The 139,684-nt window shown below is 43.8% G+C and overlaps 6 protein-coding genes and 3 long non-coding RNA genes across 18 annotated transcripts in view; 6 read left to right on the top strand and 3 right to left on the bottom strand.

The window, feature by feature from the left end:
• ACP6 (acid phosphatase 6, lysophosphatidic) overlaps positions 1–4,364 on the bottom strand; it is a 7,994-nt gene extending 3,630 nt beyond the window's left edge. Inside the window, exons 1-5 of the mRNA XM_058829159.1 lie at positions 4,045–4,364; positions 2,513–2,641; positions 2,292–2,422; positions 1,634–1,710; positions 812–899 (exon numbers count right to left, since the gene is read on the bottom strand). Coding sequence (XP_058685142.1) covers positions 812–899; positions 1,634–1,710; positions 2,292–2,422; positions 2,513–2,641; positions 4,045–4,233 — 614 coding nt within the window. The 5' untranslated portion in view covers positions 4,234–4,364. The remainder of the gene's footprint in view (positions 1–811; positions 900–1,633; positions 1,711–2,291; positions 2,423–2,512; positions 2,642–4,044) is intronic.
• A 58-nt stretch (positions 4,365–4,422) lies between these two features.
• On the top strand, positions 4,423–8,584 carry LOC131574603 (uncharacterized). The gene is made up of 3 exons (XR_009276546.1): positions 4,423–4,702; positions 5,550–5,635; positions 7,773–8,584. It is a non-coding gene; the product is annotated as an uncharacterized LOC131574603 (long non-coding RNA).
• Positions 8,585–17,536: 8,952 nt separating this feature from the next.
• On the bottom strand, positions 17,537–36,607 carry GJA5 (gap junction protein alpha 5). Of its 2 annotated transcripts, none has more exons than XM_058862982.1 (2): positions 36,035–36,607; positions 17,537–20,387 (listed from the first exon to the last, which is right to left on the bottom strand). In XM_058862982.1, exon 2 carries the CDS (start codon positions 20,336–20,338, stop codon positions 19,226–19,228), a length of 1,113 nt encoding a protein of 370 aa, XP_058718965.1. In that variant the 5' UTR covers positions 20,339–20,387; positions 36,035–36,607; the 3' UTR covers positions 17,537–19,225. The 2 variants fall into 2 exon arrangements, with proteins under 2 accessions (XP_058718965.1, XP_058718956.1); XM_058862973.1 differs by lacking the exon at positions 36,035–36,607 and adding an exon at positions 30,790–31,126.
• Positions 20,440–36,020, top strand: LOC131591879 (uncharacterized). The gene is made up of 4 exons (XR_009280478.1): positions 20,440–21,171; positions 21,990–22,081; positions 22,533–22,667; positions 35,822–36,020. It is a non-coding gene; the product is annotated as an uncharacterized LOC131591879 (long non-coding RNA).
• A 12,104-nt stretch (positions 36,608–48,711) lies between the features above and the next one.
• On the top strand, positions 48,712–77,758 carry GJA8 (gap junction protein alpha 8). Of its 5 annotated transcripts, none has more exons than XR_009276540.1 (4): positions 48,712–48,803; positions 49,269–49,359; positions 51,165–51,221; positions 53,849–53,998. XR_009276540.1 is itself a non-coding variant. In XM_058829101.1 (4 exons), exon 4 carries the CDS (start codon positions 70,884–70,886, stop codon positions 72,072–72,074), a length of 1,191 nt encoding a protein of 396 aa, XP_058685084.1. In that variant the 5' UTR covers positions 48,712–48,803; positions 49,269–49,359; positions 66,838–67,018; positions 70,874–70,883; the 3' UTR covers positions 72,075–77,758. The 5 variants fall into 5 exon arrangements, 4 of the variants coding, with proteins under 4 accessions (XP_058685084.1, XP_058685083.1, XP_058685081.1 ...); XM_058829101.1 differs by lacking the exons at positions 51,165–51,221; positions 53,849–53,998 and adding exons at positions 66,838–67,018; positions 70,874–77,758; XM_058829100.1 differs by lacking the exon at positions 53,849–53,998 and adding an exon at positions 70,874–77,758.
• Positions 77,759–80,803: 3,045 nt separating this feature from the next.
• On the top strand, positions 80,804–97,897 carry GPR89B (G protein-coupled receptor 89B). 3 transcript variants are annotated; one of them, XM_058853501.1, is made up of 15 exons: positions 80,848–80,934; positions 82,151–82,198; positions 83,375–83,434; positions 84,228–84,331; positions 85,852–85,958; positions 86,746–86,847; positions 89,643–89,763; positions 90,010–90,090; positions 93,332–93,441; positions 94,429–94,517; positions 94,901–94,993; positions 95,341–95,436; positions 96,013–96,102; positions 96,751–96,816; positions 96,968–97,897. In XM_058853501.1, exons 3-15 carry the CDS (start codon positions 83,408–83,410, stop codon positions 97,172–97,174), a joined length of 1,293 nt encoding a protein of 430 aa, XP_058709484.1. In that variant the 5' UTR covers positions 80,848–80,934; positions 82,151–82,198; positions 83,375–83,407; the 3' UTR covers positions 97,175–97,897. The 3 variants fall into 3 exon arrangements, with proteins under 3 accessions (XP_058709474.1, XP_058709484.1, XP_058709493.1); XM_058853491.1 differs by lacking the exon at positions 82,151–82,198 and having other exon boundaries at positions 80,804–80,934; XM_058853510.1 differs by lacking the exons at positions 80,848–80,934; positions 82,151–82,198 and adding an exon at positions 81,036–81,383.
• Positions 97,898–98,010: 113 nt separating this feature from the next.
• On the bottom strand, positions 98,011–107,200 carry PDZK1 (PDZ domain containing 1). Of its 2 annotated transcripts, none has more exons than XM_058853471.1 (9): positions 107,115–107,200; positions 105,115–105,351; positions 104,566–104,818; positions 103,395–103,531; positions 101,988–102,183; positions 101,559–101,755; positions 100,918–101,112; positions 100,000–100,166; positions 98,011–98,934 (listed from the first exon to the last, which is right to left on the bottom strand). In XM_058853471.1, exons 2-9 carry the CDS (start codon positions 105,322–105,324, stop codon positions 98,703–98,705), a joined length of 1,587 nt encoding a protein of 528 aa, XP_058709454.1. In that variant the 5' UTR covers positions 105,325–105,351; positions 107,115–107,200; the 3' UTR covers positions 98,011–98,702. The 2 variants fall into 2 exon arrangements, with proteins under 2 accessions (XP_058709454.1, XP_058709464.1); XM_058853481.1 differs by having other exon boundaries at positions 98,711–98,934; positions 99,873–100,166.
• Positions 105,890–118,915, top strand: LOC131586553 (uncharacterized). Of its 2 annotated transcripts, none has more exons than XR_009279174.1 (5): positions 105,890–106,417; positions 113,122–113,252; positions 116,893–117,242; positions 118,388–118,514; positions 118,661–118,915. It is a non-coding gene; the product is annotated as an uncharacterized LOC131586553 (long non-coding RNA). The 2 variants fall into 2 exon arrangements; XR_009279175.1 differs by having other exon boundaries at positions 113,095–113,252.
• A 3,833-nt stretch (positions 118,916–122,748) lies between these two features.
• LOC131580818 (cell surface glycoprotein CD200 receptor 1-B-like) lies at positions 122,749–133,524 on the top strand. The gene is made up of 8 exons (XM_058842504.1): positions 122,749–122,906; positions 125,983–126,080; positions 128,232–128,310; positions 129,034–129,351; positions 130,254–130,502; positions 131,543–131,638; positions 132,204–132,269; positions 133,475–133,524. The coding sequence occupies exons 3-8, from the start codon at positions 128,253–128,255 to the stop codon at positions 133,522–133,524; spliced, it is 837 nt and encodes a 278-aa protein (XP_058698487.1). The 5' UTR covers positions 122,749–122,906; positions 125,983–126,080; positions 128,232–128,252.
• The last annotated feature ends 6,160 nt before the right edge of the window (positions 133,525–139,684 follow it).

The raw sequence follows: 139,684 nt of genomic DNA, 5'->3' as shown, positions 1-139,684 counted from the left end.
TATGGTCACAAAAGGTGCAGTTGGTGGGCAGAGGGGAGGGCAGGGAGAAGCAGACCCTGCAGTTTACTCATTTTTTTGGACAGGAGGCTGCTGCTTCTAGGGGCTGTCACATTACCACTGTCTAGACCAATCCTTTGCCTGCAGAGTCAAACATTGCACATGAGCTCTTGCAAGTGAAGTCTGACAGCTCTTGAATTTTGGACAAAAATATGCTAATGTACAGTCTAGCCAAACTGTAATATATCTGCCTTTCTTTTTCATTTTCCACCCTGTGCCCAAACCTTGCACAAGCATTTTGGAGTACTTGACTCCGCAAACATGAGTGTTAGGATCTTCCTTATTTCACTTTATTAATCTTCATTAAATGTGTCATGGCTGAGTATATTTCAGTTTCTTCAAGGTATGAATGTGATGAGAATGTTGAAATAACCCCCAAACCAGAAGCTGAATATAAAAAGGAGGCCCAATATGTTCACACTTGAAAGGCTTGTTAAAGGATGTAGATGACATTAATTCTGCCCTGCAGCAATGCCACAGACTGGCTGTACATTAGCTAGTAATGAGTGTTTGCTAGACACAGACTAAATTAAACAGGTCTTTCGAGGAAAAGTCTCTGTTTTCTTCTGCTGCTACTGCCTGGTGTGTAATTCCACTTACCAAGTATTTTATACAACTAGTTGACCATTCCCAAAGAACAGTTAAGTGGTAAGGAAAGAAATTGGGAAATGGGAAGAAATTGTGCTGTTTTAAATTACTACTGCTGAAACAGAAGGGCACTGAAATCATACAGGGAGATATTGCTGGCAATTACCTGGTCAAGTATTTCAGGCGCGGGCAGTTTTGGTAATTGGGGTGGAGCATTTCGGAGCTTGCTTCATCAGTGACAATGACAACAGGTCCTGTGGAACAAGAAGGAAGTTTCTGTGATCAGTAGTGCATCTGTGTTTCTTGAATTTCTTTAGACTGCTTTATAATCACTGCCAGTCTTTGTGCTCGAGTCCAGTGTTATCAACTAGCAATTTCCCCTGAGCTGTCACCTGCAACACGAGCCACTGTACTTGTTTCTGTGCATTTATTTCCACAGGGATGCCTGCTGTGCACCTTGTAAAGGTGTTCCCACTTGTGTGTTCGTTTTTCTTAGTGCCAAAAATTAGTGTCTGTGTCATGAAGTGTAAGGAGCTCTGGCAAGTCACTTCTACTTGTTTGTGGAACTGAATATGGAAGGAGAAAATGTGAGATATTTAAAATGCAGAGCATATTTTTAGAACATACAAGGAGTTACCAACTGCAGATACAGGTGAAAGTTACTCCAGGTACTGAACTTGTATCCAAGATATTTGTGTTTCCCTGAGAAACCTTTTGCAGATGTGTGAACTTTTTGCCATCTTGATTTTTAAGAGGATTAACACTAACCTCCCTAGCAGGTCTGAAAGAACAGCAGAAAGATGCAAAGAGAGGGAACAAGTGACAAGCTGGTAAAGAATCTACAGGACCAGGAGAACTGGGGAAGGGAGCCAAGTGCAGAGCCAAGGAAGAAGTAACTACTAGAAGCCTGAGAGAGTTAGGGTGCAGAAGGCATGTGCATCTAGGGAAGACTAAGCAAGGAAAAGCACTATTCAGAAGTCTCCCCAACCTTTCTGCTGTTGGTACAGCCCAGCTAGCAGGCACCGTGTGGACTCCAGATTCCGGAAAATATTAGTGGAACGGATGCTGAAAGAGAGAAAGCAGTTTGTGAGGGAGAACTTTCTCCTTCATGATAACATGGCTGCAGCTGGGGAGGTCTTGCTGGACCTGAGAATTCTGCTTCCATCATGGCTTTAGAAATCTGTGGTGAGACTCATCTTTTGTCACTACAGATATCTTAGGCAGACACCTATAATCTGAACTGCCCTTTAACTGCACGTCAGAGATAGTGGAGATAACAAACTGGTGTGATTTTTTTATCTCATCCTAAGCCAGATGCTCTCAGCATTACTGATGTGAGCAGCAGGGGTTGCTTCATCTTACTGAATTTCAGCTGTTTACAGTGAGTTGAAGTGTGCTCCAGAAACGCCTATTTCTCTTTGCTCACCACAAAAGTGAGTAACAGCATTGCCAATGGCTCAGCCTAGGTGAGATGAATCTGTCCCTGGCATCACTCTCAGGACTCCTGAGCAAAGATGAAGGCCCAGAGGTCAGGCAGTTTGCTGTGGGGTGGAGAAGGCTATGCTAGCCAGAGTTCCCCTAGCACAAGGCTACTTGTTAAGAAGCAGGAAGAAAGGGAAGGTCCAGGAGGGAACTGGGAGACTCACAAGACCTCAGCAGGCTTAAATGTTGGTGAAAGAAACTTGACTTCTTCCACATAGTTTCTCCTCAGCCTCTCCCCCAGGGCAAATGTCTGCTGCATCCCCACTTTTGTCAGCTGTCCTGCGACTACACCACCCTAAGAGCAAAGAAAAGGAGAGGTCTCCAATGGATCATGGAAATAAAGTCTTCAGATGAAAGAGGAACCCACCAAGAAATACAACCTCACCTTAAATACAGTCTTTTTGTATTCCTCATCCAAGGGTGAGGGGGGTTGAGGTCCTCCATTTAGGTCTGTGACCACGTAATCAAACTTAGTCTTAGCAGGTACATCTAAAAGAGTGGGATGCCATTCCACCTGTTTCAAAACAAACAAACAAACAGTGTTTCAGTGGAAAACTTTCAAGGGCATTAAACCAAGGACTTCTAAGAGCATTAAACTAATGCTGGAGTATTACAGTGTGCTGCCTTGCCAACAATACAACATGGAGACAAAGGGATCTCTTTACACAGCTCAGAGAGAAATAAGAGCAGTGCTGCTCTCTGGATTTGCAGATCTGATGTGCAGGAAATGCAGTACTTGCTTTCTTCCCCTTACAGGAAAAGCATCTGTAGAAAATCACAATTGCTACTATTTGTTACACATCGGAAAGCTGCTGTAGGAAACTACCTGAGCTAATCCCTGCTGGATCCCCAGGCCACCTCGGTGGCAGCTGGGGGAGTTGGATCACTTGTGGTAACACCAAGGCAGGAGCCACACCTTTGCTGAGCACCTGTTGTGAGGTGCAGAACTTGGCCTTGGAGTAAAGTTCATGGGCACAGCAGCCCCGGGATGCCCATCCCTACATCCTGCCCCTGAGGGCTCCCTGTAGTTGCAGCAATTGTTCCCTCTGCTGTCATCTGTCTCACTAATGTGCTATCATCGTTCCACTTTAAAGAATCACAGAATTAATTAGGTTGGAAAAGACCTCTGAGATCATCAAGTCCAAGCTGTGACTGAACACCACTGTGTCAACCAGGCCACAAAGACATCCAGTCTTTCCTTAAACACCTCCAGGGACTGTGACTCCCAACACCTCCCAGAGCAGCCCATTCCACTGTCTATTCCCCCTCTTTGTGAAGGGATTCCTCCTATTGTCCAACCTGAACCTCCTGTGGCACAGATTAAAGACTGTCTCCTCTCATCCTGCTGCTGAAAGAAAAGCCTGACCCATACCTGGCTACAACCCCCTTTCAAGAAGTTGCAGAGTGATAAGGTCACCCCTGAGCTTCCTCTTTTCCAGACAAAACACCCCCAGCTCCCTCGGTGGCTTCTCCTAACACTTGTACTCCAGACCCTTCCCCAGGTCCGTGGCCTTTCTCTGGACTCGCTCAATGTCCTTCCCGAACTGAGGGACCCAGAACTGGACAGGGATGATCCCTGCCCTGCTCCAGGCCAGGATGCCCTGGCCTCCTCGTCCAGCCGGGCACACTCTGCCTCATGTTCAGTCGCTGTCAAGCAGCACCCCCAGGCCTTTTTCCACTGGGCAGCTTTCCAGCCACTCTCACCCAAACCTGTAGTGCGGCATGGGGTGCAAGTTCCCAAATTCCCACGCTTTCCCCTCGGAAATTACTCTCGGTATCGCCTCGGGAAGGGGAATAAACGCCAACCCACCAGGCTGCCGGGAGCAAGGCAGGCGCTCAGCAGCGGGCACGCCGCCGGCTCGGGCTCGGGGCACCTCCCGCACCACCCCCGTCCCGTCCCGTCTCCCCCGAGCTCACCGGGGCTGCCCCCGGGATCGGCCGCAGCGGGGTGCGAGCTCCGTGCCGGAACACGACCTGCACCAGCCTCAGCTCCAGATCCTGGCGCCGCCCGCCCTCGCCGCCGTCCCACCCGGCCGCCGCCGCCCGCCGCCGCTGCGTCCAGGCGGCCAGGCCGCCCAGCACCCACAGCCGAACCCCCCAGCCCATGGCGGCCCCGCCGGCCCGGCCGCACCGCGGGGAGCAATGGGAAGCGCAGTTCCCTGCTGGAGCCCCGCCTGGAACCGGGCAGGGACGGGGACCAGGCGCGGACTGCGGCTCCCGGCGGGCGCCGCGCAGGAGAACCATACGGCGCTGGGCGGGACCGGCGGCGCCCCCGCCCCGGTCCGGGCACGGCCCTCAGCCGAGCCCGCCGGCGTTCGTGTGCCTCTGCTCGCCGTCTTCCTTTAGTTATCGTCCCTGTGGGACTCGCCGGGCGCGAGTGTGCACAATAACCCCGTGTAGCGTTCCAGGCTTGGGGAAGAGTGGCTGGAAGGACCTGGAAAAGGACCGGGGGGTGCTGGTCACAGCGACTGCGCTGAGCCAGGTGTGCCCGGGAGGCCAATGGCATCCTGGCCTGGAGCAGCAATAGCGTGGCCAGAGGAGCAGGGCAGGGATTGTCCCTCGGTACTCGGCACTGGTGAGGCCACACCTCGAATGCTGGGTTCGGTTCTGGGCCCCTCGCTTGGAAAAGCCATTGAGGCGCTGGAGCGAGTCCAGGGAAGGGTCTGGAGCACAGGGATTATGAGAAGGCACTGAGGGAGCTGGGGGTGTCTAGTCTGGAGCAGGAGGCTCAGGGGACACCTTACTGCTCTCTGCAACTCCCTGAAAGGAGGGTGTAGCCAGCGGGGCTTGGCCTCTGCTCCCAGGGAACGAGCGATGGGATGAGAGGACACGGCCTCAAGCTGTGCCAGGGGAGGGTCAGGTTGGACACTCAGAGGGATTTCTTCACAGAAAGGGTGATTAGACATTGGAATGAGCTGCCTGGGAGGTGTTGGAGTCATAGTCCCCAGAGGAGTTCAAGGAGCAGGGCAAGGGTGAAGGAGGGAGAGGATGGTGACCTGCACAAAGGCCAGAGGAGGAGCAGCTGCAAGTGGTGCGAGGTTGGCACAGACACCAGGACGTGCAGAGGGGGGATTTTGGTCATTTCCTCGTGTCGCTCAAAGCCCTGCAGCTCTGAAAGGGTTACCTCAGTTTTCTGAGGTTAAAGAGTATGTGAAACACAGAGGCACAACAAGAGCAGAGAGAGAAGGGGAAAAAAAAATACTTCAGAAGCCAAAAAACACCAAATGAAGGAATCAAGCCTAAATCTTGTGTTGCAAGAGTGAGGGGTCAAGAATGCTGAGGGGAGAGGGAACAGGAAAATGTAGTTAAGAGGGGGAGGGAGGGAAGGCAGAAGAGAGACAGAGGTGATGTGATAGAAGTGAGCAGGGAGAGAGGCTCACAGTGAATTTATTCATATTTCCATTCAAATGTTACCGTGGAAGAAAACCCCAGTTCCTGTGAAGCTGTGAAGACTGGGACTGCAGGGTCTCTCCTGTGTGGCCCTGGCTGCTGCCAAGCAGCATTACTGGTGAGATATATTTTAGAGTACACCACACCACAGCAGGTGCGTGCAATTAGAGGAGAGATCTCCAAAATAGCAGGCGGCTGTCAATTTTTTAGCAAATGGTGTTGCCCTGTTTTTTTTTTTTCTTTGTCCAACTGTGTAGAAATTTATTCTAAGATGCGCCATCTTTACAGAAACATTTTGAAAGGACCTGTTATTTTTACCCTTCTGTTGCTTTTTGTGACCAGACGAGGAGCAGAAGGCTAATCCAATGGCCAGCAGGGGTGAAATTTTTTTCACTGAAGGAAAGTAATGAGCTCTAATGAGCAAACAAGTTTCAGGAAACTTTCCACTCTGAAAGCAGAGCAGAGATTTCCTCCTGGTTGGAATTTAACCAAATTGTAATGATTGCTATCTTTGTGAAATACTACCATTGCTATCATTTGCCTTTTACAGGGCTACAAAAATGTATCACACCTCAGAACACTCTGGTTTTATAAGTTTGCATTTACATCCTCCTTTTTTTGATGAGGAAAGTGAGTCATAGTAAGTTTTGTAGTTTGACCAAGTCACGCAGTTGCTGTGTGGCTGATAATTTGATAAGGTGTGAGGGCAACTAGCATGATAAGATTTTTTTTGTTCCACAAGGTGGATTGAAATTAAATAATGCTTAAAAAATACCCACTAAAGAAACAATTTAACCTAATGAGTTTGTGTGTTTTATTGTTTTTTTGGACTAAGTGAACACTCTGTCCCTGAATAAAGGTCAGGTTGGATAGGGCTCTGAGCAACCTGGTCTAGTTGAAGGTATCTCTGCCCATGGGGAGGGGGGAGGTTTGGAACTGGATGATCTTCAAGGTCTCCTTCCAACCCAAACCATTCTATCATTCTGTCATGCCATGAAAGATCTTTATCTGTTTATGGTGTAAATCAGAGATTTACATAAAATGTTTGTATGATAGAGGCACAAATAGCATTTGGATGCCTCTTTGGGAGCTGGGTTTATTTCCCCTGACTGGTAGGAGTCAGAAAAGAGACACGACTTCTTTGGTTCCTTTCCCAAGTGCATTTTGAGAGGAGAGTGAACTGGAAATGTTCTCCCACAGCTCTTCACTGCACAGGCTGCAGCTGGGCTGGGAGCCTGGCTGCTGGAGAAGGGTGGCTTAACCAGCCTGGTGTGACTGTTCAAAGTGGGCCACAAGCAGCTCCTGCCAAGCATGATACCTCTGTGTGCCAGCCTTGTTTGGGGGTATCTCCACCTCTGGGTGCGGTATGGGCTGTTCTGCTCTAGCACAAAGTGTTTTCCTACCCTTCCAAAAACTTCTTCTACCCCAAAATGTTCCCATGGCTGGCTTTCTGAGTGCAATAAAGATGCTTTTGCTCTGGTCCCTTGAAATGATCACAGGTACTGAAATCTCAAATGCAACATGAGCAGGAGTTTGTGCAGGATTCATGTTTGGAATCACAGGCTGCTGCATCCTGCAGCCAAAAGAGCTTTCTCCATTCTCATCTCTGGAGCTAATGGTGATGTCTCTTTGTCCTGCAAGGGCTGCTGACCACAGTGGCTGTTATAAACCAGTCTGGGCATGGGAGCTGTATTGCCTTCACAAAGGGCTGGACTTTATTTATAAATTGTTTGAGTGTGCTGTGCTGCTTCCTGTGGAGCTGTATCACTCTTGTCTCCTCCAGTCTGTCTGTTGTGGTGAACGTTGTAGCCAGCTGCTTTGTGAGCAAGGCGCCTGGGGAAATGGAAGGAATGTTTCCACTCCTAAAGTCTGTGATCCTTTGGGGTGGAATTGGCAAAAATAAACCCCTAAATGCCACCACAAACCAAGCCCTCCCTGTAAGACACCATTCATGGTACACTGTGCAGATCTGACGCAACTTGTCTCATTTTCTGCATGCTTTCACATCAGTGCTTTACCTTCCAGCAATGAAATGATGTGTGTCGATACTTAGAGGTCATAATTTAATTTCTGAGTTCCTGCTGGTTGTGTGGGAGAGTCCTGGAAGTCAGGGTATTTAGGATTGGCATTGTGAGGAGATTTTTGGAAATTTTCTTCTATGTATTTTAGAAACAGATCATCAGACAGTTGGTAGTTTTCTGCTTCTTTTACTTGGGAAGATGTGGCTTTTCCTCACTTTCCTTTGTCATTTCCAGGCTTGGGCATTTGGTCATTGTTGGTGTGGCAGTGGGAGAGCTGGAAGCCCGGCTGTGTGCTGGTGACGGACCGACTGCGCTGAGGTTCAGCCCCTGCCCAGTAACCCAGCACAGAAGATGCATTCCCTGCCTTCTGTTTTTCTTTTGTTCCAACTTTGTCATCCTAAACTGGATGATGCCTGCAGCCATCTGCTGCATTTGGTCTGCTGCGGCATCATGCCGACTCAATTATGCACCGCTCTGGGAGAACAGCAGGCTGGTTTTCCCTTCAGCTTTGAAAGAGTGTTTTTCCCTTGCACAGGAAGGCTGAGGGAAGTAGGAGCCTCCAGAAGCAAGCTGGATAAGCTGTTCCCAGCCATGTCAGGTGGACTCTGTGTCTGTGCAGTCCAGGTGTGGTGGGAGAGCTGCCAGGCTGTCACCGTGCCCGAGATGCTGCATCCTGGGACTCAGAGCTCCGATGCCGTGGCAGATGTACTCCCTTGTGGCAGCACTTAACTGTTTGGCACTTTTAAGCTTTATCACCTCATTTACTTTTTGTGGATATATATTAAACCAAGGGTATTTCTATTAAACCAAATGTTTTGGGATGATATGAAATAAAAAAGGAGATGGTGCAAGTGTAAATTACATTTGCTTTTTTTCAAAACAGCCAGGAGGGGAGGGCTGCAAAGAAATGATGTTGATCCTTACAGTGGACTTCTAGCAAAGTTGTTTTGTTATGCTTTCATACTCAGAGAGAAGTGACCATGCAGGATTTATGTGTGTGATTCAGCTTGTGACATCAGTCTTCTTCCTGTGGTGGGCAGAGGAGACAACCAAAATCTGGGTTATATTATTTTTTTTTTCCTTTTTCTTTTTTTTTTTTTTTTCCTTTTTCTGCAAGTTTATGATAAATTTTGAGACTCCAGGACTGCTTCACATTTTCTTCTTAAGTTTCCCTGCAGGTAGTGGACTTGATAGATTTCAACATGGAGCCACTCACTGTTTGCTGTTTGAATCCTTCTGGGCTGTCCATAGTGCCCTGGTCCTTTTCCCCTTTCAGTAAATTCTCCTCTTCATTACATGACGATAGGGGTCAGATCAAGTGGTGGGGAGCTAGAAAACAGGGACTTGTGCTATTTACATTTAAGACATTTCTGGCCCCACCAGCTGTTCCATGTGTGTTATTTTCAGAAGGGCAATAGTCCACGGGAGGTCAAGAGGGTGGAATTGTGTGAATATATTGGGTGAAGGAAATCAAGACACTTGGGAGTACCCAGGCCTTGTCATGACAGAGAGCCATGATGATTCTGGCTGGGGAGAACTCAAGGAGAGTTCTCAAAGTGCTGCTTGCATGGCTAGGAAGGGCTGCTCAGCTGGGTGTTGTTAGCTGTTTTCAAGAGTCATCTGTGTTTACACTGCTGGCAGGACCACCTGTTTGGTTTTTTAAACAGTAATATGTGTGTGTGTCTGTATATTGCTGCATTTCTGCATTTATTTTTAGCCCTTTATAAAAACCCCCGACAGGTTTGAAAGATGCTGTGGATTGTGAGTGGTGCCTGGCGGCATTGCACACATTGATGGTTGTCAGAATTTCCATGCTGAATCTCTGCTTTGGAAGGTTTATAACTCATCCTTCTATTCTTGGTGCTGCAGCTCTCATACACTGGAAAAGATAAAATAAAATAAGATAACATAACATAAAATAAGATAAAATAAAATAAAACCAAGGAACTTTTAAAAAACTACATTTTCCCACCAGGTTTGTTGAAATCAGACTTGTTGGCCTAAACAGGAGCTTTTTCAAAGCAGACATTGAGTCTTGTCACTTTGTTTTTCAGCACCTAACTGCAAATGTGTGGCAGGTCTCTTTAATGTGTTTCATATGGTCAAATGGAGAAGCTGTTTTGCATATCAGGCTGATACAGGTACTGGATGGTGTAAAATTTCAGGGAGCCAACAGCAGTTAGCTCCTCACCACCAGCTCTGAGGAAGCATAAAACCAGCTGAATTATGGCAGAGGTTGGGCAGTCTCCACATCTGGGGTGACACCAGTTGCAGCATCACAGGCTGAATGCTCCTCATATCAAGAACTAGCAGACAGATGAGACATACCATGATTTTTTTATATTCATAAATAAAGGACATGTGTTTTGCCATTATGTGCTATCAGCAAGAGAAATGCTATCAGCCAGAGAAATCCAGTACAAAGCAGCAGTTGATAATTTTAAGAGATGCATAGTTATCCCTTGTTAATTTTCTGGTCCATACTTTGGAAGTGTCTCCTATCCATGCAGTGCAAAGCAGGTTGCAGTTGTTAATCTGCACCATTCCCTGCTGTAGTCCTGCACACATCCTGATGATTCCTGGTGCCCACCCAGAAGAGATGGTGTTTGAGGAGATTTAATGGAGTGCCCTGGTGCTGCTGAGAGTCCATGGCGAAGCAGACAACAGCACACAGGAACCTGACTCATGTAACAGTGCTAGAAGGAGTGAGCTGCACCTCTTCTGAGAGTTTTCCCAGGTTTGGAAAGCTGTTAGAATATTGGCTGCAAACAGTACATTTGTATGCAGGCAGTAGGCACTAATTCAAAACACCAAGGTAATGAACTTGAAACTGGGTCCTGGTGCACAGTGAGGAGCGTGGAGGGAGCACTGGGAACTTGAGCTAAATCAAAGACAGGGTAATTTCTCATGCAGCATTCAGCAGGCCATTCAAATTCAGATTATCTTTTGGCAGATGGGAATAACACTTATTCCCTGTCTCTCCAGGAAGGCTGTGAGGTGCAAAAGTACATGCAGAAGGCTTTGTATATGCAAGACCTCAGCTGGTTTTTCCCACTATATTAGTAGCTGTTTGAATGACAGATACAACATTTCCTTCAGGTCTTTTCTGACAGCTCCAGACCCTTATGGTTATGAAAACACTGCTATTACAGAATGGAAATAGTTGGGTTGCTTTTGTACATGTTGCATGGGTACACACGCAGTGTTGCTGATGACACAGAGTTTAAACTTTTATCCTGATTTATCTTCCCCTGCAACCGGTTTTTCTGAAGACACAAAGATTTTTAATTCTGATTCCCTTGTACATCTACTGCCTATCTCGGATCATGGCACTCCTGTAGGCTCTCAGCACCTCCTTAGTGGGAGGCAGAGGCCACTATATTTTTTCAGGTGGGAATTTCAGGCAGGCAAAGCCAAAGATGGCTGGCCTGTTGTCAGACATAAAACTTCTTGGAGCAGGAACCCGAGGGCACTCTGTCCAAGTTTCCAGGCTGGTGCCTGAGCTGCTTGTCCAGGCTCAGTGTTATCTTTTGCTGCTGTTCTGATCCCATCTGGCTGTCAGCTGTACCAGCCAGTGCTCCATGGGTATTTATGCTGCTGCCAGTTCTCATGTCTCAATTGGGAGTCATTTAATGCGGGTGACTGAGATTCCTGGAGAGGAAGAATTTGAAGTATCCCAGACAATGGTATGGCTGACATAGTTTTTGTCGTAAGACTATGTTTTTTAGCATTAATTTTAAGGATTGTTAACACACACGAGTTTTTCTTGGGCTTCAGGGTCTGTGGTTTCAGCTATAAAATAGGGTCAGAAGCATAACAGTCTTGGTATTGTAGATTAATATCCTTCCCACGTAAATAAATAGAATATATGGGAGGAGAAACATATGTTTTAAAATTTCCAATGATGATGAGATTTTAAGAAAGAGGCAGCACAACATTTTTCATGATGCATTTGGCATTTTTGAGGAAAAATTCCTGGTAAAGCCTGACTGCAAGTAAACAGAGTCAACATCTGAGTCAGAGAAGGGACAGGGGCACGTCTCCCTTAGTAAAAAACTCGATTGCCTGTTCTCTTACTCTCAATTACCCTAATTGGAAGTGGGGAGCTAATGACTATTGCTAAATGGTTTGAAACAAACAGCAGCACTGGGGGCAAAAAATAGCCATTATGAGCTGCAGTGTATCAACCACAGTGAATTTTTCACAGATTTGTAGATTTCAGTGTTTGGGTGACTGGTCTGGCTGTTTGCTTAGTGTAGGGGAGAGGACCTTACCCAATAATTTCTGAGGGGGTCAGTAAGTTCTGTTGATACCAGTGCAGACCTTTTGAAATCGCATCACAGTAATTAGAAATTACCTCATCCCTAGACTGTGCTTTCCAATTGTTAATTAAAATAATACTTCTCATTGTTAGAGTGCTTGTGTTAGAAGAGCAGTCAGCTGTCAGAAACTTTCCTTTTGGCAAGAACTCCCATGTCAGGATTAAAATCCCTCTCACCTTTGTCTTGGGAAGTGAAACAGAGCAAGAAGCAGACTCCCACTGCAGGTCAGTCGGTGGTGCAGGGATGCTGGAGGTGACATGGGAGATGGCCCTGCATGGAATCACAGAGCAGCCAGGCCTGTCTGTGTCTGTTTGTGTGTCTGAGATGCCGTGGATGTGTGATGCTGTGAGGTGGACGTGCTCTGGGGCCTCGCTGCTTGCTTAGAAATGCACCTGGCAGCCCTGATTTGGGGTGTGGGAGGAGTGTTGGAGAGTGCCAGGTGTGCACTAGGGCAGGAAAAGATCATCCTTTGATGATTTGGAGCTCCCAGGTACCTCAATGTAATGTGTTCGAGTGGTCAGAGATATCCATCAGGAATCAGTGAGGATTATTCAGAGTTCTCTTTCATTTAATGCATGTCTTTATTGTTGATTTAGGACTGAGTACTTTAATGAACTTTTCAGAAAGTCCTCAAATTTGGCATTTCTCTGGAAATGTCAGAGATGAAGCTCGTGAAGCTAGAAATAGGGAGAGCAAAGTGTAACTATATCCTAAGAAAATACAAGGCCACAGAGGGAAAAAGTAACCCAAAACTTAATTTCAGAGGAAAAAAAAACAGGTGAGAAGAGAGTTCTCATGACCTGCAGGGGTTGAAAAAAATGAATTTAATTTAATGTGAAAAATTAATATTAATTGGAAAAAAAAGTGCATTTTTCTGTGAGTATGCAGCAAAGATGATGGTAATTTCTGCTGTGTGTTTGTACCTAAGTGCTTTCTTGAGTCTGGGCTGAAGTGGAAGAAAAGCAAGGTGGGAAAGAAAAGATGGTTTCACTGGACTACACCATTTTTTAGCAGTGGCTAATTTTGGACACTTGTTTCTGAAAAGTCTTGCTTGTAGCCTGGCATACATCAAACTGGTTCTGTCAGAAGCACTTTTCAACCTCAAACTTTGTTCCCAGGCCGAAAAACTGGCACGGCATTTACTCCAAAACCCAAACAAATAGCAGCAAGTTTCTGACCTCAGGCTTGCCTCTTGCTGCTAATCTGATTCCTTTTAAGGGTAGGAGCTGGTGGTTAACATGATTTCTAGTGAAACCCTGCTTGCAGCTGAATATGAGAGTGTTGGGTTCTGCTGGGGCTGTTGATAAAAATGTCATGGCCACACACCCATATCCAGTTTCTAGGAAAATCTTCCGATGTATCTTTTGCATTCTTTATATTGTCATGTGGCTGATCATCACTGACATGCCTTCTTAAGATTATGTTCATGTCCAATAAGAGCATGAAATTTAACTCTATCATGGGTCCCTACCAGTTCATTTTGACCCCTAGCTTGGCCCCATCTGCTTTACCCCTTCCTGTCTAAAACAAATTTATCGTAAAGAGGAGCTCTTGCAGACAAATAGTGAGTCATAAATCCCGATTTTGAGTAATTCCTGAGCAGCTTCCTCCTGTGATCCAGCCCCAGAAGGTGGAGATGTCCTTTCAAAAAATAGCAGGGGTCTGCAGCAGACTTGGTCTGGCTCCTCCAAATGCTGCAGGGGTTGTTTTTCTTGCCTGTCATGTGCCAGCCAAACAGAGTTTATAATACAGAATTGAAAAGAGGAAAAACTGCCTAATCTTCTAATAAAATGTAGCCACCTCGAGGGAGGAGATTGGCTTAATGTAGTAGACCTACCAGCCTCAGTCAGGGAATAATTTTGAAGGAATATGTAAATATTGCAGCTTTTCTGTGTTTTGCTTTCTGACTTACTCTGAGGGAATACTTTTTTTCCAACGTAAGTGGAATGATTGTTTTTATTCACCCAGAGACCAGTGGGTTTGTGTTAATGGGTTGGCTATGAAGCCTGGCATGTTAGAGGATGGGGGAGTGGGTTTTGTGCTGGTTCTGGAGTGTGTTCACAGAACCATGGAATGTGTTGGGTTGGAAGGGACCCATCAGGCTCATCAAATCCATCCTGTGGCCCTGCACAGGACACACCAGGAGTCACACCATCTGCCTGAGACCATTATCCAGACTCTTCATGAACTCTGTCAGGCTTGGTGTTGTAACCACCATTTCCACCAGGCACTACATCACAGTTCTCTTAGGTGTTTTCTATTACTAATCTAAATGCATTAAAATGTCTTTTGGTGAGTATTTATTGCATAAAGTCTCCACTGGAGGTGTGTTGCTTGCTTTGTGATTGGCTACACAGCACCAGATTGGTTACACAATATTGTTTGTGCTTCCTGAGGGCTGGAGGACAGAGAGCTTCCACAGAGCTGCCTCTGGGGTGGATATTGGCCCATATGAATTTAAAATTTGGTTTCCTTGACTGACATTTACTTTCTGAGAACTCTGTTGCCCGTCAGACTCAATTGCTCAAATGTCTGTGGGAAACCAGTGGTGGTATGTGAATGTGGCCTCAGCAAATTCATTTTTAAAAATGTGAACCAGTGTTCACTGGAGGAAAAATGGAGCATTTCTGCATTATTTGGCTACAGTGAGTCTTACAAACTGATTTGATCCTCTTTCTTTTTCTGTCATCAGATTTTCATGACAAAGTTATATATGTATGGTATTACAAATCCTGAGCTCTCCAGAAAGATCTTTAATCATCTAGACCATATAAGCAACGAACACTTCAGGCAAAAGCAAAGCTATTAATTTTGCACTTCAAAGTCACAGTTTTTTTCCCCCTACAAAGTGTATCTTATAGAGCTGCCACTCTCCACCCTCATTCTCAGTCTATCCATAGCTCTGGTGCTGCTGCTAACCCGAACCAGTGAAATGTTCTTTATTCACAAATATGTGCAGAACCTGCATTAGCCCTGTACAGGATCCCCTCCTGTTACCCCTGCTGGGAGGAGGTGCTGGATTCCCTCAGGGGCACTTAGAGCCTTCTGTCCATGCTGCATGGCTGCTGTGAGCCTCCCAAGGGAGCTCCCCTGGGAGCAGCAGCTCCCTTGTGCTGTGTTAGTCCCAGGCTTCCCAGGAGACAGCAATGCCAGCAGGGAAGCTGCTCTGGAGTACCTGCCATTGCTGTGTGTCAGGCTCTCTGCTATGCTACACTGACTTTTTGAGTTCTGAATTTCTGCCTTCTTTGTAGTTTGCCCATTTGCAGTCCAGTCAAGCGTGGTCTCATTCCTGTGAGCACACAGTGCTCTTGTTCTTTGGGGTTTGGGTCTTCCTAATTCCTTGGCCTCAGTGATGTTTCATGGAAAAGTGTTTGAAGGGGGATTGTGCAGGCTGTCATCTTCTTACCTATTCCCTTCTAACATTCTGAAACACTATCAGCATTGCATTTGCTTGAGTATTGTCTTGCCCACATATTCTGAAAGAGGAAACAACTTACTTCACCCATGTCCTCTAGATCAGCCATTACTTTTAAGTCTCTCCCTCAATTTCTCCCTCAGATTTCTCTTAGCCTTGCTCAGCTGTCCCACTGTGCTGTTTGTGGAGAGGAACTCAGAGGCATGACCTTGTCTCAGTTCAATACTTTATTAGTTTTGGCATTCTATGTATTTTTAAATATAGGTTTTCCTTTTATAGGATTAAGTATTTCTGTTTTAAAGGCTTGTTGAAACATGTTTCTCTGTCTCCCTATCTCAGGCTCAGCAGCTGATCAGCACAAGGCTGTAGATCAGAAGTGACTTCTGGCTCTTTCAGACACCAGCTAGAGGAGGAAATGGTTTGAGGTGTGCTGACCAAGGAGATTACTGGGGTTGGCATTTCTGTCAAATGTTGGTTCCAGCTATTGCTGGAGAATTCACAGTTCTGAGAGTCTGAGCAGTCCCAGCAGGTAGAATTGGAGAAAAGAGGGGCAAAAACAGAATGAAAAGCTCTCACATTTCCTCTTTTCTCCCTCTCAGAGCATTGTCTTTGTAATGCTGCCATTTAAAGATTGAATACCTACCCAAGGACTGAAATTAATATGTAATGTTGATTCAAGTTGCTACTATAAGATTGTCTACCCATCCATCTGGTGCAAAGCAATATATACTAAATCTGTCTGAAAGGACAGGCCAGCCTGAAGTAAATGTGCTTCTATCATGGTGTGACAGCCTGGCCAGCCTTGACAGTGGGTTCCAAGAATCACAAGTTTATGGTCTGTCAGCTAGTACAAACATCCATCCATCAAATATCCCCCACTTGTTATACCTAGAAGACAGAACCGTGGAGGCATTAAGAAATGGGTGGCAGAGGGGAATTATCTGCTTTGATATATTCAGTCTCTAGGATAAGAGAGATCTTGTACTCCCCTGGTCTCAAAGATCATCAAAACCCCACCCCTCTGAACGTGGTTGGATCAGAGAGCTCTGAGACACAGAGGAGATCCTTGTCCTCTTTTTTCAGCTCTACCTTGCCCTCCAGCAGAAACTGTAGCTCGGAGCTTTTAAAGTTTGCACTATTGCTTGTTTTAAACCACAAATTGTTTGTTAAACAAGGTCCGTGTTCGTGATTGAGTGGCTTTACTGAGCATTAATGTCACTCAGTGGCCAAGCGTTCCCTGGGGAATGCTCCTGGCTTCCCCATTGCCTGTCACTCGCAGCAAGGTGGCACCCTAAGGGACAGGCATGCTCAGGGCTGTACACATGCCAGTTAAAAACCCAGGGTCTGCAGGACCGGTCCTGCCTTCTTGCTGCATTGTGGGGCTGTGACTGCTCAGGTGGCATCCTCACTCCTGAGCTGAAAACCCCCAAACCACAGCTCCCTAATCTTAAAGGCTCCCTGTAGTTTCTAATGCAATTAAAGGTCCTTGTCCCAGTGTCCTCATTGAATTCTGGATTCATTCTTGATGTCCCCTCTCAGCCTCCTTGCTGGGACCTGGTACTTTACTGATCTCCAGCTTCCCAGCCTGCAGAATCCCATGGGATGGCAGATTATGTGGAGAAAGTGAAGAAAGGCACTTCCTTTGGGTGGACAGGGGGATCCAAGGCCAGAGGGAGGGAGCCTGTGAAAGCTGGAAAGTGGGAGAGCAAATGATAAATTTCAGAGGAAGGACGCAGCTGAGGGAAGAAAAGGAATTTCTTTGGGCTGGGCAAATACATCTTAAGAGATTTGAGTACCTACAGGAACACTTCAGAAATGTTTAGCAGTGGATTCTCTCAAGGCCTTGTCTCTTAAAAGGACTTCAGGGCTCGGTTACTGCATGGACAATCAATCAGATGCCTGGGGGACAGGTTTTGCTTCCCTCTTCCTGCTGAGTTGGCTTCACATCACAGGTGTCCTCTCTGGGTACAGAGGTGCGTTAGGATATGCAAGGAGATGCAGGGAGCGTTTGCAAGAGGATGGAAGCTCTGTTCCCTGACCAGCTCCTCCTTCTTTGATAATGCAGAGGCAGGCAGGGGAGCTAGGGGGGCGTTCCTGTTATCCAGTCAATCAATCATTTCCCTATGTTTATTATTTATCTCCCTGGCCAAACCCTCCCCTCATTCCTGCCACTCTGGGCAATGGGAATTTTTGTGATCTCTGAGCAGCAGAGGCTGGTGGGCAGCCTGTTCTCTGCTAGCAGCTCATTCTCAGCCATGTGAGAGGAGAAACATCCACAAGGAGAGATGGAGTTAGAACTTTATTAGGAGAAACCTAGACATGACTGACTAAAATCTCATGTTAAGGAAAACACACAGGTCTTTTCAAGATTAAAAAATACAAATATATAAAAACTTACAAACAAAAACACGGTTTCCCCTGTCTGAGTGTGAATGTGTATTTAAATGCACAGGGAGCTGTACCAAAGCTGTGTATCAGGAGCAGGGATTCACTTTCAGTGGCCCTAAGAGAGGGAATGGCTCAGTCCCCTCATCAGCTGGTCCCAGGCCATTCGCTTGTGCAGTCCAGTGTTGGGAAGCTGTGGCCTGTGTCTGGAAGAGCAGTGCAGGGTAAACAACAGGGAGCAGCGTGGCTCTGTTTAGCAGATCTTTCCCAGAGGGATGTCAGCTCTGCACTGAGAAAATGTATCCTGAGTGGGAGCTGCCTGCAGACCTCACCCGCCAGACTCACAGTGCAGCCTCGGGCCCCAGTGGTTGCTCTGAGAGATTACAGTGGTGGAAAGACCCGGTCCATGGGTGATCTCTAGCACCGTGTGTGCCAGGGATGGAGTGGAGAGGATGGCTTGGTGGCAGAGCAGAGACTTGCTGTGGGGACAAATAACTTGACCTGTGCTGGCTGGCAAGCTTGAGAGAGCAGGCAGGAGCTGAATGATGTGCAGGACCTGAGCAGGGCTCTTTCTGCTTGCGGAGGATGCAGAAGCATTTTGGTAGGTTGGTGAGAAGACACAGGCCGTACCTCTTCTGCAGATAAACAGAGGATGCTTTTCTCTCAAGTGGGCAGCTGGTAGCACCCTTTCAGCAGAATTCAGGTTGCTTGAAAGATGGGTTTCAAAAAGGGGAAAATCACTTTGTTTCTACATGATACTCGTGAGATATCTGTTCTCACTGGAGAGTCTCTATTTCTGTTAATGGGTGTCTTGCTTAGGATTAATGACATAAGTATATTGGGAAATTTTCCCAGTCTTCATCAACTGGTCATCTAAGTGATTTCCCTGGGGCCAGTCTGCTGCCGCTGACTTAGGAATGAGGAAGGGATTCCAATGTTAGACATGAGGCAGCTGTGCACTGGGGACCACAGATGTCCTTATTTATGGGGAAGAGTTGTTCTATACACAGTGTCAAAAAATTCAAGTAGGATTTATTGTGTAGGTAACCTGGTATAAAATATCTGGGCTCAGTTAGAGAAAGGGAGGATTATAAAGAGCCAAAATGAAGGAGATGAGAAAATCTTTCTTTCAGAAAGCTGACTGGTGTGTTTCTGCAGGTGAGAGAAGCTTCTGCTCAGTACAACCACCAAGCTGATGTTGCAAACGTTGAATAGAGAACACAGAAGATTTAGAGGTCCAGTCAGTCTGTTGAATACAGTATCACAGTGGATACCCACTGGGCAGGAGTCTGCTGGCCTGTGCTCTACCAGGCTAAGGGTGGGGAGTCTCTAATCCCTGTGGGTTCCATGGTGAAAATACAGCTGAGGGCTTCATATCCCGAGATTGGTGTCTCTCTTCAGTGCCTGTGGCTGCCCATGCCTTGAGCCGTTAGAGGTGCTGTTTGGAAAGGATAGAGAGAGGACATTAAGACAGGGAGGTTAGGGGTGAGAGTTTGGAGTCCACTTTGCCAAAGTTTTACTGAGCGCTGGGACAGCTCCTTCTCCTCGTCCCTGCTGGGGACAGGTCACACAGACAAATCATCCGACCTAGCCTTGCTGCTGGCACGGCTGGCCTTGCTGAACCGGCGTTTCTCGTTGAAGTAGTTCTCGGGGAAGGCAGGTGCTGCACATTCACTGGCCGCCTCTGGACTCTCCACGTAGCTGGACTTAATGAAGGGCCCTTCCCCAGCAGCATCCTCCTGGCCGTGGACCCTCTCAGTGGCGAAGTTGGCGGTGTTCTGCTGGGAGGCCATCTTGTTGCTGAAGGGGCTGATGAACTTCCCGTTGGGACTGGACAAGCACTGGTTAAAATCCGGCGGCGGGGTGTACATCTGTGCCCTCTCTGCCTGCGGGGCAGACTCCAGCCTGCCGGGGGCTGTGCTGGGGCTGGCTTTGTAGGAGCGGGAGCACCTCTCTTTGGCTTTCTTCCAGCCCAAGTGGTACAACTCGGCCAGGCTGAGGAAGAGGGAGAGCACTGCCACGGCCAGCATGAAGACGATGAACACGTTCTTCTCGGTGGGGCGGGACACGTAGCAGTTGACGGGGTGGGGGCACGGTGCCCGCTGGCAGATGTACAGGGTCTCCAGGAAGATCCCGTATAGGACGTACTGCCCCACGATGAAGGCCACTTCCATGGCAGTTCGAATCAAAATGCTGTAGACGTAAGTGTTCAGCAGGCTGCCCCTGAGTATGATTTGGCCTCCCGCTTCATCCCAGCCAGACAGCTTAGTCTCTTTCTCTGCCACGGAGCACTTCTGCTGGTAGTATGTGTCACCACCGTTTTTGTTCTCTCGGGCCTCTATTTCTGCCTCCTTCATCTTCCTCTTCTCCTCCATGCGCACCGTGTGCATGGCATGGCCCATGTACACCAGGGACGGGGTGGAGACGAAGATGATCTGGAGGACCCAAAAGCGGACGTGGGAGATGGGGAAGGCCTTGTCGTAGCAGACGTTCTCGCAGCCGGGCTGCTGGGTGTCACACATGAAGTCCGACTGCTCGTCCCCCCAGGAGGACTCCGCGGCTGTTCCCAGCACCAGCATCCGGAAGATGAAGAGCACGGTCAGCCAGACTTTCCCCACCACTGTGGAGTGCTTGTGGACCTTCTCAAGGAAGTCTCCCAGGAAACTCCACTCCCCCATTTCTGCTCACCAGGAGGGGTGAGAAGTCTTGAGAGTTGAGTGCAAGCCTCTGTTGGGAGAAAACAGAGAGTGGTTCTAAGGAGGGTTAGGAAATGCCCAGCTCCAAATGGATGGAGTGAAATGGGTCTTTTTTTTTAGTTTTGTATCAGAGGTAATGTTTTCATTTGTTCTGAAATGAACATGTCTGGTTTGCTGAAAACTTTGTTTCACATCCACTGGAAACCTTGTGTTGTGTTCAGGATTATTTTTTTCTTTTAAAATTCAGATACTGAAACAAAAAGTGATCTTCTTTTACATAACTAATATACAGCCTGCTAAATGAGTTCCCAAAGCCTTGAGTGTGAGCCAGATTTATTTTTGATTCAGAAGGTCCTTTCAGTGTGATCTGCATATTGCCTCCTCTGTGGACTGGGTAGTTAAAGCAGCATTTATCTGTCTGTAGACTGCACTCTGGAAAATCCTTAGTGGGCTGATCCCCTGGGAGATAAGACTGGAATCTACAGCCTGGCCTGAGCAGTGGCACTGTCAGATGTTGCCTTTGTGTAATACCTGCACCACCACCTGGAATGTGAAATGCTCACAGCTCTGGGTTTCCTTTAGGAGCTTTAGTGCCACCACTGAAGTGCAGAGAAAATCTTTCTCTTGCCCACCTGCTCCCTGTCCCTAGGTTTTGCTTTGGGTTTGCAGTGTTACCAGATGCAAGTGTTTCATTTACAAGCTGCAAATGTTTAGGGGAGTGTAAAGACTTTGGTGGGCTGTGCCAGTCGTGGAAACCTAATCTGCTGCCACGCTGTCATGCCTCTCTGAAAGGGAACTGCTGCAGAATCTAAATGGTGAGTCTTGCTCCTTCTGCTTTTCTTAAATTCTGAGGGAAAATTCACGTTCAAATGAAACAAAGAAAAAAGCCTCCTTTGAAGTGCCTCCCGAGGACCAGCAACTCCTGGGAAGTGCTGTTGGTAGGTGGTCTGATGACAGGAGAGGTTTGCTGGACTGGGACTAAGATTGCAAAGTGGAGATGCAGGAGAGCCTGCTTCAGTTTTGTTTCTGACTCTGACTGACTGTTTCTGGCCAAGTCACTTAACCTGACGGATAAAAAGAGAGCAGTGGGTTTAATCCATCTTTTGTGGGGCCCTGTGGGAGTGCTTGAGCAATCATTTGATCCAGTTATGCTCACCATACTTACCTTCCCAAGGCACTGCAAAGCTCTCCCTGGTGAGAGTTAAGGGCTGGGTGCTATAAAGTGTGCACTATTACCTTGGAGCTAATGTCCTCCCACAGTCATTCTTTTAGAAAATAGCATTTTAATAAGTAAATGTAAAAATAATCATCATAATGAAATATTAAAAGCACTAGTCAAGGTAAATCCCAAAGCCACAGGGACCAAATTGTTAACTCTCCTTTATTGTTCCTTGTCCTGTCTTTAGGAGCCAATTATTTTTATAGTGCAAAGAACATTTGTGGAGAGAGACACTGTTAAAAGCTGAAAATTTACTGTAGCAATATTGTGTGGATTGCCTGTGAGCAAAAGCTGGAGAACAGATACACTTGTTGAGGGAAAAATATCCCCTCCTCTAGTTATAAGAGTGATATAATTTAATGTAGCAGTACACACCATAATTCATAGCATTGTTTGTTCCTGTGTTGTGTCCAGCTGCAAGGATGGATGGGACAAAGATCAAAAGTCAAACCATCAAATTCCTGGTGCTGCTGAGGGCTGCCCTGAGGAAGGAGAGGATTGCCCAGGTATGGAGACAGGGCAGTGGCCACTTGCTACCCCACCACCTGTCAGAAGCCATGTGAGCAGGGAGATGGGACACACAGGAAGCAAAGGACGGACTTTGGTGCTTTCCTGCCCTGGCAGGCATGCTGCAGTCATGCTGATGGAGGTCCTGGTGGCTGCTTGGCACATGCAGGAGCCTTGATCTGCTGCCAGCCCAGAGCTGGAGGAGCAGTAACACGGAAAATCAGCTGGTCTTTCTGACTCCCCTCATCTGCACTGATGAAAACTGGTGAATGTGTGGGTCTGTCTTACCTTCCAGAATGGCTTTGGTGCAGTTACTACATTCTGGAGAAATTAGCATATGGCTTCATTCCAGGAGCACCAGGGGATTAAATACAGGCAGATAAATCAGTGATGGGAAATATTTACAGACTGTGGCACTGAAATTAGTGTGTTTGCTTTTTTTTTCCCCAGAGTGCAGAAAGGCAACCAGCTACCTACAGCTCTGTGTTATGTGTCCCCAGCACCACTATGCTGTAGCACAGCTGTATGTGTGGAATATTTCTTACAAGGCAGCATGAACAGTGGTGGGTGTCCTCACATTTCCAGGTGAGTTTATGTTGTTTACACATGCCTTTTTTTTTCCACCTTGCTTGGTAATGTAAATATGAACACAGTTCTCCCTGGCTGTGCAAAGGCTGAGTTTTTTCTTACTGCTGTAGGGAAGTACAATCACAAACTGAGCCCCTCTTCCCATTTATTCTATTGTGTGCAGGTTGTTTGGGACTTTACAACAGCTTGTTTTCCCCAGGGAAGGCTTCTAAGCCTAGACATTTGCAGATTGTAAAAATCTGGATGTGCAGGACACAGAGTAAAGCAAACATAAGCGCAAGGAACCCAGAAATAAAAAATGTTAATGGATGCGAGAAGAACAGCAATTTACCTGTCTCACACATGCACAGAATACTTCAAGAAGCTGCAAATCAGAAGGATCTGAGGCTGGCAGTCACGAGGCTTAGGCTGGATTATAGGGATGTTTCCTCTGCCCTCCCTTGCACAGCCTGTCTAAAGAAGGGACAGCCGGAGGTGCCTCCTGATCATCTCGCTACAGCCCTGTAGAGAGCTGAGGTGGCTGCTGCAAGGGCGTAGGTGGCCACAGGGGAACAGATTTGGAAACCAACAGAAGGAGTTTCCCTCCTAGAGCAGCATTTTTGGCTTAGACATTTGATACTTATTAGCGAGCTATTTTTGCAGTGCCCGATCAAGGGTCTTTGAGAGCATCTAGTTCTCTGCTGCCAGCAAGAAAAGAAGGATTGTCACCTCCTGACAGCTTTTCCTGGCTGTGCAGAGCTGCCCCTGACCTAGCCCTTCTCCTCATAGCTTTACTATTCTTGGGAATTTTCCATATAGTTCCTTTTCCTCATTCCCAGACTACTGTTGCCCTCACATGCTTTGACCTCTCAGCAAGTGAGTGTCTGCAGCCTTTAAAATTCCTAGTTTGGGCTCAGTCGGACAGATCTTGTCTAACTCTGGTGTGGCTGGGCAAAAAACAGCTCTGGGTATTCTTGTGGTACTCAAATACTTCTAGCAGTACTCAGCACCTGGTGCTGGTGGAAGACCAGCAGCAGGGTCATGGATATTCATGAGCAGTCGTGGGCCATGCCACTGCCCTTCCATGCTTTTGGCTGGCAGCTTTCTGCTGGATCCACACGGGAGCTGGGCACTGTCACGGGATCCTGGCACCGGGGGACGCGTGTGTGACACAGACCAGTGCAGCTTGGCACAAACCCAGCGACGTGGCCAGCCCGGCTCAATCATCACCTGGAGCACCACTGAAGCTGAGGAAAACTCAGCATCACCCCACAGGCCAAGCATGGAGTCTGCTCAGCTCCAGGCTGCCTTGTGACTGCCAAATTCCACGATAAAAATACCCCAGTGGGGACAGCACCTGCTAGTACGCCAGGCTGGCTCGCCAGCTAGGGGCTGCTCTCTGCCATTCCTTTTTTGCACTGCCTTTATCTGCGGGAGGGGAAGTGTCTGTTGCCCTCTGAGCAGTTTTGCCCATCCTCTTGGTGATGCCACGTGCTCTGAAGGACGGGCGAGCATTTCACATCACTGCTGCTCGCTCCAGCCAGCACGCTCGTTCTGGTTGGAACTAGCCAGGGCTCTGATGAACAGCTAGCATACCCACACCAGAGAGCCAGGAGGGCTGTTCCTGTGCAATCATTTTATATGAGTTTATTTCCCTGGGGGTTGCTAGGAAGAAAGTTTTCCCCTCTTTAGAAGACAGGCAAGGCTATCAGCAGTGATATAAATAGCTGAGCTCAACACTTCAAGCTAGCTTTTCCCACAAGGAAGGTGACAGGAGGTCGTCATCTCTGCGGGATGGTTCTAAAATAAAGTGGAGAGTCTGATTATTACACTGTTTCTGCTCTCCCTTGCTGGGCTCACCTCTTCCCCGTGGCAGATCCCAGGGGCACCTGGAGAGGCTCTCCGAGGAAGGCTCCTTTGTGTGAGGCAGGCACATTTCCCAGGGAGGGGGAAAGTATCCGATTCAAAGCCATTGTGTTTTTGCCCAATCTCTGTGTGTGATTTGCTCAATCAGGTACAAATGTCTGTCTCTGGGAATTAATGAGATTTCACAACGAAGTGGAGGGCCCAGGATGTTTTAAGAAGCTCACACTCCGGACATGTGGCTGTGTGTGGAGGCCATGCAAGGAGTGCATCCCCTCCAAGCTACTGACTGAGGAGGCAGCTGTCCCCTCTGGGTACTGGGCATGTGAGCAGTGGCATTGCAGTGGGGCATCCAGGCCAGCTGGTCAGTGCCTAGGAACTGCTCGTGGCTTTTCTCCCTCCAGCTGTGTTATCTCATACAGGTACAGGCCAGCACGTGGCACAGCAGATCATGGTGGGTGTGTGGGCAAAGCTCTTTGCCATGTGCTGACACTTTTTAGGCTGAACCCAGACAGGAGTGGAGCCCACACTGCCCAGCTGTGCACTCACATCTGTAGGCACTTGGGAAGGTCACTCCAAGCTCTGCACTGGAGGCTGGTTAATGCTACTTAAGGATCTCCAGCCCCTTGTTAGTAGCCTCAGCATCCCATGCAGTGCAGATGTTGCCACCTCTGTCTTGCAGATGGTGATCACTGGGGTACAGAAGGCACAAACTGCTTGTTTGAGGTCACTGTGTTAGAGACAGCTCAGGGGTTGTGACTTGAAAGATTGTCCTTTTTTTCAATGCAGCACTGCACCTTTAACCTCATGACAGCAATACAACACTTCTTCTACAGCACATCTGCTTCTACAGACCACAGCCCTTCTCTCTTGTGCCCTCAGACAGCACTGTCTTGATTACCTGAAAGAAAACCCTCTCCTGCTGCCCTTCTATAGCAGGTACACCTGGCAGAACCACAGATGGTTTGTTTTGTTTTTGTTTTGTTTTGCATTGTGGGGACACGTGGCTTACAACATTAAATGATGAATAGAGTTAGAAATGCACTGTGCAGAGTGGGTGCAGTGCTTTGGATTACAGATGATTTGTGATGCTAAAGCCCACCTCAATAGGTATCTTTTTGTTCAGAGCATACTACCATCCTTCCTATGGGTATGCAAGAGACAAACAACAACCTATTAGGCATTTTTGTCCAAACATTATCTCTCTGGCTTCATATATACATGCATATGCTTATGATAAGTTTCAGGCCAGTTGTTTAACCAAATTTGTAACTCTGATCTTCACATGAGCCTGGAATAAATAACTTTGTACTTATGCTTTTAAAGAAAAATAGTTGACGTTTGCATTGGTTCCATTCTAGTTCCTTGGGTTCAAAGTCCTGTGTTGAACCAGTATCAGAGTAACTTTGACTTTAGAGCTGAAATATCAAGGGAGAAGGACAGCTCTGTGTTAACAGCTCTTGTCTTAGAAGACAGACATCCAATGTTTCTTATCTTTCTGCTCCTCCCAAGTTCACTGTAATTTCTGGAAGGGCCATACTAGTATCCAGAACACTGGCCCTACTTGTAGTTGCAGACAGCTTGTTATTCCTTGACGAGGTGTGCTTTCCCCCTCCTCTCCAAATGTGGAAAATCTCAGAGTTCACGAAAAAGAGAGTGGGTGAGAAGATAAGGGAGCTGAATGACCCGTCACCTCCTACACACAGGCACACAACCCCGATGCACACAGGGACACAGACAGAGAGGAATCACTCAACACCTTCAAGTGTGTACATCAGGGATGTGTTACATGCACAGATGATAATAATATGTAGAATATTTTCATCTGAAGTGACGGTGGAAGCTGCAGACTCCCAGTCACTTGAATTTGTATTAGTTGTCTGTCCAGAAAATCTAATGCTGTTCCTCCCCCTGTGCTTTCATATATCCAAATATTAGGGCCAAGCTCTGCCTGATGTAGTCTCAGGAGACCAAGAACAGAAGACACCTTGAACTCAGATGAGTCAAGCTGAGGGATGAATTTATCCCACTGTCTTTAAAAAGCTAGCATCAAATAGTTACATGATAGTGGTATCCAGGCTTACACTTAAAATGCAGGAGCATCTTCTAATTCTCTTGGGATTCTCTCTTTTCCTTAGAGAAATGTGGGTCCCTAGAGACAACAACAGATGTGACAAAACTGGACTTGGGATAAACTAAATGCAGGGCCACTGTGCTTTTTGCTAGGAAAAAAAACCCCATAAATTCTCTCTCTAGTGTAAATGCTGGCAACTTGATGCTCTTTCCAGTATCTTTCCCTTTGCAGAGAGAAGCTGACCTGTATGAATTTGCAGATGATACTAGATTGGGCAAAATAGAGGTGAGGAGATAGCCAAGGAGGGCATAAGGAGCTCTGGGAAAAAAAAAAAAAAAAGCAAGCTGTGAAACTTGGGGGCTGCTGTAGTAAAAGCTGTCCCTGAGCTCTGCTGAGAGAAGCTGATGTCAAGCACTGCTCAGTCTGTGGGGAAGGCTGGTGTAAGGAGATGTGCAGTGGTGGCAGCCTCACACTGGGCACAACAGAGCAGCAATTAAACCTGCCCATCTGATTTTCGGCTCGTTCACAGACTGCATGAGATGCAACCTGTTATAGTGTTGAAGAAAAACAGACTGGAGAGGTAATGGGAGAAGGAGAGAGCTCTCATTCAGACTTTTCCCATCCTTTCTTCCTTCCTCTCACCCCAGTACCTCCCTGCCTATCAGTCCCCTCCCTGCCATGGTTTTCCTACAGTCAAGCTCTCCCAGAGAGCATTGCCTCAGTTTTTTGGCAGTTTTGACCAGCTAACCCTCTACAGCACCCAAATTACTAATTCTTTCAGCCTTAGAAATGGGAATTTTTCAGCAACTATTTCCCACTTATTAGTACCTTGTCAAATCTCATTTCTTCCTTCTTTCCAAAAATCTGTAGGATTCTTTTCACACTCCAACCTCATTACTGTATCCTTGCCTCAGTCTGACTATGTGAGTGGATTATTTTTTGTACTCAGTGTATGCGCTATATATATATATATATATATATATATATGCACAAAAATACACCTCCCTTTGAGACCAACTAATACTTAATTGGCAAAGCCCAGCAGTAGGGAGTTAGGAAATGCTGGGGTTACTGTTCTCAGTAATCTTAATTCAATCTCTTTGTGCCTGTGCCTCTTAGAGTCCTTAACCACATCCTCACATTGTCACCTCATTCTTTGCACAGGATGCCTGCCTTGTTCTGTGCCAGCCTGGCGGGGGCTTTCTTGAACAGCAGCTATTCAATGTTTTGTTTTCTCCTCATTGTTCAGTGGGTGGCCTGTGCCTCATTTACTGTACATTATTCAAGTCCAGCTCTAAAGACAGAATTATTAGTTTCCTCATGGGTTTTCCTATGGCTTTCATCACAACAGTATCTGATCGCTTCACAATTATAAATCTACTTACTTTCATTACCACCCAGAGGTGAGGAGATGATATTAGATCAGCCGAGGAACTAAGGCAGCGAGAGATTAAGATAAAAACTATTCATTAATTTTGGAAGCTCTTTGGTGATGTGGCTAATCTGTTGATGCTTTTTTTCCAGTGTACTTAGCAGTGTATAATGTGTATTCAAAGCAGAGCTCTGTCTAGTTTGTGCTGGAGTGGGAGAGTTTATCACTTCCACCAGTTGTACCACATGTAGAAGTTAAATATCCAAAAGACAAGAAATGGGCATTTGTGGGGAAACTTGCCTCATCATGACAGAGGAAATTGGACTAAGAGACAAGAATTAACCCCAGTCCTCTCGGATAGCTTTATCTGACTACAAACTGGAGACAGTTTTTCTCCCACCCCACTATTCCCTCCTTTCTTCACCAGACATCTGAGTGCAGCAGAAGACCCTGGAGCTCTGCAGGCTTGCCAGACTGCTTCACTTTCCAAGCAACCCTGTGCCCTGACCGAGGCATCTGTCAGCTCTTCTGCTTCTAAGGGAGAGCAGTTTCATATGGGAATTCTCAGCCATTCTCAAAGCATGTCCGTAATGACATAAAAAATGGAGAGAGGCAGAAATATAAGTGTAAACCCTGTAGTTCTTACATTAAACCCCCCTGACCTCTCTTCAAAGATACACTAGAGAGACTTAAAAGAGTGCATCTCTCTGCTCATTGCATGCTGTGTGGCATGAATATATCTTTGTTTCAGGGAAGAGCTAGCATGCTGAGTATTGTTCACAGAGATCTCTCTGTTGCTTATCAACTGCAATAAAATTAATTCCCCTGCACCCTAATGAATTCCTAGCCCAAATATTGAAGTCTCTCTGTTGTCTTCTGGGAATTATTTCTAATTTTAAGCCTCTATCCTTGTGCCTCATACAGCAGCACCCAAAGCATGGAGCAGTCTCCAAACTGTGCTCCCTAATGACATAGGGAGTGCTGAATTACTCATTCCTCCTTGTCTGCTTTCAATGCTGCAAGATAAATCAGAAAATGGGCAAATGTGTGCAGAATCTATGAAATCTGTCTGAAGGTCAAAAAAAGAAGAGAGGCTAAGGTATGAAGTCCTGTATTTTCTGTCAGAGTTCAAATTTTTTAATGCCCATATAGTACTAAAAATATTGTGATAATATATACTGTTGAGTGGAAAAACAAAAAAAAACAACCAACCCCAAATACTTATAGTAACAGGAATACTTAACATAGTTCCCAAGCGACCAGAGCCTGATGAGTATTTTAAACCCTGAAGCCTCAGGAATTCTCCTAAAGTACTGCTCTGCTCCCAAGGAAAAGGGGAACAAAGTCAGAAATGTGTGCTCATCTCAGGGTAGATTTTGAAAATACCAGCAAATGCAGAATTTTTTGGCTCCTGATAGAAATACTGAATACTGTGAGGCTTCTGAATAACTCTTTAAGCCTCTCCTAGCTGCACACACATGTGCACACATATGTTACATGCATGAAGTTCTTTAAAGAGAGGAACACTTAGGCAGCAGTAGAGGAAAACTCTCACACACTGCTTCACCAAGGAATTTTGATGAGTTTGTTACAATGGAGGGAGAGTTCAATGCCTACAGCTCATTCAGCACAAGACTTTTTTAACTGAGGTTTGTCCAGAAAAGCCACTTATATAATCCTCTAAAGGTTGTTAGGGTACTTGAGGGACAGGGGCACTGCCTCAGTTTACCGGAGTCGTTAAAACCAGAATGCCACAACGCTCCTTAGACATGACAAATGGGAAGCCAAACTACCCTTCAGGAAATCAAAGGAGCCACCACAGATCTGAGGTGGCAATTAGTCAGCAGCCTTTACACTCAGTGAGATTGCTTCCTTCCAGGTTGGTGTGTTCTGGGGGTACCATGTTCTCAAGGTGGGCTATTCTTTGAAAAAGCAGCGTTAAATCATGGAAATGTAAGTGCATAATTATTCCAAGTACAAAAAAGGGGGCAATGTCCTGGGGTGACTTAAGTTAAAGTTAAGACTTTAAGTTAAAGTTAAGACTTAACTTAAAGTTAAGAAGGCAAATAAAAGGAGTCAGCAGCTGCTGGTGTGGGAGAGGACATTTGTCCCTTCAGGTCTGTGTGGCTCCTTGCTGAGGCTGCCACGGGCAGTGTCAGGATGGAGGAGAAAGGCATTCATTCCCTGGCGGCGCGCACAGAACGTGTGACTGCGAAATACCAGCAAGGCACTTGTCTGCACTGGAGTTACATTCCCAGGCTCCATGTCACAGACCAGCCAGGACACAATACTCCCTAGGAAAAGAAACTGCAGTATTTCGAAAGCGTCCTGCACGCTTCAGAATATAGGCGGATAATGCAGACGCTTGATAAAGTGTTTATACCCTGAGAGCCTCTCCTAGGTAAGAGCTCCCTTCACCACTGTCCCCCGAGCAGCTTGACAGCATGCTGAAAGGGGATCTGACAGAAATGGCAATTTGTACTTTATACTGTCTGAGGGAGGATGTTTGGGGCTCTTATCGTGCTTTCCTATACATTGGAATCTATTGGTATCTATGTTCATTGCAGGGAAGTTACTTGTTATTTCTGTAGCTGCCTGTGGCAAAACAGTTTAATTTTTAAAATGTCCCAAGCCCACCATGTTACTAGTGGGAATGTTTTGAAGAGAAAATGAAATAAAAAGTAAATTTCTTAAGTTATTTTTGGCCATCCTTCTTTTCCTGCCTCTCCAAATCCTTTTTCCCCCTCATACTGCTTTCCCCTCGAATGTAATAACTTGATCTACCATCAGCACTTCTGCAGTTCTATTATTTCCCCCTCATAGTCACTTACCTGATTTCCAGTGTCTTGTCTTCAGTCTCCTTTCCTTCCTTTAGCACTTTCCCTTTTTGTAATGAAGTTGAACTCCTTCTTCTCCTCAGTTGCTTCGTTTTATTCCTTTAATATGGTTCTCTCTCTCTCTCTCTCTTCCTCTCTTTCTCTCCACCCCCTTTCTGTGTCACTTTCTCTCTTCCCCACTGCCTCTCCGCCTTTCCCCCTCTTCTTTCTTCACCTACTTTTCTTGTCTCTCCCACCCCCTCCAGACTAATCTTTCTATTTTCAAACCTGGTTTCCTGTTGTTTTTCCTTTAAAGACCATGGATCTCAGTCCTGCCTCTCCATTCTCAGCCTCTCCCTGTGCCACCCTCCTCATGCCGACAGGATGCATTCGCTGCCGGCTTCGCGCAGTCCCTTCCAGTCACTGCTGCTACTGTTCCTTTGCACATCTTCCCACAGATAACATTCTATGGTCTAAGCCTTCCCCAAATGAAAAGAGACAGCATTGCCCCACAGTTACACCAGCCAGACCCTGGAAAGCTTTTTCCATGCAAGACAAAAGATAGTTCAACCAACAAGGGACATATTTCTGACTCGTTCAAGCTTAATCTGGCAAAGCAGAGTTCATGTGGAGCAGGGGTCTTCCACCACTTCAAATCACACAGAACTTGCTCTGCTGGCTTGGACCAGGGGCCCAGCGAAACTGCAGCCTTGTCCTAAAGAGCACCAAATGCTTCACAGAGACTTTTTATATGTCCTCATTCTGATAAATAATCTGCCTGTCAAGAGAGGTGTTTTTTGTCACGCCACCCTACCTCCACCTCCCCGCACACACAGATGCACGAGCATTTGGGCCTCTCTTAAAAACGTTTTTGACATACCAAGTGTCTGAAGGTCTTGTATTTCATGTATGTGTCAAACTGAGCCTCTGAGGCCTGCACATCAGAAATGGCCCAGCGAGGAGGCAGAATCAGAGATGCCTTCTGGCTTTGATAAAGGTCTCAAAGAACCGGAGGCAGGAGAGCGAGATTTGCACAGAAGACTCTGCTGACCTGAGAACCGACTTGCTGCACACAAGCTCGGGTGGCTATCCCTCCAGCAATCCTTCCCAGGCTAGGTATCTCCCACCCAGAACATTGCCTGGTGGTCTCTCTGCATCAGTGAGTGCAGATAATGAAACAAAAGCAGTCCAGGGACTAAAACACAATGCTGGCAACACTTCTAATAGTTTTTCTCCCACTAATTTAATACCTCCTTTAGTCACAAGATTGAAAGACAGTCTACAAAGGGACAGTGCTGTGCAGAGGCTACCTCTGCACATGTCCTGTGTGTCCACACAGGACACACAGTCACTTTGAAGTTAGGAGTGCAACTCTTTTTCAGGAGGGCTGGATCCTCACTGGTGGTTAGTGCAGGATGCAGGACAAAGAGTGCACAGTAAATTCCCACAGCAGCTCAGTAACCACCTGGTATGGAGACACATATAGTCATCTACTGCTTCATTTCTAACTTTATTGAAAGCCTTTCTGTGGCTTTTAAGAAAATAGAAATGTTTCTGGAGTCGTTTCTCCCTCTCCTGTGTGGCAGTTGTGTATCTGCAATGGAAATTCACGGGAAGGAGAATATCATTCCAGCTTTTTGTCCTTCTAGAGTAATTTCCACAAAGCATTATTATGTAAACTCATGTTGATTTTATGCCAGCGAGATTGTCAAGGACTTCATCATAGAAATGTCCAAAAAAAAGGTGTTAATAATACAGGTCTAGCTCACAGATGGCTTTGGGATAGGCTAGGGATAAGGCTTGTCAAGTGTTTTTCACATGCTGTAGAGAGACAGGTCCTGTGAGAGAGCTGTCTGCAATACACTCACCTCCCTGCATGGCTGTACACCCAGGGTGATCAGGGCTGATTCTCCCTGCTCACTCCTTTGTGTTTCCTGCCCAAGTGTTGCTCCTGAGTGGCATACAGAGGTAATCCTGAACCCAGCAGATACAATCTGCTTCTGCTGAATGTATGAGGGAGGGGAGAAGATTTCTGTCCAACACATGCATGATGCACAGGACGTACCTGTTACGAGCTCTTTCTGCTTTGGTGTTGGTGGCAGCTATTTGGATTTTGATGCATGGAAAGGAAATGGTAGAAGGCAGACAGGGAGGCAAAAGACAGGGGAGTAGAGATGTATGGATACTTCAGCCAGCCCCTCAATGTATCATCCCTTCTCTACTGCAGTCTCTTCAAGGGAAAACAGAGGTGTCCTGGCAGCTTCTCCAGCCCCTCAGCTAGAAAAATAGCTGGTTTGCTCAATCTTAAGCAGGGAAGAAGAATTTTGAACTACCCTCCCCAAGAGCCTGTTATGCAAAACTTGTCTGACTTGAGTGAGGAGAGCAAGTGGAAGAGAATGCTCCCCCAGACAGTGGGAATGAGGAGAACAGCTGACAGCTTTGCCATGTACAGCTCACAGATCACAGCAGTTTGTGAGGCTGTGCAATGCATTTCGAAGGAAAGCAGAAATAAGACCGGGAGGCAAAGGGAAAATAGAACAACATGTACTATCTTTTGATCAAAACTTAAGAGCTTTCTTGGATTAGGATTCCTGACCCCCTAGGTAAAAGAAACATAGCAGACCTTATCTACCTGGAGTTCAGTAAACCATATGATATGGTGTCCCAGAAGAAGCAAATTAGTGTAGAAGATTCAGCTGAAGAAGACAGGGATTATTAAATAAATCCTCAAGTGAGTAAGAGACTGACAGAATTGATACACCAGTTCCTTAATAGGTTGAAGGGAAATTATCTGTGAGGCTACTTAAAGATTGCTCTTAGGACTGATCTTTTTTTATATTTCTGTTAATTACCTTGGCACAGAATGTAGAAATACTAATGAAATCTGCTGATGAAACCAAGCTGGGAGGTATCATGAGGGCAGAGGTGGATTCCAGCAGTACAAGAGCTGAAGGCTCTTTGTGACTGGAGTGATCAAGGTGAGGATAAGTGGGAGAGTGTGAAGTCACACACTAGGAACTTGTTGCTTGAAGAGTAACAGGAATCTCCATCTCCCAGGAGAGGGAGATGGAGAAAGATAGGGAAGGTTCCTGGTTCAAAGGAGGAGGAACCAGCAATGCTACGTGGGGGTGAAAAAGGCAAGCAAACTTTGAGGATGTAGCAGTATTTCCAGTTACAGTGAGTGGAAGTAATGTCATCCAAGAGGATGAGACTTCTCCAAAATAGTGTCTGCAGTGCTGCTTCCCCACATGCAAGGAGGATATTCAGCCTGGAGCAGGTACAGAGGAAGGCAGTGGAGTGGTCAGAGGGATGGAAGGTGTCTCAGCCAACAGTGTGTTTGCTTATCAGTCACAGCAGTGACTGCACAGAGATATTTGAGCTGATTTGAAAATAGATGTGCTACCAGCTTGAGCTTTTCAGCATTAATTATTTTGCACTGAACTTCATGCTAGTGCAGCTACACAAAGTAATTAAATCATGGTGTGATGTGCCTGCAGGGTGAATACTATAAGGGAGCTTAGTTACTTAGTCTGGCAGAACAAAGGTTAAGAGAGGAGAGATTTGCTGCCTATAAATACTTTTAGGAATTGGGGGTTGGGAAAGTAAGTGCTTGGGAGAGAGCAGAGCTACATAAGCTAAAGGACAATGTGGCACAAGAATAAATAGATATAAATTGTCCATGAATGAATTTAGGTTGGAAATCAGAAGGTTTCTAAGCAACAGAGCAGGCAAGGAGGTGCTGGAACAGCATTTTAGCAGCACAAGTTAGGGTGGAAACCTAATGAGATTTAGGACAGAGTTTAGTAAGTTTAGAAAAGGCCATTTGTTTTGTACTTGCCTGTTATTCAAAGGGACTGAACCTGATAAACCAAGAGGTCCCTTTTTCATTCTATTTCCTGTACTTGCCATAGTGCCTTATTAGATCTGCAGCCTTGCATACAAAAGCCAGGTAAATCTGGAGCAGAGTTTGTGTGATGAGTTTTTGAGCATTGATCCCATGGATATTTAATGGAGGGATTCATTCGGTACCTGAGATTTAAACAAACAAAAAGAACAAGCCAAGACAAAGCATGGAGAAAGTCTGCAAATGTGCAGTAGTATAGATGAGAGCTCACATATGAAAGAGCTTCTTCACATAAAATAGGTGTTCCCAGAGCAGCTGGCTATGCTGGAAGGCTGTTTCAAATGCAGCTAGATGCTCTCTTGAGACGTGGAATCTTAAAGATATTGTCTGAAGGGAAAATGTCTTGTACATTCCTGCCATTACCAAGGACTTTGTCCTTGAGGAGGATGTCAGGTTTACTGCATTGGGAAATTTCAGAAAAAACCACCACCAACAGTGGTTGAGTTAATCTCTGCTGCCTGGCCACAGCACTGCACTTACTCTGGTTCTTCATAATGCTCCATGCTGGACAGGCACCTCTAGTACCTTCTCTAAAGCACCAAACGATGGTACCTTCCTGATGAAACATTTTATCTCAAATCCCCATGCATGGATATGATTGAAAGAGAAGGCCAGAGAGGGAAGTTCTCTGTTATACATTAGACCTCTGGAGACAGCTCGAAGGCATCCTCCAGTAGGAAGCAAATTCCCAAGGACAGGCTGGGCCCAAGGGAAGAGGAGTGTTAAAGGCCTCTGAATAAGAACAGTTTTATAGTCACAGTTCCTCATTTAGTAGAAAACCCCAAATTATTCCATATGGATGGATGTTTTCATCTCCCCAACCCAGAGTACCATACTAGCACAGAGTGAGAAAAGAGGAAACAAGAAACAGCAAGTTGCGAAATATCACTGTGTCAGACTCATTTGCCAGTAAAGTTTTCAGCAAGAAAAACTGGAAGAGGTTTTTATCTCATTGAGGAGAAATTGCCATTTATCCCAAAGTAAATGCTCAGCTGTCAGCTTGATGTTACTGCAAACAAAGTAAGGCCCTCTCACCCCTCCTGCTTCCACTTCTCAAGTCTACAGCATCTCTGAGTAGTTGAGAAGTGCTTTGCAGATGATAATGAAATTGCAGCTCCTATAAACACCCTCCTTGTTTTACAGGTGGAGGAACCAGACCATGGAGGGCATAAAGGATTTGTCCAAAGGATCAGCAAGTCATTTTTAAGCAAGGAGTCCTCATCTACCTAGCCACCAGACATTCATCTTGTCCTGCAAACTTCCAGCTAGATGAATTGCTGCTTGACAGAAATATGTGTGTATACATATCCACATAAATATGTTTCCGAAGGAAGAAAAGAAAGAACAGATCTTTACCTCTTTTTGCTGAGCCTGCACAGGTAGAGAGAGGAACAGGTAAAGTTGACTGAAGGGTGGGAGAGCTCTAGCACAGCCCTTTGGTCTTGCTGGAGCCCACCTCTCTGCCAGTGTTCGGCTCCCAGAAGAGATCCTGAAGTGTCTGGGGGAGGACACTCGGGGCAGGGTGAGCGGAGCCCCGGCAGCTCCCAGGAGCTCAGCCTGTGGTCTGACACTGTCTCACTGGCTGGACATCCCCTGCAGCCTGGAGGACCAGTGCTGGGGGAGACTCGCTCCTGAGCTGTTCCTGACATGCACTGGCAGCTGTCTGCTTGCTATTCTTTTAAAGGGTCTTCGTGGATCAGGATAAAATGTGATCTTACGCAGGCGGCATTGTAAGCGCAACTTGGCTCAGGTTCAGCTCTTCCTCTGGCTCCCAGCTACTCTATTTTTATTGAAGGAATTTGAGGCTATCAGAAAGGAAGTCAAATTGTTTTAGGAAAACAATAGAAAAGCAACTTGAAGTTTATTAGCTTCCTGCCCAGGGCCTGTGACCAAGTTGTCAAACTTATTAGAGTGATGGCAGGACTATTTATTTAAAAGCGCCCACGATTTCATTCCTGTTTGGGCCTTAGTGAAAACAAAGGAAAGCCATAAAATAATATCTGAAGGGAGCAGATGGCTAACTGGTAAATGGTGTAAGGTTGGCCTGTGAGCCATTCCTGGTGTTCCACCAGTGCAATGGCTTTTGTGGGATTTGTTGCCAAATGAATGCCTGGACTTGCATTCACAGGCCAGTCTCATCACCCCAAATTCCTTACTGTGGCTCATATTTTCAAGTGGAAGCCTCACACCTAAGAAAACAAATTTGGCAGGAAAAGATCTTCATTTAGAGCTACTGAAAGGAGGGAAACAATGCAGCAGGTCTGCAGGAGAGCCAGGAATAGAGCCCAGGTGTCCCTGACCCTGTTGGACTGCTGGAGCCCCTCGACTGCAAAAAATATTTATATCCTTCAGAGGCAGCTGCAGTCTGCTTCCCCATCTAGCTCCCCCAAAGCAGCCACACCATCAAGTCACTGAATGCATGCTGGCATGTGGCTGGTGAGAAGAATGGGCAGCCAAATCATCGAAGTGCCTGTGAGCCTGAGCCTCCCTGAGGAGCTTCATGGTTTGCAACGAAACAAGAAGAGAACAGAACAGGTAACTGAGAAGCGTTTGCAAACTCTACCCAGTGCAATGCCACATCCCTTGTTCAGAGGGCCCTCTGCTAACTGAGTGTTTAACCAGCTTCCAGGGAGGATATAGGAAGAACTCACCTCTCCTTTCAGCAGTGCAGTCTCTAGGAACTTGGGTGCTGAGGTACTCAGCTCGCAGAGCTATGCACAGAGGCTTTGCACAGCTCAGCAACCACTCTTCAGATGAAAGGAAGAAGAACCCACCTCAAAAATTCTCTTCCTTCTTCTCCTCATTAGCTTAACTAAAAGTGGGAATGCAAAGCTGCAGTTTTCTCTGAGGCCTGGGGCAATAATGCATCTTGTATTGGCAAGTGATAGAAGATCTTTGTTTATATGCTCCTTTTAATTTATCCAGGTTAGGTGTTTATAAAAGAGTCAAACTGAGTGCATTATCTCTGAAAGGCCCCAAGAAACTGGGTCTTAAAAACTTGGTAATTTTAATGAAAGTGCAACAATTTCTTTTATTTATGGTGTCCTTGCAGCTTTTAGAAGGTTTCTGTAATTTCTGTCCCTCTGAGATATTGCCTTGGTGAACAAATCAGCCAAAGAAGTGTGCTGAGCAATGCAGCATCCCAGTTCATCACAGTCTGTAGGTGTTTACTTCAAATTAAGTACATTCTTGAGTTGCATTGATTGCAGTGTAATTTAATAGTCTGGAAGTAAGGCACCCTACACTGCCAGCCAGGCCAGCTTTCCTGGGGCAATTCCAAGGCAGACAGCAGATAGTGGATATACTTCTCCATGGCCTCTGCAGGAAGAGATGCCACATCACATGATGGTGTTCTGGCAGCAGAAAAATATTTTATTTGCCCTTATTTGGGGTCTGTGTCATCTGGGCTGGTATCACTTAATCTGTGCTTTGTTCTGGTGAGTAGTGTTTTGATCCTGAATGTGATCTGTGAGAGTTTTTTGTCCGTCTCTCAGGCCTGCTGGACTCCTGGTAGCCCCTGAGGCTGAGATCCTGCAAAGTCTTGGTCATGTGAGTGACTTGATATAGTTACAGCTTGGGGCCATCTGTGTGGGTAAGGTCCTTCTGTGTACAAATGTCATAGACTGGAAAATGCTGCAGATTATTGAAACTCCTGGTTTTTTTTCCTTCCAGGACCCAATGTGGTTTCTCAGAAGCTCCTGGAATGACAGCAGTTCCTAGCCCATTGCACACATGGCTGCTGGGAGGACTTCTCACCCCAAAAAGGCTGTGACATGCAGCCATGTGGTGCCAGTGCTGGCACCAAGTTCCTGGGATGTGCTCTCCCATCCTGGAGTTAAGGACTTGTGCTGCTGCAAGACCCCCAGCTCTAAACCTTGAGGCTTTAGGAAAAATCTGCCAAGGTAGAAAGAATCACAGGCACGTGTCTCCTCCTAAAGCAAGCTGTGGGGTAGGAGGACCTCAGCCTGCTCTATACTTTCTCCACAGAGGGAAGAGAAACCAGGAGGTGAATCTGCTCTGAAGGCAAAGATCTCTAGAGCTTTCCCTGGAAGTCAGCTTCAGAGGAAGAAACAGCTGAAAGGATTTGAGGGAAAAGGGACATGTGCTTGGATGATGTTGAGTGAAACTGAAAAGTAAACAGTCTGAGTTATGGGAGGATTCTCAGATGGTGCTTATTGCTCCCAGCCAGCTTGTTCTCTTTTGTGATGGTCTGAAAGAATCTCAAGGCATGACCTCCTGGGTAAAATTAAGAACGTTATTAATTAAAAAAATCCATGAATCATGATTCTTCCCACCAATTTTGTGATGTGTGTTGGCTGGATTCTGAAGCCTTCTGTAAAGTAAATCACAGCAAATGGTGGGGGGCAGGAGGGCACTGCTGGCCCAAGCAGATTAGAAGGGTGCATTTTATACTAGAAGACCAAATATCCATGCGTGTGCAAGAGCTCACAAGCCCAGCAGTGCTGTGGGACAGGGAAAATGCCTTTTTAAGGGGCTTTCCTTTCCAAAGTGTGCCATGAGCCCTCTGAGAGAAGCTGGCAGCCCTGCTCCTTCATGCTGCACTTCTGTGTGGCTGCATAAAGGCAAATCTTCTCACAGGCATGCAGCAGGCATGGTGTCCTGCGGATTTATCAGAGGAAAACTTGGAAAAGATTTGTACCCAGTTTTGCTTTCTGGAAGGGTGAAGGATTTGGTCGATTCAAATCTCCATAATTGTTTTTCTGGACACCTGGGTTTCCTGGTAAAACCCTGTCTGTCCACCCAGAGAGGTGAGAGGCTGCAGAGGAAACAGGTGCGTGCATGAGTCACCTGCAGCCACAAAGCCAAGGAAGTGGTGCCCTGGCTTCTCCCCACAGCCACACAGGCAGCCCTGCTGGCTCCCCAGGTGGCCACAAGATCATGTTTAAAGCTACAAGGAGTGGGGAGGAGGCTAGGGAGTTCTCTGAGGACAGAAGTCCTGCCAGAGGCGTAACATAGAGCTTTCCCCACTTAGCTTCCCATTTAATTTAATTTAATTTAAATTCTCTCTTGGTGCTCATACATAGTATGATGCCCTGCTCCATGTAAATCCAGGCACTTCATTCTCACTGGGTTCTTTGCATGCTGGAGCATCTTGTTTTTAATGCTAAGTGGAGGCAAAGATGAAGTACGACCACAGGACACATAAGAGAAAACTATCCCCAAAATTGCTACCTGTACATAAGTGTTTCATTTGTGGGTTAATGTCTTTTATCTCTCTGATTTAGTGACTCACAGATGTTTTCAGAATTGGCTTGCACTGTTGAAAAACCCCTGTACAAGCTCATCAAGAAACCTGGGGATAAAATCTGACCAGTAAGTGATGTCAGACAGGATTGTGCTTGCTTGCTGATGTTTATTGCTTTCCTTGAAATGGTGGAAAAGGAAGAAATATTTAGACTTGATTGAAACAAGTTGAAGTAGCTATAAATTCATTGTTCTTGTTATGAATCTTGCAGTTCTGTTTGGCTTCTTGGTGAGAAATGTGAAATTTATTTTCCTTAAAATCTACTCCTCAGGTTCAATTGGGATATGAACAAATAGCTATCAAAATAATAGGCAATTTTTTTCCTGGCTGGGGGTGATTCGTCTTTCTGTGTGTGAGAAACAGAGATACCTAAGCAGTGCATATTAGTAGGATATATGGTTTTTGCATGTGATACCCATGTGATGTGGCAGAGGGACTTCCTATAATTATCCTACTCTTGTTGAAGGAGACCAGTAAATTGGTTCTTTCAGCCCAAGAGGAGCCCAAGACTGATTTTTCTGACAATGCTTTCAGTATTTAGGAGTGCTGTCACCAAACCAGAGACACCACAGGATGTGGCCACTGAAAGAGCACTTCAGAAAACGAGTGGCAGTGGTTAAAAGCCATGCAAGATTGCTCACAAGAAGCAGAGAATAGGGAAATGGGAATCCTTGATGTTGTCTGCTATTCCCACACTCTTTCCCCACTTGCCTCTCAGGCCAGATTTGTGAAGAACCATGTTTCTCCCTCAGGGAAAGTAACAATTTAACACAGCAGGGAAGAAGGAGGTTTTGTGATGTGCTGCATGAAATGATGCAGTATCGCTCAACCAGCATCTGGTAAAATGTTCCTAAATAGCTTCATCTTCCTGTATCAGCATTTCCAACATCAATAATTTTATTGGTAATAATCAGTAAGGTCTGGGATTTCTTGGAGGAGGATGGATGGCTGCATTTGGGGAGAGAATCTAAAGGGCTTTGAAGAATCCTGCTAGAAAAATGCTGAGGCAACATCATAATTACTGAGCTGAGAAATCTGCAGCGATTTGCAGTTCCCAAATTGTTTGGAAAACATGAGGAATGCTGCCTTGAGAGTAGAGGCTGATGCCTTAATGCCATCAGATTCCTAAGAGATGGAGAACTCAAAGTACTACAATCTAGGGCGAATCTAAACCTGACTTAAATGTTTCTCCTGAAGCTCCTGTGGCTGTCCATGCTGGCCTCAGGAGATGCTTTCTCCAGAACTCCTTACAACCCTCTCCCAAATACTTCTGAGAGAAGCTCTTCTCCCATTTCTATCTGGTAGGTGCAAACAAATCCAAGCCAGTCTTCCAGTCAAATTCTTTCTAATCCAGGTCACACAACTTTTCCTTCCATCCGAGCAATCCTTTCAATTTCTTCTCCTCTCAGAACTCTGATCATTCTTGCATTAAAAAAGATACTTTGATAAACTACTTCATATAGTTAAAAAGAATTATTCTCCACCCTGAAAAATGGACTCGTGAAAACTCCAGCACAGGAACCACGCAAAATTATCTTTCAGCTACTGAAGCGATGTGACCTAGGAGGCTGCAGCTGTGTAAGCAAATAGACCAGCCTTAGAAGAATCCATGCAGAGGTCAGTGCTGATCTGTGGACTGGTAATCTTGCCTGCTTTGTGCAGGCAATCTGCACTGTGCTGTCTGCACGGGAACTCACACTTTGTTTCCATGCACAGCAAAGCTGTGAGATGGTTCAGCTATGAAAAAAAAAGATGATGGAGATGAAGAAACTGTAATGACAACATTAATATTATCTGGCCTTGGTAATGGTCAGAGTTCTCCAAAGATGGAAATTTCTGGGCCTTCTGCTTCCTTTACTCTTCTGCTGTTACCTCCTGTCCAAGTGTCTGATCCCAGCTGGTGATGGTCAGAAGTGCCCTGCAGCATTTCCAGCTGTTGGAGCAGAACTGTGGTGACTCTGGTGACATAGTCAGTGTGGATAAAATGGAGAAATTAATTCTGGACCGGGTTGTGAGGTGCAGTGAAGGAGAATGGGGACACAACAGAGAAGACCCATCACTTCTTTACCTGAAGGCATCTTAAAGCCCTCAGAGCTCTGGAGCTGTTTGTTCTACTACCCAGAGCAGCCTCCATGCAGCTCTATGTGATAACAGTTTGTTCTCTGAGCTATACCCTTCCTCAGCTCTGCCACCATCCAGGCTGGGCTCAGTCTGCCTGGAAAAAAAGATGGGCTGCTGGAAGAACCAGTGTTAAAAGGGAAGATTGGTCTCAGCTGATAAAATTAAAGGTCAAGAAGTTCAAGTCTCTTGATGTGCCTTCCCACCTGAATTATGCTGTGATTATAAATTGTTGGGAGCAGATGGTCTGCAGCAGGTCAAGGTCAATGCAGCATCTTCTCTACAGGTAAATGATATCAGTATAGAGAATTTCTTAAGCATTTCAAGAAAAGTAGTAATAAAAGGAGAAATTATATGTGTTATTTTTCAAAAAAAATCCTCAGATCAGGCTGTTAAGGGGGCCAAGTGGCCTTGGTTTGAGAAGGAAGCTTTGTTACAGATCATGAATAAGTAAAAATAAGGAAATTAATGAAGTAGTTTGCCAGTCTAACACAGGAAAAAAAACTAATAAAGGGACATATCCCAAAGCACAGATACTGTTTAAAATATCCATATATTTTATGACCTGAAAAGGAACAAGAACATGACCAAAATCGGAACTAGTGCAAATGTATCTACCTACAGATATATGTATCTGGTAAGTAGTGTTATATATAAGCACATATGTCCCATGGCATCAATAACATTCCTAATTTGGGGGGTTAAATTGCTCATTGAGGAGGTCTCTTCTATGTTTTAACACACATTTTATTGACTTTTCTAGGTGCATATCTGTCAGAGTGGCCTTTTTTGTTTTGGTTGCTCAGGTTTTTCTGGTTAGAAATAAATGTATCAACTGTTTTTTTTTATGGCCAGCTTTTCTCAGTAAAAAGGAGACCTGAAAAATGGATACAGACATTCTAGATTTGTTGGCTTTCCCTGGAACATTGTTCTGTGATTGAGACTCCTTTGGCAGAGGATACTTTGTCCCCAGGTTTCACAGAAGCTATTCTTGCCTCCAAGTTCCAGCTCCATTTAGGGAACAATTGCTGAAGTGCCTCGTAGATTGACATCTTTCTTTTCATGTGCCAGGGGATTTCTGAGGCTGTCCCAAAGAGCCATCTCCCCTGCTCTGAGGCACCACGGCTCAAGTCCTGTGGGGGCTGTAGCCTGGATTCCTGTGATGGAGCAATCTAAAATGGCCAGGAGATGAAGCAGCGGAAAGCCCTGGGAGGAATACAAGCTGCTGCACTGGCAGAGGAAGTGTAATGATCTTTAAGTGCTCCAGGCTCCAGGGTAAGCTTAACTCCTCATATAAAAGGTTGTAGGAAGCATTCTTGTGAGCAGCTCCATGACTAGAGGCATGATTGCCTAAACATGAGGCTTATTGCTGGAGGAGAAAAGACAATGTCTTAATATTGATGAGAGACTGCTCTGCTCATCTTGAGAACAATTGATATGGCACTTCTTATGTCCATTTGGCTTTCCTCTGTCTCCCTTCCTCCCTCAAACCCCAGGCTGGGTGTTTTTGTCCATGTGGGAGCTGTTATCATCAAGCCAGCCTTCTGAATTATCCTGGGAGAGCATCATTGGCCTGGGAATAAATGGTCAGGGAGCACATTGACTGTTCAATGGTACTGATGGTAGTGGGATCATAATGGAATCTGTGCCTTGGCCCCATTAGTTTGTGAGTTTTGGATGGACCTTCACTGTCTGAGAGCACACAAGGTTTGGAAGAGGAGGAAGGTCACAAAGTAAACAATGAAAGTATGACCATGCCACTGAGTCCAGGGAGAGAGGAAAAATTAAATCCTTTAAATTGAATTTATTGGACTGCTTTTTGGTAGTGGATAAGGTGATGGATTCCTCAGCTCCTGGCTGACCAAACAACTGGATAAGGACATAACCAACACCTTTGCTAAACTGCTGAGCTGATGCAGTAGCTACTTTGTGTAGCTCTGGACTGATGTGCAGGTTGGTGCTGGAGTAGGGTTGGCTTTTGCAGAGCCAAGTGATTCCAGCCTTTTGTGTCTGTGGTATCTCCATGAGCCAAGCTCTGGGCCTCAGAATTCCCAAGCTGTGCATGGCTTGCTCTGTGCTGGGCATGGAGTACAAGCTGGCAGGGGGCAGCCAGTCCTGAGACAACGTGTCCCTCATCTTTGGAAAACACTATTTGTGCACTAACTCTGCTTTTTGTAGAAGGGAAGCCATCAGCTATTAAACATCTAAGTTTAGCTTGGTTGTCCACTTGTCACAGTTGGAGGAGGAGAATCTTGGCTGATTCCTGACTGCTTTTCAACTTTGGGAAGGTGAAAAATGAAACTGGAGCGTTAAAGCCTGCAGAAAAAGTTGGTGCAGTCACACTATTACCAAACTCTGCATTCTTACAACAGTGTTGCAGAGCATTTCTAGATGCTGGAGTAAATATCTTGTGTCTGCAGAGAGCACATGCTGTGTCTGGAGATCCACTCCCTAGTGCACTGTGCTCTTTCATTTGTGGTGTCTTTGAAGTGAATTTGTATATTGATGTTTGTCCAGTCAGTACCTGAAGGACTTCCATTATTTCATTTTATCTTAAGGGAAGGAAAATAAAGATCACCACGTGTATATATAAGGTGGTTACAGATGAGATTTTTTTTTTTTTTTTTGCAAATGAAGAACAAACCTACAAAGAATATAAAATCAGGAGCCAATTGTATGGCTCTATGGCCAGCCAGAAATTTCCTGGCTGGCTGAAAACCTGGTTCTTGGTCACTGCTTGTCCTCTACTCAGCCAAATCAGATGTGTTCAAGGACTGAAGAATGTTGCTTTTTAATGCACTGAGAATTACCAAGAAACCCAAGATTTTCTTTATTCCCTGGAGCTCCCAGGAAGCTGTGTAAGTATCTGTCAGTTCACTTGGTTGGGACTTGTGTTGTCTTGTTGGTTGGCTGCAGGCAGCTGGGTAATTTTAGTGGCAGTGATGTGTAACACCCTACAGATGTTTGGTCTGTTGAACAAGGAGCAGATGCCCTCACCTACTGACATCATTGTGGTAGCTAGTGCAGGCTGGAGCCCATCCTGCAAAAAAAACCCTGCGAAAACCTGGCAAAAAACCTCCTCAGGAGGAGGGATAAGGACTTTGGTGGTGAGCCTGTTCTCTGTGCTGTGCCACACGAGTTACAGAACTCAACCTGGCTTGTTTAAAAACAAGGTCTGGTAGGAGCAGCCATCGCGGCAGCTACCGCAGCTCAAGGAGAAATCCAGGAATTTTTAGCAGGCAGAGTTCTTCCTGCAGCTCTCTGAACTCACCAGAACCTGAACACAGCTCAGTAGAAACAATGGTCGGGGGATGTGCTGCATGGTGTTGCTGTGCCTCGGGAGCTCAGAGATCCCAGAATAAGGTTCTCGGTTTGAATGAGTTCCCTTGACTATCAGACACAACCATCTCTGGTTCCCAGAGACCCCTCTGCTCAGCTCAGTGATAAAAGCGCTTTTTAACACCAAAGCTGCTGTGTTCCCACGCTGCTGCTGTCATGAGGGAGGCCGGCCTTGAACAATAGCAGAGGAATAAAGAATGGCCTTGCTAATCGATATCCTGCCTAGACGCTGAGTCAGGTGGCAGCTCGGGCCTCTTTAAAATTCCTACATTGTTCCTGATTTCTCATTTGACTGCGGTAAAGTTTTATCTGTAAGGAAAGCAAACACACAGGACCAAGTGTCTCTGCCTGCTCCACCATTCCCTTCCCACACCACCCCCATTGAGTTCTGCTGTCTTTGTCCTGTGGTGGCCCCCAGCAGTGAGGGATGTGGGTATGGTTTGCTGGTTTGCACTTGGAGCTGAGTGGGATGTGCTGTGGTCAGGACAAGGTGACCGTGGTCTGAGCAGGGCACCCTGAGCCACACACAGCTGCAAGGCTCTCTCTCATACCCACATTTCCTTGGGGGCTCATGTTTATCAGGTTGGTCTTAAAATGGTCAGAAGGCAAGACAGGGATGCAGGCGCAGGTTTCCAGAAACTTTCTCCATAGATGAATGTTTAGAGCCCTGGCAGGATGCTAAGACAGTCTGTGTGTGAACAGACATTTGGAAAATTGACAGAAGTGATATTTGCTTAAACAAACTGCAAGATCTAATAGCTCCAATCCACCTCAGATGCACTAAAAACATTTTCCAGAAGGAGAAGGGGGGCAGTGAGGCCTTTTGAAATCTCTAAATCTCACAGGACATTGCAGGATCCTCTTTGGGGGTTTCATCCAGCTCCTGTCATCCCAGAGCATCGCCCCAGAGCTCCTCTCACCAGCCTGGAGTGAGGCAGGGGAACTGTGGCTCTGCTCCTTCACCTGCACCAAAGGCTGTGGAGGAGAAAGCTGAGAGACCTTCAGGATTTTCCTCAGGGCTGGGAGGATCCCTGGGACATCTCTGTGGCTCTTTGGCCCTGCTTGCCTCCCACTGAAGGCCTCAGCAGAGGAGGAGAGCGTGGAGCTGGCTGTGCCGCCAGGCAGGAACTGTTGGAGCTGCAGAGGGAACTGGTAAGGGTTACATTTGTGTGTGCAGATATGAGATAAGAGCTGACCTACCCTTCACCCCAAACTGAACTCTGAAGCTCAAACAAGGTAAGCCAGTGCTTGTGAAAATGCTGGGGGGGAGCCTGCCAGACTGGCAAACTTGCTGCTCCTGCCTGGGGCTGGGAGAAGACCTTCAGCCACCATCCATGGAGTCCACGAGGAGCTTGCTAGGCTCTCGGCTAAAATGCTCGAGGACCGATAGCACAGAGGAATCAGGAGCTGTGGATGCCTGTCAGGAACCAGAGAGCGGGGTAGGGGTGGAGAGAGAAACAGAAATTACAGACAATGGAGATATTATTTCAATTAAGCTGATATAGCATCTACAAGATATTTGAGCAGGGCCTTTCCTGCACGAAGTCTCTGGTTGTTGCTCACAGATATCCCTGCAGCAATACACCTGACAGATACTGTCACAGCTTCTTCCCCCTGTGCAAATATAAACAGGTCAGCTTCCACACCTAAGTGCATGACAGAGTTCCCATATAGGAAATCTGTTTCTTCTGGGAAAGAAACATCTCCCTTTAGTGATATCCCTGAGCGCTGAAGTCTCCTGGGAGCCTCAGATGTGTTTTTCACAGCACAGGAAGTGGTGCCTGCCAACACAAGCATGGTATGGCATGGGGAGGGCTGGCCTGGCCCAACACCAAGCTCTCACCCTACACCCTACGTGCCTGCTGTCCCAGGAGCGAGCAGGAGGATCTGCCTGTCCTGCTACAGCCAGGGAGGTGCATTGATGTGTTTTTCTACTGGATCTCAGGGAGTAGGGAGAGACTCTTTTTGCCCATGGCCTCTTTATGAAAACTAGGAAACAAAAAGCATGGCTATCTCAGGAGGTGTTTTCTAAAATTCACACACCAAGAAAAAGCGACTCTCCCTTCTCTCTGTGAATGTGAATTCAGGGTGCCAGAGGATCACACAGCTGGGCTGGTTAAACACTCAGTGCAGCTCAGCCTTGCACAGCTGGGGACGCCCTGGAGGTGAACAGAACATTTCTTTTCAGACCTGGGTGTCTGTGCTGAGGCTGCTATAAGGGTTTCATTGGCAGCAGTTGGGAAAGGGAGCAGCTGAGCCAACCACAGCCGCCCCATGGGAATACAAGGGAGTCCTTTAGCTTCTCACAGAGGTTGTGGGGGTTTTCTGGGTGTCAGAGCCTGGGAGCAGTGCTGTGGTGAGTTGGTTGCTCTCCAGAGTAGTGTTGTTTGAGCCACTGGGCCCCACCTGTGGTAGCCCAGGTAGTGGGGGTGTCCTTGGTACATGTTTGGGTCCAGGCTCCCAAGTTCCAGGCTGTTTTGAAACAGTTCTATCAGTCTGTGGCCAGTTGGGCTGTCTCTGCTCTTGCCATGTGGAGTTAAAGGTCACCGTGGCAAGGATGGATCCAGGATGTTTTTGCTCTAACAGCAAATATTGCCCTGTGATCTGGTTAATCCTCCTTTTCTTTATTGGGACTCGGCTCAGGGACTGTGGGTGCACAACAGAAATCAATTTCTCATGAGCTTGTTCACCTTCCCGTGAAAATCTGGTGGAACAAGACTGAAGTCCTAACCAAGCTGTTAGTCACAGCAGGTTTCCCAGGCCTTGGGGCTTGCCTGAGCAGGGGGCTAATCTCTGTGGGGTGTGTGCCAGGCATGCTGCTGGGAGCTCTGCTCCAGGCATATGGGAGTGCTTGCCTGGGAAAGAAGTCACTTCAGGCAGCAAATATTTCCTGCCTGGGAGGGAATGGTGGGCAGGCATCAAGAAACCAGGGGACACGTCCATCAGCATGTTTGAGCAACAAAAAAGCTCCCAAGTGCTCACCGAGGAACCTACGGGCATTTCATAAGAAAAAATTTGTTTGCTGCAGGGCTGGCGTTGCGACAGCTTCCAGAGGAGATGGGATGGATGGATGGATGAATGGATGGACGGACAGGAGGCTGTACCGAGAGGAGGAGAGGGTGAAAGGTGCCTCCTTCCAAGGCAGCAGCTGATGAGAAGGAGCCTGGGCTGCTCAGTGTCACCACACACATGGGCTGTGGGGAAGCGTGAGCCCAGCTCCAATCTTTGTCAGTGGCACCTCGTTGACTTTTAGCGCTTCCTTATCGTGTCCGTGCTCACCTCGCTGGGCGCTGATAAAATGCCTCGGCCGGGGCGATCTGCTGAGCAGCCCTACAGAAAAACCTGCAGAGCATGGGAGCCTGATCTGCCAGCGACCAGCCCAGGGCTCCAGAGCACAGCAAGGTAACAAAGGAACCCTCCTAACCCAGGACAAGGCGAGGGTGGGATGATCTGCAAGGTGTATACCATGGGACTGGCACGGGAGCGAGGGGATTTTGGGTCAGAATAGGGGTTTGCAAAAGTTGGGCTTGCTGTGACTTTCCCATACCTGAGAGAGTTGGAAGTGTAAGCCACGTGAAGTGATTGCAGGATGTTAGTTCTCAGAGCTAGAAACAATAGAGTTGGGAAGGAATGCCCAGGGTGTTGGTTTTTTTTTTAGTATTTTCTTCTTACTTCTCCAGTAATAACATTTCTCTCTCTCTCTCGGGGTATTGAGCACCTAAGTAATTCTGATACAAATCTTAGTTATCACTAAAAAAGAGTATTATTTTCCCACATGTTACTGCTACCTTACCTCTAGGCCTACCTGTGGGCCCACAGCAGTTTTTAAAGGTAGTTTTTAGTTTTTTATTATTTTTTTTTTAATAGGTGAGCAACTTGCAGTGATACACTTGGGAGAGTCCTCTTGATGGATTTGAACTGAAGGCCCCTGAATAGAAAACCCTGGACATCTGAACAGGTATGTAATTTTTGAAACCTGTAACTGCTGCCAAACTGGTGAACAGTATTTTGCCATTACAGGAGAACAATGAAACCTGACTGGCTGGAAAGAAGAGTTTACTTTCTGAATGTGAAATGTAGATGTTATTTTCCTTTATTTTTATTTTAACTTTATTTTTTTTTTTTTAAAATAAATTAAAGAGTCTTAAACTTAGTGTCCTTCCTGAACTGGAGAGAAAAACCATGATGCCAGAGTGCCTTGCCAAGAAAAACCTCTACAGTTTTTACCACAGAACCTGGGGTCAAAGTCTGTTACTTTTTTTCGTGGTTGAAGTTTTGACTTCACCTTTACTGGTCCAAATATTCCAAGTGATTAAAGGTGAAATAAGGGACTTCTTTAGACAAAGGAATTATAGTTAACAACAGAAACTTGCAGTGAAATCAATGTTCAATTTGACTTGCTGTTCTTCTTTTACATCTTATTCAGAAATATAGGCTTACACAGCTCTTGTATTTTTTTTTCTTCTTTGGCTACAGCTCTACTCTGTACTATGTTATTAATTGAATGTTATTACCCCAGATCTCTTATATAGCACTGCTCTTGGAATCATCCCTGTAATCACTTCCACATGCTGCAAACTTGCAGAATGGAACAAACTCCTTCCATATTCCCTGTATTGACATGAACTTTGCCTAGTCCTTATTCTCCAATACTTGCTGGGACACCTCAAAGTTTATTTTCAAAATCATAGTCCCAAAGCTCTTCTCACAGGAATACCTAGTGTTATCCCAGTCATCTTTAGGGTCTCTTACTTTATTCCTACCAACTTTAATCTTTACTGTGCTTTTGAGGTGTTCTCCTCTCCTGCTTGCTTTTGTTTCTGCCCAACATCTTGTACTAGCATCTCTTTATTTCGGAGCCTCACCATTTCTCCAGTCTTCTGTCATCCCCTGCCAACAGCTGGAACTCTGTGTGGGAAACCTGGTGCTTTTCCCAAGGGACCACCAGTCTTCATCACCACAGCACTTCCACTTTTCTCCCTGACAGTGACATTCAGATCCCCACACCTTTACTGTATCTAAGCTCTGTCTTGCATATGAACCTATAAAATCTCACAATTTCTTTCTCTGAAACCTTATTGTCTATACTGTCTGATTGAAAGTCTCCTTTATGCCTTTTTATCAAAGCCTTCAAAATTTATTATACTGCACTTCAATATTGTTGGTCTATTTTATTTTATTTTGACTCTCTTCATACTAGGCAGGATTGAGACCATAACACCTTGAAAACAGTGAATAACTAATTCCCCTTGACATGAATACTGATTCTCTGCCCACCTAGGAGTTATGCAAAGGAACACCGAGGTGTTGCCAGTGTGCCACCTGGCACCCACTGTTAGCCCTTTGAGAGCAGTGCTTGGATTCCCAGTGCTGCTGCTGACACCTTGTCTCTGCTCTCTGTCACTATTGCCCTCAAAGTCTTGTTTTGTAACAGCCTGAGGATGATATCTAGCTCTTGCTTCTGTCCACCGGGGTCCCTCTGGCTCTCCCTCTGTAATGACCAACCTCATACAGGTTTTTCGTTGAAATTTTAAGGAGCTTCCACTTCTGATTTGAGAGAATTTCATTCTAGAATGTACTCCAGCCTGAAGGGGTAGAGCCCTTTGTCCAAGACACTTGAGGTCAAATGGAGAAAGTGTTGATCTTGTATTTTTCTTTTTTTTCCCCCACATTCTGGTGAAACATCCTAATTAATGACCTATTGAGCCACATCACCACCAGCCTGACTTACTATAATTTTATCTTTTTTTTTTTTTTCTTCAGTGCTTTATGACACCCCCCCCTGCATTTTGTACATAGACCAGGAAAAACAGCAAGGTGGTGAGTCCCATTTTCAGGTGGATCCATGTGCTACAGATCGGTGTGAGATGTCCCTGTCCTTATGAAACCACGCTCTCAGCAACTGTTTTTCCATGGATATCCGATGTGGCATCCCCTAAGGGTGCTGGAATTTGCTGCTGCTCTCCTGAGGCACCCAGTGCCAGCCACCTCCACTCTTTGTGCAGCAGGGAGGGGATGTGAGCTACCAGCTGAGCTTCTCCTGTTTGCTGCTGACCTAATGAAAAAGCTCACCATGCCAGCAAAAAAGGGAGGAGGAGGAGAAGAAAAAGGGAATAGAGGAAATAAAAAGCAGAGCATGAAGTTAATGAAAGTGGGGGAGTATTTCTGATATTATAATGCTACCAGAGTTAGGTTTCTTTAGCTCCTGCTGTGCTTTGCTAAAAATGAGTCTAGTTAGCAGCAGCAGATGTGAATGTAACAGCTGTACAACTGTCAGAGGAACGAGAGAAGCTATGACAAACCCATGAATTAAGTAGATTCTCTTACTTTCTTTGTGTGGAGGTCTTAGAAGTGGAAGTTTTCAAAGTGTGTCCTGTTGGCTGCTCACATCAAGTGATTGGGATGTTGTAGAAAGTGAGAGAAGGGTGCAGCAAGCAAGATGCAGGATATGCTTTCAGTCAGGAAAAGGAGAGCATTTGGGGAATGGGTTACTGGAGATGATGGAGTAGCTGGGAGGAAAGACACTAATGTTGCCGAGGTGGGGATGGGAATTCATGCAGCTAAGAATAAATGCATTTGTGGAAAGGATACTGGTTGTTATTTGGTAACCAGAAACTTAAATGATCAAAGAGTTTAGTAAGACCTTCTGACTTTGCCTTGCCCTTCCAAAAATATATCATGGCTGTGTGGAAGGTCACCTCCCATCCCTTCTTAGATGTTAATCACCCCTTCAATATAGGTGGCCTATCAGATTGCATGGGCTGGGTAAACACTGGGATATGTGATAGCATATTTACTGGGTTGCAGGATCTAAAGGTAAGGCTGATATCTGGAATGCCAAGATATTTGTGAGGGGAGGCAGGATTCCTGCTCTCTTCAGCTGCTTGCCCTCCACGTGGAAGGAGAAGGCATTTCAAATTCCTTGGAAGCTCCAGGCTATCAACAGGCTCTTCCTGTATGAAACAATAAGGATCTAACAGTACTCAGGAGTTATCTGCTTTTCTGAACAGGTCTGATACTACTGAAATATGCTTTTGTGGGGAGGATGAAGCCCATCACTTGTGGGGACACAAATGTCCAGTGCTACTGGTGTAGATCATCCAAGAAGATGTTATTGAAGACAAAGGGGCAAAGAAAGAATCAAAGTCCCACCAAGCTGAAGCAGACAGAGACAGAAAGGGGAAGGAGTCAAAACAAAAAGAAAGCAGGAAAGAGGAAGAAAATAGTTAGGCAAAAGTGGGATAACTATCAGCATTGTTTTGTACAATGGAGAAGTGGCTCAGACATCAAATACACTCCATAAACACTGTATTTTTTCAGCTAGCTAGGTTAAGGGCCTCTGTGGGGGCAAGTACACAAATGATGAGTCCCCAGGCCCTGCTGCTCTCTCAATGAGAGCAGAATTTATCACCTATATAATGATCCTGAATTCATCTGGGGGGAGGTGCTGTGGCTCCAGCATGGTCTGGCTCCTCTGTATCAGATTTCTGAGTAAGCCTGTATTCCCCAAAGTAATGTGAAGGTTGATATGAGCAAGGGAATGCATTTGGTATTTTACTTTGTGGATCACAGGGCAAGTGCTGCAGGCAGTAGTCATGGATGCTGTGTTTATCCTTACGCCTCTTGCTAGCTTGAAGACAGTGGTGCTGTAGCTTGAGTCTCTGAAGCTGTTTTTGGCATGTAGGCTTTTGGCATTAAAAATCTCCATGGGTCTGTCACCACAGGCCACAGCCATTCCTTGGGATGCAGGGTGTTGGTGCTTTGGAATTATTTGTAAGGCATTGCTCTGTTTTGCCTGGCCCTAGTCAGGGCACTGAAGTGAAGCTTACTAAAATGCAGACCACTTGGATGATGCAGCAACAGAAGTGTCCCTCATAGCTAAATAAAATCTTCTAGGGGGTAGGTTGTTCTCACACTCATCAGCTAGGACAGTGGGGACAAAAGTGCCTGTCCAGGGAGGACCTGTTTCACCTGGACCCTTTGTTTACACAGAGCAAACCCATGGGATTTCACACCTTCCTGTACAGTGATCCTACCATAAAATGTGGAACTTCAGATATTCCTGTAGGTACAGATGCTGTCCCAGATGGGAAATCTGCATGGTAAGACACCAGATCCATGAGCCCTTTTCCTCCCTGGAATGAAATTCCTTTTTTTTTCATTGTGAATCTTACCAGCCAAGGGTGTTGCTTCACCTCATTCATTAGCCAGCTAGTGTTGGTGTAATTAGGTGTAAAGTAGTTAATCTTAAAAAAATCAGTCAAGGGATCCACATATTTGCTTATTTGTAATTTGTATACTGCCCCTGAGGCAACCAGGCATGGGAATGCAATCCCATATTTGTGTATTTAACAACTGAAAAGATGATGTGAGAAGAGGTTTGGGTTTACAACAGTATAAAGAAAACTGTGACTGCCTAACCTCCTGTTTTACCTCCCTTGTTGCAGGTCATGCATCTTCCTGGTGCCCAGTCCTGTGGAAATCCTGTATTTCAGTGTGCAATGGGACTGGCTTTTCTGGCACAGGATGGAGCTGAGAGTGTGCTTAAGCTTGTTTTTGTCCCAGCCAGAGTGTGGAAACCTTTCTTCATTAGGGGCCTGTTTGTGGTAGGCTCTACAGAAACACTCATCAAATGCTGACTTTACTGAAAGCTCTGAGGATCAAATTACATGAGGCTGAACCAGGAATAGGTGGTGCTGCTACAGTGCTTCTAGAGAGGTTTGTTGTTGCTGATTTTTTTGCAATGCAGATGTTAGGACTTTACAGGAAACCCATCAGTTTCCACCAAATGGGTGGAGATGTGCAGCTGTAGGGAAGAGCAAACACTTGGTCATTTGTGCTGAATGTTATCGAGCAAGATAGTAACTGATCAGTAGGAATGATTCAAAATCAGTGATCTGCAAAAAAAAAAAACAAAACCCAACCACAAACCAAAAAAACATTACTGCAATAGTTTGCATGACTCAGAAAGATGGGGCCAAGCATAACATTAGCTGCTGCAAGTCATGTCAAAGAATAAGGAATACAGGCTACATTTATCAGTTGGCAAGTTTGTCTCGGGAAGGAGTGGGGGCTGATGCAGCACACTGGATGACTACAGAATTCCAGGAGGATGCTGTAGCTGGGGGAACTCGCGTGGATTTCAGTAAATAACCTCAAACTGAATGGTTCTAGGAAAGGCTGTGTGTGTGAATGTGATTCAGCACTAACATGTCACTTCCCATCTACTCTGTTTAGTGCTTTCATTGGTAATTCCCGGATGGAAGAGGTTTTAAGGGACAATGCCTGAGGGTGTTAAAGAGTTGGAAGTGTGCCTTCCAGTACAAGAGGTTGAAGAGGTGGAGTGAAAAGGGAAAGCTGAAGGCTAACTTTTTTCAGTGTCTAGATATACCTACAAGGAGAACAAACTTCCTATGGCCTAGCAGACTGAGGGGCACTAAGACCCAAAAACAGGAACATAAAACTGGATTTAAAAAAAACCCAAAAAATGATATGTGAAAAAGCACTATTTTTAAACATAATTTGTAATTAACCACTAGAAAAACTCAGTGAGGCTTTTGGAGGATCCTTCTAACGAGGTTTTAAAGTTGTGGCTGGGTTCTCGTCAGAAAGTGGACCTTGGTAGAGATGGGAAGGATTTCTGCCAAGTTTTCTGACGCAAGTTTGTGAAGATGTGGGTCTGAAGGATCGTGCCACTTCTTTCTGGCATTGCATTCAGATCTTGGCTCACAGCTGTTGGCAGCTCTGGGGTTGAGAAGTGGGATCTCAGGGCAAGAGCCAAAGGCATCCCCTCTCAGCCCAGGCATTGCTCCTTTTCACCCTGCCCTGTGCAAACATTCACCGGTGTTTGGTTCACCTTTTTATTGGATAATGTTGCACTGATATCCCAAAGTAAATGAAGCTTCATTAGTGTCCAGTGAAGTGCTCAGTGATGACTAATTGCCATCTATCAATGGTGCTTTAATTCTCTTCTAGCCAAATAAAGGCATTATCAAGGCATTCCTTTTACATACCATCATCTATAGCACTGTCATCCATTTTGAACTTTAAACCTTGTTGCTCTCTTGGATTTCTCAGCCAAACTAGAATGAGTTTTTCCTTCTGCTACCTCAATGAACATCTTAATTTTTTTTTATTTTTTTTTGTGGAAAAGCTATATTCCCATGATGCCAGGTTTTACTTTATTTCTTACCTTATCCCCTGCAAAACTTAAACTTTGTCAGAGGCCAAGTCTGTGGCTGTGGAAGAATCAGAGGTGCAATGTACCATTAGAAGTGAGGTCTGAAGGAGGAGAAGGATGGGTGTTGATGCCGGTGGGGGTTGGGACAGCATCAGGAGGTGCCAGCAGAGGCCCTGAGCCTTTGTACACATCCAGCATGGCCAGGTCCTTGCTGTAACAGTAACAGGACTTCCTAGGAAACACAATGGCCACTTGTGAGCCAGCCCTAGCCCAGGGCAGCGTGTCCCTGTGGGCAGCAGGGCTGGCTGGGTGGGGCGTGCGAGGATCTGTGGATGTGACTGCCGAGGCTGTGCGGGGTGGGAAGCTTTTTCCTCTTGTGACTTCACCTGGACTGCGTGCCAACCTCGGCACACAATGTTATCACCGCAAGCCAGCACACGGTCAGGACGGCTGTGCTTGCACTGTGGGCCTCAGGAGACTTTCTCCAGGCTTTACAGCTCTTGGCATTGATGGCTCTTGCCAGAACGTGCTACAGCCCCATTCTGTGGTTTTGTTTCCAGTGGGAGCAGAAGTGGCTGTGCTCGTGCGTGACTTATGCCACCGAGGTGGAGATCTGCTTGTGAGGAGTGAAGGTGAAAGGTTTTGTCAGGACCTGAAGCAGGGGCCTCAGCTCTACCCCACCCCTCTCTGGCAATCAGGGCTGCTCTTGGCTCTTTCCTTATCCAGGGCTTATTGCTGTGCAAAACAGCTGAGTTAATGAGTCATTAGGAACACTCTGTCCCTGCTGCATGGGGACTTTGCTGCCCGGATGGAAATCCTTCCCAAGAAGCCCATTCCCCTCTCTGTAGCAAACACACAGAAACCTCTTGGATAAATAAAGGCAGTCCTTCAGGGCTCAGGTCCAGCCTATGGCAGTGGGTCAGGGATGAGTGGTCTGCCTACAACCATCTTTACTTTTGCCACTCTTAAATACCTTGCCTAAAAGGGAGAGTTGGGCCTGGATCATCAGAATCTCTTGGCAGTTTCAGAGATCTCCTTTCATGGCAGTCTACAGAAGCTCTATCTTCTCTCTAAGGACACATTGTAGGTTAAATGCTGCTTCTAGAAGCCCCAGCCTCAGCCTGCCCTCTTCCCTACACTAGGAGAAAGCCTATATTGTTTATTTTGTTCTGTTGTTCCATGAGTGAGACCTTCCTGCCCAGACAAGCTCGGGCATCCTTTCCTTACACAAAGAACCTTTCCTTAAATTCTTTGGCAGACTTTGGTTTTCCCAGCACTGATGTTTTGAAGATACCCATGTTTTCCTTGCTTTGGCATTCAAACAATGCAACAGCACTGGACTAGTTTGCAGAAAATGTGGTGGTTCCAGCCTTTGACATCTGAGATTCATCATTGACTGGTCTTTAGTATCAGGGAGATGCAAGACACTTGTTCATGCAAGTGTCTGTCACCAAGTTGTTCAGGAGTCTTTGCAGGCTCTTCAGCAGCTCTCCAGGAGTGGTGTTTGTGCTCCAATGGAGCTGAAATGGTGCAGTACCAAACAGGAGGTTGCTGGCACCCTCATGCTGCAAAAGAATCCTCAAAGTCACCACTTGTGACTCTGCTTTCTGGGCTACCTCACAAATCATAAATGATTTTGGGGAGGTGAACTGGAGATGAGTGGATTTGAGCCCTTAAAATTCCATACCAGCAGCCCACGTCTAGATCTGCAATCCCATGTGATCAGTACGAGGTAAGAAGACACTTCTGGGGGGTACCTTGACACCACCTTCATTCAAGCTGGCAGGTAGTCATTAAAATAAGCTGGCTTTTGAACCAGAAGATAAGCACTCTTTTTCTAATTTGATGAATTAGGGGTCATGGAGGACATGTAGCGGGGGCTTTTGACAACAGAGGGCTTCCATGAAAATCAGAGGATAAAGCAGGCAGGTTTGCCTCCATGTGTCAGCCCTAAGATGTGCAGTGGGAGTTCATATGCAGCTCCTCAGCTACCCTGAGCTCAGAGCCCTCCAGGAAGTCACTGTTTCCTGGGACAAAGTTCTCCACAGCAGAGCTACAGCTGGTCTCCCTGCAGAATGCCAGGAACTGACCTTCCCTTCCCTGTGCTAAAGCAAACCCAATTTGTGTTTGTCTGCCCCTCTGAGCCATCAGGTGTGCTCGAGATCAGCAGTCCTCTTTCTCATGACCCACCCCTCTCCAGGGCTTGGTAACTTTTGTAAAATATTATGTTTCCTTCCAGGTTATTGACTAAAAATATCCTGATGCTAAACACCCTCCAGGACCTTGGTATAAACACACTATAAAAAAAACAACCCAGTCACTTCTAGTTCTCAATTGTGTTTTGGAGCCAGTCTGATAGGTCATTTATAGTCTGTTTAATGACTGCTGTCTTATTTTTATGCCAAGCAAGTTCTTTAATCATAGTGCCACATGATAGAAAGGAAACTGCCTTCCAGGATCTTGAGTATATTGTACCAGCTTTGTTATATTTAACAACTGTACATGCAATTTCCTCAGAGAAAAGTAGGAACACAGTTCAGTGGGGGTGAATTTTCTGTGAACTTATGTTGGTTGCCCCTAGTTATATTTCCCTCTTTTTATTCCCTGTGTTCTTTGTTAGCTACTTCATTATTTAGTTCAGGTCTGAGATTGTATCACAGGTCTGTAGTTACCTGTGAATAATTATGAGATAATTATAAAATAATTATGCCCTTCTACGTAGTCTTTACAAAATGCCAGACTATGGGATTTTTTCTTCTCCTCCAGGACTTACCCATTGTACCAAGTGCAGAAGATCAACATAATCATGGAATTATGTATGCACCTTATGTAAAAAAACCCCAAACTAAAGAAAGTTAGAAATTTTCAGTGCAAGGTGCCTAGTCCTGGTGATTTAAAATACCTGATTTTAGTACGTGGTATTTAACTCCTCTGAGATACTACAAGAATAGACATGTCATTAACAAGGTCTTCATCAACTACTTTCTTTCCTCTCAGCAGTAGGATAGGAGTATTTATTGATTTCTTTTGTTGTTCTCTGCATTGCTATTGAATAGTCTAAGATTTCCATCTGATAACAGATCAATACTATGAGTCAGACTCGCTCTGGTCTTAATTTTTAAAAAAATACCTCTGTCAGTCTTTTTCTTCCCCCTTTCACCTCCATCATATTTTTTATAATTCATATATTCTCATTTATATTCAGTTTCTCTCATACTATTTGTTACATGTGTTATACTTTACTTACTTAAAGCTGCCTCATTTCAATTTTACATCAAGTTGAGGCTTTTTTGGTTGCACTATTCTTTCTTTACTGGGGAGTTGTGTATTTTTGGTGCCTCATAAAGGATTTTTAAGCAGTTGCTAGTGATTATTTCTGTTTTTGTATTTAAATACTTTCTTTGTGTTTATTTAGCCCAGAATTCTCTTCAGGGCTCAGAAATGGGACTTTTTAAAGCAACATCTTTTAAAGCATTGCATGACCAGCTTGGACCTTCTTCTGCTTTCATGTAAGAGGGCAGAGAGCTGGGGATCAGTGAGCCAGCCTCTCATTTCTGCCATCACTTAACCCATCATGATAAGGGAAATACAAGCTTTCTTCAATTTGGATTTAAAATTTGCCAAATGAGGAAGCTGTTAAGAACACTTAAAAATCCCTAAGGCTCTTTATTGAGTCAGCAACATCACCGTGCATTAAACTAAGCAATAACTTAAGTTTTTTCTCTGGTGAGTGCTTGAGTGACCAGTGCTGCCATATTCCAGTGTTATCCATCCAAATCATCAATCCTGTTACTGGAGCACCAATTCACAAATGTTGAATGCTGATAACTAGGAAATTGTGATTCAAAGTCACAAACAAGCTAGCAAGTACTTTTTTTTTGCCCCACTCAGGCTGTCTTAGGGCGATACCTATTGATTTTAACATTGTCTTACAAACCATGCCAGCATTTATTCCAGTGTCTTACAGCTGTGGTCCCCTGGGCAGGCAAAGCCTTGATGAATATAAACTGGAGAGGAATGCCTAAATTGTGTGCAGCTAAAGAGGATGTACTGGAATGGACTTGACTTCTAGATTGTGTTCCTGTAAAGGAGGGCACGCTTTTGAAAGGCAGAGCCAGGGCTGCAGCTGCTTTAACTCAGCTCTGCTCGGGGGGAGTAGAAACCCACCAAACCTGCTGCACCCTGGGCCAAAGCAGGGAGGAAAACAGGAAATTAGAGCTCGTGTCCTTGCTTCAGAGCTTTGGGGACTGGAGAGACACAGCCCGTTCAAAAACATAAAGCCTGTATTTTGCTGAGGAGCTAGCTGTAATTCACTGGGATGGTGTTTATCAATCAGGCAGGAATGGGGCCTCATAGCCCAGGGCGTGTGGGAGAGTATTCACCAGCTGCTGTGCCAAGGTGGGATTTAGAAGTTTGCTATAGAAGTAGCTCCTTAAAATTCTGCCAGGACAGGGGACCCCCAGAGAGTCTTAATGCTTCTTTTATAAAGGATCCTGATATGCTTTAAAACATATTCCTCCTCAGAATATCATATCCACTGAGCAGTAACAGGGCTGCAAGGGATAGAAGCTTGCTGGAAATAATGAAGAAACAACTCTCTGGGCCTCTCCAAACTGGAGAAGCCTTTTGGCTCTCCCACCTATATTTTCTGGCAGGTCTGTACATGCATAATCCTTGACTCCCTCCATCTGGCTGTTTATCAGTTAGAAGCCAAATTGTCTCAGTGAATTCTGAACACCTCTGGATGAATGATGTATCTATGGACAGGTTGTCTTCTTGATCAGGAAAAGAGAATGACTGGCTCAACAGCTTCCAAGTTCAGGAACCTCCTTCACTTCTTAATGAATTGCTGCAGCATGAGAGGCTTCCGTTCCTTGCTGGCATCTTTTACACTGTGCCCAAAGAAACAATGATATCAGGCTCAGGAAGACTGAAAGGGCAGGGAAACAGGAACCATCCCCACGGATGTCCTCCCCAGAGAGGCTGGGAACACGCTCTGCTGTGGGAAATGGGAAGCTGAGGTCAGCCAAAGTGCACAGCAGGTATGCACATCTCTTGGGATGGGAAGAACAGATAATGGCCTGCTTTGCCATCCCCATCCCTGCCCTGGCCTGCTGGTGAGCTGTCCTGGGCCACCTTCACAGAGTGCACCTCCACTGTGTCATTCTGTGGTGTGGAAATGAAGGCAGGGAGATAAAGGTGGAGAGTGGGTGGTGACAACGTTCCTGAGAGTCCTGAGCCTACCACTCAGCAAGGCAGGCCTTGGTGGTGTGAGAAGAGCCCAGAAGAAGGGAGGAAGGAGTAGGGAATGAGCCCCCATCAAAAACTGGAAGAAAAAACCCCATGGACAGTGAGGTAACATGGGATGCTTCCAGACATACAGACTTGTTCCCATCTTTCAGAAGCTTTGTCCCTTCTAGCTCCTTGTGGCTGGGAATGTTAAGAGATTGTACAAAAAGTCTTGATAAAACAAACATATGGAGATCCCCTCAAGAGGCTGGGAGATATTATTAGCTTCTCTTTTACTGGCAGGCCTGGAGCAATTAATTATTACCAGAAGTATTATCAGGTACTTGTCACTGCTTTCCCTGGATCCACTTCACATAGCCCAGATTGGCTGTAAGTAACATGTTCCCTGACTGGCCTGATACCTCACAACTCCTGATAGTTCCTCTGCTCCTCTCCTGAGGATCTCAGCTGCTGGAAGGGCCATAACCTCAAATATATGCTGTGAGAAACTTGAGTCCATGGACCACTTAAGTATGCAGCATGCCTGGGATATTTATACCTTTATATTTGCTCACTGATGTGCTCCACCTCTGTGACCAGGGGGAGAGTTTTAGGCAGGAGGCAGAGAAAGGGACAGCTAGGAGGAGGTTATATGAGGACCTAGGGAAAGACATTTTGTGTGTGATAGCTGCATAATGCATGATTAATAATTTGCCTATGAGCTCAGGCCCCTGTCCCAGTGCTGCTCTTCAGAAATGCCATTGCAGATTCTCTAAGAACTTGGAATTTCTAACCAATGCACGCTTGTGGTTGTCTGTGCTTCTAGAAATAGTCTGGTCAGGTTTTAATTGAAATTATGCTGATCCATGAAATCATGTGTCTAAAGGAGTATTCCTCTCTTACTGGCCCTGCTGCTGCTGCAGTAGCACAGCACCTACCTTTGACACATGAGAATTCATCTTTTTTGCCTTACTTGTTCTTTGTACTTTTAATCAATTTTTACTATTGATATACTTTTAGTGAAGTTTTTATTATTAACCATGTTATTGTAAAAGGAAAATCTTGCAGGCATGGTATACCTGTGAAGTATTTGCTGGAAAAGGGGGTGCAGGTTCAGGTGAAAATACAGATTTTACTAGGTATAAAAAGGTGCTTTGTCAATAAAGTTTGCACTGAGTCTATAGGTAGAGACATCAAAATGATCTTCATGTCACTTTAACTCCCTCTGTTTAACCATTGCAGAAGTGCTGTAAAAAATCGTATTCAGAGCAGTCTTGCAGCACGGCCGTAACTTTCCTGGTGGAAGCCTGGCGCGGTGTGTCCCGCTCGGCATCCCTGGATGCTGCTGAGAGCATGGATGAAAGCATGGATGAGAGCATGGATGAGAGCATGGATGAGAGCACACCGCCCGCTAGCGGCCCGGGCTGCGGGAGCCGCCTCTCCAGCAGCGGCACAGGGAGCGGGGCCCTCCTCCTTGCAGCCCCCGGGAAAATCAGCACCTCTGGGAAAGGCGAGGAAACACAGCGAACTGGGTCCAATGGGGGTATGGGCAGCGGGCACCTCTAAATCTGCGGCACGTTCAGAGGCGTCGCTGGGGACAAGGAACAGCTTGGTGACCCCCCTGAAGGTGCCCTGGGGACAGCTCCCCTCGCAGGGCAGCCTGGAGATACCTGGGGTGAGCAGTACAGCACCACCCGTGCTTCACACTGCCACGGGGGATTAGCCCCACTCCAAAGATGATAATTAAGCGCAATTCCTCGCTGGCATAGCCAGCCTGCTCCCAGGCCTGAGCTGGTGTCCCCCCAGGTAGGCATTGTGCTGGGTGGTGAAGGCAACCTGGAGTGCCCAGGCTGGGTTTTCAGAACTGGAAGTAAGATAATATCCCTTCCCTTCCCTTCCCTTCCCTTCCCTTCCCTTCCCTTCCCTTCCCTTCCCTTCCCTTCCCTTCCCTTCCCTTCCCTTCCCTTCCCTTCCCTTCCCTTCCCTTCCCTTCCCTTCCCTTCCCTTCCCTTCCCTTCCCTTCCCTTCCCTTCCCTTCCCTTCCCTTCCCTTCCCTTCCCTTCCCTTCCCTTCCCTTCCCTTCCCTTCCCTTCCCTTCCCTCTTCAGATCTTTGTCCCTACCCAAAACCATAGAGCCAAAGGCCTCAAAAAGCCTCCTTCTCCCCCTGCTTGTTTTTCTGCTTATGAGGTAAGATCATCCTTAACAGATGTTTGTTTACCTCTTCATAAAAACCTCCTGTGATTCTACAGCCTCCCCAAGCAGTGTGCTGCTGTGCTTTGCTATTCTTGCCATTGCAAAGTGTTTTTCTAATGTTTAGCTATATCATTTTTATTGCAAATTAAGCAGATTATTTCCTCTTCTACTTTTGGTGAATGTAGGGGACAACTGTTCAGTCTCTCCACCCATTATAACAAATGTTTATGTGCTGGAAGACTGTTATCATGCCTCCCCTCCTGTTGTTCTTTTCCTAGGGAAAACAAACTCAATTATTTTATCCATTCCTTATAAGTCATGTGTTTTTTTTCACCTCTCTTATCATTTTGCTGTTCTGTTTTGGACTTTCTCCAACTTTTCTGCATCTCCTGTAAAATGTACTGCCTGAGAGTGGACACACTGTTCCTGCTGGGAGCTCAGCAGTATCAAGTTAATGCACAAAATAATTGCTTCCGTTGCCTTATACACAAAATCCGCATTAAAGCACCTCAGAATGAGATTTGTCCTCTTCTGTGGGGATCTCAACAGACACACACTGGGTCTCACCCCAGCTCTCTCTGCTGGACCGGTCACAATTTAGTTTGGAGCAGCACACCTGGTGTCTGTGCAGCCACCTTTCCTGAGCTGGATCTTGGTGCAGTCACCTCTGCAGAGGCAGCCCAGCTCCCCAGTGTCTCACACTCCTCTCAAATTCCAATCACCGTGCCTTCAGGAGGGACTGCTGACCCCCAGCCCAGCTGTCATCCTCTTTCTTTTGTCCTCTAGTCTGCTGTCCAAGACACTAAAGGAAGTACTGAACAGCCCTGGAGGTAGAACTTCAGGGACACAATTCTCCCAGCTGGAAAAGTGAAGCCCTGATAATTACCCTTGATTATATAGTACTTCAACCTGTGTACCCTCTGCATGATGACTTTGCTTGCTGCCCAGGGAGCCTGTAATCTAGATATTTTCTAAGTGTTCACTGAAGTCAAAGTATTTTACACCTACCATTTTCTCCTCATCTACTAGGCCTGTTAGTCAAAGAAGGAAATTGGCTCGGTTTGACAGGATTTGTTCTTCAAAATTCCCTGCTGGTTGTTTCTTATCAGCTTATTGTCCTTTAGCTGCTTATAAATTGATTGTTTCATAATTGGTTCCAGTATCTCTCTAGGTATCAGAGTTAGGCTGACTGGCCTGTAATTCCCCAGGTCCTCCTAGAACAGTAATTTTCAGAGAAGAACTGCATTTAACAGATATTGAAAGACATCCCACTTTTGCCCTGCTTATCTTTATTAATTGTCTAGTTTGGTTCCATCCCTTAAATTAAAAATATGTTTCCCATAAGTATTCATCCTCCACTCGAGGCTCAGCACAACCCAGCCCTATCTTCACCTCTTCTGTGTTCCTGTCCTCCTGTTACATACTTCCCCAATTTTCTTCCTTCTTGATGCTTTATATCTTCCTCCCTCCTTTTTCTTTATGGTTTGCTTGCAGCTCTCTAGCAAAAGATATTCCCCAGCAATTCATATCCACCAGTGTCTGGAGAGAGTCCTGGAAAAATCTGGGAGCCCAGCCCTAAAAATGCAGGCAGTGATATTTGCCAGGCTTGCAGGAGGGACATGGTAAGGTCTGATTACAGATTTGTCTGGAGCTGGCTACACTTCCATGATCTCTGAGACCGGTAGGTGGCAGAGAGATGATAAAATCTGGGAGACGGATCCTGGTGATCGGAGGATAGATCACTTCGGCTCTGGGATGGACAAGGACACGTGTTACTAGAGAACTAGGTGAGTGTCTGGCAGAAGAGAGCACTGGGTGAGGGTCCCAGCTTCTTGCAGGGAGGCTGAATGTGCCCAGTGTTCAGCCTCAGCCATGAATGAGAGGTTTGTGTGTTCAGCAGAAGAACAGGAAGCGTGTGCCACTTCCTAGCTAAGCAGATCCCCAGAAGATAACTTTGTTTGAGGGAGGGGTATCGTTATCCAGGGTTGTACGCTATATAATTGCACAATCTGCTATCATGCATGAACAGAGCTGTTCAATAGCATGGCCCTGCCTTGTCCTGACATCATGTCTGTGTTGGAAATCCGTTTGGAATGAAAAATCCCACATTCCCCAAGTGACCTCGTAGTCTCTGAGCAAAAGGCTGAGTTGCAGTGGAGACTTCACAGACTCAGTGGTGCCAGGGACAGAAGCTCAGTCACCAGCCTCAAAGCAGCTAAAGGCTGAGAAGTCAGCAATGAAGCAAACTTCTTTCCACAGAAAATAGTATTTTAAAAGTGCAGGAGATGCCAATGATTCTTTGAAGGCAAGAAAAGTCCCAAAGGCAAGGAAATGCCACTCTGAGTTAACAGTGTTACTTTCACTAGTTGTTACTATTTTTAGCACTGATTTTTGGGGATGAAAGTACTCAGCACATCTACAGGTTGCTGTAGAGAGAGCATAAATTAATGAGAGCATAAATATCAAGCTAGGTACACACGTTGGAAGTGTTTTCCCTTCTCAGTCTGGCACTGTCAGTGCTGCAGTTCTTTTGCAGACTCAGTGATTGTCACATGCTGCATGTGAGGTCCAGTCTTCTCGACCTTTGCTTTTATTGTCTCTACTCCTTTCTTTCACAGCCACTTCTTTCATGCTACAAAGGTAGCCCTGACTTCCAGCGTTACCCTGGTCCCTAAGAGAATCAAGACTCCTTGCTCTTCTTGTGCTCTGCCTTCTCCTCTTCATGCCCATCTCAAACCACTGTATAGCTGCAGTACAAGAGGCATTCCTCACTGCCCAGCTTCATTTTCATTTAGATCCTTTTCTTCAGAGGGAGGAGGCCCTAGTGAGCTGAAGAACATGACCCAGAGCTCAGTGGTGCCTTTGTAAAAGGCCTCCAGATGAAGGGACTCTGTGGTTTTCCACAAACCAGAAGTGTCCTGCAAACTGGGTGTGCCCCATGCTAAAGGCTCTGCACTCCGTGATACCAAAGAAAGTCAGCCTGATCCTTTGGATGAAGGTAACACAGACCCAATAATCACAGACTTGAATATATTTTCTGCATCAGTTGCATATTGCAAGCTGTTCTGCAACTTGTCAGACAATGTTTGATATTTGGATAGTGCTAGCAAAAGGCAGATAGAAGGTTAACGGGAAAGGTCTCTGACAGTATTGGGATGTAATTTAGAGATGGACTTACAGCCATGTAGTTACATACCAGATTTGGGGTTTGTCTCATTATATTAGAGAGAAAAGGCCTAGAAAGGGATGTGCACATTCAGCTAGAGCTAAGTTTTCCAAAAGGACAGTTTTGGTCTGAAAAGGAATGAGCAGTTTAACATCTGAATCACCTGCCCTCTGTGGTGCACTGGCCTCCAGGCGCTCTCTAAAAGTGCTGGATGCCTGTGGTAGTGTTTAGTCCTCTCTCTCTTACTGCTTCCCAAAGGGGGATGAGGGAGGCAGTGATGACCACTCACTCGTGTGTCTGATACTAGTTTATCTCCATAATGTATAGCAAAACAAAACAACAAAGGTGTTCCTTCCTCCTCCTTCCTCCTCTCATTGATCCAGACATGCCTTTTCTTACTCACTTTGTTTTCTTGAGACTTTTGAATTCTCCACGGTGTGTCCTCTCTCCAGGAAGGCTGTTCCCGTGCTTTATGTAGCATGGGCTGAAAAATGTTCTGCTACTGCTTCCCTGTTTAAGAGAGTGATTTCCTAATCAGAAATACGACTTTTTCAGAATATGACTTTCAGTTCAACTACATACATTGAGGGTGACTTTTCTTTTGTGTCTCCAGACTGGTTCCTCTTAGCAAAATATGATTATTTTCCATCTATCACTTACACTTTAGTTCCTTTGAAATCCAGTGTGAAAAACATCATCTCTGCCTCCAGTTGTGCTTTGGACCTTTGGGCTCTGCAAATCAGACTAAAAGCTGTTTGGGAAGACAACTCCTGAGATGAAGCTCTGAGCTCATATGGACACAAATGCCCAGAAACACGGAAGAATGGCCTGAAACCATTGGTTTGAAGGTACAAAACTTTGTGGCCCTCATGTTTTAATATCTCATTTAAATGACAGCATTTGACAGCATTTCTGGAGATAGAGTGTCTCCCAATGCCATTCTATGAAATTAAATTCAGTGTTGAGTTTGCATAAAGTGAGAGGAGAGCTACTTGCTGCTTCATCACTTTATGAGCCTGGCATCTGTATCACTGCTTAGCAAATTTTGCTTCTAGTAATCCTCTTTTTCTTCAGAGCTGAGCGCCAAGAGCACATTCTGAGCAATGCCTCCAGAAAGACTACAAAAACCATAACTCAGAGAAAGATTATAGCCTCTGACTTTCAATTAAAATTCTCAGGGCATTTAGTTGTACTTGTGGATGCATTACTGAGCCTGTGATTCCTCTCTTCTGCGGCCTCTCCAGCATTTTTGCAGGTGGCTGGTGGTAGGCGAGTGTGCCTGGGGTAACATTCCTGTGTACTGGGCTGCTGGAATTCAGCTATGCTCCTTAACAAAACAGTTTGGTTTAGACATTCTTGATGCATGTGCACGTGTAAGATGCATTTGGAGGAGAAAACTAAGCAGAGCTAAGACACAAAGAGGTGAAGTTGTAAAATTGGTCTTTCTCAGCTTTGATTAATATTGACTGATAATCTTGTTTTCCCATTCTGCTGCTTTTTCCAAGTAAAAGATGATAAAGAGCAGACCAAAATATTTGACAATGCTAAATATAAACCCATTACTTCAGTATCTGCCTGAAAATCAGTAATGCAACTTGTCAGTCAGAGCTGGTAACAAATAAATTAAAATTAACAAATTAAAGAGTAGGGTAACAAATCAATTAATGCTGCTACTATCAGAGATGTTTGCGTTCCCTTTTCACCTGCCACACCACAGCACCTGAAGACCAGCAAGTGTGGACACACAGAGCAAGTGTTCACACATTGAACATCAGTGGAATTGCAGAGATGCTTTGGTCCCTGCTTAACTGAGCAAACTCCCATTTATGCATGTATTGGGTTTTCACTGCCTGCCGCCCGTTCCTCTCCCGCCTCTGCTTTTTCATGTTCAGTGGACTCTCCTCTCTGTGTCTCTGCCTCTCTCTCTATTTTTTTCTCCCTATTGTTCCCCACGTCACTGACTGTCACTCACTTCATAAAGCCGTCTGGCTCGGAGCTTAAATATTGCAGGGCAACTAAAACCCACCATCAGAGCCAATTCAGTCATATCTGCTCAGTCGTGCGACAAGATTGGGGCTTTTAGGGTAGGGAAGAAGAGAGACAAAAGTTCACTCTTCCCTGCAGAGTGCCAAGAGAGGAGGGGGACACATTTCTTCGGTGGAACCTCTCACAGCGGCAAGTTGCTTGCTCAACATCCTTAACCTGTTCAGCCTCTTTCGCCGGTAGCGTGCGCAGGTTGCGACGTCTGGGAGCGCAGGGTGGGGGTCTTCAGACAGCCTGGGAGAGTTCAGAACACAAATCTGTTGACTCTGAGTGGGCTTAGGCAGAGTCCTGCTCCTTCCTCGTGCCAGGCAATTTCAGGGAAAAGGCGACTACCTAAATACCTCGCTTACCCCTCTTGTGGAGGCTGGAGAGGCTGACTGATTGCTGGTGGAATCCCAGACATTCGAACTGGTTGTGCCACTCGCCATCCGTCCACCCAATATCGGTGCTCACAGCTGAACCGACTGAGCAACCTCGAACCACTTCACTTGCAGAAAACAGAGGGGATGGGCATGGCAGAGTTGTGAAGAACGTGGCCAGTTGGAAGTGATCTCAGGGAGGGCTTAGCCAAATGTAGCAAGCTGTGAGCAAGACGTGTGGTGGAGTTAGACAGGAAACATTTTCCCTTCTCTTGCACAGCGAGTTTTCCGTGTGATAAGGTTTACCACACCTAGAATGTTGCTCGTGCATGCTGCAGTGGAAATGCTCAAACGGTAGCGTAGATATCAGTGTGACTCACAGGGAAAGAAAGGGATGGAGTTAACTGAGGTGCCTGGGGGACAATGAAGCTTGTACTGCGTGTAGTCATGTTTTTTACAGAGTTGCACGTGATTGGTAACTGTTGGGTGTACTTTGCTCTGTGAATTTGCAGAAAGAGGATGTTTAAATCAGTTTAGATAATGTATGTAAACAGCATAATCTTCTGCTAGACTTGTTAATGTAAGCGCTGACATTAACACACTTCTTTACACGACTTTAATGACTGAGAAAGTAGCAATTTTCCTTGGTGATTAAATTATATGTTTGCCGCTTATGTATGCGAGGTGTTTGTGCAAGCTGAAGGAACTGTGTTCTGTTCTTCATTTTCTAACATGGGTGTCCGGGGTAAAAATATTGTGAGGTTTGAAGGCAAGGAATATGAGTCCATCTTGCTTTAGCAAAATGCCATCATAAACCTTTTCTTTTTTTTTTTTTAATTGAAAATTTGTGAAATTCCCCCGAGCCATAGAATTCTCAATATTTTGTGTGTTTGTCTATGTGTGACTATGTACACAGAGTAGTTGAAACAGACTGGTATGCGTTGGTGTGTCATAACATATGGCATTACAAATATATCCCAGTGGTATCTGAAGGAGGAGGGAAGTTTAGAATTTCATGCTGTTGACTGTACCTTCCTTTTCCCAGTGTTTGTGTATGTGTGTGCATTTAGGGAACTATAGATGGAGGTAGTATCTAAGAGATGAACTTCTAGATCCCTGTGAACAGCTATTTTATGAATAATGTTCCCTGTTTCACTTGTCATGCTCTACAAGTCTGTCTTTCTGGGCCACTGTAATATTCTGTATTCCTCAGAGACTTCAGACTGCTGTGATGTGTTAAATCAACCCATACAAAACAACTTTCATCTCTATTTTCCTCATTCATAGATCTTCCCTTGCCTGAAATTGTATAGTGGGAAGTTCAGGACACGCAGAATGAAGCCCTGACGTAGGAATAATTTGTTGTCATGCAAAAGTAATGACAGATGTAATATTATACTTGCATTACTTGAAAATGTACGACTGTCTTAGCTTTCCAATAGTATATCTGCAGCTGGCTTCCAGCTCTGTGTTAGCCTGAGATAGTGGCACTGACATTTTAGAGACAGCAAATAGTATTTTAGGTCCCAGTTAGAGACCTTGGTGCTTTCCCCAGGTTGGTTCCACTGTCAGTGTGGCAGCTGACTTCAGAAGGGGATGCAAAGAATAGCCCCGATAGCACCAAATAATTACATTGCATACAACATAATCTATATAGCAAAAGTAATCTATAGAATAGTTGTTAAGCTTAATACAGCATTACTAACACAGTAATGGTGTTGTAATTGCTGTTCTCACCTAAAAGAGTGGTTGCTAAAGTAGAATTGACATTTGCAACCTAGAGAGAATTCAGGTTTGTTTAGGTGCAAGATGGGCGCAGATGCGAGATCTGTCTGACCTGTGAGGGGTTCTGGTGCAGAAGTGCTTGTGTGCTTGAAAGCTTCACCCTCTCTTCTAACCACTGCAGCTGCCTGCTGATAAATCTGTTCCACTGTATTGCTGGTGAGTGTTTGTACGTGTACAAAATCTAAGCAGACTCACAGAACTGAGCCTACAAGGCGCCACAGAAGACTCTCACCTGCAAAAAGAGATAAATATACTCCCTGGCTGAAAAGTAATTGCCCATTTAGAGCCATAGAAGAAAGAATTTAGCAGGCAGCTTCCTCTAGCTTCCCAGCCCTTCATCCTGCTAATAAATCATGGTAAACAGGCAAATCAGCAAGCAAGCAACCCGTCTTTCTGTTCTCAAAGCATATTAGGGAAATACTGATTGAAAGCAACAAGAGACATCAGCGGGAAAACCTGAAATCTTTAAAACTGAGCATAATTTGTGGTCTTTCTCTTTGTTTTTTCTTCCCTTAGACAGTAAGAAATGGGTGACTGGAGTTTCTTGGGGAACATTTTAGAGCAGGTGAACGAGCAATCCACTGTCATTGGGAGAGTTTGGCTCACAGTGCTCTTCATTTTCCGCATCCTGATCCTGGGCACAGCTGCCGAGCTCGTGTGGGGAGATGAGCAGTCAGACTTTGTGTGCAACACCCAGCAACCTGGTTGTGAGAACGTCTGCTACGATGAGGCCTTCCCCATCTCCCACATCCGGCTCTGGGTCCTGCAGATCATTTTTGTATCCACCCCTTCACTAATGTACTTCGGGCATGCTGTGCACCACGTCCGCATGGAGGAGAAGAGGAAAGAGAGGGAGGAAGCTGAGAGGCGCCAGCAAGCTGAGGTGGATGAAGAGAAGCTGCCCCTGGCTCCAAACCAAAACAAAGGCAATAACCCTGATGGAACCAAGAAGTTTCGCCTGGAAGGCACTCTCCTGAGAACGTACATCTTACACATCATTTTCAAAACCCTCTTTGAGGTGGGATTCATAGTAGGTCAGTACTTCCTGTATGGCTTCCGAATTCTCCCCCTTTACCGCTGTGGGCGGTGGCCCTGTCCCAATCTTGTGGACTGTTTTGTCTCCAGGCCCACAGAGAAGACCATCTTCATTATGTTCATGCTGGTGGTGGCTGCCGTATCCCTATTCCTCAACCTGGTGGAGATCAGTCATTTGATCTTGAAAAGAATCCGGAGGGCTCTGAGGAGACCAGCAGAGGAGCAGCTTGGAGAGGTCCCAGAGAAGCCCCTCCACGCCATCACAGTCCCCTCCATCCCAAAGGCCAAAGGCTACAAGCTGCTGGAAGAAGAGAAGCCGGTGTCCCACTATTTCCCTCTCACGGAAGTTGGGGTTGAGCCCAGCCCCCTTCCATCAGCCTACAATGAGTTTGAGGAGAAGATTGGGATGGGACCATTGGAAGATCTCTCCAGGGCATTCGATGAGAGGTTACCATCATATGCGCAAGCAAAGGAACCAGAAGAGAAGGTACGAGCAGAGGGGGAGGAGGAACAAGAGGAGCATCCTCAGGAAGAGCCAGGGGTGAAGAAAGCAGAAGAGGAGGTGGTGAGAGATGAAGTGGAAGGGCCTTCAGCACCTGCTGAACTTGCCACTGATATGAGACCCCTGAGCAGGCTAAGTAAAGCCAGCAGCCGGGCCAGGTCAGATGATTTGACTGTATGAAGGTGCAGGATGAGGGGAGCACATGAAAAGGAAAAAGGTTGAAGAGAAAAGGAGAGATAGAGAAAGAATCAAAAGATATTTTTAAGCAAAGTGCTAAAATGGCCACTTGAATATTATTTCCTTTTATGATTCTCAACTGGAAAGGTACTACCATGGTAACTGTGCCTTATTTGCCCCATATGTCCCTGTATTTCCCTGTTCCCACATGCCAGCTCACTACTTACAGTAATATCTACACATAACTGATGTATTCTAAAACCTAACATGGCAGTGATACCCAAATGTCGCCACTGTGATCATATTTACTGAAAGCCTTGTGTTCCACATTTCTCTAGGAATGTGGGGAGGATCTGTCTTTCAGCCAGTGAGAGGAAAGACTGATCAACAACTGTATCTAGTCTTTCTGTTTCCTCCTATGGCTCACTGAGCAGATCTCCCCTTTGCTGTTGGCATGGAATTGCAGTTATTTAATTCACAAAGTGAATTCTATGCTTAGCATCAACACACTAAAATACTAAGCCAAACTTCCCTTCTTTATTCAGAAAATAAAGGCAAAAATGTTCCGAATTGCTCTGTGAATGCATATCTGAGTTTAGGCAAAAATATTTTCCCCAGTCAAAAATATTTCTGCTCTTCAAGTGACATTGACAGTGGGCAAGGTTAACAGTAGCTCTCTACTAGGACTTAGCAGATGCCCAGAGGTGGATTATTTTTTTCCCAGGAGGGTCATCCAGCCCTGAGACTAGCTCGGAATACTGGAAAGAATAAATTCAAGTGATATTTTTTACTTGTAGCCTTGTAACGTAAATCTGAAATTAGATTTAGCCAAGCAAGAGGGAAAAATCTTCTGGGAAAGGAGGGGCCAGCTACAACCCCTAGAGCACGAAACCAAATACAAGCCTTCATGGTATGATCCTGACAAGTGCTCAGTTCCTGGAGCTTCCAGGCTCCCAGGCACTCGGCAAATCTCAGGTACAGAGTCCTGAAGGCACCTGTGAACCTGAACCAGGGGTCTGGGTAACTATGTGACTTTTTAAACCTCTAAACACAAAACTGGTTGGTCAGGTTTGAAAAGACTGATATGGTAAAAGTCTTTTGACTTTTGTCAAAAGCCTTTGTTTTTAATTTGACCGATGGGAGACATTCAGTGGGCTTCTTCTCCATTAAATGCCAAAGTCTCACTCAAGTAAGACAATACCTTTCAAAAGATGATTTAGACCTTTTGTGCCAACAGGTCTGTACAGAACTCTCAGAGACTCAGAAAAGTCTTTTTTTTACAGAAGGCAGAAAACGATGTGCTTGCAAATGTTTAGACGTCTAATATAGATTTCTAATTTTAGGACTGCAGCAGCAACTCTTGGCTGGGACAGTGCAGCAATGCGTTCAAAAGCTTCAGGTTAACAGCTATGTCCCCCCAAAACTGAGCCTCATGCCAAAAAAGTGCAGGTATGCACTCTGCTCTGCTCTGCTCTGCAAACCTCAGACCCTGCCATCTCAGCAAATTCTTTCTGCTGGGCTGCAGCCCATCCCATTGTTCCCAGGGCAGGCTCTAATCCAGGCCAGGGAAAAAAAGGTCTTTGGCACAATGCATCAAACTCATCCCGCCATTAGCTAGAAAAGACCCCCTGTGGCCTCCCATTGTAGCGGGTCTGACTCAAAGCCCAGAGAAGGCAAACGGGTGTCTGCAGAGCCCTGTCCCAGGGTAGGACAGGGGTAGGCTTGGGCCCTGTCCCAGCCCCAGTACAGGCAGTCCTGTCGCTCCTGATCCCAGCCCTGGCCACGCAGCCACGAACGTGGCCGGACTTCACTGCCCAGTGATGATAAGCTGTACATATGTAGAAAGTTTGTAGGGTGCATTGGAATTCTTCAGCGCCACAGAGGTGCCACATATTGGGGTTTTCTTGGTTGTTTGTTTTTTTTTTTTACACTATTCATCCTTTTGCTTCTCTTGGGCCTCTGTATTTTCCCAAGATTTGCAGCCTAAGGTCAAAACCTTTATTTCTTAGACAAAGGCTGTTGGGTGTCCTTCCTTGTGAAGGAAGTCTGGAAGGTCCCTCCTCAGTTTTGGGAAGGCATATCACAAAGCAATACATGCAGAGAGAGAGCCTGGAGGCTACCATTTATCCACTCCCTTAATACAGAAACAGGAGAACTGTTATCACAACTGAGGAAAGAGAATGTTTTTCAGCAGGAAGAGTCCACTGTGCCCAGTTCAAGATACTAGAACTAAAGAAAGAGCTAAGATTTAGATGAACAACACAATCACCACACTTACACTAGATGGGATCTTTTTCATTTCTCCATAGAAAGTGGTAAGAGAGTTTGAATGATTCTAAGCCTCAACCAGCCCACTCGTTGAAGGGGGTTGGAAACATACTTTCCTGCAGGTAAAAACCACTACCTTGTACCAGTTTAGGATGAGGTATTTGCATCAGAGCCTCTGGCCCTTCCACATAACAAAGTACTGGGCTACTTGAATCACACCCACCCCTGTTGACTTCTAATTACTTGACAATTCCACTCCTGATCTCTGACATTCATACATTCATTAGACTACAGGACTACTTAAAGATGAGTGCTTGTTCATCAGGAGTATGTGGTTCACCACGTGGCTGTCAGGCAGGGCAGTCTCTAATCACCACATGTTAATTATGTCCTTTTCCACTGGAGAGCCTCAGTAAAATGCACCACATGCAGTGTACTCCATGGACACTGTAGTTCTCTCACAGCTGCCACAGGAATGCTCCTTTCTTCCTCCGGGTCCCAACAGCACAAGGAGAAGCTGGCATTTTCCTCCTGCATCCACTCAACTGCTTCTTGATTTTTTTATTTTTTAAGCCAGTTTTCAAGTACTCTGGCTGGCTGGCAGTGAACCTGTAGCCACCAAGCACAGGCCACGGCATCAGGACAGTGCTGCTCGGCAAACGGGGCAGGGAACAGTCCGGTCGTCTGGCACTCAGCCTCACCTCTGCAAGGAAATCGCTGTGGGACTGTCACCAAGTCATTCTTCCTTCTTGTGCAATTTGGAATCATTCTCTACCTTGCAATGATGATGTGAGGCCTGACGTGTTGTGCTAGTTGTGGAAAGGGAGGTCCTTGGGTGGAAGGCCCTACAGATGAGCAAAGGATTATTGCTATTTCTGGATGTGAGAGCACATAAATGTGCTTTACTCCCTCTCAGTGAAACAACTTAATTGATTACTCAAGGAATTCCTAGTGAAGTTGCATAACAGCCTTAGAGCTGTGGATTCTACTCCAAAAATAACTTAACAAAACACAGAGATCTATATGATGAATGGGGAATATTATTTCCTTGGGAAGGGGGAAATCACTGGACAGTTAGAGCCATGCCTGGATCATTTAAAGGTGTGTTTACCCCCTTGGCTCCCTGTGCAAATGAATTCCTAACTGATCACATGGCTCTCTGCAAGGAGCATAAGATACAAGTGTCAAAATCACCAAAGAAGGTGAAAGTAGAAGAGCAAGGTAGTCTCTTAGCTTACAATAGCACGTGGAGTTGGTGTTCTCTAGTGTCTAGAGCAGTGGACCTAGGATAATAATCTTAGATTTATTTCCAGCTCTGCTTCTGACTTGCTGTGATAATCGCTTTACCTCTCAGTGCCTGTTTTCTCCACCTGTAAAATGGGTGTAAGGATTTCCACCTACCTCACAGGGATGTTGTGAGGCTTCCTTAATTCTGTTTGTAAAGTAAGTAGGAATGATCTGATGAAAAGCACTGCTGAAATGCATGGTATCCTTGTTATTTCTTGGCAGAACTGCTAACTTGGGTAATATATGACTCCTCGACCAGAAGGGCAGTAATTTGGAAATGTGAACACTACACTGCACTGACAACATTAACATGGATGTGGATTTGCCATGGGTAAAAAGGACTTTATTGACTCCCTCACCCATCTCTCCCACCTTAGCCAAGGCCATGTATGAAGCTGTGGTGACAGTGTGGTGACGTGGACCCCTCTTCTCCATCCCCAGCATCCTAGGGCACTCTGGGGCAGCATTTGTGCTTAAATAAGGCAGTTCCTGGAGCATTTGGTTCAGGTTGGTGGAGCTCTGACAGTTTTGAGGTGCTTGCAAGGCATGTGGGAGAGGGTTGTATCATACAGAATATTGCTGGGCTTCTGTTTTAAACCACTCAGAGCAACAGAGACCGACACCCACAATCTCTCAGTGCTGAAACACAGTGAGGTGCAGATACCTCCTCCTGCAGGAGAGGAGAGATTTGGGGGATCTCTGCTCTCTAGGTCTGTGTGGGCATCAAATCTACTTACTGGAGGGGGGAAGTCCCATCTCTCCTGCTGCTCAGTAACTCACTGACTGTGCAGTTTTACATTTAAAGAGCGGCTGTGCCACACAGTGCTGAAAAAAAAGGGGCAGTTTGCTGTTTTGTATAGAAAATGGCTTTTCAGGCTGACAACCGAAAGTAATCCTAGCCTAGGCTTAGTTTTGTTTAGTAAAGACAGGAACATCCATGAGTACTACACTAAAGCCTTCCTGTAAGCCCAAGGCAGCTGTGATAAAACAGTATATGGTGCCAGATTTCCTGAGGGCCAGGGCTGGATAAATGTACCAAAATCCGGGGACTTGTCAAAGTACTGGAACAATTTTTTCCCCCAACAGAATGACACTGCCATTCCTTGGGCTCTGTGTGTGCTGTACCTTTTAACATGGCTCAGGAAAGGCTTTTTGCCAACACCAAATGTGCTTACACAGCTGAGCAGTAACCATGGCAAGTGAGTATGTGTCAGCTTGCCAAGACATAGCCTGGCACACAATCCTTTCCTTGCCACTAGCTTGGCACCAACCTATTTCAGTAGAAGAGGCAAGACTTATGTATCTGTCAACAATTCAAGCTTTCCTCTCAGCAGCCTGCTGTACAGAGAGATGCAGGAGGTTTGTTCAGCCTGGAGAGGAGGGGCATTGGGAGCCCTAAGCTTCAGGTTCCTAAGGGGAGAAATTCCAGGGAAGATGGAGGAAGACTCTTGACAGAGGTGCACAGCAAAAGACCAGAGGCAACAATCACAATGAGCAGCAAAGGAAAATTTTGCATTAAAAAAACTCTGACAAGGAAAAAAATTGTTCAAATGGAGAGTGTTCAGCACTAAAGCAGGTGCTCAGAGACATGGTGGGATCTTCATCCTTGGGGGATGAAGCTTGGCTGGGAAAAGCATTGAGCATCCTACTCTGACTCTGTATTGAGCTGCAGGTTGGGCCAGGTGATGCCTTCCAGCCTGAACTATCTATCCCATGGGATATCCCAAATTGAAAGCTCAGTGCAGCCACTGCGTGGTGGAATGACACATGTAGGGCACTTCTGCCTCCCGGAATGTTCTGGTAGAGCTGGTTTAGGCTGCCCAAGGGCCACACCACCTCCCCAGGCACCAGCAGAGGCTGAGGCACACACAGAGTCAGCTGTTCAAGTGCTCGAGGCCAGGCTGGATGGAGCTCTGAGCAGCCTGGTCTGATGAAAAGCATCCCTGCCCATGGCAGGGGGTTGGAACTGGATGATCTTCAAGGTGTCCCTTCCAACCTGAACTATTCTATGATTCTGTGATTCTATGAACTGATGTTCGGTAGCTACAAAAGCTGCTTGAGGTCAGAATCGTGTTGTGTAACTGGTTTGGAAAAAGCATTACAAATAAAAAAAAAAAAAAGAAAAGAAAAAAGAGAGTATGCTTGTCAACAGATAAAATCATTGAAATATAGTGCTTTAAGTCTTTTCCATATTTTAACTTCAGCATCAAGTGTGCCTTTAAATCCATCTGAAAATGCAGAGGAGTGCATTTTAACATTCTGTCAACAAAAACCTGTGTGTTTTAAAGCTTGCTGATCTGGGATGAAGCAGCACTGAATAGAAATGGTGATTACAGAGCTACTGACAGAACATTTTGAAAAAAACAAAAACTGTTGGCCTTCGCCTTGCTAGATCCAGCTTGGCACAGTGAAAGCAAATCAGCCATTTATTGGCTTCCAAGGTGGAAAAGCAATATTAAAAAAAATGCTCAGGTAAATTTTTCAATACATACATGTTCACAAACAAGTCATAGCCAATCCTGTAAAGGAATCCATGAATTGCCAGTGAACATCATCACCTGAACTCATCAACCAAAAGAAATGCAGAAACCAGAACGATGTGGGAATACTTCCAGCTTCAGAGTTCTTGTTTATGAAAACCTCTGGAGAGAAAAGAAAATGGGTGGCTGGCTGCCAGCTGAGGCTATTTGTCATAAATACGCCCCATAGCACCTTCTGGAGACCAGTGTGATTTCTAAATATACTCCTGGCCAAACCCCATGATTTAATTCAATATGCTGCACCTTCCTGTTTTACTTAAAAGGCTTGATTTTGGTTCTCTCTATAAACTGAACATAAAATAGCCTAATTTGCTATCATATGTAGAAGAATAACTACAACTGAGAAGCTGCCTTTGTACCTGTGGAGGGCCATGGAGCCTTCTCCCCACACATGGACATCAGCGACTATCTAGGGAGGAACAGCACAAAATAAATTTCCCATTTTCTTTTCACACCTTTTCCCTGAAGAAGTCCTGGGGCTGAGAGGTGGGTGTGGGGCTGGGTCTTTCCAGTAGGAATTATCTTGTTCCCTTTGTGTTTCTCCCAAGGCCCAGGGATCAGTAATTTACAGCTAAGCAGAGGCATGTTTCAAGCCTATTTCCAAACACATGCAAAGAAGAAAGTTTAAGACCTATGACCAAACTCTGCCTTTTTTTTTTTACCCTTGTGTGGAAGTTGAGTTTCCAAGGCATAAACAAGAGCAGAATCTGGCTCTGTATAACTTATTTTTAAAGGATTTCCTGTTAACCTCGGCCTCTAAAAGACAACCAACAGCTAACCTTGCCCCACAACCTACCAACATAGAACAAAACAACCACAAATCCCTCCGAACTCAGGAATCTCACCACTTTAGGAAAGAACAGTTTCTAAGCAGCAGATACAGAAAGAAAGAGCAGGCAAGGCCTGATCTCAGCTCCGCATTAACTGGCACTGATACCAGAAGCTGTAAAATAAAAGGTCTCAGATCAGATACAATAACCTGCTCCCTGAGTTCATCTCTCCATGAAAGCTGAATGTCCTCTTCTCTTTGGAATGCTGCAGACAAGGAGACAAATTTCAAACCAAGAAATCTGAGAGCAAGACAGAATGCTAATCAATCAGAGACTGTGGGACTAACCTGGTGACTCGGCACAACCAAACAGAGATTTGTTTTCCTAGTGAAATGAGTTGTAATGAATAAAGTTTGCTGATTTTCAGTCAGCAGGGGCTCTGTGCTTTGTTAAGCTCACAACTTGATTCTTCTCTTCCTGTTTATTATTCTGAATACAGAGTTTTGAGTGGCAATGGTTAGAATCATAGAATCAGAATCATTAAGGTTGGAAAAGGCCTCCAAGATCAAGTTCAATTGCCAACCCAGCACCATCAAACCATGTCTTCAACTGCCATATCCGTGTTTTTCAAACATTTCCAGGGATGGTGACTTCACCACTTCCCTGCGCAGTCTATTCCAATGTTTTACAATCTTTTCTGTGATTTATTTATTTTTCCCGAATGTCTAATCTAAATGTCCCCCGGTGCCACTTGAGGCCATTTCCTCAAGGTGTGTTTTTAAGCGGAAAAAAGAAAACGATTCAGACGCCACGAAGGTCAAGTGGGAACACGACTGTGACATGAAGGATTGGATCTCACACCAATAGCCATCAGGAAATTCCCTGTCTGCACTTTTGCTTCCCTTCTGGCCACATTCCTTGATATATTGTTATTGCAAGTCCTGAAAGGCATCTGCAGCCCAGTTCTCGGCGTGGAGGGAGGATGAAGAGGGCTCCATGTGGGAGATCAGTCTCCCCTTAGGGGGGGAAGATGTGCCAGGAGCAGTTGTGGCCTGCCACTCACTGCTGCCCTACTCCTGCAGAGGAGTCACAACGGTGGTCAAATTGCAGAATCACAGAATTCTTTAAGAGACCTTAAAGATCATCCAGTTTCACCATCATGGACAGGGACATCACCCACTAGACCAGGTTGCTCAGGGCTTCACCCAATCTGGCCTTAAACACTTCCAGGCATGGGGCATCCATGTCTCTGGGAAACCTGTTCCAGAGCCTCACCACTCTCATAGTAAAGAATTTCTTTGTAATGTTTAATCTAAACCTGCCCTCTTGCAGTTTTAATCCATTCCCCTTTGCCTGTCACTCCATGCTCTTGTATAAAGCCCCTTTTCATCTTTCTTGCAGGCTCCTTCAGACACTGTAACACTGCAACTAGGTCACCCCTAAGCCGTCTCTTTGGCAGGCTGAACAATCCAAATTTTCTCAGCCTTTTGTCATAGGAGTGGTGCTGCATCCCTCCAATTAACTCCGCGGCTTCCTGTGGACTTGCTCCAACAGGTCCATGTCCCTCTTGTGCTGGAGGCCCCAGAGGATGGTGTTCACCCTCCCCTTCCTTCTGTGCCCCGCACACCTCCTGTCGCCCCCAGGCCGGCAGCGGGTGCCCTTCCCGCAGCTTTTGAGGGCAGCACCTGCGCTGAGTTTCGAAGGGGCAGGCGAAGGGCTCAGGTTCGCAGCCGCCCCGTCCCGTTCCCTCAGCCCGACACCGCCACGCTCCCCTCACTGTGGCCGGTCCCGCCAGGGGGCGGAGCTTCCCCGCGCGGCCTCGCCCTTTGGGCCCGCCCCCGCCGCGAGGAGGGCGGGGCGCCGAGCCCGGGGCACGCGCCCGCGCGCCTGCGCGTTGCCGCCACCGGAGCCGGAAGCGCGGCGGGCGGGGCGGAGCGGGCAGCCTTGGGCGCCGCCATGAGCTTCCTCATCGACTCCAGCATCATGTTCACATCGCAGGTACCCACCCCTCCCCCGCCGCTGCGGCGCGGCGCCTCCGGCCGGGAGAAGGGCGAGGGAGCGGGGAGGTGCCGCCGTCACCGGGCTGCCCGCTCCCTGCGCCGTGTCCGTGCCGGAGGAGCGCGGGGGCGGCGCCTGGGGGCGCGCGTGCGCAGCTGTACGCGCCGGGGGCGCGCGGACCCTCAGGGCTGGCCCGGCCGGACCCAGCCGAGCCCAGGCAAGGCGAGCCCGACTCCGCTTAAGTTTAAATTTAAGTTTCTCCAGTTGGAACAGACGGGGAAGTTCATCTTGCTGGTCTCTGCGTGGAGTGCTTGGTTCATTTCTGGTATTTCTCAACAAGGCTGTCCCTAGGCAGTTGGACCAGATGAAAATGCGTTTAAGTGGATCACAGAGGGATCTGATTTAAGCTTCTGAGCTGGTGTGAAATGTTTGTTCTGTAGTGATGAGAGGTGAGCTGAGGAAAAGGAGCCTTTCCCCACTCAGCAGCGGGTGGTTGTCTTAGATAGACTTCAGTGCACAACTCTTAATTCCTGACAATTTTCAGGACAGCTTTTGGCCATTTCTTAGAAGAACAATACCCTCCCATTTGATAATGCTTTGGTTTTTGCTTTCAATGTGCTTTTTCACTCTTGGTGGCTTGAGTGTAGCTTTGGTACTGTTAACAATTCACCCAGAACAAAAACTCTGACTTTTTTGCTATAACTGAGCTCTAACTTAAAACTTTTCATTCATTTCTGATCGCAGCTTTGAATCCTCTCATCATCTTCAACAGTACCAAGTTAGATGTTGAAATCACTGTGTGTAATTGTCAAATGCTCAAGATTTTGCTGAGTTTACATGTCACTTTCACTTGCAGTGTCTTGGAGCGTGAACTTTTACCAAAATGTCTTTCTTTGCTTTTGTACGGTCCCTAACACAAGAGGAGTCTAATCTTTGTGTTCGGTTTTCTGTTACTATTGTACTTACTTATCTCTTCATCTTTTACTTACTTCTTTTTGAAGAATTTGTCTCTTTTTCCTCCTTCCCACTGTTGAATGTGGAATTACTTTATGTAGATCTCATTTGCTTATCATACTTCTTTAACTTATGACCTGTAGATAGGAGGCTTATGGAATATCTTTCCTTTTTGCTAGCAGCTACTTTAAAGTCTGAAGTCCTCCTCAAACAAGTTTTGCGAGCTGTTACCAATCACTCATTTGACCTCATCCTATTTCAGATGTTCTTTCAAGGCAGCTGTGTTTGATCTTCTTGCCCAGCATTCCAGGTATTCCTCGTCTGTAAATCATGTTAGTGTGTTACCTTTGCCCCAGTGGTTATTCCTGATGTGCAGGGAGGTAATCTATAATAATTCCTTTGTTTTTTGTCTTTGAATATTTCCCATCTCCACAGCAGGGTGGGCAGAGAGCTCTGGCCTTTTCCATGTGCTCTGAAGAGATACACTGACTTTGTTCCTTGATGTCTGACATATATTGAAGTTTGTCTTTGCCTTGGTCAAAACTACTTCTGTAAAAAATATTGAGTATTTCCTGAATTCTCTTTCTGCTTGGGTTCTTTTAAATCATTACAATCCCTTTCAGTCTTATGAGGAATAGATGGGACTGCTCTTAGGAGGCCTGATAACACAGACCCCTTTTACTCTCTGAAGACAGGTAATTGCAATTTTGGCCACCTTGTTCAATTTGTATTTACTTCATTTAAGTTATCTGCAAAATAGCTGTGATATTAAGTTGATCCCTTCAGGAGTGAGAAGCAACCTAAACAAATTTTGTAATGTGCTTTCACAACCACTGAAATGAAAAATGTTATTGGCTTTTTGTGCTTCTCCTGCCTTGTCCGTGTGGCTTTCTGCAGCTCCAGATTGTGGCTCGAGACATTCAGCACTGCCTTTTCCTCACCTTAGAAATGATTGTAGCGCCTTTCACCCACAATATGTCAGTGTCTAACCAGATGTACTGTAAAGACCTCTACAAAAAATTCACACACACTTCTAGTCTACAAGAAGCAGCAGATATTTTTATAAAATTTACTTATCCTTAGAAGATGTGTATGTGGTGGGCATTCAAGTGTTTGCTTTGCCTCCATTTCCGTATTTCCTGTAAAAAAACAACCATAGGTGTTAATTCTGTAGATTACAAGAGTGAAACAAGAATCAACAGTGCAGAGGATTCTCGCACGCCAGGAACTGAGGAATTCTGAGAATTTAGGAGCACCAAACTCTCTTGTCTTGACTAGATCTTCCTTAGGGCCATAGCCTTTTGTGTCTGCTACACTTGGATATTTAAAATATATTTTTTCCATGGTACAGTGGCAAGTTTTAATCTTTTGTGGATCTTGAGTGCTTTGGGTTAGCTCTTTTCCTTCCATTTGAGTCAGAAGCACAGTGAGTTTGTGTTTGGCAAGCTGCAGGATACAAATGTTGAGTTTTTCGTCTCTTCTGCAGGTGCTGTTCTTTGGATTTGGGTGGCTTTTCTTCATGCGAAAGCTCTTCAAGGATTATGAGGTGAGAAGGAACCTTTCATTACAAATCTGTATCTTAAAAAATTGCTCCCAAGTATAGAAATATTTTTAAAACCGCATTTAGCCTTATTCCTCTCTTTAAACCCTTTTTATCTTATCTGCAGTTACTTTCTTTTGAATTTCCTCTTGTGCTTCTATTTGAAACACTCCTAGATGTCTGAGGAAACGGGTTCTCCTGTGGCCACTGGAAGTTTCTATACTGGCTACTGTTAAATAAAAAGAAATATGGAAGAGATGCAGGGGTAATAGGAAATGGAGGGAACTGTTTTGCCTTTTGCCCTAGTAAGCCCACCTTATATAAAGTGAAATTTTGGAGACAAAATCAAAGTCAGTGGCTAACATTAAACGCAGTGAGATGTGTCAATTGCAGCTGATTTGGTTGTGAGGATTGGGTGGAATAAAAATGTCATTCTCTTATCCTTAGTGGAGTATGAGATTGTAGTCTAGGTCAGAGATGGTTTTAAGTGGAAGCCAAATTCAGACCCTTATCAGCGACTGAGAGAGAGAACAAGACCCCAGCAGTTTTTCTCATATGGATTTTGTTTTTAAATCTAAGGCTAATATCAAAGAGCTTGCTTAGTGTATGAGTTTGCGCTCTTGTTTTCCGAGAGTCTTTTGGCTTCCTCCTAAGCAGATAAAGGGCTTGGTGCCTTTAAGCAAGAGACCCAGTTGTGGGCCATCATACCTTGTGATTTGTTTTTTTATCTGAGGGATATCAGGATGCCAGTCCAGAAATGTAAATGCCTGGTGTCTCTGGATTGTTCTCTGCATTGCAGGTGCGACAGTATGTGGTGCAGGTGATCTTCTCTGTGACTTTTGCCTTCTCTTGTACCATGTTTGAGCTCATCATCTTTGAGATTTTGGGAGTGCTGAACAGCAGGTGAGTCTGGGAGCTCACTAGGGACTGGCTTGCCTTGTGCTCTGCAGCATCTTCAGTCTTACTTCTAAATTAATGGATTAGTCTTGGATTGGGGAAATTAGGGGAGAAAAGTGTCAACAACTTAATAAAGATGTTTGTGCAGCAACAGTTGTTTATTTGACAGAACATGGGACTAGTAGCCATAAGCTTCCAATTTTGTTACTAACATGCAATTGCTATTAACAATTGGTGTAGGTCCTTAGGGCAGGGCTTTAGCCTTTGACTTTATCCATTTGTGAAGTTAAAAGAAAGAATTTCTTTTATGGAAGTATTGTAACTCTTCAGATCATGCTAAGAGCACTTTTCATATGCTAAAGATTACAGAAACTTTAAGCACTGGTTTTTCTTTGGTGGTCAGAGAAGTGGATAAGATGTGAAGCTAATTGTGGAGTGAAAGCCACATCTCTAATACAGGATTTGTCAATCAAAGGTGAATCCTCTCTTGACAATAGGGTGAGGACTTCTACCTAAAGGGGATGTTAAAAACTGTCTTCTTTGGAAGTCAGTAGGAAAGAGAAAATAGCCTCTACGTGTTATTGTTCTAAGTTGGGTTTCTTCTTATTCTGTCTCATCATACAAGTATAAGAGAGCAGACAAAGGGGTTGAAAGACAAGAAGTGCAGAACTGATGAAAGGTAATGTTAGTTCTGTATGTTATTAATATGTGGGGCTGGCAGCCAGGGAGATCACTGAGGAGAATGCCTTTATAAGCTTCAATAAAGAGCTAGACTTCAGTACAGATGAAAATGTTTGCCTCTAAATTAGTTAGGAAAAAGTGACAAGGATCCTTGTAATTTCTTCTTCCCTGAGGATAAAGAGGATGTGAGTTAATATTGGGAATGGGGACATGTATTTTTCTGTTCAAGTAAAGTGAAAGGTCAGTTCACCCAAGATGAATCTCACCTGCATTTGACTACTGTAATTTGGTCAGAGGAGTATTGATCATGTTGAGATATATTTGTATTTACAAAACCTTGCTTTGCAAAGTCTTGCAGATGACACAATTCACTCCGAAGTGAAACATGCTGAATTATCAACATTAAATATTTTTAGTCTTTTCAATATGAATTAGCTCTTTGCTGACTCAGCTGTTCATTAGAAAATTAATTACCGCTTGTACTTAGTTTTGATTTACTGTTCAACTAGATGAGCAGTCAGTCACATGAATCATGCTGCAACTGGCATTAGTAACCATAGAAAATACAGTATTTGATAAAATACCCAATGTGGTTTTCTAGATAGTTGTTTAGTTTTAAATACACATTCCTGACTTCTGTATTTAAAAATAAAACCATACAAAACCCCAAACCAAACAACTCCCTCTCCTCTACCCTAATAAAGAAAAAATTCCAGAATATTCTATATTCTAAGCCAATATTATTCATTGCTTGATGTAATTGAAAAGATTTCACTGACATACCATTTTCTTTGAGAAATTCGTTGTATTATATCGTGCTAATCAGTATTTTGGCTTTATTTTAGCTCTCGATATTTTCATTGGAAGCTGAACCTGTGTGTCATTTTGCTCATCCTGGTCTTCATGGTGCCCTTCTACATTGGTTACTTTGTTGTGAGCAATATCAGATTATGTGAGTACTTCGTTTGTGGCAGGGGAGCTGCTAATTTGAGACTAGGAATACAAATGAGAAATAAATTTGGTCACGGTCCTTGTACCTCCCTCCTTGACCTGACATTGTTCTGGCTAAATACCTTCACTTTGGAACTTTATGCTTTATCATGAACCATTTATTGAACAGTCAGGAAATGCTTTACATGACCCCACCAAATGCTGCTTTTCTTCACGGGTTTCAACAAAGTTGAGCACTTCAGAGTAATATTACTGGGATTTGTTCCTTTGCAATTTTAAACTTGCGGCCAAACTCTGCAACCCTTGGCAAGGCTGTGTTGTTCTGCTAGGGGGCAAAAGAAATGAGGCAGAGAAGCTCAATAAATCACTTTGGGAGCTGAAAAGCACAATAAATTACTTTTGCTTTTTTTGTGTCCGCTTGTCTGGATGAGGCCTCTTCCATGGGCTAATGGACACTTGACTCTTGAGCTGTTGATACTCATCACTCTTTTGTGTGAAGCTTAGGCACGTAGGTCGGGAATATTGAATGTGTAGTTTTGCCATGAAGATGAAATATTTAAGATTCACGTTTAAAATCACACAAGAAAGCAGTGAAGTGGTCCCATGTGGACCCTAGAGCCTTGTGGGAGGTGAAGGGGTGCACACTGCAAGCTATAGCTCTGTCAGGTGACACCTACTTTGGCACCTGTTCTCAAAGTAGTGTTTAGATCAATGTAGAAATGTTGCAAGCTATAAAAAGCCCTAAAAGAAGAACCTATTTCAAGCACTCCCTTTTTCCTCTCCATTAGTGCACAGACAGAAACTACTTTTTGCATGTGTTGTGTGGTTGACATTCATGTATTTCTTCTGGAAGTTGGGGGATCCATTTCCTATCCTCAGCCCAAAACATGGTAAGTTTCATTTTCTTGCTGATTTCTTCCCTCCTGAAATATGCTTTGTTATTTCACTTTTATTTTGGAGCTGTTATTATCTCAGCTCTGCAGCTGGGACTGTAGAAAATAGTTCTTGCAACTGAGGGTCTGCTCTGCTTTGAAATCTGTAATTTAAAGGTTGTCAGACTGACAGAAATGGTTGGATACACCTGGATTATTTTCATTAGTTTTCTTTCAGTACCACAGGAAAAATTGGAGGAAGCAAGTCCTAACTGAACCTAGACAATGTAGAGGCATGGTGTACTTCTGAGGGCACAGAAACTACACAAAAAGTTGATCACAATTTTTATTAACTTACTTCTTTCTATTGTGGAGTCTAGGCCTTGATTATTTAAGAAGCAGATCAACAACCAATCCTTCATCTGACTTTTTTTCAGTCAGGTTTTTCTTTTTTGTGACTGAAGTCAGATGAGTTTAGCATGAGTGACTGTCCACTTGTGTCCAGAACACAGCAGTGTGCCTAAACACCAGAGCTGCAGAGACTGTAGCCAGCAATGGGCCTGGAAGTTGTAATGGCTTTGGTACATATTCCTGCTGTGCCTGAGTCCAGAGGCTGTGGAGTGTGAGTTGGTAAATCCTGCTGGATGCCAGAGCAGTCTGTGTGCAGAATTAGCTTGGGTGTCTCTGGTCATGAGTATTTACATTGTGAAGGTACTCTGCACTCGGGCTAGTTTGGGTCCAACAGAGTTAGCATGTGGCTGGCTGTGCTGAAGGATTGTAACACTGTTAGAACCAGGCTATTTGTGACCTGCGTAACTTATGTTGCCCTTCTATTTCCCCTGCACTGGAAAATTGTTTGGATATTGTTCCCAACAGATGAAATTCAGTCAGTTTCACAGAAATTGGTGAATATGTCTGTCTGCATATGAAATGCTCAGCTTAGTCCTTCTGTTCTGTGGGAAGCTGCTTGACTCTGTACTCAAAAAAGAAGCTGAAGGATACCAATGAGTGTAGGGTCTACTCAGCCTTTCGTCTGTGATCCTGAAAGTTTCCTAAGAGAAAATGTGTGTCTGTTTTGTAATTGTGTCATTTGCCTCCAAAATCCAGCAGTTGATGTATAGTGCAGGTCTCTCTGCCCAGTGTTCCATTGCCAAGAAAGACTTGTATCCATTGTGAGCTGCAGAAGGTGCTTGAGTTGGCAGAATGTAATAATCCAGTGGAAACTTAGCCATGGGGTTTGGGTAATCCTCTTCAGGTCACCAAAAGGTTCTGGGAGGCTGTGTAACACCTGCCAATTTCCAGAATGGGTAGTAAGGTGTTTTCTGTTTTTAATTGTACTGTACAGGGTGTGGTACCTTCACTTAAGAGTTTTATAGTGCCTTATCCTACCAGGTGTAGACATGAGGTTAGAGCAGAGGTTCTGCATGTTTATTCCCTGCTGTATTGTTGGGTGCTGCTGTCCTACCAGTACAGACAAGGTTGTTGTGGGTTTCATCAGGGAGTGATGACCTAATTCAGGCAGGTGAGGATGGGGATGGGGATTCTCAGTGTCCTGCAGCTGAGAAGTGCACCACTAAGCAAGGGGCTCCCTTGGACTGCAGCTTATTTAACAGACGTGAATTTGGGAGCTTGTAGCAGAAGGAAGGTTATGCTTAATGACACCCCAGTATTCTAATAAAGCTCTTACCTTTTTCTGAGGTGTTGGAGCACTGATTCAATTTATGTGTGAGTTTCATGGGGAAGCATTGCTCCAACCAGTGGAATGTAATGTCATTTTGGAGGCACCTCTGTTTTAAGTGCTGCATTCTGACAGTGTGTGGGGCAAAAGGCCAGTGTATTGTAGCACATTCTGTAGCTCCTGTAAATCTCTGTGCAGCTGCACATGACTGGGTGTCTCGGTTTCCCTTTGTGAAGTCTTTTTGCCTTGTTTTCATCATTCATTCCACTTCTCTGAAGCATGAAATGTGGCTTGGCGCTCAGCCATCTCAGCTTTGCAATCGTGTAAGCTCTAAATGTGCTGTGTGTGGCAGCTGCTCTATAACCAGCTCCCTAAAAAGTGAGTGGTGTTTACTACACGTGGCACTGTGTCCTGGGAAGGCAGGTTGAGGTCTGTGTTTAAGAATAAGTGCAGCTTCAGTGCTTGGTGATGGTTACAGCACAGGCTTAATGTTCATGTTGAGTTACATGTTTTAGAGTCCACTTAGTGCTCAGGTAGAAGACCTTGTTGGTGGTCACCTCAACAATGTGTTTGTGTCAAGCAGATGTACACTGAACAGCCAGGAACAGCTTAAGCTTCCCAGCTCCACTGTCCTACAAGCACAGCTTGTATCTGATCTGGAGGGGTTGCTTCTAATGGGATGGGGGTTCAGACATTTTTAGGCCAGTTTGCCAGGACCAGCTGGTTTGGTAATAATTTCTCATAATTGCAGAAGTGTCTTTATGGAAGACACTCCTTTATAAGTGCCTGGTGGATGATCTGTGTTCCCATCTCAGCAAATGGCAAACATACTTTATTAGTTTGGAACCAAAATATTGATATTTATTCCTCTCCACATAGCCATATATCTCTGTTAAGTTTCTTTGTAGCTGGAGCTCCCCATCCCTGTTTCTAAGCATGGTAATGTGATTTCTGGAGGAGACTTCCTACCCCTTTCTTCTCCTAGTCACTGTCTGTCCTTCCTGTTACCTGGGGTCATTTCAGAGGGAAGGCAGTCAGATTAATTAAGCAGCTCTGTGTTGTGTTAGAAAAACACCAAGTGTGGAGCAGAGTGAAGAGAGCAAGGTTGCTGATGCCATGTTTTTCCCTCCCTCAGGAATCCTGTCTATAGAACAGCTCATCAGCCGTGTTGGTGTGATTGGGGTGACACTCATGGCTTTGCTGTCAGGATTTGGGGCTGTCAACTGTCCATACACTTACATGTCCTACTTTCTCAGGTAACTGCAGCCTTGTGAAATACTTGTCCAACTTTTTTGAGATTATTTTTTGCTTTTCCTGTGGCATTGTTTCAAGTTTTTTGGTTACTTTTTTTCTGAATCTAGCTGTTGTCATGTCTGCATGCTAGAACCATTTCCACTGCTGCTGCATATTCCCCTTACAGAGGTTTTTCTTTGTCTCATGGGCATGTGCACATCCCCTCTGAAATGGGGTAGGAGGCTTAATTGGGGGTCTCTATTTTGCAGGAATGTAACAGATGCAGATATTCTGGCATTGGAGCGACGACTCCTTCAGACCATGGACATGATTGTTAGCAAGAAAAAAAGGTGAGAGGACAACAGTAGCACAAAATTATTTACCTCAAGGATTTGCTGTCAGTATGGTCTAAGATGGTTCTTGAAGTGGTATCAGGAGGATTTTGAGATCTCAAGCAGGTTGAACTGTGTGGTGTTTTTTTCTGGCCTGATACATGACTGGTTTTAACACTAAGTAGTGCCCTTTGTGGCTGCAGTGGCACAGATTAGGCTTCCAAGACCATTTGTAACTCTCTGCTGGCAGCATAACTAATCTGTGGGATGGGCATTTTACTCTCCTGCCAAGTCAGGCACCCTAAGGCCTCTGCAGCTGGCTTTTAATTGTGGTTTCAGGACAGAAAGTGGTTTGTACATAATCCTGTACATGATCCTGGTCAAAGCTGAAGCAGGGTAGTGAGCTGGTGTGGACACAGCTGTATCTTGCAAACAGCAAGGTTTATGTTGGTTAAGTTTTACAGAATTGTAAAACATTGCTAAGGTGAATATACTGTAGTACACAAGTGTGCCATCACAACTCTGCTGGCATTGGTTTAGCTTATTCCGTGTCCCCAAGCTAAAAAAAACCTACTTTGAGAAACAATGTAGAAACAAATGTTTCATTTAGACTGGAAAGATTTTTGTCTGCATATTTTATACCCATATTGCATTTTTCATGTCTTGCTAGTAGTGCAGAATAAATCCAGTTACTGGAGTCACTTTAAAGATTTGACTGTCTGACAGAACAGTCTCCCAAACTTTACTTTTGGTGCCTTAATGTTTCAGTGGAACATTTTAATGTGTGCAGGGGAGCTTTTAGATAGCCTAACCTTGCCAAATTTATCACCATGTATGTATCTGCTGATGAGTATTAGCTGATGCAAGTGTAGTTAAAGCATAACCTCCTTCCCCTTTGAAAATGTTAAGTGGTGAACAACTGTTGACTCTGTATGTATGGTCATGTGTGAGATAGTAAGTAGTGAGAGAATTTAATTACTCAAGTTTAATTGATTTAATTGGCTGGAAGCACACTAAAATACTGCCTTTGAAGTTAAAAGATAGTGCTGTTTCTGACTCTGCTCTTTTGTTTTGTTTTGTTTTTGGACTTTTGGTCCAGGGAGAGTGATGTTGGGGTAAAAGTCAGGATGCCAGAGGCTTGTAACCAGCTAGCACTTTTGCCTTCCTATGGCCAGGAAATCTGAATATGGCAGCTTCCTGACCATTATGAAGAGCCATGTATTAATCACTTGGGAATTACAATGAAGTTTGTGCATATGTGTTTAAAAAAAAAAACAAACAAAAAAACCCAAAACAAACTGCAAAACTAAGTAGTCTCAGAATTGTGCAAGAAATAGCAGAAGCTTGAGTTCTGTCAATTTTGTTCTCTTTTTTACTTCAATGGGGATCAATGGCTTGCATGATTGGACTATTTGCTCATATAAAGCTGAATTTAGAATCTTTAAATTCATAGGTACATAGATATGTGTCAGTCCAAATGCAACCAAGTAATTGGCAGAACAAGTGGAAATAGCAGTATTTTCCAGCACAGGGTAAATACTACATAATCCATTAATTCTCAGTGATGTGCTGGCCACCTTCTCAGTGCTACGGAGAGCTCAGAACTTATCAGTTAGCACAAGATTTGTAAGGCAATAGAACATAAAGCTTTTTGCTTTCTTTGCTGGTCCTGACTTTTCTTATGCCAACTCTTATTCATGCTGGCTTTCTAGTCAGTAGGAGAAGATAGTTGGTGAAAGTTGTTTGCCCTGATGGTTTTTGCACAGGAATCACGTTTCTTTCCATCCTCAGCACAATTCCTCAGGGAAACTCACCTCTAAGGCTGTCAGATTCTTTATACTCATTCTTGCAGGTGTGGCATATGTAATCCTCAGGTTTGAAATGCCAGCATTCTGATGGCATTGCTTCATTTGGATCATGTTAGAGTCAGATCAGCTGATGTGACACACAAATACCACATAACATCATTACCAATCTACATGCACAGAGTGTGTGGGGTTTGCCTATGGGTCTGACCTGTGAGGGCTTCAGAACTCCTGGCCACTGTGTGGGTACAGAAATTCCTGCCACCCCTCAAAAGAGATTTGCCTTTGTGTATCTATAGCCTTGTGCTTCATCTGGACATTGCTGCATTTTTTCTGCAGTGCTCTGGATCATTTGGGCAGGACCACATGAATCTGTGTACTGCGAGGAAAGCAAGGATTAAAAATGCATTTCTTACATTTGGCAGCTATCAGGATTCCAAGATCTCTGTAATTTGTAGTCTGTGGCCATATGTGCTTTTATGTGTATGTAGGGTGCCCCAAGGGTGTTTCTTTTGCTGATGTGAAAGGAATGATGGAATGATTTTTAATTTTTTTTTTTTTTTATTACGCTGCTTATCAACAGCCTTGAAGAGGGCTCAGTGCCAAATGTAGTGATGCTGGCTGCAGCTACAAGAAAGGGGCTAAACACCACAGAATCATGGATCATCCTGAGAATCCTGTGAATAGTTTTCAGCTTAGGAATGGATAACTTGCTCACAAATTTCAGTGGGGAGGAATGTGAGGGAACGAGACCAGAAGCCAACACTGCTCGTGAGGATTATGCCGCGGTGCACGTGGAAGTGTGAGGGATGAGACACAGCTGCTGCTGCTGGAGTGTTGGAATTAACTTCAGGAGTCACATTCAGATTGCCTGAAGCATCCAGTGGTTCAGTCCAAGAATGGATTTGTGTGTTTCTGCTTCATAACAGCTTGTCATGCAGCCTAGCAGTGAGTGACAGCATATCAGAGTGCTCTGCACACCATCCAGAGCTCATAGCTCCATGGAAAAGGCAGATGTGCCATGATAAAGGAGAGGTGTCCAAGGGGAGGGAGGAGCATGAGAAGTCTTCTAATTCCTGAGCTTGAGATAACAGAGTCATGTGTTTGAGGAAAGGAAAGCAACTTATCATATGACTGGGAAATTCGTTTGAATTCTGAATTTTTAACTGGGTTTTAATCCCTTTAGAATTGAAACAGGATCCTGAATGGAAGACTTGGGAAGTGTCTCATTGGATCTCACTTGATTAGAACTGGGCTGTACTCCAGAGCTAATCAGGATAATTTTATGTAGTGGGATTGGTGTTTAGGGGAAGAAAAATGGGACATCTCTTTTTGGTAAATCTAGTTTCACAGCATCTTCTAAGAAACTGGTGGATTTTTTTTTTCTTTTTACTTGTTACGATTTTTTATAAAAATACTATATTCCTAAGAACTTGTGTTTTCTGTTCTTTCAGGATAGCAGTGGCTCACAGGACAATGTTCCAGAGAGGAGAAGTGCATAACAGACCCACTGGCTTCTGGGGAATGATAAAAAGTGTGACAACATCTGTTCCTGGCAGTGAAAGTATCCTTCATCTGCATGCTGGCACCTGCCTTGGGAGGTGGATCCAGCTTGCTTTGTTTTGAGAGGTAGAGTGTTAGCTGGGAGAGTCACAAAGCATTTGTGTTTCAGTCCATTTCAAGCCTAATGTCTACTGGGAAGTTTGTGCTCCAGTCTGTCCACAGGTCCACTGTCTGACCTTTTGCCCAGGCCTTGGGCACAGTTTTGCCATGACACAGGCAGAAGTTTTATGTTTCTGTCCTGCTCTATAAATGTGGTGTTGCATCACCATGGGTGAGGTGTGCAGTGGATCAGGGGACACTTGATGTGCACACTTACCACATAATCACAGAATGGTTTGGGTTAGAAGGGACCTTAAAGATCATCCAGTTTCAACCTCCCCTATAGAATGAATCTGTTGGGAATGACAAGGGTCTGTACTTCTCCAACAGAGTTGCTTACCGATGATTTCTGTCAGACCATTTGAAGTGTGCATTTTGCTTATTTGAGGCTGAGGACTCTTCTTCCTCTCCTTTCACACTAGCTGCTAAAATCAGAATTTGGCCATTTGACAGACTCTCCATAGTAATCACTAATCTCTTGGAGCAGTTACTCAGCAGTTTGTTTATGAAGATGATCTGAGATGACATATTGTGATATGTGCTTCAGTGGCAAGGGACACTGATCAAAGTGGAGCAGCAGCTTTTGAGAGCTCTGCTTCTGTTCTGGGATGTAGAAGGAGAGGAATAGAAATAAAGAGTTTGTTGCACAACTGCCTAAATACTGTGTCTTGCCTACCTCCTTAAACTGGAGTAGTGTGCATGAAGTACATCCTTGAGATTTCTTTGGTGCTGTATTAATGAGGAGCATGAAGGCTGAATGACAAGGCTGATCTGGATCTAAGAAAAGACCAAACCATTAGATATGGCTCTTGGGCTGAAGGTGGGTAATGTTTTGTTCTTAATTAACAATTCATGATGTGTTCTAGCCTTGACTATGTTGGCTTGCCAGATCTGTCCCTTATCCAGCAAGAAGTGGATGCCCTGGAAGAATTGAGTCGGCAGCTTTTCCTGGAAACTGCTGACTTGCATGCAACAAAGGTACACAGCAAGTAACTGCCCAGATGGGTGTTGGGAGGTCAGAGTAGTTTGAAAGAATACATGTGTTATGAGAAATTGAAACCTGTTCAATAGGTAAATGGTGCAATGATGTAATGCATTGGAGTGAGGATCTGGTTCTTTAACTTTGGGGTAGGTGACAGTTCCCTTCCAGTTTAGATCCATCCTTGAGTCTACCCCATGGCCCTATAACCACTCACAAGCTTATGAATTAACACTTGGGAGGTCAGAAACATTTGAATTAAAAGATGTAGAAAGACAGGGCTGTATTTGCTATTGTTGGTGCTACATTACAATTTATTTTGTGGGTGACTGTGAAAGTGACGTATTTTTTTATGTTCTACTCCCTCTTTTTGTATTTCCAGGAAAGAATAGAGTATTCCAAAACTTTCCAGGGAAAATACTTTAACTTTTTGGGTTATTTTTTCTCCATCTATTGTGTCTGGAAAATCTTCATGGTATGTAAATGTTTTTTTGCATTTTCTGTGGATGTATGCAAATATACCATGCATAGATTATGCTATGCATGCAGTTCATTAAGTAATGCTCTAGTTTCTTTAAAATCCAGAAATTCTGAAAGAAACTAGCCCTTGGTTGAAATAAAGCCCTGGATCTGGCTTTTTCTATACAGCATCAGACCAGTAATTCTTATATGCATGGGTTTTTTTTTTCCTTCTTTGGCAATCTGACCATCCCCCTGCCCTTTCCTTGGTGGTACAAAAGAAGAGTCACACATGATCCTCACCTGTGAGAGTGAGAAATGCTTTTGCCTTTTTGCTTGAATGTAAATCCATCTCTCTTGCAGGCAACCATCAATATTGTATTTGACCGTGTAGGGAAGACTGATCCAGTCACAAGAGGAATTGAGATCACTGTAAATTACCTGGGAATCCAGTTTGATGTGAGCCTTTATTCATTCTTACAGCCTTTTCAGCAATTCATATCTTATCTGAATAAAATCCTACTGCTAGGGAGAAAGTGATAGACCCTGAGAATGTGGCTTTGGCTTTTGACTTACTGAGGAGGAAAGGAAAATGCACCATGAAATGCACCAGTTGCTTTCACACTGATTTTATGCTGAGATGGTGATGTGGTCTTGCCAGAGAGGCAGTGATTTGATGTTTTTTTGTTTTGGGAAACTAGAAGCACTTTAGACAATCTTCTTGGATTAATACATTTAGCTAAAGAGTATTTTGGTGTAAATTTTGATTGTGCAAATAGTTGTTCTGCCATTTACACTTTTAAAAGATATCCCTATGAAAATGGGGTTCTTTGTGTTTCATATAAACTACATCTCCTCTTGTGTTTGGAGTAAAGAGTTGCTAATATATTGGTGAAAATGTCTGTTAGATAAACCTGTCTACAATGGACATCTGTACATTTAGGAGAGACAAAGACCCTGAAGAATTGGCAGCTAAACAATGTGGTATACATGAGGTTAGTTAAAATTTTAACTGTGTTCTTCTTGTTGATACAGGTCAAATTCTGGTCTCAGCATATTTCCTTTATTCTTGTTGGAATAATCATTGTTACCTCTATTAGAGGGTTGTTAATCACACTTACAAAGGTAAGACCCAGGAATATTAAGTGGTTTTACACAGAGAAAGTAATTATCATATCAGTCATTATCCTTTTGGTGGAACAAGTACTGTATGAATTTTCAGTTTGCATTTATGTTTAAATATCTGAATATAAATTCTTGCAGAGGGAAGAAGGTAGGAAGAATACCTTTTGCAGGATATTTCCCCAGTCTCTGTCAGGAAGGGATCTAGATGTTAAATAAGATGCTGAAGATTGCAAGTGTTCAAAAAGGTGCTGTAGCAAGGCCTTATTAGTAAGGTTGATGAGATGATGATTAAAAACATTTGGATTATTTAATTTAAACTGCTGGTAGGACTGAAAGGAATTAACAGAAATGTGACTCCTTGACTTGACCTGGCCTTTGGTACCTATGCTTAAACTTCTGTTTCGTGATTTTTAACACAAGGTGCAACTGGCTGGGGGAGACTGATGTTTCAGACTAGGGTTTATGAAAGGCTTATGCAAGTTTCAGGTTTATGAAGGTAGGCTACAGGTAGCCCTCTAGAATGTATGGTTTCGATAGGGAATTTTTAGATGAAAAGATACTGAATGGTATGTACCTTTCACACTGTCCTAAGACACATCAGACTTATCTAACTGCTTATTTCCAATGTTTTTGGTTTTTTTTCTCTAGTTCTTCTATGCCATTTCCAGCAGCAAGTCCTCCAATGTTATTGTTCTGCTGCTAGCACAGATAATGGTGAGTATGGAGAACCATGGGCACACCCATGTGCATTTCTGCATGCATAGCTTGTGTGTCTTTAAACACAACAGTATTTTTGTGTGCTGCCCCCTGTTAGCCACAGAGCCTGTGATGGAGCAATAACTGCTGTCCCTGTTTTAACTTCCAGGGGATGTACTTTGTGTCATCAGTGCTCCTGATCCGAATGAGCATGCCTCCGGAATACCGCACCATTATTACAGAAGTCCTGGGAGAGCTCCAGTTCAACTTCTATCACCGTTGGTTTGATGTGATATTCCTAGTTAGTGCCCTCTCCAGTATCCTCTTTCTCTATTTAGCACACAAACAAGCCCCAGAAAAGCATATGGCCCTCTGAGGCAGAACTGCAGCCGTGCTCTCTGTCCTGTCAGCTGCACTGCTGCAGCTCCTGTGGGTGGGTTGCAGAACTTGGAGAGACAGGACTGCTCTGTGTGTTCTGGCAGTGTAACTGCAAAACTTGGAGAGACAGGACTGCTCTGTGTGTTCTGGCTCCTTGAACCTCCACACGTGTCATCATCAAGCTCTGTGGCTCATTTTGTTCAGTGCCACAGCTGGAAGGGACGGGGGTGTGTATAAAACTTGAAACAGTTCGTTGCCAAGCAATAAAAGCAATGCTGGATACACCACTATCCAGGGGCATCAGAACTTGTGTGGTAGGCTGGCTGAGGGAACACCTCCTACTGTTGGAACAACATCATCACAGAAGGCACCAAGAAATGTGATTTTTCTTTTGAAAATCAACTTGTAATTGGGATTTGGAGGATAGCAATTCTGGAATTGAATGTTTGAGTCTGTGGAATTAAATAAGCTTTTGTAATATGCAAGTATCACAGTTGTTTTTTGTCAGTCCCAAAGATTTGGCTGGATTTGAGCCAGAAGGTGGTTAGGATTTGCTGTCTGGCAGGAGTGGAGAGAACTCCATTTCTGTATGTGATGTGTGCTAGTGTGTATCACTAGTACCTACTATCCTCAGGAGCTGGAGATTTGCTTTCTCTTACTGACTGTCAACTTCCTTTTCTCTCTCTGCGTAAGTGGAGCTGAGGTTTTGGGGTCCTCTTTGCTAGAGTTCAATGTTAAGTCCAACCATGCCTTGTTTACATTGTATGTTAAAAATTTTATTCCTGTGACTTAAAACTTTTAGGTTCCCATGACCGCTCTCTGAGTCTTTGTTTTATAATTGTTCTGGAACATAAATTGTAGCTGGTGAGAGTAAGACTCACAGAGGGGAAAATAACCACTCTAAACAATTTATTTCTGTATTGCCTTTGGTGTACATCAAGGAGGCAAAGTACACAGCAGCAGTATTACAGAACCATTTATGTCGTATTCAAGACAACGTGGTGGTGACTTGGGGTTAGACAAATGTGCATTACTGCATTACATATACTATTGTAATCCACAGCTGGATGCAGAAGAGAGAGAATAGTGATTAAACGTCTTGAGCTGTGAATTAGAAAGTTAGCTTGATGCTTTGAATGAAATTTCTGCAGTGTTAGCAGGAAAAAGGATCATAATGCACAGAGTACCTGGGCTTATTCCATTTCAGAGCAGCTGTACTGGTGTAAGCAAAGAGATGCCACAGAGATTGAGGTGATGGACTTGGATTAGGGGGAGAGCTGACTTTCCTGGGAGATGGGCAGAAATCAATTTCTCTTTATTAAGAGCTTATCCATAACAGGCTAAGACGCTTATGAATCTATAAAACATTGCCAGCTTCTGCTGCAGGACACTTAATTATAAAGTTGCCTAAATTTATAAAGTTATAAAGTTCTTTAGGCCTTTCCAGAAATGAGTGACTGAGTGCCCACTTCACAAGGCAGAAATTGTACCAGTGGAACACAATTGCAGTGTTAAATGGATGGAAGTTACACTGAGGTGTTTATTGCAGCAAGAGTTTGCAGTCCTTTGTGGCCCTGGCACTCCTTGGAACAGCCAAGTTCTGAGAGGTGGAATAGCAAAGAAGAACTGAAGAAAAGATTTGGCACGTTTCTTTGTTGTTGTTGGCATAGTTTTGTCTCCTCACAACTTTGTGTCATCACTGTTGTCGCCGTCAGCTCTCGTGGAGGCAGCTGATTGTGAGGAGGAGGATGAGTCTGCCTGCAGAGGAGTAACAAAGACATTGTGATTATTTTCAGTTTGTAAACATCTTTGATAGTCTGCACTGTTGCAGACTCTTGTTTTCATCTGCACTAATCAACACACTTGTTTAGATGGCAGAATGAACCAACAAATACCATTTTTGTTGTTGAAGGTTTTTTTTGGTGAAGTACATTTTGAGAGAAATTTGTTCAATAGAGGGTTTCTGTTGTTGAATTCCCATATCTGCTCAATTTGAACACAAAAGTAGTGCTAACTACAGCAAAATGCAGCTTGGGGAACAAAGACATTTGTGAAAAAAACTTGCAGACAAGGCTGATGAAAAATAAATGGGAAACACTATTGGTCTTACCTTGTCTGTCTCTTTTGCATGATCAGAAAATAAACATTTTAATATTTAAGGCTGACCATACAGAGGGTTGAAAGTGTTTCAAGAAGGAATACCTTCTCTGACTTTAGTCATGCTTCGGATTCTTTCTAGTGGCATGAAGTGAGTAAAATAATCTCAAATCAGCACATTGCCTAGAAAATGTCATCATAACCTCTCAATTGCTGTTCTTTCTCCAAAATGATCCATTTTGAAATATTTTATGTGGTTTTCACAAACCTTATGTTTTCTGTGTATTTAAGCACTTTCCCCATCACTTCCACAATTGTATTGCCTGTCTCCCATCATTGGGATTACTGTATGTGGATTATACTTTTTCCATAAAATCTCTTGTATCTGCGTTCTTTGTGTGATTTAATCTTGCATTAAAGATGCTCACTTGTATTACGTGCAGGGAAGAGTTGTGATAACAGCTTTCCTTTCAGTAACTTGCAAAAATCCAGGCTCAATTTAACAATCCTAGCTCTGGAAAACTGAATACCTGAAAAAAAAGTTCTTCTCCTATGCCCTGTGCGATCCCTCAGCATCTGCCTTATGCAGGATTACTCACCCTTTCCCTTGGCTCAGGTGAGTTCCTCTCTGGCTCTGATGGATGGTTTTCTGTGTGAGCAGGAGGCTCAGAAGTGTTTGACTCTGCCATGGAGGCTGTGATGGGAATGTTTTGGCCTTGGAAGTACCTGTAGGCATCTTTGCTGCACACCAGCAGTGTCAGTCTGTCCCCAGTGCTTTGGATGCTTGCCACCACTTTGTCATAGGATTCGTTGGTCACGTTCACTCCGTTCACTTCCACCAAGAAGTCGTTGTTTTCCACACCTGCTCCACCAGCTGGTCCCTGGCTTTGTACCTGCAGAGGGGAGTTCAAAGCAGGATATTGGCATAAAACTTGGAAAGATTCATTAACAGCTGTGTTTCTGCTTTCCCTAGAGGATGGTGAAATAAGCATGGGGAAGGGGAGATTCGTGGAGTAGGAAGGAATTGGGATGGGCAGTGGGCCCAGATGTAATAAACATGGAACACATCAGTTTGAGATTTTAAGATGCTTCTTGATCTTGATAGACTTAAAGGAATGTGGCATGGTAGAACCATGAAGACAGGTAGAAAAACAGTTTTCTAACTATTTGGAGATCTCTATCCAATAACTTCAAAGTTCAGTACCATTCACAAATCCCTTAGTAATGAGTGGAACCCCTTCTCTCAAGAAAGCTGAAGTTACAGGTGTAATTTGGGACAGGAGTTTGGCTTTTACCAGCTGTGGAATTCAGAGAAGGAGGGCAAAGGTGTCTCTCCTATAATTAAGCTGTTCTACTGTAAAAAACAATTCTGTCTAAAATACTAATTTTAGTGTGCCAGACTCATGAATAAAAACAAAAATTATGCAAAAGCTGAATTCTCCTTCCCTCTAGATGTCTAACAGAAGAAGGAATGTTTTCTGGTGCTCATTTATCATCTTGGATCAACAAAGTCAGTCTGACTTAAGCAACTCTAGCTCTGATCTGAGAACATTGGAAAAGACTCTTGTGGCTTTTCTTGCATTTGTTTGCAGGATGGAGGGGAGGAAGCTGCCCAATAGACTACTTGAGCTTCTTCATTAATACCTCAGTGATGAACAATCCAGGTTTATTCTTGATCATGTTTAAACTGAAGCCAAATCCATTAGGTCCTTTCACCATTTTGCAGATCCTTGGCTTGTGGTTCACTTTCTCCTCAATGTGCAACTCCACTCTTTCCTCCGTTTTAGCTGGGGTTGAATCCTGTGCTTTGTAGTAGTATGAGAAGGGGGAAACTTGAGCCTGAAAAAAGTGACAAAAATACTTCTGTTGTGAAATCTTTCAGGCTCTCCTGCTCAACATATCTTGTTTGAAACTTTGTTAAGGACTCTGACTTTAGCTGCAGTGAAGAATTCTTCCTTGTTCTGAGTGGAAAACTACAGTGTTGATCTATGTGAGAAGGGAACTTTGTAATTCATAAATGGTTACACAGTCATGTAGCTCTAAATTTGACAGCAACCTTAACCTCGTGATGTGTTTGAATTTAGAATTGTTCCAATAGTGTCTATAAAAATGAGGAAGAGGCCAAACATTTGGGTATTTAGTGACTTCCTGTACAAGTGTAAGTGGAGTTGCTGGAATACAGGTGTCTCTTGGATATTTCCTGCAAGTTGAAGAAGCATCAGAGCAGACTGGCCATTTCATTGTGATAAATTATCAATTCCTAGCAGTAGTTTGCATTTTCTTACCAGTTTGTACATGCTGTCAGTTTCCTTATCCACCACCAACAGGGAGGTTCTTTCCTCAGACTGCTTAATTTTTCCCACTACGCTTTCATGATCCAGCCCATCCACGCGCTCACCATTGACAGCCACTAAGATGTCATTGTCCTTTAGACCGGCCATGGCTGCTGGGCTTCCAGAATTAACATCTTTGATTACATGCTCTAAGATAAAAAGGGGAGAAAGATTGCTGTGAAGGCAGAGCTTGGTGAGTTTTAAAGGCATTAAAAAGCATGGCAAAGGTAAATGGTCAGAATTGCACTTCAGGTTGAGGCTGTTTTCCCTGAGCATTTCCAGATGGCCAGTAAGAAGCCAAAGAGAATGAGGGCTGCAAACATCATATGGGAAGATATGGTGCAGCACATGTCATGGTCTGTGTGTTAACTTGGATCTTACCACCAGTATTTTGTTCCATCCGTAGATAAAATCCATAACCACTTTTTCCTTTCTGGATCTCAATTAGTCGTGGTTTGAGGGGAAGCAACCTTAGGCTGGCGTTCTCTTTGCTCAGTGCCATCCTCTGGCTTGTGAAATAGCGGTCTGTTTCTTCATTTGAAAGTAGAAACATAACATGATTTTCAGACTTCTTTACCTGTGACAGCACATGTACAGTCTCAGATGTCACCCCTTCAACAGCATGTGGGAATTGTGGATATTTGGTAACTGGTGCACTGATACATAGCAGAGTCTGGGTGCTGTTATTCCAGGCCATGCTACTATAGATTGATTTTTCTTTTCCCCTCCTCCAGTAAGAAATTTAGACCACAACAAAATCAGGGGCATGTAATATATGAGGCAATTTTCCATATTTCATACTGTGTTTCTGACCTGGTGGGAATTACCTGTGAAGGGCCATGGGGGTGGCATACAGTGCTGTAGAATCCAAGGAGCCTGAGTAGATAGTATTTGGCAATTCTAGGTGTGGAACTCTACAGTATAGACTTACTGTGCCATCTGTACCACTATTTTAGATTACAGTGCCAGGAGTCAATTTTCTGTCACTCTTGGGCCTCTTCTGTCTCCCTGTATTACTGATTCTGAGGTGAGGGGTTTCTTTCTGTCTGTTCAGCCTCTCCAAGTCTGTCTTTCTATTAGTCCTTTCTCCTCTAATGGGTGCTCTTTTTTACTCATCTTAACCAGTGTCACTCTGCTGCTGGTGTTGCAGTAGCTCAACAAAACACAGGTGTTGCATTATTCCATAGTTAGCGGTGTGCACTGAATGCTGCTGGAATGCTGGAGCCTCACGGCTCTCTGAAATCTCTTCAGCTCCAGCTGTGTTTTAGCAGTGCCAACAGCAGAAAGCTGGAAGCCTCATTAGCAACGTTCCTTGCAGCCAATTAGTGAAATTACTTGTACAGTAATGTTCATGAGTTTCAGGCTTCTTCACAGGAGAAAGGGACTACTGTCTAAAATAATGAAATCTTCCCTCCTGTATGCTGACTGTATCATCAGAGGCTTCCCTCTTCCTGCCCTGGAAACCACATTTGATGACTTGCCCTCCTGCCATTAGAAGCATTTCCAGGACTTCTAGGGTATGAATTTATTTAAAAGGGTTCCTGGCAGCAGTATGCTTGTGTTATGTAAAATTCTTTGGCCTGTCTTGATGGCAGTGTTCATTGAGAGGCAGCTCAAGAGGCTGCTTGATAACAGAGCCAGCGCAGAGGGCTACGCTGGTGTGTTGATGGTATGTGAACAGCAGCTCCCAAGATTTACTGTGAAGTGTTTAAATCAGCCAGCCTGGCCTCCTCAGTAACTCTGATAGGTTGCTGTGAAAGTAGGCCAGAAGAGAAGATAAATCATTACCTTTTCCACCACTTCCTCGTGTGTGTCATTTTCCACATTTTTTCCATTGATTTCAATCAGGCGATCGTTATTTTGGACACCAGCCTTTGCAGCTGCTCCTTGTGATGAAAGCTCTACTATGAACAACCCCTTCTGTCCTAAAATAAATGAAAACTCATTACACAGGGTAAGTCACTGCAACAGGCCTGAATATAGTGGTTAAGGAAACTCAGCACTGATGTCCTCAGAGACTCCTGGCCTCTGCTTGCATGCAGATTACAGGAGCACCACAAACCTACACAGACACTCCTCTGTCTCTTACTCTGGCCTGGAAAAATCACTTCAGTGGTGGAGGGAGCTATTTGTTCACTATCTGCAGCTCAAACTGGTGTTTATTTCCTTACCAGGAGTGCAAAGGGGCTGATTAACATAGCTGAAAGGGATTTGATTCCTGCTCCCTCCCACCCTCCTCTCCCCCCATCATTTTGAAAAGAGAAGCTGCTTTTATTGTTGTTTTATACATTTCATTATTTCCTGTGTTTGGAAGCCTTCTATGTTTGGTCCTTCAATTAAATTGCATTCCAAAATATCCTTTAGAGGGCTCTTCAGAGGTGGTGCTTTCCAGAAGACCTCCCTCTTCCGTTGACTGGCCTTGGAAAAAAGGCATATATGGAAAAGGTTGAAAAAATAAAATCCTTTTATTTTGAAATTAATTAACTAAGAAATCAGAGAAAGTGTTTCTTACAGCTGTCTAGAACCTCATGTGCTGATTCCTGAGGTGATTTTGAGGTATGGAACAGGACTAAATATAGCACATTGAGTATATATCTGGTATTTGAGAAGGGACTGTACATTTGTTTTTGTTAAGTGGGCTTAAATAACAAGCAGAAAATAACTCATTATTTTTCCCTCTCTCTTTATTTTTTTTCATCTGTTTTCCACCCCATGAGAAGCATGGTGCTCAGAAAACCTTGCGCTGCATATGCTGTACAGAAATGTACTGGAGATGGATCTGAACTCATCCTGCTACTTGTCACATTCTTTCTGTTAGCAGGAACAGTTGGTGTGTCCCCATTAGCCCCCACGTGTTAACTGTGGTTGCCTCTGTCCCTACTGCCAAATATATACTTATACATATACATATATATATGTATTTATATATATCTCCAGTTTCTTCTCTGCAGGCTCTCACCTTCTGTGCTTTTCAGGGAGAAGCCATAGCCTGTCTCCTCCTTCACTAGGTAGCAGAGCCAGGGCTGTGGAGCTGCAGTGGTTCCTCTGTTGGCCACGGATGGTGGGCACTGCTGCTCTTGCTGTTGTCCTGTGGATGGCTTTTGACCCAGCTCTTCCAAGTTCACTCCCTCCTTTTGTGCCTTTTCGTAGGATGCGGCATCCAGAACAAGGAGTACAACGGAATTCCCGCTGTTTTTGACCATCTCCACCACCTGTAACGGACAAGGGGAAATGGAAGCAGGCACTTGAGTGATGGAGCTAAAAGCTTTCCCCAGGAAAAGCTGCACAGTCCGTGTTGTCTCACCCCCTGCTCATGCACTAGGGAGGCACCCCAAAGACATTCTATGCCCGTGGTGGGTGGGGAATGATGCAGGATGCTCAGCTCAGAGCAGTTGACTCTGCTCCTGGATTTCCTAGCCGTAAAAACGGGAAGAAAAAGCTTCACGCAGCAGCCGTGGGCCTGGGTAATGGGGGCTTGGTGTGGATCCCAGACTGAACAGATGTGTACCTGTGCATGTTTCTCCTTGTCCACGAAGACACCGTTAACCCTGAGCACTCTGTCTCCGTCCCTCAGGCCAGCCCTTTCGGCTGGGCTGTGCTGTCCCACGTTGCGGATGATGTGCCCTGCGGTGTCCTGCTCAATACGCAGGAAGAAGCCGTATGTCTTTTGGGGCTTCTTGGTCACTGTACACTCTCGGGGCTGCAGAGCAGAAGTCATCTCTTCCAGACAGGATGGAAAAAATACCTGTGAGTAAGAACAGTAAGCTTACCTAGGGTATATTCCCTCTAATTACATGTCAAGAGGGTTTGCTTCAGAATTCTCGGGGTGTTTTTTTTTTTTTTTTTTTTTTGGTGTGGAGTTTGATTTTTTTTTTTGTCCCCAGGAAATCCAGCTGTGCAAAGCTGAATTTCGTTAACAAGGCTAGGGAGAAGAAACCAAACCCTTTTTCCTGACCCTCTTTGCTTCTTATGTCTCTGTATTGCAAATGACATTAAGTAAAATGCAGAACTGAAATAAGAAAAGTCTGCCTGTGAAAACATAGTAAAGATTGAGGAGAGGGTGTAATACCAGGATTCAGTCTTACAGAGGAAATGAGGTTTTGGGAAAAGGGACTGTAACTGGAGTGAAGGGATTCTTCCCCTCCCTTTGACTCTTGGGGGACCGTGTGTGAGTGCTGTCCCCAGTTTTGATCTCTCCAAGTAATTGACTAATAATGGAGCTAGTTCACAGAGGGGTTTTGGTTCTGAAGCATGTATTTAAGGAGGCTGAGAGAGCTGGATTTGTTCAGTATTGGGAAGAAAAAGTAAAGGGAAGATCTTATTGATATCTTCCCACTGCCTAACTGGATTGTGTGTCATAATACAACCAGACTCTTAGAAATTAACAGTGGGAGGATGAGAGGCAACAGACACAGGCTGCAGCACAGTAAGGGAAATTCCAACCAGACATCCATAAGGACCTCTTTTCCACTTGGGGGCAGTCAGATAAGACTAGAAGTGCCCAGAGAGGCTGTGAAATCTCTGTCCTTGCAGATACCTGGATTGGGCCCTGAGCAACCTGATCTAAGCTGGCCTTGTTTTCTATGGGACATTGCACCAGGCAACCTCTAAAAGTCCCTTCCTACCTAAACTGCTCTGTGATGTAAAGAAAACGTGGTTTTGGTGAAGCTTGTCATGCAGGAATACCACATATGGAAGGTAAATAACAGGTAGGACCAGGGAACCTCTCCCAAGATGTTGTCCTGCCAAAGATCCATGAAGATGGGAGAATGAGACAAAAGAAGACAAATTCATCCAGATGGAAAATCCAGGTAATTAGCAACCTTGGTTCTTATTTTACTGGAACAACTTTTTTTTCCCTGTCTCTTTACTGACAGAAGTCAGTTCTTTAGATCTGCTGGCAGTCAAATCCTTCTGTGAGAGCAACTTTGTGCAGAGCCACAGCTGTGGCTACTCATGCTGCAGGCTCTTTGCTATGGGGGCTGAAGCTGCACTGTTTTGTCACTTGGGCAGCACAGAGAACAGCATGGATGTGTGGTGTGAGTTTGGCACAGATGTCACTGGAGCTGGAGAACATGGGAATTTCAGCTTGCAAGGATATGCAGCCTGCAGATCATAATCCACTTGTAGCCCATGGTCAGGTGCCTTGAGCATTTTTGAGTCTGTGTCTTGCACTGACATTAACTAATAAAGGGATGAAGTTCCCTGTTATTTGAACATGGTTTAGAGCACATCAGACTCTATCAATTGCAAGTACAAGTCAAAGCAGCTTTTCTTGACTAACACTGGGAATCTGTGATAATTCCAGAAACTGACATGCAAAACCAGTACTACACAGAGCTGGAGAAACAGTAGGCTTCTATAGGAAAAATTATTTCTTCATATTTAGAAGCGTAGAGAAGGTTACAATGCACTGCATACGACACCTTTTAATCCGTGCAAAATTGTTTGTATTGCAGAAAGAAGTTTTCATAGGGAAAAGGGATTAGGAAAAAAGGTATTTCTTACCTGTATATCTATGTAGAGCAGCCTTCACTGGAGTTCTCTTTTGCTGTTCCTCCTGTGGCTGTACGTATAAGTAAGGCTGGACTTTGATTGGGCAAAGGTTGATTTAAAAGGTGATTTATTTAACCAAGTTTCACTGAATGTGTGATACCTTGATAGGTTGTCTTGTCCTTGTGGGCAGAAGTGCTAATCACATGCAATTCTCATCAGCTTTGCATTTTGTCCTACTGATATTATACTCAAAACTCACTCAAGGAGGTTATCTGAGGCAAGCCTGACCTTTGCTCTGAGAAATGTCTTAAAGAGAGCAGGTTTGGGTTGTGTTGGATTGGCCTGGGCCAGCAGCATTTGCTTGCAGGTTAGGAAGTTACTGGCTAAAATCTTTATGCCCACTCTTGGCTGAAAAAAGAAAAAAAAGGACTGTGGCAGGTTAACTTTGACCAGCAGCCAGATGCCTGCTGAGCCACTTTCACCCCCCTTCCTCTACAGGACACGGGGAGAAAATAGGATGAAAAAGCTTGAAGAATTCAAGATAAGGACCATAACTGGGAGAGATGGATTGAAAAAAGTGGGTTTGTGATTGAGAGGTGGGCCCTAATGGTTGAGGCCATTACACATATGAAACATGCCCTGCAATCAAGTGACCCAAGTAGGTAAAATCTCCCTGGAGCAGATGGAGGGAGGTGTCTGTGATGTCAATATGGTGAGGCATGGCAAGCTGGCTACACTGTAGGTGCACTGGGGAAAGCAGTGTGGGTTTGGGAAAAGGAAAGTGCATTTGTGGGATTGATTTTGCTCAGGGATCCAGGTACACTCGGTGCAGGAGAAAGTGGAAATCTGCTGTGTACCTCAAGGAGATTTATCCCTGGAGGAAAAGAATCCATTATTTGACTTGCATGATGTAGGAAAGAATACAGCAGGAATCATCTGAACCAAGAGAGAATGAGCCCCACCAGGAACCACGTGAGTGCAGTGCTGACCCACCCCAAGTGGTCCTGTTGTTTAACAATCCAACGTGGTGCTGTCCTGAGTGATCCCCTTGACAGATAGGACCAAAGTAATCGACTGTTCTTACAGAAATTTGGGGGAGGGAGGGCATGGAATGGGAGAATAATATCTGTATATATGTCAAGGGACAAGGTATAATGGTTATAGAAGATGTATAAACCTGACTGTTGGATGTAAAGATGGTTTAGGTACGTAGAATAAGTTGTAAGTGTTGGTAAGAAGAAATTTCAGAAAAGATAGATAGATGGAATGAAAAGGTTTGTGTAGGGTATAGAAATGAAGCAATGTAGGAGTGGGACAGAGTATACTTTGACATCTCAGATCACACATGATATGAGTGGTGTGGAATAAAGGGCTGAGACTGTACTATGGCTGGCTGGGATGGAGTTAACTTTCTCCCTGGCAGCCTTTGTCTTGCTGTGTTTTGCATCTGTGTCTAAGACAGTGTTGATGCTACAGCACTTTTTTGCCTGCTGTGGAATAGTATTTCCTTTCTCTCGTGGCTTTTCTCCCTTTCACTCCTCTCAGACTATAGGGAGGGGACAGAGTGGTGGCAGCTGACCTGAACTGACCAAAGGGATATTCCATATTCCACACCATTTGACGTCGTGCTCAGCATTAAAACTTGGTAAAAGGAGGAGGAAGGGCAGTTGTTTGTGGTTATGGTGGTCTTCCCAAGCAGCTGTTGTGCCTGTTGAGGTGTAGCTTCCCACAAAGGTAGCTAGAGATCTGCCTGTTGATGAGAACCAGGGAATGAACTCCCATTTTTCTTTACTTGCATGTGCAGCTTTCCTTTCCTTTCCCTTTCCCAGTATCCTTATCTCAATGCACATGTCTAGCCTTTCTTTTATTTTGTCAAAGGACTGGGAGGGAGTCAGGGTGGGTGTTTGGCTGTTGACTGGGGCCAGTCTGTCACAAGGGCATGTCTTATCCATGAACATGTGCAGGATATACTTACAGACATGGGCTGACATGATGGTGATTGTAATGCAGGCAGAAGCCTCTAAATTTGAGATCTCAGAATACCAAGGTAATTACTGAACTGACCGTGTGAACTTCTTGTTAAAAAATCTAATTCAGTTTTAAAAAGCTTTAAAACTACTTATTTCTTTCATTGACTTGCTGGGGAATTGGATTATTAGAAGTAATACCTGTGTTTTTCCCAGCTGTCTACTCTGTTTAATTCAAAGGGAAGGCAATAGAAATGATCATAACCCAAATGTGTTGCAACATGACAGTCACTGATGTTGTAAAAGCCTTATTGTAATCCACTTACTCTAAGTGGATTTGCAAGCTGTTGTGGCTTGGAGTTGCTCCTTTTGGTACAACTTCAAACCTACAAAGTGAAGTAAGCAAGCCCTGATGTTGTAAGAACCAGACAAGTCAAACCTGCCCTGACCTCTGCTTTCAACCTTTCACACAAGTCAGACAGACTGGGTGATGAAGAACATCAGAGTGCCTCCTCAGCCAAGCACAGTGCAGATGGGAGCTCTACAAGGATCTCAGGTCAGCATACAAGGAAACAGCACCTGAATCAGGATTTATTTTTTCATTGCAGTGCCACTGCGATAGTCAGGTGAGGTAATTTTGGGTCCCGACAGGGTTTTTCCAAAAAGGTTCTACATGAATGCAAAATGTTAATGAAGTGCAGAAACTCAAAAATTCTCCTATCCTTCTACCAGTAGAATGAAAATTATTTGAGAATTGCTCAGAGTAAAGGCAGCTTATAATGTCTCCTTTTCTGGCTCTTGAGCCTTTTGCAGGAGTGTTCTCAAGCATAGTCATACAGCTACAAAAATGAGGAACATAACTAAAAAAATAAAAAGAGAAGATCGCTTACTTTACTACTGTGTAAAGTGGTAAAATCTGAAAAAAAAAAAGTCTGCATTTACAATATTCCTATATTGCAGGAGTTGGAAACAGTGACTTAGGTGGTGTTGTTCTATTAGCACAGGGACTCAATTTAGGGGGTTTCCTTTCTCCAAATTAAGTCCCTTTCCAGCTGTAGCCTGGTTGTAGTAATACATGAACCTTTGTTTCTTGTGTCATGGTGTTATTCTGTGGGACAACATTTGCAAAGTATTTCCCATAATTCTTTTTGACAAAGCTTTCCTGATGTTTGGTTAGACAAATTTCTGTGAAAGTCACCTGTGTTACCAAAAAATGATCAGAAATAAGCATTTTCTAGTAGTTATAAGTGTTCACATTGTTTCCTCAGTGTGTTGAGTGAATGGAGGGAAGCACCTTTGTTCTTAATTTTGGTACTTGCTGGGATCTCCGACTTTAGTTATTTCACAGCTAACGCATATCTTTAATGTCTTTAATATGAGTGTAAATTTACAAAGTTCAATCAACTAAAAGGTGCCTTTTGTTATTAACACAATTTTATAAGGAGTCTAGCCCTAAAATTGAATGAATATACTTCATATGTTTGGTTCTGAAAATACAGTTGTGCCCAAATGATCTCTAACCCTGCCAGCATTGTTCTGTTGACAAAAGGTTTATGTGGCTATTCTTTTGTAAAAATGTTCCTTCTTTATGATGGTGACTCACCTTCTTGCCTGGGACAATGCCATGTACATCCCTTAGAAATTGATGCAATTAGGATTTCCAAACAGTGCTTGTTCACCTATTCCTTACTGTAGACTTGTAGACTTGCTTACTCTTGGCTTGCTGTAGACAGGCTCACTTCTCTCCTGGCAGTACTATCCTTTTCTTGGATTCATAACAAAGCAATTAATGAAAATTCATTGTCAAATATTTGGAAGCATACTTTATTTGTTCCTGTATTTAAGCCTTTCAAAATCACTGCAGCCCTTTCCCTTTGCCCCTTCTTTTGCCAGTGATGGTTTTTCCACTTTAGTCTGGCAAGTGTTGTATAAAGCACCATGTGATTTGGTAATAGAAGTATTTGGTTCACTGAAGTCCTCCTTAATCATGAAGCAAAGTCCATCTGAGCTACCAAATGAATATTCATCAGTCATCCTGTACAAAGCCAAGTGATAATGAATTCTTTGTCTTCTGGTGACCACATGCTTCCAACACGGTAAAGAGAATCAGAGAAAAAAAAAAAGAGGGGAAGCAAATGTTGCAGTTCTCTTGGTTTGCAGGATCCTCAAGGAGGGGGAGAATACCCCTCCTTTGAGCATTTTGGGCTTATATCTCCCTAAAAAGTAGGAGAGGAAAAAAGATCATTTGCTATCCCTGTGTTTGCAGCAAAAAGAGGTTTTCTATCCCCTGGACCTGTCAGTAAGGAACTACAGTGGCAGTCCTCTTGTCCCAGGCTTTGCTCTTTGTGCTTTAAATATTGAATTGTCTTCCCTAGTGCCCTTTTTACTGGAGAATATAAACTCTGAACAATACTCTCTTCTTTCATGTTCTGAATGATCCTGAATTTGGGCTTTTAGGTGCAGAATTTATTACTGAAGTAACAATGAGGGCCTCTTTTTGGCACTTTTTTTTTACCACAGTATGTACCCTTAAAAATGCTTTTTTTCCCTTAACCTATGAAAGAAGTGTAAGTTATTTACCTCTCTGTTACACTTGCATTTCTTGCCCTTTGAAGATAGATTTCTGAATTTGACACTAGACTGTGTTCCCTAACTCTTAAGCTTTTGAAATGTATAAATAATAACCACTATGTCTAAGTCACTATTTTGCTCAAGGAGTATGATGAAAAGGTGCTTATACAATTACCAGGGAAAGCATATACTCTTCCTCCAGAAATACAGCTCAGTGAGACAGGAAGTATCCAGGCCTAAGGTGTTGATTTCTCTTTCTCTTCCCTTCTTCAATTCTTCCATTCTTCTTCCTGCTCCTTGTGTCCCATCTCATCCCACTCCCATCCCCAAGTCTATAATCCTTCAAGGAAATGCCCCTAATTTCTGCATTAACCTCTCTGTAGTAGTCAGTGTTTAATTTCACTTTGCCAGTAAAAACTCTATTCTGAAATTCCATTACCCTAAGATCAGGCTGAACTGATATTTGGAGTGCTTGGGTGCTTTAGCTTCAGCTGATTAGGACCTAACTTCTGCATCAAATTTCTCATTGGGTGCACTCACTCTTGCAGCAAGAAGGATTTAAATTGGACTAGCATTCATTTACCTTTCTATCTGTGATCAGTGAACATAATGGAAAAATATGAAGGTAGCCTTGAAGGCAAAGAGAAATACAAACTTCCTGTAGGTTTCCATCTTCTTGGCCACTGTATATTGGCTTTTGTGTTGGGAGAGCTATTGTGTTCTGCTCTGATGAGGCTTTTGTGATGCTTATAGAACTTTTAATAGAAACGTGAGGGTGGATAATGCCTGGTCTTTATTAGTTCTTGTCACTTTGTGGCTTTGAAAGGCTTGTTATCTGTTATCACAAAAAGGAAATGGCTACTGCTATGTTTGGCCTTGCAGAAATGCAGAATGCAGCCCTTTTCCTGTGTAACTATTGAAAACCATTATTATAAGCTTTGGGAGGGATATAAATCTAGACCCTATTTGAACCCAAGATTAATAAATTTAAAAAATAGTATAAAATTAAATTATTTTAATATAGTGTAAAAGCCAGTAGAATTTGTATGAACTTATATTTATTCTTTCAAAATTCCCTCCAAATAAGCAACAGATCCTACCAGGAAACCATGCCTAAGTATTAAGGACAGGATAAATCTCAATAAAATGCATACCTGGAAATAAGGTTGGTTTGATTGTAAGAGTAAAACTGGTTTTGGTTACGGTAGAATTTGTGCCCCTGATTTAACTGGAAGGTGACACAAACTTTCTAGAAAATACCCACCTACATCTTAGTTTACTGACTCCCTTGAAAATCACCCTATTCATCCTGACATGACTATATCTGGGCCTAAAATACGGATCCTAAATGATCCTGCAATGCTGAACTGGATTGAGAGCTGCAGTGAGTGGGACATGCCCTTTCAAGATGTAATGACCAGGGAAGGAAAAACAAAAAATCCTGTTATCCACAGAGACAACAGAAGTTGATTCCTTGGCAGGTCATCCAGCAGAGGAAGAATTTAAAGATCTGTGTCCCTGGGGAAGCCAGCATCAGCCTGAATGAAACTCCTGTGTGTGGCAGTAAATTCAGGGTTTGAGTCCTTACAGCCAGTGACAAGATCCCAAGAAGGTAAGCAGTAAATAATTTATCCTGCTCTCATGTGGGTGGGTTTTTTTGGTTGTTTTTTTTCTTTTTTTGCCTTGCAGTGCAGTTACACTGCTATCTCTTGGTTTTCATTTGTCTGTGCACATGAGAGATTCCCAGCAGAGCTCTTTAATGATTTCCTAAACTTAAACCACAACTTCTTACCGAGTCAGATTTTCTCATAATAATGGTTGCATTTTAATCTCTTGCATGACTTAACTGTTAGATTTTTTTGAAGCTCACTCTGTCCTTTTGATAGAGCATGAACCCTCCTGCAATAAAAGGAAAAAGTACCTGATGCACACTCTAAGTGCATTTATATTAAGTAAGCTAATTGAAACTGAAGGATGTTGTCATTGTCTTAAACTCTCCTAGGGCTACTTTAGTGGCAATAATCTGTTATTTTAGTTAGAGGACTTGATCACTTGACTGTGTTACTCTGTTGTTCCTCTGTAATACTGTAAAGTTATATATTCCATTAATTTAGCTAGTGCAGTGTTGATTTCTCAAGGTTTGCATACTTGTTATTTGATTGACATAATTAATTTGGTTATATTGATTAAAAAAAGAGGTGCATCTTTTCACTATTTGTATCCTGTTTTAATTCAATATAGAACTCTTGGGTTTTGATGTTAATTTTTTAATTTTATTTTTCTATCTTGATATAAGAAAGTAAAACTGACAGCCCATTTGTCATATCTAGAAGCCAATGTATAAGAATGTAATAATGAAGTGGTACTCTAGAAAAGCAAACCAAGACCTAAGTCTGAAACTGAGGTAAAGCAGGAGGCTAAAAAGGTGCCTTTTGTCTTCATTGAGTTGTTTAGATATGTATTTTTTCCCATGATGATGCATCTTTTTTAAACAAAGTAGGATACAAATATCAGGATTTCAATAGCTAAATATTAATCTTTTGATTTAATATAAACACACACAAGAACTCAAACCATGTTTTTGTGGTTTTTTTCCCTCCTATTTCAAGAGGAGGTAGGTTCCTAAAGCAGGACATATGTAGGATATAGGAGAACAGTGGAGAGCACGCTGTTTGATCTTGTAATCTATGTTTTTCCTAGTCCTGATTGCCATGAAATCTTGTAATAAAATTTGTTAATCGTTGTATTGAATCTGAGGGACTTACCAAAGCTGGGCTGTCTGAGGAGGTCTCACTTGCCTTAAAACAGATGGGACACATCCATATTTGGATCTACTTATCAAGAGAAACTTTGCTATTTTGATGTTTGGTTTTTCTTGGTGGTTGAAATAGGAGATTTTTTCCCCCTCTTTTAAGCTCTAAGCACATTGTCTTCTGTATTACTCAGCTCTGATGCTGTTGAGAATGTGTGTGCAGCTCACAGTGCTGCCTTCAAGCCTCCTGAGGCTTTTCCCAGATAAAAAAGTTGTTCACTACCCTGCTTGTGAGGGAAAAACCTCAGAGACATGTCCAGTGCTGTTTGCTGGTGAATATGAATCCATAGGCTTCTCTGAGGAGGAGGAATAACTGGGATTGCACTGCACTGACAGACCCACTGCTGAATGGACTTCAAAGTCCACTGCTTGCTCTGCAGGAGAAGGGATTGCTTTGGCATTGGCATGAGATATGAGAAAGTGGAAATGGAAAAACCATCTTGCTTTGCTCTCAGAGTTGTGCGTGCTTTGTGAATGTGCTGCTTGCGTCTGAGGTCTCAAGCCAACACTTTTCATGTCTTCACTTAATGAAGTTTGGAATCACCTCTGGAAGCAAGTATTTTCCTACACAGAGAGTTTACATTTTCAGTAAGCATGTCTGGGACACTGAACTGCTTTTTGTTGGTGGTAAGGGTTTTGATTGCTTCAGTGACTTGCAGAGGCTGTGAACTGGCAGCTCCCATTATTCCCCTTCCACGAACCACTGGGCTCTGTGCGCCTCTGGAGCAGCTGATCTCGTGCTTGTTTCCTGCAGTCCGAAGATGAACCGTCTCCTGAGTCTTCTAAGAGTCTGAAAATCACTGGGCCATCAGGAAAGTCTAAGCCAAGCAGGGCTTAGTTAGTAAAAGCAAACAAAATCTTCTGGTCCTGGGTAGCTGACCCCTAACTGGAAGTTTGACACCAGAGAGTGCAATACGGACCCTTTTGGAACACCAACAGAGAGCTGAAAGATAAGTGAAAAAAATATATAATAGTTAAAAAAACCACAGAAGCCAACCAGACATTTAACTTCTTGCAAGTACAGCCTACAGAGGAATTTTTATGCAGTATGGAAAAGTGCATATAAATGCTTGGTTGTAATTTTCAATCCCATTTGCTGTCCTCCCCTGCCAACAAGAAGATCACAGCATACTCAAAATAACTGATTTAACTCACACAAGCACACAGGACACAAGCACACAGCTTACAAGGACCAAACAATGTGGAAAAACCAGAAATCCTTCCATGGCTAAGGTGAGAGGGGAAAAAAAATCAATGCCCAAGTAAACAAACACTTTCTTTTGGTTTCTAGTTTCTTATTGAATCACAGAAGCTCTCAAGCCACCTACTCATTTGAAAAATGGAGGCCAAGCAAACCACTCTTGTTTTTCTTCCTCCCAGCAGTGTACCAAGTTCCACCTGCTGGTCTGGGACCTAAAGATGTTTATAAAAGACAGCTTTGTTTTTCTAGGAAAAAGAAAAATCTATATTTTTGAAGTAAAGAAAGAAGCTCTCCTGCCTCTTAACACTAGTCTGAAAGAGGAGATTGTTGTAGTAAGTGTTTTTTATTTTTTTTTTCTTTTGTGTTCAGAATTTCTCTACCTTTTTTCCTGATGCTCACATCAGAATTTAATTTGTACTTGAAGTACAAATTAAAGTAACTAGAATTGATTTTTTTCTCATCATTGAAAAAGAGATCCTGGTAGCATGTTGTTCTATATATTCATATTGGAGGGAGTCATACTTTACTTGTGCTAGCCAGATAATTTGATACAGGTGCCCTCTTGAGGAGGAGGAGAAACAATTACAAAGAAATTTTGCTGGCTTTTGGCTTTTTTAGTTCAGCTTAGGAGTTAGTGTGGCCAGGAGGTGCTGCCTGGGTTCTGGGAAAGAATGAACATCTATTGCAATAAGCTTCTGTTGAGGCATGGTGTATTTCAGTCTTTTGTTTTCTCTATGCTCAATTTTGCCCAGAGAGCTGGGAGGTGAAACCTGATCCCAAAAGAGAATTATTTTGAGCCAATCAGTATTTTTAGATTATCTTTCAATGGAACAGCTCAGTATTTGATAAAAGGAAAAACCTTCAAATTGAAGAAATAAAAACAAACAGCTCTCCAAAATATCCCTCTCCCCTGATGCTTTCACTTGCTTATTTTTTGAAGAGAGGATGCTTTTCTCATCTTCCATTTTTATGAAAACAGCAAAACTTATAGAGAATATTCTGTTGGCATAAGGCCTTTGCTGCAAGATCTATGTTAGGAAATAGATTTTCTGTCCTCTCATGTGAAAGAAAAAGTATAGTTTTCATTGTGTTGCCTGTTATCCTGGCTGCTCTGTGCACATCTGCAGCACAAGACAGCCCCTGCTTTTACAGTGCATGAACAAGTGGAGAATGGGGAGGGAGGGGAATTGGCCTGGCACAAAGGTCAGCTCAGTTAATGTCTGCATTCTCCCAACACAGAACACATTCCAGCATGCTGGAAATCATTTATGCATCTGCCACGAAATACCTGGAAGAAGGAAAGAGCCTGAATCGGAACTGCCTTATCAGGCACCAACAGAATCACAAATCGAGGCTCACAGCATAAAAGAACCAACAAGAAAAACGAGACTGGATTTGGAAAGGAGATGGAAATCTTGTACCTCTCACAAAACTCAGAAACCATGGCAAATGTTACATCCTCACTGAAAATTTCTGAAAATATAGGAAGTCAACCACTCAAGCAGCGCCTGCTATCACTGCAGAAGACATAAACATAAAGAATATTTTCCTAATTGCTATGGGCCACTTCAGTAGGGTGAGTGTAGCAGGTAAGCTCTGTGTGTCCAGGGGCTTGCTTGTAGAGGGAGTTGGGAGGTTACATGGTGGTGTTTCAGCAGAAATTTTTACATGACAAAAATCATGTTCATGAAGATGTATCCTCTCCTTCTAGGGTGTGCAAATGAAATTGATTGCTGCCACACTTATTGTGGCACACATGTGCAATAAGTTTCATACCCTGTCTCTTCATCTGTGCATGCTAAATGCAAGGCTGACACATGAAACATGTCAGGGATTTGTTTTAGATTTGCTGTGGATTTCTCTGAGCTAATGGAAATAGCTTCCCATGGGATTTCTACTCTGAGCACCGTTACCAGAGCTGAAAGAATTTGGGTGAAAAAAGCAGTGTGGGAAAATGTGTGTTAGTCTCGGGTTAGATGCAGGTCTGCCCCAGCTCTCCCAGCATCTGTTCTGGGTTCATAGCCACAGCTGCATTCACAGGCAGCAAAGTTATTTTATCTAAAATGAAGATCTATTAATTTTCTTAAATTGAGAGCTTTGTGTATGCAAACAGCCTGGCCTTATCACCTCTGAACTTCATTTTTGTGTATGTAGACCTCAGGGAGGATGGATGCTTAGGGGGAGTGGGACTGGAGGTATGGCAGCCACTGCCAGGAGTTACTTTGTTCTTTTTGAGGTGCCTTTTTAATCCTCCTGCTTCACTGGTTAGAAGAGAAAAAAATATTGTGCAGAGAGGCTGGGGAGACTGAAACAGAGGCAGTGCCTCTGTGCAATCATTTCTTTAAGTGTCTCAAGTGGTCACATGGTGTGGTGTCCTCTTCTTGTGCCCAGGGACTTCAGCTCCATACCCCCAGCAGAAGGGAATATTTATTTGGCATAAGAAGCTCAGGTGGTGAGCTCCTAGAGCTTTGTGGGTTGATTATGATCTGGGTTGGGCTGAGAAACCAGTTTGTATTCCTTCCAAGCTGTTCCCCAGTTTTGTTAAAACACAGAGATTTATATTAATTTTTCTCCTTCTTTAAGTTTTCTCCAGAATATTTTGGCTAAAAATAAAATAAGGATTACAGCTTCAGTCACCTTTTTGACACCAATTTTTAGGTAAGGAAAGATGCAGCTCTTTAATGCATAACAGACTTTTATTCTTTTATTTGCATGTTTGTCATTGTTATATCAGGTGTGGCATTGCCAATTCCAGAGAGAGTACAGAGGTTTACCTGGAGCAGAAGTTCTGAGGGTGGACTCTGGGCTGGAAGAGATGTGGGCTGTGCTCATGATATCCTGGATAATTGTGTATGGCAAAGGTAAGAAGATATAATAATATATCTATATTTAATTTTTTCTGAAAATAAGGTGTATGATTGATTTTATAAAATCACAAGTCTTTTGGGTGGATTTCTGGCATTGTCTATATAGTTATTGACACCCCTTTTCCATTTTTTTTTTCCAGGTATACTTTCTGGGACCTTCCTCCCATGCAGGGAGGTTTTTTCCTTTCTTCTACTGCTCTCTGTGCAAAGAAGGATTTAATGTGTTTTCTCCTCTGAAATATCTTCTGGCTCATTTCTAGTCCATCCTCTGTGCTCTTCAGCTTCCTCTGAGAAAGCTGAGAACACTCTCAGTGGGATGAGCTTAAGGTGGGGAATGCACAGGAAGCAGAAATTAAGTTAGTACCAAACTCACTCTCGTATAAACAGAAACCAAAATAAACTGTGACATTTTACTCAACTCTGTGATATTTTGAAAGCTTATTTTGTCTACAGCCTTTTAACACTCCTGTGTCTCTCTCCCCTTTTCCAAGTATCGATGTAAGTTTGCCTTTTCTGAAAGGACTTCTCTCTCAGACCTTAACATTTGGTACCAAATGTCAAGGGGAAGATAGTTACACCTGTATCTCTTTCTGTAGTGACTAAGGCTTGTCTGATGAGCACTGCTAATCTCTGCCATGTTTTTCATACTTGCAATGATTTTGAGTGTCAAAGCAGACACATAGACCAAGTGAAAATTTATCTCCTTGTCACTTTGCAAGGGATCTGATTGTTTATCAGTTTGGAAGGATTGCAATGGCTGCTGCTGAGGGAGCCTTTCAATCACAGGCAGCCTGATTTTGGATTCTTGTTGAAATAAATGTGTAAGTCACATCTGACAGAACCAGCTGCTCTAAGGGCACCCACAGCAAGCAGAATAGATGTCTTGCTAGGTGGGGGAAGGGGAGAGCATTGTATGATGCTATGTTTTGGGCTCCAGTGAGCCAGTTTGGACTGCAGATATTTTTAGCACCATTCTTCAGCAGGCAGCACGCTGTACAACTGCACATCAACATGATGCTTCTCCCCTAGGTTGGTGTAGCTATGTTTCCACCTCCTGGCAGCTACAAGGAATAGCTGTGGAGAGATGAAGGAGAATTTTTTTGTTTTTGTTTTTGCAAGGCACTAGAAGATGAAGTAGGAATTTTAAAGAGGCAGTTCTCTTGAGCTCAGGAGGATTTTTAACTCCTTGGCATTCAGTATTCTATGCTGTGCATAAACATAGAAGCTGCTCCCAAATATCCTGCTTTGCAACAACTGTGAATATGAGTCCTTGAGCTGAAGGGTCATAAAAACAAGGTGCTTGCAGCAGGTCTGTGAGTAATGAGACACCAGACAGACATTTTACATCGAGGGAAGGAGCATCGGTGTATATCCATGGTAACTGGAGACACAAACACACCTAGTGAAATTCCAGCTCCAAATACCTGTGCATTCTGTCTATTAGGAACAACAGTTGTTAGAGAGGCACATGCTGTTATGGAAGACACATAGTCAAGACAATGAATTCTGTGATGTGAGTAGCCTTGAGTAACAAGAAAATGCTAATTTTTTTGTCACAAACGAGTGTTTTAGGTGGCTCAAAGAATCAAAGGAATTGGCAAAAAGCAGGTTTAATATTAAAGTGAAAGCGTGACAAAATGCATTGGCAAGGCTCACTCTACTCCTTTCTTAGATGGTTAAAGCACAGAAAAAAATCATTCTAAAATGTAAAATTAATCAATCTAAAACTAAAATCAACCACAAATTATCAACACTGAGGCTGGGGAAGAAAGAAAAGGGTAAAGGTGGGAAAAGATAATGATAAAAAGGAATAAGGAAGGCCCTCCCAATGTTTAAAGAGGTCTGCCTTGCCAGACTTAGGCCCGGACTAGGCCAATGGCTTAGGCCTAAACTCTGTTTGTTATTTGGGCAAGGAAAATAAATTTCCAAAGCTGCTTATTAAAAACCAAAAGCTTGTTAGACAGCACCAGTTCCTGTGAGCTGACAGTGTTTCTGATAAGCTCAGGAGAAGCTCAGCCCAGATGCAGTTCATCAAGGCCAAGGCCTAATGAGCATTTTTAAATCATACTGCGGCCCGAGGAGTTCTGTGGGTGCCCTTCAGTAGTAAGAAAACAGTGATTTTCCCCAGTAAAAATCTCTTGCACAAGTCAGTATGTCCTCTCCTTGTCCTTGACAATGGTAGGGCCAGAGCTGGGTTTCCTTTCAGGACCTGCTCAGAAATCTATAGTGCCTGTTTCTTGTCCCATGCCAGGGCAATGCCATCTCTCTGTTTCACAGGGAGAATGAAAGTTCTTTATCCATATCAGAACTGCCCTGTGTAAACACGCAAAACTTTGAGTAGATTGTGCAATACATGTTTCTAGAGCCTATAGAGAAATATAGACTGTTAGTCCAAAGCTTCCAGATCAAAATGTCATTTTCAGTGAAAATGGATTTTCAGTCTAACTGTCCAGGTATGCATTCAGCCAGGATCCCTCACCCCATATGTTCCTTATGCCCTTGTTACTACTTTGGAGAAGTTTTGCAGCACATGTACATAACCCTGATGGAGTAGAGGTGCTGGACTCACCGAATCTGGACTTTGAGTGAGATTGTTTCCTTCATTGTTCAGTTGCACGTACCCCCATGTAAAATGCCATCAGTGGTCCACAGGTCATCTTCTTTTATGTGAGGAATTGCCTTATTTGGGAAAGATCATCCTCTTCAAAGAGAGGTTTGTTGGCAGCCTGTATGGTTCAAAGTTGCCTCTAGTTTATCCCTTTGGATGCATTTTTAAAATCATTTTGCCAGAGACTCTATCATTACAAAAGCCATAAACTAGCTCTGACAACCACGTGGAAGCAATGTGCAGAACGCGGATTTCTAGTGATGGAGACTTTGCAAACAAGCCAATCAACTTTTCCTCCTGTCTCAGAGGGCTGTGAGTGCAGCAGCTCCAAGTGTCTGCAAAAAGTTGTACCTCTATATAATGATTTAAAAAAATATTCATGTATGTAGCAATACATATAGACATGGCCACAGCACAGACACTTTTAGCAAATTAAGACATGTTTTTTCATGTATTTTAAGTGAGCCCTAGCCGTGCACAAAAACAGCCATATGGCTGTAGCCTACATATGTACATAGCCTATAAAGGCCTGAGGGCAGGGATGACAAAAAGCCTGTGGTGTGTGGCATGAATGCATTCAGCAAAGTCCTTGTGGTGAGGAGCTAGAAGCTTCCTGAGTCTCTGTCTGACACTTCTGCATTCTGTGTGTTAGTTGATTTTTTTTTTTTTTTTTAATCTTCTCTTTCTTTCATTTTTGTTGTAGTGCTGCGCCTCAGCTTTTCACACAGTGCCTCTGGACATTGAATCAGAAGACAGTGATATGTTCTCCCACCCTGGAGAAGCTCTGCCACCCCATCATCAGGAGCTTCCCCTCTGGGCTGTACTTTAAGCCACTCTGGAAGATGAGAAAATTAAGATCTTTTATCAGCAATGCCCACAGTCCCATGACAGTATTTGTGAGCGATGACCTCAATTTATACTGTGTTTTTTACCTGCAGACCACTGGTCTACAAAATGTAGGGGGGGAGTTTGTTTATTCAGCAGAAACCTGAATAAAGACATGTTATAGGACTCCTCCCAGCAACTCCACTCTCCTGCATCATCCTGCCTCAAATGGAGCTTAAAATCCGCCAGAAGTGCCGGTAACCAGAAGAGAAATGAGGTGAGGAGTTTTACTGGAAGCCACCAGGGAGAATTGCTCTAGACCACTGACACAGAGCTATGGGTGCTAAGTGGCTCATGAGAAAGGGAGTCTATGATAGCAAAGAAACCTATATGGTGAGGAAGGAAAAAGGACAAGCATCCCCTTTGGTGTATTACATCACACCAAAAGAGTGTAGGCAGTGATAAATGGCAACCTGACCCTGGTGTCATGACTTTAGTTGGCATTTGAGAGGTGGGATGTGTAGTTTTTTCCAATATAGATGTGGGTTTCTATTTTAGGTATGTTTCGTTATACAACCAATTTATTCCACTTGTAAAAAAAAACACAGAAAGGGAAATGAAAGAAAACTATTCCTTCTTTGCCATACAATAGCAGTATCTATTTCATATTTGTAAGCATTAATCTAGCTGCTCTATAAACACAGGGGACAATTTTTTCCCTTCCTTAAATATATAAATAAGTAAAATACATTTCTTCTATGTGATGACTCCAATGACCATGGAGAATGTAGCTCCTTGAGGCTGGAGAAGCTGTCTCCCAGCTGATGGGGGCTCCTGGGGCTTTTTGCAAGATCTTCACAGCTGTCCATGGAATGGGGAAGCTGTAGGTTTCAGAGAAAATTATGTTCCCTGACGTGTGAAGGAGAAGTGAAGAGCTGAAGGAGAGAGGTCGGGTAAGTGCTGTCTCTACCCCTGCTTAGCACTGCCTAAACCATGGTTAGTGATGCTACAGGTAAAACTGACTGAAAAGTGAGGAAGGACTACCTGGGATTTTATTTCTGCTATGCACCAGGGCTTCTGCTATTTCTGTTCTTTTTAAAGCAGGAACTACTTGAGGTTTGTAGCTTCTTTATGTGCAGTTTGGGATGTGTGGTGCAATTCCATCATGTTTGGCTGTGGAGTGGGAGGCCAGTCCCTCTGACTGAAAGATGGAGAGGAAACTTTCATCTGGGGAGCCTGAGATGCTTACCAGAGTATTTTAGGAGTTAAACAACAAGCTATAAACCATTTCCTCTCTGTTCATCTCTGAATACTTGCATGGAAGACTTTTTCTCTGGTTATCCACAGCCCTGAAAGCAATAACTGCACTTGTGGGTTGCTAATTCCCAATTTTTTTCCTGGAAAATCAGCAGCAAAAAGAAGTAGGCCCACAAGGGGCAGGAGTTAAAGCAGTTAAGATCATGAACATATGTGTAGATAGATTTGTCTGCTGCAGTATTGGGGTCAAGAGAGAAGCTGCTGTGGTTAATGACCTACAAGTGATAAGGGGATTCTTTAGGGCCGGGAGTAGAAGTTGCTGAGCATGGCCCTGCTGGCCCAGTGCAATTAGCTACAGTTAAAAAAGAAATACATTTTCTTGATCTCTGCAAATTGTGATATAATTGCCTCTGGATATTTTAACATGGAAGTGTCAGGTTTTACAGGCTTCATTATCAGCAGGGTTTTCCCCCATCTGTTTGCTGACATTGGTGAGAGCCACAGATGGTTTATACCTGGGAAAGTCAAGGTGTTAGGTACAAGAACTGGGGTTTTTCTCCACATAAAATGGAAAATGTAAAGCAAATTCTCTTTCTGAAAGGAAAAGAATGAGCTCCCAGGGGTGGTGGTGCTCTCATTCATCTTATGCTCCTACTGTCCCTTCCCAACACTGGATTTCTCCCTGAGGGGACTGGCTGCAAGGCAGCTACAGATGTGAGGAATATGCCTTGGCTTGTGCAACAACTTTGTGGGACTAAGTTATTTTCCAGATGCGATAGTGATAAAAAGGTAAATATAGCAGAGAAGAGGGGAGATGCCCAACTGCTTTCTGGAATTACAGCTACTATGTATGACAAATTTTTTTCCCCCTGGGGGAAAATCCACACTTTTTAATGTTGGTATTCTAAATATTGGTCTCTTGATGAATTCAATAGACAGCACAAATCTCTGCCTTGCTGTGGAGGAAATTTCAAACCTATTTGCCTTTAGGTATATTTACCTAAACACTGTAATTTTACAGTTGTTTCATATAACTTGCTTGTGATTGTTTTGAGAGCTTGTTCTATTAGGCTAATGCTCTCTTTCAGAAAGCCATCCACCCTCTATTTCCCATTTTGCAGAGAAAGCTTTGCGGTTTGGAACTGAATTAAAGTAGCTCACAAACTGGATGGACTAAATTCCAAATTCTGGCTTCAACTGATGCCAGCAACTGTGAGACAAACAGGGAGTTTGAGAAGAAAAGGCACTATGGAGGTTCTGATCCATCAGTCCCTGACAGTGCTAAGAGTCTTCTGCTGTGCTAGTACAGGAATTCAGGGATCAATTTTCAGGGCCAGGATATCTTTCCTGGAGAAAAAAAAAAATACCAGGAGGCTCTAAAGTCAAAGCAAAGGTCCATTACTCAGCAGCATTGTCAGGGGCCAGCCACAGATGGCTAAGGAAGATGGCTAAGAACAGAGAAAGAGCACAGCCTCTCCTCTCCCCACAGAGCTTTTCAGTTTCAGCTTTGGGAATATCTACCTGCTGCCCCTTTTGATATGTTTTGTATTGCACACAGGGCATTCAAAGTCTTGCTATATTTTTGTTGCTTCATTTTCAGTGCAGGGACTTGAGGAATTCCCAGCAGAGGACCATTGCTAGGGAGAAACAGGAGCAGAAGAGGCTGACCTGGGGATGTTGAAAATACAGCATAACATCTCTCACTTCAGAAAAGTTGCAGGCTTTTGAGTTGGGTGCTGTGTGGTCTTGGTGATGAGGTAGAAACATCAAATACTGCATAGAAGATGCTGCTGCTGCTCTGGCTGCCAAAAGTGTGGGTTTGGATTTTAAATAACGTAGCCTTGATTTGCAGAGCAGTTACCTTATCCTTATAAGAGGAAGCAAGAGGGTTGATATACATGTGTGCTGCTGCTTCCTCTTCTTGCCACCCCTTCCAGCCCTTCCTTGCCCAAAGACAGATGTCTTACAGAGAACAGACTTCTAAGGCAGGGTCTTTTGTACCTTTTAAAATATGCTTTCACTTCAAAACAGAACCATATTTTGCTGAATTAAACACAGGAACGGCTCTGTGACATACTGGTTATCCTTTAAAAAGTTGTGGTGACAGCTGATGTACTGGTGGATACCAGACCTTTTTTCTCTTTCAGGCTGTGTTAGCAAATATTTGAGTCATGTAGGACTTTGCATTTATTTGCCTGATTTTAAGTTGGTGCTCAAGGCTTGTGGCTGGTGTGTGATGTGTAACAGACAGCTAAGGTTGTGACTTGTTCCTCACATCACAAAGCACTTTGCTTCTCTCAATTTAGCTCCACCACAGCCTCTTCATGGCATGTACCACCAGAGGGTTTTTTTACTCACCTCTTTCCGGGGGGGTGGTGTGGAGGTTTTCTCTGTCAGTGAGAAAAATCAGCTGCATGTTAAGGTCTCAGAAGCAACAACGAGAAGAAACTAATGAACCATACAGCTGAACTTGGGGACTGCATGGGATGGAGTCTCCTAAATTGAGATAATTCCCACTTTGCAGTTACATCTGGGCCTTTCATGGGGACAGAGAGGGAGGGGAGCTCCAGGGACATCCCTGCAGTTCCCTGGTGTGCAGGAGCTGCCTCGGGATCAGCCATCAGGACTGGGATCCCCGTGGGAGCGGCTGCTCACCCCAGAAGGAGAATTGAAGACCAGGGCACACTGGAGCTGCTGCTGCTCCTCTCCCAAGCTCCTGGGGTCAGAAGGGCTCCTCTTCTTGAGCCTGATAACTGAGTGAATCTTCCCCAGCCTCAGCACTCCTTGGGATGAATCCGAGTGGGAGCGGTGCCATTCCCCGGCTGGAAGAGTGACACGCACATGGTGCCAGCCACCACCACTGAGGCTGGGTAAAAATTTTAATTTATTTTAATGCAGCTATTGAAGGGTTTTAATTCCATCAAAGGCAATAACACAAGGCGAGCCACAAGTATTCGTTTGTTACTTTTAAATGGGTTTGCTTCATCTCTGCTTGGTTGTTCCTTTTTGGATTTTGAGAGTTCCTTCTCGCTCAGAGGCACAACTGTTCAAGGGTTGTGAATTTTAAAATTGCAGATTAAATTCTGTGTTTCACACATGAATATTTAAACAGTCATATACTCTCTTTTTTTCTGTAAGGTCCCATTTTTAATCATTAATGCCTGTTCTTCTGAGCAAATAAACCCCATATATGAGATTTGTATGCATTTAAAAAAAAGACACTTCTCTGGGACAAGTTCCAATATGACAATATTCTGTTATGAATATTTATGAACCCATCAAAACTGGAAAATACTGAATTTGCTAATAGAAATTATGGAAGGTTTATTGTTTTTTTCTTTTACTTTCCTTTTGAAAGAGACTGAGAAATTCTTTGCAAATTGGGTCAAGTTCAGTACTTGAGTCTGGTCAAAATGTATATTTTTAACCTTTTTGGTTTAAAAAAAATTCAGCTTTTAAAGTTTTAAACCTTTTTGATTGAAAGCAACTTTTGCATGCATAATGTATCCAAATTGCAAAGTAAAAAAAAAAAAAAATCCCAAAACTTCTGACAACACTGACTAAAATGAAACAAAACAATATGTTTCCTTTATGGCAAAGATTTTATGTGAATGAAAATGAACTCTGAGATGTTTTTAACGTAAGAGTTACATTCCTTATTGCACATTAGTAGCAGAATATAGATCAATGTGCTTGTACTGACATTTTTACCAGGTGATAATGAAAGCTTTTCATCCAGATGCATCACAATTAAAGTCACAAATCAATCCACAAGTTGTGAATGCCCCATCCCTGGAAGTGTTCAGAGTCAGGTTGGATGGAGCTCTGAGCATTCTGGTCTGGTGGAAGTGTCCATGGCAGGGGGGTGGAACTGGAAGATCTTTGAGGTCCCTTCCAACCCAAACCATTCTGTGATTCAGTGACTTGAATATGCACTTTTATCACGCTGTATTAAGGAAAACACCATCTGTTGCATTTGGCTCGTGACTGTGGCAGCGTTTGCTCTTCCTGTGCCACACGTGTGGCAGTGCTGTGGCTTCTCTCCTGTACACCAGGCATCCTCATGTGGCTTGTTTCACATTTGAAATGAAATCTGTAATGCTGCATAATTAAAGCTCGTTACTGTCATGGCAGTTTTTACCAGATGAAGATTCGGGTCTCTGGGTGCAGAGTGAACCCTGACTGGCTTTCCTTCCTCCAGAACTTCCTGGTTGTGTTTGAATAAGGGTGAGAACAGGATCCAAACAACCCACAAGGAAAGTCCTGTTGCTATAAATATGACATTTCTGAATCAGCCATTGCACAGAGATGTTTGCTTGTCTGCTGCATCTTGGGTTTTGACTTGGGAATGAAAACATTGTGTCAGTATTTCCCATGGGATGGGAGCACAATTTTCCAATCATCTCTAGCTGTGGGTGCCTGATTCAGAAGGTAAATTATTAAAGATACAGAAATGGCAGCATTTATAAGACATGGTTTGTTAAAAGGTTTATGTAGTTGTAGAATAGCAGGGGTTACTAGATGCCTCTTTTAGTTCACCCTGCCTATGAAAGGAAGAAACAAACTCATGTGGTTTTGATCCCTTGCAGTAGGAGGGTTGTTCTTTTTGTTCTGCTCCAAAAAGTGAGTTACTCTTCAAGAAATTAAAATCTGCATGCAAAGGTTAGGAATAATTTCTTTGCTGAGGAGTTGTTGAAGTCTAGATCCTGAGAGGAACCAGAGATCCAGGATTTAAAAAAACTCTGTGTAAACAGTATCTTTTGTTTGTTTGTTTTTGTGGGTTTTTTTTGGTGGGTTTTTGGGGGGTCTTTTATTTTGTCTTTATTTTCTTTTTTTAATTTTTTAAAAAAAAATTTCAACTGTGATTTTGCCTTACTTTCTTCAGTATAAGAATGATTTGACATGGGGTCTTACTTAGAACTGCTTTCAAAGGAAACGGGTTTTACTACATCTTCTCTTTGAAGGGATGAGCACAAAAATTTGTGACTACATGCCATTTTCTTTGCCTGCATTTTCTGCAGCGCTGATTCCATCTGCTGAAGATGGCTCTGAACTGGTCAGTTCTGGCTGTGCTTTTCTTGCCAATCAAGCTGGTTGAAGGTAAGTAAGAAAGATCCAAACCTGCATGTAGCACTGTTTGGTACTCTGCATTTCCAACTTTCCAGGACACTGAAGCTTCATAGTACACCAGAGCAAATTTTGCCTATTGTTTAATGGGAATGGAAAGAGTAATGCCACCTCAGCTGGCAAAAATAATTGAGTGCCTTGCAGAGTGGCACAGAATGATAAATCTGATAGGAATCCAAAACTGGTCATCTAAAGACACATCTGTTCAGCTGGGACAGTGGCAGGAAGGCTATGATTTCTGGAATAAAAGGGATCCACATACATCTCTTACTAAACTACTGCTCTGAGTGGTGCTGGTTTTAACTGTGCCACGGGTGTGTATTCCATCGCTATCCCAGGTTTTACTGGACTTGAAGCAAGGCATCTAATTCAGGAACACAATAAATTTTTTGAAAGTAGTTTCCCTAAAGAATGAATTTTACCTGCCCCATCAAGTTTTCAAAGCCTATATTAAAGTGATAGAAATTTGTTGCCTAAAATAAAGTTGGAGAACTTGCAGCTTGTCACTGTCTACAGCAAAAAGGCACCATCTCCACTGCACTTTCAAACTTCAGGAAGGTGAATCTGGAAGTTGAATACTAATATTCAAGACTGCCCCAAGACTGCCAGTGCAATCAGGAAGTATATTTTTGAAGCCACGAGTTTCCTGGGCTTTTACAATGTCTCTGTAACATCTTTTTAATGTCTTTTTTTCAGCTTATGCAGTTCACAAGAGGGTGAGTGTAGAGGCTGGCCATGAAGCTGTGCTGAGTTGCCCCAACACCTCCAATGCATCTTTGCTGCTGGTGACATGGAAGAGGAATTGCAGCAGTTGCTGCCTGCTGTCTTATAGAAGGGATCACAATGAGACAAGCAGGCTGAACTGCAGTGAGAGGATCACATGGAAATATTCATCTGCCAGTGACCCTGCGCTTCGTATTTACCCTGTGAACCTTGGGGATGAGGGAAATTACACCTGTGAAACTGCCAGCAGTGCAGGGAATTTTCATTTTTTCTTTTCTCTGACTGTGATAGGTAAGATTGCATCACTAAAATAAAAAATTTAATCAGCCTATTTGCAACATAGGCAGGAATATAAGAATATTAGGAAGCATAATGAATACATCAAATTACCTTTTTTATATTGTCAGGTAAACTATATCTAGGTTTCCATAAATTAAAAAAAAAACAAGCCACAGGAAGACTTTGTGTTTTGGCTATATTAGTTAAATTGTCTCTATATAACTAAAAATTATGAGAAATGAATTTTCAATTCTATGATTGTTATTACTAATTTTAGTCACTTGTTTTTGGTTATTTTTTAGTTGGATTATTTTATTAGTTTGTTTTGGTTTTGGGTTTTGGTTTTTTTTGGTTGTTCCCTGAAGAATCTTGCTTTTCTGATAAAAATGTAGGTGTTGTGCTAGCCTTTCCCTGTTTTGCCAAATGCAGAATATGAGTTGTTGGACTTCAAGCAGAAGAGTTTTGCCCAATTCCTCTTTTATTTCCCTGCTATCAGATTTTTGATTCTACATATTCAAACTCCTAAATAATGCACCTGAAGCTTCAACAATCTGCATTTTCTTCAGTCATGTTGTAAACCTTTATTCAATCCACCCCTCTCTGCCACCCCATATCCTGTTAATCTGTCATTACCTTTTGGAAAACAGGAGGAAGCAGTACCTTAGATGCAGCCAGATAGTTTTTGAGATGTTCACCTTGGACTTTTTGATGCATTGTTCTTCCTTAAAGATGTGCTAATATTTCAAATTAATTTAAAATCTCACAATTTGGTCATACAATCTGAAAAATACCACCTGTTGGTCAACTTCTCGGTGATTTTATACTGAAATAAATTAAATACTAAAAATGAAAAAATATAAATATAAAATATTAATAGAAATAATGGGTGTGGCTTTTCAAAATTTCTTCTGCAGTCCCTCCTATGGTGACTCTGACCCATGACAAGAGCAGGGTGGCTGTTTGTCAGGCATCTGCAGGAAAGCCACCTGCTGACATCTCCTGGATCCCTGCAAGCAATCACAGCTCTGAGGAAGAATTCCATCACCCCAATGGAACAGTGACCAGAGTGAGCTACTTTGGCTGGGCCCACAGCTCATTTCCCTCTGTCACCTGCCTGGTCACCTACCCAACCAAGAACCAGACTCTGGTCATGGACCTGAGATGTAAATGTTATTTTTTTATGTTATTTTGCTTTTCACCATGCCTTGGGCTCCTCTCTGCTGTTCTGTGCAGCTATTCCCACTAAATGCCAGGGCCCTGGAAATAGGTTAGTGTGGCTCTAAGGTGAAGTCCTAGTGCGTGTTGAGAGATAAATTAATAATTTTGAAACCAAATGCTTTGTGGCACTGTATGGAGAAGCTTTCAGGGTGTTTTTCTTTCAATTCCTGTTCTGTTTTACAACAAGTCCTTACTCTGCTTTTAGTAGGTTCACCTTGGCTGGCTGCCAGGTGCCCTCCAAGCTGCTCTGTTGCTTCCCCCCCTCTCTTCAACAAGACATGGAGAAAAACACAATGGACAGCTTGTGGGTCAAGGTGAAGACAGGGAAAGATCATTCACCAATTACTGTAACAGGCAAAAGACACTTGAGAGAAAGTAATTTTTTGCCACTCAAATCAGAGTAGAATAGCAAGAAACAAGAACGAAAAAGAATCAAAAAGTACCTTCCTCACAACATTTTGTCCAGCTTTTCCACAGTAGTGATGGTCTGGAGAAATTTTCTTTGGACACTATCTGTCTGTGACTTGCAAGTGTTCCAAAGGTAGTAAAGGCTAAAATTCAGCTTCTCCTCTGTCTGTGCTGGACCTGTTGGAAATCTATCGCAGTAGGATTTGTAAGAACAGCTAAATAAGTGCTCGTATCACCAAAGTATCTCTACTAGTAGAGGCATGAAGAACAGAAATCAGCATAGACTCGTCATTAATAACAGCATTTTGCAGGAATGACTGCTCAGTTATTCAGGGCTAGTAGCATTTAAAGAAAATGAGAATGTAAAGGCAGATGAGTTGAAAATGAAAATGTGTTTGTGCACACAAATGACTGGGGGTGTGAGTGGTTATTGCTCCATCCAGGCATCTCATCTGTTTCTCTCTGCTTTGTTTGGAAGCAGAGGGTTAGCTTTTTCCTCCAGTTAAGGTAGGCAGTTATGTCAGAAATTTATGGATACTGACATCTAGCTCTAACTTGCTCTCTTCTCTTTGCTCAGACCCTTGCCATAGGCTTCTCTACATCCTGGTAGGAGCAGCTGCAGGTGTCAGTGCTGTCACTGGCGTGGCTTTATGCTTGATTTTCAGGTGCAGAGGTGAGTCCTTTGATGAACCTGAAATATGTTACAATCCCATTGCTGACTATGTGCAGGTACAAGGTACACTCAGCACTTTACTGCTGAGACTGAGGTGGGAGGCAAGGGAGGAAAATGTTCATATATGTACTGTCCTTTTGGAGAAGTTGTAATAAAATAAGGGGTGGCAATTAAAAATAAGTCTGGATTTTTGAAAGAGCCATAGGTACTGTGGTATTAATGTATTACAGACATGTCAGAGATTCATTCAGGATGAAAGGGGTTCTTTCTGAGAATAGGGCAGGCTTTGAGTTTTTAGAATTTTTTGTTTGTTCTGCATTTACTGGCCCAAAATTCTATTCTTAAGAATGACAGTTCATAAACTAATGACTAAACACAAACTCTGTTTCCATGAGCAGTGATAAGTTTTAAAAACAAACAAACATAAGAATTTAACATATGAGGGTAACCATATGTTGAAGAAAGTCTTTCAAGAGCTGGGGGCAGCTAGAGGAGAGCCCCAGCTATAGCAGCTGTGTACCCTGCACCATCAAACCATCCTAACTTCCTGGCATCCTCCTTTCAGCTTGCTGGTTATGTAAACAGGCACCTGGCCCGGCAGAACACTCTACAGTAAGTGGGCTTCGTGCTTGTGTGTGCTTTGCAGGTTTTGGTGTATTCTTCACTAAAACTTGTAATTTCTTGGCAATGTGTCTACTCTGACAAATCTCCCATTTACCTCTGTGAGCACTTGGAGTGGGGAAGGAGGAACACATAATCTGTGACAATGTCTGTTGTTTGGATGGCCCTATCTCCATGTATAATCAGAGTATTTGAGCAGTCATTTAAGCACTGGATAGAGAGTGGTGTAGTGCATTTCCTGTTTATTTACAATGCTGAATTTTAACTCTCCCAAAACTCAATATATTCATATTTCTGCTTCACAGAGTAGTCTTTACTCAGATGTTTTATTTAAGAATGTGTATTCTTAATAGCAGAAGCCTGCTTGATTATAGGTTGGATGGAACCAGATGTGCCTTTTACAATGAAGGAAAAAGGTCCACTTTGTTTTGCTGTAGTGGAGACAAAGACAGCTATGAAACTTTTATTTTTTACATGGCAGTTCATATACTTGGAAGCCAGGAAATAGCAGTGATAAATCTGCCACCACAAATTTTACTCTCTAAATCCAGTGTGTTGTGATATATATTTAACAAAATGAAAAAGTGCTGCTTTTCCTCAGGGCTTCTGCCTCACTTAATGCACATGGAGAGACCAATTATTTCCTATTTTGTTTTCTGCTCATGATTTAATTAATGGTCGTGCGCCTTGTTTGTTGCAAACAAGTCAGGGTGCTCTGAAGTTAGAATGATTCATTTCCTGACATGCTCTTGTGTGGCATTCAGGACAATTTCATTGATGAGAGGGGGAGTTGCAGAGATCAAAGGTTTCCAATGATTTTAGGCGCCTAAATTGGATTGTTTGTGGTCTGTCTGTTTTGTTTTTGTTTTGGTGTTTCGCTTTCAGAGAAGCTAGCATTGTTCATTGTCATTTATTTTGCTGTAGATGCCAACATTTCAAACTTTGTTTCTGATTATATTAAGAAAAAAAATTTCAAAGGCTGTCCTGTTGAGGCTTTGTGAAGGCTGCACTTGCATTTGTCTACCAGTTTATGTTTCACCCTCTGTGCTTTACCCTCTTGCTCAGAGAGCTCAGAGAAATCACTTCACATTTCTTCTGCAACAGTAATGTTATCTACCAGGTTTCTTCTGCTTTTTGTTTGGGATCTATAGGAATGACAGTCCCACAAAATTCTACAATGTAATACAATGGTACATCTTTTTCTTCCTGTTGCAGACCTGCAGGTTCCCAGCTTCACGTGCGAGAAGAGCAGTCAAGCCTCCTGACTTTTCAGAGAAAATCTATCAGAACTACAACCCAAGATCTGTTTATGTATGCTTATAACAGTGTAGGCACAAGTAGCCAGCTCAGCTACTAATGATACTCAGCTACTCGAACTTGTACTTCAACTCTTGAGCCTCTGACCTTACCCACAAAAGCTTTTGTCTTTCCTGACTTGATGATGATGGGGCGGAAAGGCCCATTTTAGTAAGTTTTTTTCTTGTTCTCTAAATATCAGTACAGCTCTAGAAAAAGTTGGAACTTTTAAAGATTGAATTAGGGAAATACCTTAATTTTCTTTGAAAGTGGACTCTGATGTATATGCTGCCTTTCCTCAAAACTATAATGGACATATTCTGTGCTAGAGAAAAAGACTGCTGGTTAAAATACAGCACTTTTCTGTCCATTTTGGCAACTGGATTCTCTTTAAAGTTCTGTGTGACATGGGGCACCTTAAAACACAGAAAGTCAAAGCAATACATCTAACAGAAATGCAGAAATAAGAGATTTTTAGGGTTCTTTTTTGGTTGTTTTGTTTTCTGGGTAGATGGTTGTACCTGACGCATGATGAGCTAGTATTTGACATCTTTGTCTATTTTTGAATTTTTAATGTATTTCTTTTGCAATTAATTTTTCTGTTTGCATTGATAATTGATGGAAAATAAAACCAATTTGATATTATACTGGATATGGAAATGAGAAACAGCAATGGATAATATTTGGACACTCTTTAACGTAAATGCAAAAATACAAATATTTACCTCAAGTATTTCTGTGTTTATTTGGGTAAATGTTGACCAGTTTCTGAGAAGCTGAGATCACAGCATGGTTTTCCTGAGAACAGAAGTGTTAAGTAGTACAAAAGGCAGGTGGTGTGCTTATTTAAAACAAAGGGAAAAAAAAAAAGACAACCCTAACCACACCATTTATTTCTTCTCATCTTTATGTCCCCGAGCTAAAAATACCTCCACAGACTGGTTGTTAATTTCAGTTTTCATTGGTCAGGTGTGTCAGACCTTCCAATCACTAACGCAGCAGTAACTACACTGAAATGTGTATTTTGAAGAGCCTTTTCCTACTTGTTTCTTCAGGGTCATCTCTGCTTCATAAGTATTCTTAGGTATGAGCATCTCCCAGTGCCTTTTAATTGCACTTTATCACTCCTAAATAGACATGGATGTCTGCTGACATCCAGCCTTTCATTTGTAGTCAGAAAGGCATGAAGAATGACTCTTTGCCTCAAGAAAAAGGGCCCACAGAAGCCAGGTTGGTTTCCAGGCTTGGTGGACAAGCAAAGCCTTTCCTGGAGTGCTGAATGTCAGTGATGGGTCACTCTCAGAGCTGCATGCAGCATCATCCTGTCTTCTGTGGGAGGGAGAAGCACTTTTCACATGTGAAACCTCTGGGAGAAAAAAAGTGACAGCTTGGAAGTAATGCAAATAGGTTTGAAATGATGCCAGATAGGAAAAGTGTTTTGTAGCTCTAGTGAAATCCGCAACAGAGCCTTAGTCCAAGGTGGTGTCGAGGGGTCACTTGTGACTTGAAGCTTCTGAATTAGGGGGGGAGATCTCTTGTTGCTGAAGGAACTGCCCAGTCAGGTCTAAACCTTGGGTCCTGGGCTGGTGTTTCTCAGTGTGGTATGTGAGCATGGATTGTTTTCATGGACAGCTACAGCAATCTGTGCCTTTTTCAGAAGCTGGAACATTGCAGCCAGACCGATGGATCTGTTAAAATTAAGAGAGTTGTGGAGCAGTCTGCTTCTGGGAATCAGTGCATGTGTGATGTGATTATTAGGGTGTTATGTAAGACCTTTTCTTAATTCCTTTGCACCAAGTGAAATGTTGAAGGGTGAGATCTAATGGAGACAGAAAAGATAGAACCTTGACAGGGAGATGATGGTGTGTTGGGGGGAAAGCTCTCTGAAGCTATCTGTGATAATTTGTCCTGGCTGAAAACTATAGTTTTCATGCTCATAACTTTATTTTCACCTTTAATTTGTATTTGGTGGAATTGGTCCAGTCACCTGCAATGTCTCATCACTTCCATTAATGTAGAAATTCTGAGCAGCCTTAGTGCTGAAACTAAGTGCTCTGGCAATGATATGGGCTATCCTGGAATAAAGTTGGTCCTTATGCTTTTTAGACTTGTTGTGTATGATTAATAAAAGTTATCAGGCCAAAGAGAATAGTGTGGCTATGGGGGTGGTTGCAAGAAAGGCTGGGACAACAATGAAGTTTCTATATAGGTACTTTCACTGTTGGCTGTGACTGGTGAAGGGCAGAGTTTTGTCATATGTGGAGCTCCTGGTGGCTTTGGTGGCTTCCTCTCTGAGTGCCATGACCAGAGCCATGTGTGCCCTGCTTCTTGGGCTGATGAGCTGATATGCTGAGTATTTGATAATGAGAAATAAATCACTCAAATATTTTCTGTCATGCTCCTTTTGTATGGGATAGGCAGCTTTGTGTAAACCAAAGAACAACTCAAATTGTGTGTTTGGTGTCTTATAACAGTTTGGTCTCAAAAATAAGCAACTTGAAAGGTTTTTATGAGTATATTAATCATGATTCCTCCACCCTCCCTTTAATTATAAGTAAATAATTAACTCTTTTTATTTGCACTGAAAGAAAGTTTAATCAAGGCAGGTATTTTAGACTGCCAAAATGTGTAGGAAAATGCTGACTGTTTGTTGACTAATCATTGTGAAAGAGCTACTAAAAAGTGATGGGAATTGGAGTGAACTATTTGCACATTGTCACAAGAAAAAAAATTTTAAAAAAAGCCTGGGAGCGTGACACTGCTGTTTCAGATTGACTATTTAGTCAAATGCACAGTTGACTGAATGTCACTTGAGCTTTTTAGCACCAGATGTGATTATAGATGAAAATGCTCCTGTTTATTGTGTGGATTTTCACTCACATTGTTCATAGGACACTCTTTGTAATAATGATGATGTCTGCTTTCTGATTAATCTATGAACAATTTGTCTTCTGGAAATAGCAGGTGTTGTGATGCCTCTTTCTCTTCACTGAATATGGAAAAAAATGGTGACAAAGCATTATGTTTAGAGCCTCATAAATTGGAATGTGACTTCACATTATGAACAATATTTGTTTAAAATCACAACACCAAGATTGAAATGAAAAAGGTAAACAATTTTCCTGCAGATTTTGGAAATGGAGCAGATGTCCAAAGGGGATTTTCCAGTTCAGTGAAGAGCACGGTTTTCCTAAGCTTGAAGTTGCAGCTATAAGTTTTGTCTATTCTTCCTGGCATCAGTTTGTCACAGCTTTTCTTCTCTGATGAGAAAATGCATTCCTGGTTCTCCTCTAGTAACTGTAACACCTGTGTTGTCTTTGTGACCTGGCCTTTCTGACTTTGTGAAGTCTTTGCTGTTAATGATAACTTGTCAGTTCCTTAATTTTGTGTCCACAATCTGAATCCACCTGTCATGGGCTGGAGGCAGTGAGGAGCTCAGGAATTAACCAAGTGGGTCTTATTCTACATTTCCTATTGCTTCTCTGTCCTGCCTTAGTTTGTACTTGTGCTCTTAATGGTGCTTCTTTATGCAAGTACCCACTTTTCTCTTTTTCCTCCTCAGTCTTTCTATGCACTAGTATTCTCAGGGTTTTTTTTTTGTTTTTTTTTTTTATGTTCTCTATGCATTTTATTATCTAGTTTTATTTCTTTCTCTTTTTGGCATCAAATACAATTTTATTATTCATTCTTTTGTTGCCTTTTGTATGTGTGTGACAAGGGGTTTCAAATAGTAACTTGTTTTGGAATTTTTTAGTGCTTTTCACTGAACTTCTTCAAAGACACACACCTACTCCAGGTGTCCTTTTTTTTCCTCCCCTACCAATGCATAATAGGAAATTAATCATTCTTGATAAGAACATCTTCTGTTCTTAGACTTCTGTGAATCTAAGCTCACTTACCAAATCCAAATGCATAATATGCAGCATTTTATTTGTTCTTGGCTGACATCTGTCTTACAGAATCATAGAATTGTTAAGGTTGAAAATAACTTCTGAGATCATTGAGATCATTAACCCTGAACCATTGTGGTCACAACTAAACTGTGTTCCTCTGTGAAACATTTACATGTTTTGAACATATCCAGGGATGGTGATTTCACAGGCAGTGTGTTACAATACCTGACCAGCTTCCCAGTGAAGAAACTTTTCTGGATATTGAAAACACTCTGCAGCACTGTGAGGAAGAGGAGTGAGAAAAATGTGAGAGGAACAGCCCTGCAGACACCAAGGTCAGTGGAGAAGAAGGGCAGGAGGTGCTCCAGGTGCCAAAGCTGAGATTCCTCTGCAGCCCATGGGAATCCATGGAGGGGCAGACTTACACCTGCAGCTCATGAAGATCCCAGCCTGGAGAACACTTCTGGCAGGAGCTGTGACCCTGGAGAGGGATCTGTGCAGGAGCAGGTTTTCTGCCCGAAACCACACTGGAGCAGTCTGTTCCTGAAGGGCTGCATCCCATGGAAAGGACCCTGCTGGAGCAGTTCAGGCAGAAGTGCAGCCTGTGGGAAGGATCCACATTGGAGCAGTTTGTGAAGGACTCTGTCCCACAGAAAGGAACTTGCTGGAACAGAGGAACTGTGTGAAGAAGGAGTGGCGGAGGTGAAGAGGTATGAACTGCCCCCCAAACCCCATTCCCCACCACAATGCACTGCTTGGGCTGGGGAGTATGACGTAAATCTGTGAAGAAGAGGGAGTGAGAGCAAAGGTGGTTTCAATTTTCTTTCTTATTTCTCATTATCCTACTCCGTTGTTAATTGCTAATAAAGGAAATTAGCTCCCCCAAGTCAAGTCTGCTTTGCCCATGACCCTAACCAGTGATCTCCCTGTTCTTATCTTGACCCATGAACTTTTCCATCATATTTTCTCCCTTTATTGTGCTGAGGATGGGGAGTGAGAGAGTGTCTGGCTGGGCACTGTCAGGTGGCAGCCAGCCAAGGTCAATGCACCAGGCAAGGCTTAGTCACCAGCAGAGCTATTATAGGAAAGAGGATGCTGTAAACATCGGATTCTACATTATTAAGGCATTTTTATGCCGATGGTCCCTCTCTAGGTCTCCTGACTTTAATCTCATCACTGTGTACAGAGCTCTGAAAATTTCATTTCCACTCATTCTATTCTCTCAGCTGTCAATAAGTACTGCTGAGCAAACAAGGCTAAGTGCTTTTGGGATTGATTTTTGTCTCACTTCTGCCACAGTCCAACAGCATTTATATTGTCATATCATAATGTTCGTATCTAGCTGTGCTTATATTTTAGATTTCCATGTGTATGTCTGAAAAAGAAACCATGAGCAACCCCCCTGAAATAGTTTCTGTGTTAGATTTATGAAAAGTAAAACCCCCTCCTCTGTGCAAAACATACGGCCACATGCTGCAGAACAACGTGCTTAGTACATGAATGTCTTGTAACTCACTCCATCTCGTGTGAGAGGAGTGTTGTGTGGAATAAACAAGTGAGCCAGCTACTGAAAAGCTCTGGTCTGTCTGCTAGTCTTTTTGTGCAATTCGCTTGAAATATTTAAATCAGGAAGATTGGAATCCAGCATCACCAGTCAGTGTATTGTTAGGGCTGCCTCCTTAATCAGGCAAGTTAGTGCCTGCAAAGCTCTGATACCTTCAGGAACACTGCCTGCCTCCAGGTCTGAATATCTACCAGCTACACTTAGTATCACATCCTTCATCATTGTCATTCTTGTGTAATCAACAGTGACTGCCAATTTCATGCTGCTATAGATAGCAAAACTAAAAATGTACACCTATATGCAAACATCTTGATCTGTAGTTACATTGCTCTGTGTGTGTGTGTGTGTGAAGCTGTGATTATACACAGGAAAAGTTACAAAGTTTTTTCCCTGAGAAATTAATTTCTTAATAATTTCCCATCAACAGAACATCTCATTATATATAAATGTTGTGAAAGACCTTATAAGACAGATAGACACATGAGGGATAAAATGAAAAGTTGCTGTGGAAACCATAACCTGAAATAAATCTTTCTTCTGTGCACTCAAAATCCCAGTCTTTGTCTTCTATTAGAATATTGTTTGCATATCATTTCCCTCTTTTAGAAAGAATCTGAATTTCTGATACACAAATGGAAATCCCATCTTGACAGTGACTATAAAGTGCATCTC

The sequence above is a fragment of the Poecile atricapillus genome, chromosome 1 (assembly GCF_030490865.1).
Source record: "Poecile atricapillus isolate bPoeAtr1 chromosome 1, bPoeAtr1.hap1, whole genome shotgun sequence".
NCBI lineage: Eukaryota > Metazoa > Chordata > Aves > Passeriformes > Paridae > Poecile > Poecile atricapillus.
The sequence above is the reverse complement of the archived record's forward strand: the minus strand, read 5'-3'. Positions and strand labels throughout refer to the sequence as shown.

What these genes read in the sequence shown, in the direction of transcription:
- GJA5 (XM_058862982.1), bottom strand. Translation starts at nt 20,338, where the DNA reads ATGGGGGAGTGGAGTTTCCTGGGAGACTTCCTTGAGAAGGTCCACAAG.
- GJA8 (XM_058829098.1), top strand. Translation starts at nt 70,884, where the DNA reads ATGGGTGACTGGAGTTTCTTGGGGAACATTTTAGAGCAGGTGAACGAG.
- GPR89B (XM_058853491.1), top strand. Translation starts at nt 80,893, where the DNA reads ATGAGCTTCCTCATCGACTCCAGCATCATGTTCACATCGCAG. An exon ending in TGTGAGCAATATCAGATTAT is followed by an intron (nt 85,959 to 86,745) that starts GTGAGTACTTCG and finishes CCTCTCCATTAG; the next exon opens with TGCACAGACAGAAACTACTT. An exon ending in TATCCTCAGCCCAAAACATG is followed by an intron (nt 86,848 to 89,642) that starts GTAAGTTTCATT and finishes TCCCTCCCTCAG; the next exon opens with GAATCCTGTCTATAGAACAG.
- PDZK1 (XM_058853471.1), bottom strand. Translation starts at nt 105,324, where the DNA reads ATGACTTCTGCTCTGCAGCCCCGAGAGTGTACAGTGACCAAGAAGCCC. An exon ending in ACAAGGAGAAACATGCACAG is followed by an intron (nt 104,819 to 105,114) that starts GTACACATCTGT and finishes TGTCCGTTACAG; the next exon opens with GTGGTGGAGATGGTCAAAAA. An exon ending in GATGGAACAAAATACTGGTG is followed by an intron (nt 101,756 to 101,987) that starts GTAAGATCCAAG and finishes TTTTTATCTTAG; the next exon opens with AGCATGTAATCAAAGATGTT.
- LOC131580818 (XM_058842504.1), top strand. Translation starts at nt 128,253, where the DNA reads ATGGCTCTGAACTGGTCAGTTCTGGCTGTGCTTTTCTTGCCAATCAAG. An exon ending in TCTGGTCATGGACCTGAGAT is followed by an intron (nt 130,503 to 131,542) that starts GTAAATGTTATT and finishes CTCTTTGCTCAG; the next exon opens with ACCCTTGCCATAGGCTTCTC. An exon ending in AGTAAGTGGGCTTCGTGCTT is followed by an intron (nt 132,270 to 133,474) that starts GTGTGTGCTTTG and finishes TTCCTGTTGCAG; the next exon opens with ACCTGCAGGTTCCCAGCTTC.